The sequence below is a fragment of the Homo sapiens genome, chromosome 5 (assembly GCF_000001405.40).
Source record: "Homo sapiens chromosome 5, GRCh38.p14 Primary Assembly".
NCBI lineage: Eukaryota > Metazoa > Chordata > Mammalia > Primates > Hominidae > Homo > Homo sapiens.
The window spans coordinates 115,063,960-115,198,967 of NC_000005.10; the positions used below are offsets into that span (position 1 = coordinate 115,063,960).

Here is a 135,008-nt window from a genome sequence, read left to right on the forward strand (position 1 = left end):
TTTCCTTGACCAGCACAGATCGGTGACACATGATGAATATAGCTAAAAGGAAGAAGCCACTTTAATCCAAATAAGAGTAATTTCATGAGTGTTCAGAATCATGCAGGCTTCAGCATTGCTTTTCTTACCTTTTTCTCTGAGTGGCAAATAAATTCTGTCAAGGGAAATGAAATTAAATTAGTCCTCTCTGGGAGAAAAGAGACAGTTATACTTTTCCAGTGAGGAAGTACTGTTAAATATATATATTATATATTTGTATATATTTATAATATATATATATCCTTAATCATAGTATATCAGTAAATAATTGGAAAACAGTTACTGAAAGTTTGTAGACAAATAAGAGGGAACATTTTTGAAGCCAAACCTAAATAACACAGAACTGCTTTTTAGAGGTTTTCAGGGAAAAATATTTTTCTTCTCAAATATTATCAGGTGGAGAACACTTAAAACCAAACCAAATAGCACTAAACTGCTTCCCAGAGGTTTTTGTGGAAAAATATTTTTCTTCTCAAATATTATCAGAAGGAAAATCCAACTGCCACACTAGAAAAATCCCAGTTGGTTACAGCAATCCAGTTTCCCATCAGCAAGCTTTTGTTGGCCTCAAAGCACTGTATTGGCAGACCAAACGGTAGTGCTGCAGTGAAAGCAGATCCAAAAGCTAAGAACACTAACTACAAATTGTTCCTTCCCTTCTTAGTCTCTTTAGAAGGAAATAAGCTCAAAGGCAAACCAGTGTCCCCCTCATAACCTGAGATTTCTCCTAACTTCCGTGTATGAAGGAGCAATACCATGGCTCAGAGCATGACTTCCATAATCAGACAGAACTGCATTCCACTGCTTCCTCTTCCTAGCAAGTGACTGAGCCTCATTTTCCTCTTCAGGCAAATTAAGCTGTCATCTACTTCACAGTATTGTAAGATGTAAGATTAGGCCGAGTGTGGTGGCTCACGCCTGTAATCCCAGCACTTTGGGAGGCCGAGGCGGGCGGATCATGAGGCCAGGAGATCAAGACCATCATGGCCAATGTGGTGAAACCTGGACTCTACTAAAAATACAAAAATTAGCCAGGCATGGTGGTGTGTGCCTGTAGTCCTGGCTACTTGGGAGGCTGAGGCAGAAGAATCACTTAAACCCAGGAGGCGGAGGTTGCAGTGAGCCAAGATCGTGTCACTGCACTCCAGCCTGGTGACAGAGCGAGACGTGGACTCAAAAAAAAAAAAAAGATGTAAGATTAATGCACCCAAATGACTTAGTCCAGTCTCTAAGTAAATTCTCAATAATACTAGAAATACTTATTAATAGTTATAGAAATAGTTATTTTTATTAATAAATTGGTCATAAGGCTTATGGTTAAGATTCCGAATTTTTATATTTTGTTTTTATTTTTAATTTTTTTTTGTAGAGATGAGGTCTTACTATGTTTCTCAGGCTGGTTTCAAACTCCTGGCCTCAAGCAATCCTTCCATCTCAGCCTCAAAAACGCTAGAATTACATACATGAGCCACTGCACCTGGCTTAAGATTCTATAAATCTTGATATTATTGTGAAAATTATGATGTTGGTTAACAAGATCATGTGTCCTAGAATTTCCAGTAAAATCTCTATTTCAAATATCCTATGATCATGCATACAAAGTGTTGTTTTAGTAACCAGGGTATTCATTGATCATCACTGTAGGTTGTTTGAAATGGAGAAACTTTGGGGAGAGGAAGTGGAAAGAGGGACGAACTCAGAGAATACAGGATTTATTGAACATGAACCCCTAACTGGGGTTCCTGAACTCCTTAGAGATTAATATGAGCAATCTTTTTGTAAATGAAAAATCTTAATAGACATCAGCCACACAGATACAAAGACGCAAAAATATGACCAGCATATTCAACAAGTATATTTAATGCTTTTTGCCATTTAACTGCATATTTAGAGAAGTTCAAAGACATGAAAAAAGAAATGAGAAACACTTTCATAAATATAGCTTGTCATTGAAGTTGTGGTAGCAAAGAGAGTAACAGAAAGGTGTTTGGTGCTGGAAAACCTGGAAACCAACATTTCAGATCAAGTCCTAATGGCTTCAAGGGATTCTACACCAAAGCTAGGCAGGCAGTTACCTAGGAGTAGTCAAGCCTATCAGAAACTTGTCATTTGAGTTTTTGATCCAAGGAACAAAGGAAATGCCACTCTCATAAATCCTCCCCAAGCTCCTCTTACATGAAATCAGCAATTGCCTTCTTTTCAAATCAGAAATACTGTAAATGTGGGCTAGCCACAGTGGCTCATGCCTCCCAACACTTTGGGAGGCCAAGGTGGGCAGATCACAAAGACAAGAGTTCGAGACCAGCCTGGCCAATATGGTGAAACCACGTCTCTACTAAAAATACAAAAAAAATTAGCCAGGCATTGTGGTGCACGCCTGTAATCTCAGATACTTGGGAGGCTGAGGCAGGAGAATTGCTTGACGCCAGGAGGTAGAGGTTGCAATGAGCTGAGATCATGCCACTGTACTCCAACCTGGGCAACAGAGTAAAACTCTGTCTCAAAAAAAAAAAAAAAATACTGTTAAATGTGAAGGGACATTTTCACAGAATTGGTTTGATTAGATCACATTTTTAAAATAAATAGAAAATGTAAAATTGTGTATTTTAACTGAGGGTGCTAGACTTTGTATAAATAAATAACACAACTGACATATCTTGAATGGGATGGTGGTTCTGGCAGTTACTTTTAATAAGGCCTTGGTTCACCTCCCATGCTGTTATCTTTATGTCTCCCTCTGATCAAACTTCACACCTTTGTTGTCTGCATTCAGGAGGCTCTTGAGGCTGTGGAATAGAGCTTACCTCTGTGGGGCATAACTGGCTGGTGTCGGAAGTAGGCTACCTATCTGTTCTATCCAGCAGAGCTTCAACAAAAAACTTGGAAGGAGAAGACCACAGGTGCCCCTTACACACACATAAGCTTACAGGTTTACCATAATTGTCTGCTCTCAATTGAACAGCGCTAACGAGTTGAACCACAGTAACATTCAAAGTGTGAGATTTAAAAATCAGAATGTCTATATTCTAACTCAGTGATTTAAAAGCTGGCCACGACACTCAACACACTTGGACACAAAACAAATTCCATCCACTGACATATTCAAAACTTCCCACTGTGAAGGCTGGTGTGTGGGTCTAAGGGGTGATGCTGTTCATCCCAGAAGAGACGGTTTGAGTGGGAAGCTGAGAAGGAGGAGGAATAAAGGCCCTGCCCTCTTCCTAGGGTCTGCCCTCCACTACGTATCATCATTTTATTTAAAAGTATATCTGGGAATGTCCTGAGCATTTATTTGATTCCTAAATGAGGCTAAATATGTGCTAGAAAATAACTGCTGATAGAAATAAAACAAAAATAAACAGTGAATATCAAAGAATGTGTACCTCCATATAAGCTAAACAGCATTTTTAGTGCTACCTTCAAGGTATTCTGTGCTCAGGCTGTCTGCATTCATCAACCTAGGTGATGTACCTGGTGTGCTACTGAGAGGTGCTCTGAGTATTCCCATCCATCACAAGCAAAAAGAAAAGATACTGTGCTGTCTATAGGAAGATGTGACCTACCCTCCTAGGGCAGGACAGGCATTTGGAGTGTTTCCTTCCCACTTATAACTAAAGATTATATTTATGAGAAGTCTCATAATCTGTATTTATAAAGATTTCCCCTCGTGACCAAAAATTAGATTTATGAGATGCCTCTCCTTTTTCCTTTTTCTTTTTATTATCCTTTATTAAATGAATAATTATACTAGAAGGTACCATTTGTTAACCACCTCATTGGTTCCAGGAACAGTAATATGCCCTTTTCATTTAACTTTGAAAACAACCCTTGAACTAAGTGCTATTATTATAAGAATTAAAGAAAGAGGAGAGAAACAAGAAGGGTGGCTCAACAGTCAACAGGTTTATTTCCAACCATGGAGGGACTTCTGACAGAGTTAGTCAGAAGCTGCACTTTCTTATAGACTAAGAGTTTTTAAGGATTCAGGGAGGGAGAGTTTATCAGAGGCTTGGACTGCTTCTGTGTTTCTTTGTTGTGCTTATCTGGGAGGGAGAGTTGTGTGTCTGTTCCCATACCTCTTTCTGCAGCTGCAGGCATATCCCCCGAGTTTGCCTTTAGTTTCCCTATCTTAGTGCACCTGAAGGGAAAGGTTTGTCTGAGATGATGGTGCTCCTGCTCTGTCAATTATCACATCTGGAAGATGAGAATCAAAGGCTCAGAGATGTTATGTAGGGTGCCCCAGGTCACAATCCTATGAGGTGGCAGAGCTGGAATTCAAGCCCAAGTCACTCCAACTTCAAAACCTATGCCCTTAACCATCTCACTAGACATCTGCCAAGAACCAAACCAGCAGGCCCAGGGCAGATGGGATTATGGCAGCTGGGATCAGGGACACACCAGATACAGCCCTTCCTGCCCAGTCATGCCCAGTTCATGCATCCACAGTACCATGCTTCTCTCTGTCTCCTACTTCTGGCTTAGCTAAGCTGCCTTCATTGACCACAGTCCCTGGCTTTGACTTGGTGAACTTGAGAGGAGAAGTCTTCTTCCAATCGAAGGTTTTTCTCCATTGAAGGGTTCGTGGTCTCACAAGCTTCAAGGAATGAAGCCGTGGACCGCAGCGGCAAGTATCACAGCTCAATTAGAGAAACGCGGGGACCCAAAGAGTATGCAGTGGCAAGATTTATTAAAGAGAAAGCGAAAGTAAAGCTCACACACGGTGGACGGGACCCATAAGGGTTGCCGTTTCTGGCTTGGGTGTCTTATGCTTATATCCCCTTATGACCCCTCCTCTTCTCCTTTTTCTGTCCTATAGAATTAGCTATTTCTATCCGCTTGTGGGTTGGCGGGCCTGATTGGTTAAAAACATCAAGCTGCAGCTAGAGCTTAAACTCCCTATGTGATTGGTTCAAGTTTCAATCCCTTAGCTTACAGCTGTGACTCATTTTGGCTGAGGGGAAAGTCGCCTTTGATTGGTTGAACTTTCAATCCCTTAGCTTGCAGCTATGACTCATTTTGGCTTAGGGGAAAGTCCCCTTAGGGAAGTCCCTGTTGACCCAGGAAGCCAACTTAGCCACTTAGTCCCTCAAACTGACTCCAATCTCTGTTTTTTTTTATTTTTTACCACATTTTCTATTTGGGGGGGTCTGCACTATCCTAAGTCCTTGCCTCTGATTTGAGCCCAGTCAACCCTTCCACAGTTCCATTAGTCTGGAACTCCATCAACCCAATCAACCCTCTCTTTTGTAGATCTGTCTGGAACCCCATGTCATGAACCGGATGCCTAGAACAGTTAACATGCGTGAGCTAATAACATTTTCATAATAAAGGTTTATTAGTGTATGTTTATATATGTGTTAGGCATAAATATGCAGGTATCTTTTTTTAAAATTAATACTAAGATGACCCTCTATCTAGCCTGAGGAGATTCCCACAAGTAAACCCTTTGTTTCTTTCAGGGAATTCTTCACAGTCCCACACAATAACCCTGCAAGATCAAAACCAACTCCACACAACCCTCAAGTTCTTGCTGTTTTTCCCAGGCCTAGCTTGCCACCTACTGGCAAGAAACAGGAGCAAGAATCCAGGAGCAAAGACAGAAAAGGAATGACAAGAATTGAACACGATGCCTCTGCTAAATATTCTAGCCCTTAGTTTCTAGTTTTAGATCTCTCAAGGCCCAGATCTGCCAGACACCTACAGAAAGACTGGAAGCAGTCAAAGGAGGCTTTCTCCTCTAAGGCACTGTTAAGATCTGTTTCTTCTTGAAAACAGAGTATGAACAAATCAATGGTCTTTATGCCCCTCATTGGCAGAAGATCTCCTTCTGTTAAGAAACTACAGGATGAATAAGTTCTGGAGACCTAGTGTACAGCATAGTGACTATAGTTAATAATACTGTTTTGTATACTTGAAATTTGCTAAATGAGTAGATCTCAAGTGTTCTTACCACACACACACCAGTGAGGTGATGGATATGTTAATTAGCTCAATTGTGGTAATCTTTTCACAAGGTATGGGTGTATCAGATATCACCTTGTACACCTTAAATATATACAGTTTTTATTTGTCAATCATACCTCAATAAAGCTGGGAGAATAGAAGAGTTTGGGATTTTTTAAGAAATAAAAAGAAGAAAATGCACAAAAAGAATAGCATCAGAGAGAAGGAGAAAATTTGAACTTCCCAGAGAAAATTCCTAAAGACAGCCAAGGAGGAACTTCCCAGCTCAGTCTATCAGCAGACATCATCAAGAACACAGGGCCCACAGCAGTAGGGCTGTGGACAAAGTGCACAATAAAGCATCTTCTTTCTCTTTCCCTGGATCTTGAATCTGTGAGCCCAATTGAACAAACACCAATCAAATGTAAAAGCCTAAACTAAACCCTTACGTTAACATTTTTACTGACCTGCAAACTGAAAGGTTTTCTAAAAAACGATATTTGCCTAGCTCATATAAAATTATAAATTTCTAAAAATATTAAACATATCAAAAGCATGTCATGCAAATTTGATTTCAATGTCTTATATCCACATCCTCACATCATAAACATCTCACAAATAGCAATCCCTTCCAAAATGACTCTTTTTTAAGCTTTAATTTTGTGCCCCAGCGTTCTGTACATCTTGAGAAAAGATGACAATAAGGAAGAAAAACTGACCAGTCCTTCTCATTTTCCTTCCTTCTCACTTGTCAGAAACTAGAAAAAAAATGCCTCATGGGTTTTAGAAAAATTTCAGATTGTATGACCTCTTCTCTGTTTAAAGTGCAGATGAATTTCAAGTTAATCATAACACATTGACCACACATAATCATTTCCTTCCCCTCCTGACACTCAAAATGACAACAACAAAATAAAAAATATATTACTCACAAGGACAAAGAGAATGTGAGAGGACACAACAGCAGGCAAGGGATTTAAACTCATTTGCAGAAACTTGAGTAAGGGTAGACTTTACAGAGTGATGGCATTTTTACCTCACTGCCCACAGACAGCGGTGCTGCTAAGAAGCATGTGAAACAGGTCCCTGAGATCCTGTTCATCTAAAGGCATCTGACATCAAAGGCAGGGGTAGGGCGTGCGGCTAGAGAAAAAAGAATTGGTTGAAGGTCTAGAGATAGAGTAGTTGGAACCCAGGTATAACCCATTGCTACAGAGCCAGAAATGAAATCTACAACCAATGACTTTGTAGGGAAAACAATGCCTTCTCTGACAATATATCACCCTTAAAGGAGAGCATCTGACAGTTTGATGCTTGGCAGGGAAGACAAGGGCATGAGCAGAAGTAGGGGGAGTTGATCAACAGCCCAGTATTTTATAATTCTCTTGCTCCTGCCATCCAGAAGCAATTACAATTCAGCTTTACTCACCTTTCTCTAGCTTAAACCAATGAAAAAACTCCTGCCTGAGGAAAATGCTCAGATTTGCAAACCACTCAGCAGTAGCAAACAAGACAATTCACAAAGACACTCAGAGCTTAGAAGAGAAATATGTACGTAGCATTGACCACTTTCTTCTGCTAGTTTCAGAACTCATCTTTAAGACATTTATTCCCTACAGAGGGGCAAGGTTTTGGTTTTGATGAACCTCCATATCTCACCCACCAAAAACATGCTTTCTAGCAAAATACTACATGTAATACATTCCCATTAAGACCAAACAAATCAAGCATATAGAGCACCTTACTATGGAATTTTACATGCACACCGAAGCACTTATCTCCAAATCATCTAATAACACCGCCAACTAATTTCCTTAGTATCCTGACCTGAGAAAAATCTCAATATTATGGGTATTTCTGGGAATTTGGGGAACATAGTGAAATTTAGTTTCCATACTATAGGTGTCCAAGAAACATTTTGGTTCTGCTGTTTCTACTGTAACATGACCTGTGCCTCTAACTCCCTTCTGAGGCAAGACTGTTTATTCATTATTAAAAGCAGTAGGAGTTTGTAGAAATACAGAAGTATAAAGCAGATGCTATGGGTGACCTGTGCTTATGACCTCAGCCCACCCTGCTGCTGACTTCTGGCATCCCTATGCCTCAGGAGGTCATCTGGCCATAGGAGTGTGTCTGCCTATTGTGTACAACAGGCCAAAGGGCCAAGGAGTTAATGACCCAATGAAGGAGGAGAGTTGGCAGATAAATACCCTAAGCTTCCTGCCCCTCAATGGGACAATTACAGCTATGTCCCAAATACCATGTCAGCAGGATGGAGGTCTGGTTGTCTATCATTCATTGATGGTTTTCCTTGCCTTACTACCCCACTATCTCATAGTACTTCTGGCCACCACCTCTCAAATAAACAACTTATTATATGGAGTCTCCCAAAAAGCCCAGTGGGAGACAAAACATCACAGCAACACAAACCGTTATTCACCATTTGAGAAGCACGTTCTAACATGTTGCTAGAGACTAAATGGTGGACTGCAGAAAAATCACGAGACCACGTGACCAGGGCTACCCATTCAGAAGCTGGGTATGGCCAGATCACTAAATGCCAAGGTCAGGCAGCCACAACATAAATGCCCAGCACAAGGGAAATGCTACTGATACAGCTCCATTGTCTGGAGAAACACCCAGGGTCCTTGGTGACAAGAACACATGTGGAGTGGATGAAACAGCAGAAAGTTTAATAGGCAAGAAAGAAGAAAACAGCACTCCCATACAGAGGGAGGAGGGCTCTGAACAAAAACTCCATGTGTTGCAGAAAGCAGTCAGTTATATTGGGAGGCTGGAGGAAGTAGTGTCTGATTTACATAGGGCCCAGGGGATTGGTTTGACCAGGTGTGTCATTCACATAGCCTGTGAAAGAACTGGCCCTCCCACCCCGGCCTTTTAATATGCAAATGTGGCTACCTGACAGGTCACCATGATGTCCTGCACATGTGGCCTATACTTGGCTGGTCACCATGATGTCCTGCATACGTGGCAACATAGAAAAAGTGGAGGGAACCACCATATTGTGTGTACCTGGCTTTTAGCCACCAGCATTTGCATATCAATGCTTGCAGATCTGGTTTTTCAGGCTGCTTTCTGTTAGAAAAGAAATGTTTTGGGGACTGTTTTTATTACACAAAAAGCCTTACCAAGGACTCTTTTACTCTCTCTAGCTGCCTAAAATAATTTCTTAATAATTCCTGTAATATTTTCTCCCTCAGGAGATGTCAGCCTAACTGCTGTTAGGGGGTTTGGAACGGCAACTCTTTCTGGCTACTTCCTGCTGAAAAGGGGCATCAAGTGGAAAACAACAGCTAGGGTTCCTCCTGGGGTTGATCTAAGGGTCCTCAAAAGAATGGCTTTTCCATGCATGGTTCTGTTTGCAGCACCACTTGGAGTCTGATTGCTTCTAGGCAGGAGGAAACAATTTGAGTATGCAAGGTCCAAATATTAATACAAGACATGTAAGCAAGAGGCGGCTTAATAAAGGAGCTAACCAATTCCATGAAGAAGACTGGAATTCATTAAAGAGGGATTGTAGCCACCCAGGGCTGAAGCCCGCATTGTCTCTTAGCCTGTCAATGATTTCGATGTGATCTTTAAGTACCTGTAGGTTTTCCTCTACTTGACTAGAGGTGTTAATCCAGAAGCAGCATGTTTCATTTAAAAGTGCACAGGTACCTCCTACTTCAGCTGTAAGAACATCTAAGGCTTGTCTATTTGGTACTACTGCTGAAGCTAAAGCATCTACAGATTACTGTTGTGACTCTATGGCTCCTACAGTTGCCTTCCAACCTTGTTGCATCATAATAGAAATATTAAGTACCAATCTTTTAAGGAGAGGAATGCCAGCAAACCAGAATAGACTTCTGGCTATAGAATTTCCCACACATCATTTTTCTAAGATGGGATTGTGATGTGCATGCCCTCCCCAGTCTTCCCTTTCAGCTAGATCTTCATATGAGGGCACAGAAATGATAGATCTTTGTCCAGTGTATTCAAGATAGTGCAGTTTCTAGAAAAGAACCTAAGATAGGGATGTCCCCAGATGATGCTGCCATCTCAGTAGAATTTAAAAATAATAGGTCATTTAGAGGGAACTTCATAGCAATAAATGCCCACAGGAGAAAGCAGCAAAGATCTAAAAATGACACCCTAACATCACAATTAAAAAAACTAGAGAAGCAAAAGCAAACAAATTCAAAAGCTAGCAGAAGATAAAAACTAACTAAGACCAGAGCAGAAGTGAAGGAGCTAGAGACACGGAACATCTTTTTGAAAAGATTAACAAAATAGAAACATGGCTAGCCAGATTAATAAAGAAGAAAAGAGAAAAGAATCAAATAGACACAATAAAAATAATAAAGGGGATATCACCACTGATCCCACAGAAATACAAACTACCATCAGAGAATACTATAAAAACCTCTGTGCAAATAAACTAGAAAATCTAGAAGAAATGGATAAATTCCTGGACACATACACACTCCCAAGACCAACCCAGGAAGAAGTCAAATCCCTGAATAGGCCAATAACAAGTTCTGAAATTGAGGCCGTAATTAATAGCCTACCAACCAAAAAAAAAGCCCGTTACCAAACAAATTCACAGCTGAAATCCACCAGAGGTACAAAGAGGAGCTGGTATCATTCCTTCTGAAACTATATCAAACAATAGAAAAAGAGTGATTCCTCCCTACCTCATTTTATGAGGCCAGCATCATCCTGATACCAAAACCTGCCAGAGACACAACAAAAAAAGAAAATCTCAGGCCAAGATCCCTGATGAACATTGATGTGAAAATCCTCAATAAAATACTGGCAAACCAAATCCAGCAGCCCATCAAAAAGTGTATCCATCATGATCAAGTCAGCTACATCCCTGGTATGCAAGGCTGGTTTAACAGATGCAAATAAATAAATGTAATCCATCACATAAACAGAACCAATGACAAAAAACACATGATTATTTCAATAGATGCAGAAAAGGCCTTCGATAAAATTCAACACCCCTTCATGCTAAAAATTCTCAATATACTAGGTATTGATGGAACATAACTCAAAATAATAAGAGCTACTTATGACAAACCTACACCCAACATCAAACTGAATGGGCAAAAGCTGGAAGCATTCCCTTTGAAAACTGGCACCAGACAAGGGTGCCTTCTCTCACCACTCCTATTCAGCATAGTATTAGAAGTTCTGGCCAGGGCAATCAGGCAAGAGAAAGAATAAAGGCATTCAAATAGGAAGAGAGGAAGTCAAATTGTCTCTGTTTGCAGATGACATGATTTTATTTTTAGAAAACCCCGTCTTCTCAGCCCAAAATCTCCTTAAGCTGATAAGCAACTTCAGCAAAGTCTCAGGATATAAAGTCAATGTGTAAAAATCACAAGCTTTCCTATACACCAATAATAAACAGAGAGCCAGATCGAGTGAACTCCCATTCACGACTGCTACAAAGAGAATAAAATACCTAGGAATACAACTTACAAGGGATGTGAAGGACCTCTTCAATAAGAACTACAAACCACTGATCAAGGAAATAAGAGAGGACATAAACAAATGGAAAAATATTCCATGCTCATGGATAGGAAGAATCAATATCATGAAAATGGCCATACTGCCCAAAGGAATTTATAGATTCAATGCTATCCCCATCAAGCTACCAGTGACTTTCTTCACAGAACTGGAAAAAAATACTTTAAATTTCATATGGAACCAAAAAAAAGAGACCATATAGCCAAGACAATCCTAAGAAAAAAGAACAAAGCTGGAGGCATCATGCTACTTTACTTCAAACTATACTACAAGTCTACAGTAACCAAAGCAGCATGGTACTGGTACCAAAACAGATATATAGACCAATGGAACAGAACAGAGGCCACAGAAATGATGCTACACATTTACAACCATCTGATCTTTGACAAACCTGACAAAAACAAGCAATGGGGAAAGGATTCCCTATTTAATAAATAGTGTTGGGAAAACTGGCTAGCCATATGCAGGAAACTGAAGCTGGATCCCTTCCTTACACCTTATACAAAAATTAATTCAAGATAGATTAAAGACTTAAATGTCAGACCTAAAACCATAAAAACCCTAGAAGCAAACCTAGGCAATACCATTCAGGACATAGGCATGGGCAAGGACTTCATGACTAAAACACCAAAAGCAATGGCAACACAAGCCAAAATTGACAAATGGGATCTAATTAAACTAAAGAGCTTCTGCACAGCCAAAGAAACTACCATCAGAGTGAACAGGCAACCTACGGAATGGGAGAACATATTTGCAAACTATCCATCTGACAAAGGGCTAATATCCAGAATCTACAAAGAACTTAAACAAACTTACAAGAAAAAAAAAAATCAACTCCATCAAAAAGTGGGCAAAGGCTATGAACAGACACTTCTCAATAGAAGACATTTATGTAGCCAACAAACATATGAAAAAAAGTTCATCATTACTGGTCATTAGAGAAATGCAAATCAAAACCACAATGAGATACCATCTCACGCCAGTTAGAATGACGATCAATAGAAAGTCGGGAAACAACAGATGCTGGAGAGGATGTGGAGAAATAGGAACACTTTTACACTGTTGGTGGGAGTGTCAATTAGTTCAACCATTGTGGAAGACAGTGTGGCAATTCCTCAAGGATTTAGAACCAGAAATACCATTTGACCCAGCAATGCCAAACACCCTAAGGATTATAAAGACACATGCACACGTGTTTATTGCAGCACTGTTCACAATAGCAAAGACTTGGAATCAACCCAAATGACCATCAATGATAAACTGGATAAAGAAAATATGGGACATATACACCATAGAATACTACGCAGCCATAAAAAATGATGAGCTCATGTCCTTTGCAGGGACATAGATGAAGCTGGAAACCATCATTCTTAGCAAACTAACACAGGAACAGAAAACCAAACACCACATGTTCCCACTCATAAGTGGGAGTTGAACAATAAGAACACATGGACACAAGGAGGGGAACATCACACACCAGGGCCTGTTGGGGGGTGGGGGTCTAGGGGAGGGATAGCATTAGGAGAAATACCTAATGTAGATGAGGGGTTGCTGGGTGCAGCAAACCACCATAGCACGTGTATACCCAGGTAGCAAACCTGCACATTCTGCACATGTATCCCAGAACTTAAAGTGTAATAAAAAAAATAAAATAATTCGGGAACTACTGTTACTATAGTACATATTCTCTTCCAAGGCCTTGGGAGGATTAAGTGTAGTCAGGAGCCACAAAGAAAATATAGCCCTGTTCTTTGAAGGGATGGTTCTAAGTTGTGGCTTGTGAGAGACACCAGCAGTTTTTTCTCATATCTTAAAAGTTTCCCCTCTTTACATATAATAGAGGCATCCTTGGATATGGCTAAGATATCAATATTCAGGATAGTCATTTACGATGCCATTTGGAACTGGACATGCCAAGTGAGAAGCGTCCACCTGACAAATGGAGTTTCAAAAATTTACAGACATAATATGCCCTGGCCAATATCTAAGATGATCCTTGTGGCAAGGGCTGTCAGTCCAGATATCTCCGCTTTGCCCACAAATTTGTAGGTTGCTACTATCAGCAAACATCATACAAGGGTCTGGAAGTCCATGAAGGGGCAAGTTTGGAAAGGCCCATGTGTTGTTCTTTACATTATAGTCAAGGTGCTCAGTTAGAGTGTGCCATTTCTATTGGGACTTCCAACCAGAGGAGAGGCTAGATTCTGAAAGCCCCCTACTAGGGCTTCTGATCCTTTTAGATCACCTTTACTGCACTTTCCTCACCAAATCTTTGAACTATCAGCAATTACAAGTATGATTTTACAATATTTGAGATCTCCCAAGTATGGTCCTTCCCTGCTGCTTTTAAAGCAGAGGGAGGTGGCTGGGTGTGGTGGCTCACACTTGTAATCCCAGCACTTTGGGAAGCTGAGGAAGGTGGGTCACCTGAGGTCAGGAGTTCGAGACCAGTCTGGCCAACATGGTGAAACCTCATCTCTACTAAAAATACAAAAATTAGCCTGGTGTGGTGGTGGGCACTTGTAATCCCAGCTATTCAGAAGGCTGGGGCAGGAGAATCGCTTGAACCCAGGAGGTGGAGGTTGCAGTGAGCTGAGATCATGCCACTGCAGTCCAGCCTGGGCAACAGGAGTGAAACTCCGTCTAAAAAATAAAATAAATTAATAAAATTAAAGCAGAGGGAGGCATTTGCTATTATCTGGTCAACTTTTCCCAGCCTGAGAGTGTGAAGCTTATCTTGGGGGAGAGTGTTCTTTGGCACTGGGGGCAGACTGTTTTTCTGAGAGGAGTTAGTTGCCCAGCTGAAAGTGCTCACATACCATGTTCCTACTGCAAATAGTAGAGTGAGTATAACAATTCCCACAAGGATGGCATAGTAAGTAATTTCCATCTAAAATTGTTATTTGCCAAGTTATGGAATTTCTCTTTAGAGTTCTATGAAGTTACAGATGTAATTCCATGGATAATTAAAAATGTCCTTGCAAATATGCCTCAAAAAGAAATTCTAATATTTGGCAGTGAATCTTGAAAGGAAAGGTAGAAATGACAAAAAATATTTGGTGAGGTAGGGGTGGAAATGAGTAAGATGAGTAGTTCTCACTCAGTGACTTCTCTTTTATCATTTTCAGCTTAAGGCCCCCTATTTCTTCACATTGATATTCAGGATGTTCCTGTGGGCTGTCAGGGGTTGTTCCCTCAGCTCTCCAGGCTTTGACTCAAGTGCAATGCATCCAGGAGTCTATTCCTGTAAATTTTATTGCCGAGGGGGTTGAAAGAAGAACAATGTAAGGCACTTCCCAGCTTGGGCTTAAGGAAGCAGAGAGAGAAGGGAGAGACTTTACCAGTACCAAATCTCCTGGGTTAAATAGAGGTGATCCTGTTTCCTGGGGTTGGACTTTTGCTAATTGCGCTAATTCCTGTTGGAGATGAGCCAGAGAGGTTACATGCTTAACTAACTCAGAGGTTTCCTGATCTAATAGAAAATCATTGGTAAGGAAAGCCTGTCCATACAGCATCTCAAAAGGGCTAAGACCTACTTTTGAAGGGGTATTTCTTATTTGTAGTAAGGCCTTAGGAAGAAGAGTGGCCCAAGGAAGGTGAATTTCTTGGGATAATTTTCTGAGGTGTCTCTTGATAATATCATTATTTTTCTCTACCTTTCCTGCAGACTGGGGTCTCCAAGCACAACGTAGATGATATTCTATGTCTAGTGCTTTTGAGACCCCTTGTGTGACAGCTGCCTTAAACACGGAGCCATTGTCACTTTGAAGGTACTTAGGTAGGCCAAAGCAAGGAGTTATTTCATTAACTAACACTTTTATTACCTCAGAGGCTTTTTCTATGCAGCATGCAAATGCTTCTACTCAATTAGTGAAAGTATCTACCTATACCAAGAGGTATTGAATGCCCTTCATCTTTGGCATGTGGGTGAAGTCTATCTGCCAGTCTTCCCATGGATAACTTCCTATTCTTCGGGTTTGAGGAGGAAGGAGTCGCCTATTCCGGGGATTATTTTGAAACAGAATTCACCAGCATTAACAACTTGTTTGAATGTTTCTAGTAGGTTCTCTCCTGAAAACAATCTCTGGGCACATTGATAAGTTTTATCCTTTCCCAAGTGAAAAGTTTGGTGAAGGATTTTAAGGACTTTCCATTGGCTGGAGGCTGGCAAGAAGAGTTTGCCATTCTCTGACTATAGACATCCTGAGGGCTGAAAAGTATACCCTCGAGCACTGGCCCATTCTATTTCTGTAGGGAAGTACTGAAGTTTAATTTCTCTTATGGAGCCTCCCCAGATTAGAGAGGTTTGAAGTGTGTTGATGTCCTGAGACTTCCTTGCCACTGACTTACTTGCCTCATCAGCTAATCTATTTCTTTCAGCTACTTCATCTGTTCCCTTTTGATGTCCCCTATGATACATCACAGCTATTTCTCATGGAAGGAAGACTGAGGATAATAACCTATTAATTTCCTAGTGATATTTTATAGGAGATCCATTAGTGGTAAGAAAATGTCTTTCCTTCCAAATGGCAGCGTGAGCATGGAGAACCAGGAAAGCATACTTGGAGTCAGTGTAAATGTTAACTACCTTTCCTTTGCTTAATTCAAGTGCTCTTTTAAGGGCTATTAGCTCAGCTAATTGAGGGCTTACGCCTGGAGAGAGAGAAGCACTTTCAGTGATGTCATTTAGAGTGACTACTGCATATCCTGCCCTGCAGATTCTCTGTTCTATAAAAGACCTCCCATCTGTGAAGAGGGTCCAGAGTGGGTTCTCTAGGGGAGTTTCCCTGAGATATTTCCTGGCTGCATAGGTCTGTATTATGACCTGTTCACAGTCATGTTCAGGTTCCCCAGTTTCTTTGGGGAGGAAGATGGCTGGATTTAGGTGAGAACAAGTTTTTAATGTGATGTCAGAACCCTTTAACAGCAGGGCCTGATATTTATTTAATGAGTCAGCTATCTGTTAGCCAAAGGCTTCCCCTACAGTACAGTAGTCCTGCCATGTTTTGTAGGGTATAAACAGTTAAATCATTTTCCAGGGTTAATTTGGATGCTTCTGGGACCAGTAGGGCCACTGAGGCAACATTTCAGAGGCATGCTGGTCATCCTTTAGCCACCAAATCAAGTTCCTTACTTAGATAACCCGCTGGTTGTTGAGTTTGTCCTCAGGCCTGTGTTAAAATTCCCAGGGCCATTCCCTTACTTTTTGATACATACAGATTGAAGGTCTTTCCTACAGGAAGGCTGAGAGTTGGTGCCTTAAGCAAGGTTTGTTTTAGCTGGTCAAAGGCCTTTTGACCATTAGGTTCCCAGGTTAAAAGATGAGTTTTAGCTCACTGAGTTTCTTTTATGAGGTTTTATAACAAACGAGCTATTTCACCATACCCAGGTATCCATAGTCTACAAAATCCTGTAATGCCCAAAAATCCTCATAGTTGCTTGAGGGTTTTGGGGAGGCGGAAGCAAAAAATAGGCTGAATCCTTTCTTCCCCTAAGGCTCTGGTCCCCTCTAACGGCACTAAACCTAGGTACTTCACTGAGGTTTTGCAAAGCTGGGCCTTGAATTTTGAAACCTTACATCATCTGCTAGTTAAGAAGTTAAGAAGAGCTTCAGTGCCTTCCTGAGATGCTTCCTCAGTTGGGAAACAGAACAGAATATCATAAATGTACTGCAAAACCATAACTTGAGAGTGGGAAAACTCAGAGAGATCTTTCGACAGTGCTTGTCCAAACAGATGAGGACTATCTCAAACTGCCTGAGGCAGCACCATCCATGTTAACTTGGCAGTTTGGCCGGAGGGATTTTTGAAGGCAAACAGGTATTGAAAATCAGGATATAATGGTATGCAGAAAAAGACATCCTTTAAATCTAGCACTGTAAACCATTTAGTTCCCTCAGGTATTTCAGTTAACAGGTGTAGGGATTAGGGACCACTGGATGGATTGGAACTACAGCTTCATTAATAAAGCAGAGGTCCTGAACTAGTCTCCATCCCCCATTGGGTTTCTGTACTCCTAACGTTGGGGTGTTGCATGGGCTATTACAGGGTTTGAGGAGGTCCTGCATCTTTAGGTTATTAATAATGGCTTCTAGCCCTTTCCTAGCCTCTGGCCTTAGGGGATATTGTCTCTGGTTAGGAAAAGAAGATGGATCTGGACTGGCCTAGAGGTTATAGCTCAACCTATTCTTCCTTGAGTTGCCCACACTTCTTGATTAATATTAGCTTCCATCAGGGAGAGACAAAGAGTTTGTCCTGGGGCTATACGGATGCTGGCCCCCATGCGAGCTAGAATATCTCTACCTGATAAAGGAGTGGGACTTTCAGGCATGATTAAAAAGACATGTGTAAATAATAGGTACCCCCCTCATCTGCAGCTAAGGGGTTGAGAAAAATATTGGATTAGAGTTTTTCCTGAGACACCACTTACAGCCGCGCTATGGGAAGAGGGGAGGCCTAGATTCAAGAGGAGAAGAGAGAGACTAGCTCCAGTATTCAGAAAGAGATCTACCTTCCTTCCTTCAATTTCCAGAATCACCCGGAGATCCTGTGCTGTAATGGCAGTCTGAGCTGCTGGAGCTAGGGGTTCAAGCCCTGGCACCTCTCAGTCCTGCTGGACCATCTGTAAGACTGGTTCTGAACCCAGTGATCTCCATCTCCAGGGGCAGTTTGATTCTCCAGTGGTCTCTGCCACAGGCTGGACAGGGTCAAGGTGGCTTCTTCTTGCTGCCTGGGCATTCCCTCTTAAAATGCACTGACTTGTGATGTTGATAACAGCTAGTGGATGCGCCCTGGGGATCCAGGACTTTGCAAGCTTGCAACGCTGCTACTACAGCCTCTGTCCTTCTCTTGGTTTCCTCTCCTTTCCTTGGGCCTCCTCCTGATCCCTACTGCAAAAGGCCAAAGTGGCTATTCTCATGAGGTTTTCTAGGGTGCTATCTGGTCCTATAGCTTGCTTCTGTAGTTTTCTTCTAATATTGGGAGCTGCCTACATAATAAACTTGTCCTTCAGGATGAGCTGCCCCTCGACTGAATTGGGGGATAAAGAAGTGTGTTTTATTAGTGCCTTTCTCAGCCTTTCCATAAAGGCTGTGGGATTCTCATCTGGTTTTTAGTCTATCATGGACAGCTTAATTAAGAGGTTTGGCCCTGGTTTTTCATAAGCCTCTAGTATGCATATTAAAAAGTGCTTCCTTTTCCATTCATCTACTGATTTACTGGGGTTCCAATCAGGGTTGTCTACCAGAACTGCTTCTCTTCCTAGTGGGAATGGAGTTTCCATTACTTCTTCACCTTTCCCATCCCCTTTTCTCTCTTTGGTCTGCTATAGGAGACATGCTGCTCATCGCCACATTTTTCTGCTGCCTGCAGAACTGCCTGCTTTTCGGCTGCAGTAAGGGTCTGACCTAGGAGCAACATAACATCCCTCTGTGTGAGGTCAAACGCCTGAGTTAAATTTTGGAAAGTTTCTATATATCTATCGGGGTCATCAGAAAATTGGCCTAAGTCTCCCCTTATTTGCTTAAGGTCCTGTAATGAGAGGGGAACATGAACCCTCATGGCACCATTTCCATCAGACATTTCCTGCAGAGGTAAAAAGTGGGGAAAGTGGGTAATACTGGAGATGGTAGAGCTGGAGGAGCTGATGGTATGACTGGAGGGGGTTCTGGATGAGGGGCACTAGGAGGGTTGGGACATTCAACAGCTGTCTCAGATTGCTCCTCTGGAATCTGCTTTAGCTCTGGGGAACTATTCCCTGTGGGTTTGCCTGCCATGGCTGCTAAGAGAACTAGGTCCATTGTGCAAAGCTTGTAAAGGTTTGGGTTGTGTTGCAGGGCAAAGAAAGCCTGTACATAGGAGACCTCAGGCTATTTGCCCTTCTGTCTACAGAAAAGATCTAATTGTTGGATAATATTAAAATCAAGGCTCCCTCCAGCAGGCCAGGTTTGTCTGTCCCCAAGATGGTAAGAAGGCCATGCCCTGTGCAACAGAATATGAGGCAATTTTTATTCAAAGTCTCAGGGTCACAGGAGTCCCAGTGCTTTAGAATACACTCCAGGGGAGTGCATGCTGAAGATGATCTGTTACCCATCTAGAAAGAGAAGTGAGAAGAAGGTGTCCCTGAAGTCTCCTTCCTTTCTGTGTGAGACCCAGGGTAGAGAAGAAGATAGTGGGAGCATCCCCCCTGACTGTTTTTTCCTCCTTGGTTCCTGGCACCCTGTTAAATGTGCCACCCATGGTTGTAGGCATGACCCTCCAAACCATGGCAACAGAGATACTAAGCTATTGGGCTAGTCACAGTCACCCAAGTACCTCTAGTCATCAGCCTGTGATTTCCCTTTGACTTCCTAGACTTGTGTGACCTGTGTGCCTCCCTCAAAAAAAAAAAAAAATACCTTGGGAAAGATGATATAAAAGGCAAGTCTCCTTTAATGGAGGGAATGTGATAGATTGCCTGCTATTATGGTCCATGCTAAAGCATTTACCCTTAGAAAAATGGTTCTGTTTAACTTCCGGACTTAAAATCCCCTTACTAATTAAGTACTGTCTTAATCAGAGACAGAATAGGTGTCTTAAAGGGACATGGGGACCTAATGGCGATTTTCCTGCTAATGGGACAGTATCGGGACTAAAATTTGGCTGCAGAGGACATTTTACTCCTAATTGTTGAAGGCAGAACTTTCCCATTCACAGAAGCAGCATAAAGCCTGGTTTCCAATAGAAAGGTGGAAAAAGGAAAAATTGGGAAGCTGCAATGTTCAGCAGAGGACCAGCAATGTGTCTTATAAAGAGGATTTATATTTCCATTAGGTGGGCTCTTGGCTTAGAAATACCACGTACTCACCAGAGGAATAGTAGCGAATGACCTCACTATGGGGGAAAGGGAAGACCTCTGTTGCTAGAAGAGTGCAGCGGTATTGTCCTGAGCTATATCCCCGGTTACTACAGCATTTCCTGATCTTGCCTAATAGGATTACTTCCCTAGGCTATAAAAACTCATACATATTCAATACACAGAGAGAATAAGAGACAAAGCAACCACAGATAGAAAAAGAAGGAAAGTTTTGTGACAGGATAGCTGGAGATCCTTCAACAACACCTGGGCAGGCTGTCAGAGGCTGGGTCCGGTCCAGAAGCCTTTGAATAACACCAGGGTGTGCCCCAGCCAGAAATTCTTAGTTGCTTCAGGACTTTTCCCAGCCTCACACAATGGCTAAGATTCCCCGTGAAAAGAAGATAGTTTGAAGCATGGCCAACATTCCCAGTGACCCATGGGTATTCGGGGGTTCTCCATGTTCTCCCCAGCAAGCCTGACATCCAAATCTTTAAGAACGTCTGCCATGCTAGCGTATCTAGACAGCTGACAGATGCCCATTATTGATTTGATTTTTTTTTTTTTTTGAGACAGAGACTTGCTCTGTCACCCAGGCTGGAGTGCAGTGGCATGATCTTGGCTCACTGCAACCTCCAATCCCAGGTTCAAGCAATTCTTGTGCATCAGCCTCCCAAGTAGCTGGGACTACAAGCATGCACCACTACACCTAGCTAATTTCTTGTGTGTGTATTTTTAGTAGAGATGGGGTTTCACCATGTTGCCCAGGCTGGTCTTGAACTCTTGAGCTCAGGCAGTCTGCCCACCTTGGCCTCCCAAAGTGCTAGGATTACAGGCATGAGCCACTGTGCCTGGTCAATTTGATTTGATTTTAAAATGGAGGCCAAGAGCTTGGAATGAAAGGACAGATTTTGAGTTTACTCCTCTGCTCACCGCTCTGATGAATGTTGTAGCTTGGCTTCCTGGCCAACACACCACTACATTTAAGATTAGGCCTGAGGAGGTCTGGCAGACACAACTAAGTTACACGGAAGGGTGACCCAGATGCTAAGTTGCCAAACTCTTGAACTCTTGCCGCTTCCTTAGTTCTTACCTATGACCTTGTGAGGGATTTCCTAAGATCAGCTGGTGGAGAGAGAAAAAAATAAAGCTCTCCCAGTAGAAAGAGCTTTGAGCAGCACATGTAGTCATTAACTGTTGGGGGGAGGAAAAAGTGGCCAGAGGCAGAGATATTCAAGAACTCCTGGGAAGTGGTAAACAGCTCTGTTGGCTGGTCAGGGCCTGAAAAAAGAAAGGGAGAAATATTGGAAGATAGGATCAAGGAAGTCTGGAGAAGGAGCACATGTATATGTCTTTGTGATTCAGGTCAGTGCCTACCAGATCATTCATCAAAGAGGGCTTACACAGGAAGACTCATCCTGTGCTGGTAGTCAGCCTCTGTTCTCAGGCACTCCATTGTTTTCACAGTAAGTTGTGACTAGAGTAATCATGGTGGCAGGGATGGAAGCTATGCCAAAGCCTGATAGCACAGGCCCTTCTTATCAAGAATACTTTAGTTACTACCACTGCTAAATATCAGTATCAGAAACCAATACTAGCCAGGTGCAGTGCTCACATCTGTAACCCCAGCACTTTGGGAGGCCAAGGCAGGAGGATTACTTGATGCTAGGAATTTGAGACCAGCCTGAGAAACACAGTGAGACCCCATTTCTACAAAAAAATTAGCCAGGCATGGTGGTTCATACCTGTAGTCTCAGCTACTCAGGAGGCTGAGGCAGGAAGATCACTTGAGTCCAGGAGTTCAGGGCTACAGTGAGCTATGATTGTGCCACACTGCACTCTAGCCTGGGCAACAGAGTGAGACCCTGTCTCAAGAATAAACGATTATTTTTTTAATAAAAATTTTAAAAAGAAACTAAGACAGGCACAATGGCTCGTGCCTGTAATCCCCGCAATTTGGGAGGCTAAGGCAGAAGGAATGCTTGAGCCTGTGAGTTCAAGACCAGCCTGGGCAACATAGGGAAACCCCATCTCTACAAAAAAGTAAAAACTAGTTGTGTGTGGTGGCACACTTGTGGTCACAGCTACTGGGAAGCCTGGGAGGTCAAGGCTTCAGTGAGTGGTGATTGCACCACTGCTTCACTGCTTTCCAGCCTGGGCAACAGAATAAGACAGGAGTGAAGGGAAGGAGGGAGAGAGAGGGAGGGAGGGAGAGAGGGAAGGAAGGAGGGAGGGAGGGAGGGAGGGAGGGAGGGAGGGAGAGGAAAGAAACCAATACTGAGCCCTAAATATGGCATACATTCCCTCAAGGAAGCCAATAAATCACTTGGTGACAAGTTGATTTCCTTACACACTAGAGAAGCAGTGATTCATCTTTACTGGGACGGATGTGTAGTCCAGGTAACATTTGCCTTCTTTGCCTATACTGCCTATATCAACATGATTATTGGAGGGTTCATAGAGTATGTGACTTACCAGTAAGAGGTCCTATATAACATCTACTTGGACTAAGGGACCCACTTTATAACAATGCAACAATGGGCACATGTTCACAGGATCCACTGGTGCTATCATTTACCACTCCACCCAGAAGGCTGCCAGTGTGATAGAACATTGGAATAACCTGTTAAAGACACAGCTATTGTTCCAGCTTGGGAATGTCACCCAGTTGAGGTGTAGTCCTTCAAGATAAGATATAAACATTGAATCAACAGACATTATGTGGTTAGTGTCCTGAGTAGTTAAAATACATAGGACTAGAAATGAAGGGGTATGAGTAGGAATAACCCCTGATATGGTCTGAATGTTTTTGTCCCCCAAAAACTCTTACGTTGAAATCTTAAACCCTAAGTTGATGGTATTAGGAGGTGGGGGACTTTGGAAAGTGATTAGGTCATGAGAGTGGCACCTTTATGAATTGGATTAGTGCCCTTATTAAAAAAAAGGCCCAAGAGACCTAGATCATTGCTTCCAACATGCAAGTTTACAGTAGAAGTTGCAGTCTGCAACCCGAAGAAGGCCTTTGCCAGAACTCAATTATGCTGGTAACATGATCTCAGATTTCCAGCCCCCAGAACTGTGAGAAATGCATTTCTGTGGTCTGTAAGCCACCCAGTGTGTGGTATTTTGTTATAACAGCCCAAATGGACCAAGATTTGGGCCAAGCCCAAATGGACAACCCCTCTCACCATCACTTCCAGTGAACCACTTATGTATGTTGGGATTCCTCTCCTTACCACTTTAGGTTCTGCAGGGTTAGAAATTTTAGTCTACGGGCATGGAATATACACAACAGAGTTCTACTAAACCTAAAGTTACCACTGCTTCCTGATCATCTGGGGATCCTCTATAGAAGTTAATAGACTAGCAGGCATAACTGATGAGGACTGTGATGAGGAGACATGGTTGCTGCTATATAGTGGGAGCAGGGAGAATGTCAGTGGATCACTGGGGTGCCCGTTAATGCTTCCATAACCTTCCAAGTGCAAGATCACCAGGGAGCCAGACTCAACAGGGAAGAAGGTCTGATCATCCCATTAGGTGAGCAACCTAGACCAGTAGAAACATTAACTAAAGAGGAGGGGATTCCAGAATGAACATTCTGTGAAGGAGAGGATGAATATCCCCACAGCCTGGGAACAACTGCAGCAGCATCCCACCAACCACCCTGCTGTTACATCCTTCCATCAGGGGTATGATTAAGGCCATTTTAAAGAATTAGTGACAGAGTGAACTTAACATGGGCACGTTAATAAGCAATACAAAGGACGTGCTGTGAAAGATGCACTCATGCCCTGCCCATATCCCCTTGACACACCCTGGAGGTCATCTGAAGACAACTCCCTTACTGTCCACTGGCTTCCTGTGCCTCTCAGCCCGCAGGCACTCTCCAGCCCAGGACTGTGCTTGGCTCACACATGGGGCAGGCTGGAAGTACCAGGGAGTTAATGTCTCAGAGACTGTCAACCAGAGCTGAAACTGATAATGACCCAGCTTTCTCACCTCTTGGTGGGAAATGTTGGGATTATTTTCCACAGTTTCTTAGAAGGATCTTAATAAGAGTGAGCTCCAGTCACCCTCAAAAAGTAACCCATTATTAGTGCAGCCTCAATGGCTTTCTTCCTTTTCCTGGCTCACTTCCCCACGTTCACCCACCGCATCCTGTGATCACCTTCCTATTCAACTTCTTACACCCAAATCCTTGACTAAAGTCTACTTTTGGGGGAAACCCAGGTTAAGATAAAAAGACAAAGAAAATTATCATATTTTCCAACTAACAGAATAATATGTGGCCAATGAAAATATGTACATAGAAATACAGAAAGATGCATGGTTTACAATATTAACTGAAAAACAATTGTTTGTCTATTCTAATTACAACCACAAGTAAGTAAAAACAGATCCTTGGGATGGAAATATACAGGGATGATCATCACTTGTTGGGGCTGAGGAAAAACATTTTTTAAGGAGGGAGAAATTAGAGTGTTAAAGTGCCCAGGGTTCAAGTGAGATAAGCGTGACATTACTCCCTGTTATGTTTGGACTTTTGTGCGCAGCATTGTTCTCAGCAGTCACAGATCTGCTGGTTGCAGCAAGATCACCACCATCCTCAGTACTGCCAATTATTTTCCCCAAAGCTGCTCATTTACTCACAAAGGATGGGAAAGCTCAGTTGATTCTGGCTGTGGCTGTAGAAAGCCTAGATTGGAGAAGCCAGACTAGCAATATGCAATGCTCATAAATTAATCCTGGTTTGGAAGAAAAGCTTGACTTACAGGTTTGGATATTCAGTAGCAAAACCCTGTACCCCACAAACTACAATTAAGTATAACCTGTCTTCTGAGTCCAGGGGGACTGAAAGTGACTAAGCCATAAGAATGACCTATATGGCCTCTGGCATTGGAAATTTTCCTTTTACTGAGAAAAAACAGATTAGCATATGCCAATGGCCAGACCATAAATGAAAAAGATTTAATTATTTACCATATAAAAGTATAAAGCATTTGGGGGGAAACTATACTACAAAAAAGAAAGTCAGAGCTGGGTGTGGTGGTGTGCTCCTGTAATCCCAGCTATTTGGGATGCTGAGGCAGGAGGATCACTTGAGCCCAGGAGATAAGAGACCAGCCTGGGCAACACAGGGACACCTTAATCTCAAAAAAAGAAAAACTCAAGAGCTAAACAAGAAACTGGGGGAAAAAAATCTTGCAATATATATGGCAAAGGGTTAATATCCTTAATAAATAAAAAAAGAAGACAGATGGTGAATAATCTTTATTCATCAGTTTCACCAACATATTTGCCCTGAACAGGATTGTCAGCTCTCAGTAGATATCTGGAACTCTATGCTGACTTAGGAGGAAAATTTAAATAGTCTACTGGTAAAAAGAAGTCAGCATTTGTCAGTGACAGTAGAACTGCTAGAAACTAGAGAAATCCAGGAAAAGCATGGCTTCATTTCCATGTTTTCACACTGAGCAAAATGAGGAAAGGAAAGTGTTATATTGGGGCTGAACTGGCACATTTAAAATATAGAACAACTTATAACCCTGTGTTCTGGGGCTTCCTGAAAGTTAACAAAGATCTAGCAAGCTACAGGGGAAATAAATAATAGGAGAATCATTCAATAACAGCTCTGTCTTTAATAAAGCTAATGTTTTGACAATTTTATAATGTTTGTATGGTTTTTGTTTTGTGGTAAGCTCAGAAGTAATCACAAAATATAATATGAAAGCATTATTATGATAAAAATAAAAACAACAAAAACAGATTGAACTAAGAGCAAAGGAAATCAATTCAATACCTTGCATTTCTCAAGGACTGATAGCTACACAGAGGGAGATAGCTACCAATACTGTAATTTGAGGGGCCCTAGAAAGGCTCCAGTGGAGATAATTCCTCTCATTTCCTCCTCTGAAATTCAGCCTTTGAAATTTAATTCGTTAAGATCTCAAACGCCTTTGGTTTCTTATGCTAATAAGGACAAGGATATCAGCCTAAAGTCATTTCCAACTATCACCCTTTCAAGGCCCCAGTGGAAAGAGAATTGAGACTAGAAAATGAGGTGAGAACCCTAAAAAGGGGAAACCTGGGAGGAGGCAAATACACATTTCTAACCATTCTAGTTGTACCAAGGTCAACATATCTCCCAGGCACACACATCACACAGGGACATCTGAAAGGGAGAGAACTGACAAGGAAACCTGCATAGATTCTAGAGCAGGTGCTCGCTAAGGTGTAACTTGCTGGCTTAGAAGGTACTGGCAAAGACACAGGGTTGCAGACATCGACTTCTTAGCAGATATCCTCCCACTCACTGCCTCAGCCTTCAGGGCTTCTTCAGAATTTCACAAATGCACCTTTGTTGTTGTTGTTGTTGTTGTTGTTGTTGTTATTGTTGTTGTGACAGATATTTGCTCTGTTGCCCAGGGTGGAGTGCGATGGTACTGGCTCAGCTCACTGCAACCTCCTCCTCACAGGTTCAAGCAATTCTCCTGCCTCAGCCTCCCAAGTAGCCAGGATTACAGGGGCCCACGACCATGCCTGGCTAATTTTTGTATTTTTAGTAGAGACGGGGTTTCACCATGTTGGCCAGGCTGGTCTGGAACTCCTGACCTCTGGTTATCCACCTGCCTCAGCCTCCCAACTTGAGCCACCGCACCTGGCCACAAATGCACCATTTCAAAGGAGTTTCCCCCAAGATGAATAATTGCCCCAGCGGTGGGCTTCCAACTTCCCTGCAGCCATGCCTGCCCTCTGCATTTGCATATCTTGCTGGGTTTTCACAACAAAAAGAGTTGGTCACAGGTGAATCAGCAGCTCAAGAAAAGCACAAATATTTTTCTGAGAAAATAAAATAAAAAGCTAAAAGCTTGCAAAGCCACCAGATGCTGAATACCTCAGAAAAAGAATTGCTTTGTAATACTGCTTTGAAAGGAGCTTTCTAAGCAGATGAGGTTCTCCCTCCTTCTAAACCACCTCCCAGCAAACCAGATATTCAGGTCATTCTCATTACTTTCTGGGGGTATCTCCATAGTTTAGAAGGCAAGATCACAAATTTTTTTTTTTTTTCCTGAGACAGGGAGCTCTGTTGCCCAGGCTGGAGCGCAGTGGCAGGATCACCACTCACTGCTGCCTCAGGCTCCCAGGCTCAAGCAATTCTTCCATCTCACCCCTATGAGAAGCTGAGACTACAGGCATGCCACCTTGCCTGGCTAATTTTTTTTTTAATAGAGATGGGACTCTCCTTATGTTGCCCAGGCTTGTCTCAAACTCTTGGACTCAAGAGATCCTCCTGCATCAGCCTCCCAAAGTGCTGAGATTACAGGCATGAGCCCCCATGCCTAGCCATAAGGTCACTAAGTTCCAAAGAAAACTAACATTTCTTTAGCACTTACCAATGTCAGGCACTATGAAAGTGACTTTCATGCATTTAATCCTTAATTCACCTCTATTTTGGGTATGAGAATAATTATCCCTGTTTTACAAATGTAGGAACTGGTACTTATAGAGCTCAAACCTATGCTCAAAGTCAGCAACTGAGGCAGAGCCAGACAGCAAAGTAAAAAGAAAAGCCTGCTGACACTACAGCTAGAGCCCTTCCCCTTCTGCACTGTACTCTCAGATTCACAAATATGGGGAAAAAAATGCACCTAAACTTGGCCAAGATCTACAAAGGTCAATTGAATAAAGGAGCTAGAAATACTTGGGTGAGCTTTACTGGGGAAAGGGGGGAGGGAAGTAAAAAGTGGCTCCTCCACTACTTAAATAGTGTCAGTACAGTAATTCATGAAGCAGGTACTTACGAGCTCATGCTGTGTGCTAGACAGTGTTCTGAGCACGGGAGATGGACTAGAGGGGGACAAATCAAATCCCTAACCTCATGGAGTTTAGATTGATAATGAAGACCTACAACATTGCAGCTGGCAGTGAGAGACAGGACTAGCTGGATTTCCTAGGCCAACTAAGAATCCCTAAGCCTAGCTGGGAAGGTGACCACATCTACCTTGAAACACAGGGCTTGCAACTTGGCTCACACCTGACCAATCAGCTAGTAAAGACAGCTCACTAAAAGGCTAATTCGGCTAAAACAGGAGGTAAATAAATAGCCAATCATCTATCACCTGAGAGCAGAGGGGGATGGATAATGATCGGGATACAACCCCAGGCATTCCAGCCAGCAATGTCAACGCCCTTAGGGTCCCCTCCCACTGTATGGGAGCTCTGTTTTCACTCTATTAAATCTTGCAACTGCACACTCTCTGGTCTGTGTTTATTCCCGTTCGAATTGAGCTTTTCCTCACCATCCACCACTGCTGATAGCTGTCGTTGCAGACACCGCTGCTGACTTCCACCCCTCCGGATCTGGCAGGGTGTCTGCTGCACTTCTGATCCAGCGAGGCGGCACCCAATTGGGCTAGAGGCTCCCCATTGTTCCTGCCTGGGGTTTGTCCTAATCGAGCTGAATAGAGCTATAACACTCACTGCATGGCCCAAGATTCCATTCCTTGGAATCCATGAGGCCAAGAACCCCAGGTCAGAGAACAAGAGGCTTGCCACCATCTTGGAAGCCGCCCACCACCTTCTTGGAAGCAGCCCACCACCATCCTGGGAGCTCTAAGAACGAGGACACCCCGGTAACAGCAGCATGGGCTATGAAGAAAAACAAGGAAAAGTGGTGTGATTTTGGAAAGGGTGGCCAGGGAAAGCCTCTCTGAGGAGAAGACACTTGAGCAAGAGGCCTACCTGAAGCAAAGGAGTCAGCCATCCACAGGGCTGAGGGAAGAGTTTAGGCTGAGGCACCGTAAGTGCAAAAGCTCTGAGGAGTTCATCTGACTTGTTCCAGGAACAGCCAGGCCAGTGAGTCAGGATATCCATGAGTGAGGAAGACTGGTAGGAGAGGAGGTCAGAGAACCAGCTATGGGACAGGTAATAGGACTGTGTTTCTCAAATTTTAGCCGGTCTCAGTCTCACTAGCATACCCTGTGTGTGAAAACTCATTTTGCTGGCTACCCCTAGAGTTTCTGCCTCAATAGGTGGGGCCTGCGAATTTGCATTTCTAACAAGTTCCCAAGTGATACTGATCCTGCTGGCCTGGGGACCGCAGTATGGCAGCCTTCCAAGTCCTGATAAGACTTTGAATTATGTTCTAAATGTGACTGGAAGCACTGGAAGATTCTGAGCAGAGGATGAAGAAAAGTTATAATGGGACAAGGGTAGAAGCACGGAACCAGAATGGAAGCCATTACAAGAGTTCAGGCAAGAAATAGTGATGGTCTAGAATGAGAGCAGCTGTGTTGGAAAGTGGGGAAATGGTCGGACTCAGACTTTCTGAAGGTAGTACTGATGCACTTGTTCATGGACCTATGTGACATGAGAGGCAAAGAGAAATCAAGAGGTGAGTCCTAGGCTGTAGACTGACCTACTGAATGGAAGCATTTGCTAAAATGGGAAGATAATTTTGGAATTGGGTTTCATTTTGAACACAATTACTTTGAGATTCCCATTAGACATCCAAGTGGGGTAGTGAGTGGGCAGATAAATTACACGTCTCAAGCCTTGGGAGACGTCCAGGACAGAGGTATAAATTTGAAAGGTATATTTTTATAACCAATAGGTACAATAATAGGGCTAGATGAGATCATGAGAGAGTGAGTGCAAATGCTCACTCTCTCTTGGCCCAAATACTGAGCCCTGAGGCACACAGAGTAGACAGAGAAGGAACAGCCTATGAAATAGGAAAAACCCAGGAGAATAGGAAGAAGCTGTGGAAATCAACAGAAAAGGTGTTTCCATAAGAAGGTCATAACCCAATGCTGATAGAGTTGGAGTAAAAGGAGGACCAAGATGTGACCACTGGAATTGGCAACCTGCACCTGGAAACATTTTGGTGAATTAGTGGCCAGAGCTGGATTTACCATAAGGCTAATGAAGCTTAATTTCAAGGCCCCTCACTTACACAGGAGCATCAAAATTTCCAGAAAGGGCACTAGCAAGATATTCACATGTTCATATGTTTTTGTAAAATTTACAAAGGTAAAACTAAGACTTCTATTAAATTTGTCTTTTCACTTTGACTTCCCTTCTGTTAAAAGGCACTGGTGTTGCCAAGGACAATTTTGGAATCTGGCTAAGGGCAAGTTGAGTTGGGGATACATTTATTTTGTGTTTAACAGGGTATATTATATGACTCATGGTCACTTTCATATAGAATAGTTATTATCAGTTGTTCTGGAATATGAGATCTTTGGTTTTCACATCTGTGGAGTTTTCCATGATTTATAGTAAGGGAGTCGGGAGCTTGGAAAATAGACCAAATGCCACTGAGCATCACCAAAGAACCTGTATCTCAAGAGTTTCTCCTGGTGCCTGCCTTACATTCTAATCTTGTGTGGACATGAGAGAGAATGGGAGGTTCATCAGAAATTGTATTTTAATCAGCTAGGGCACAGGTCTTAAAAGTTATACCTATTGTTATTTTTGTTGGTATCTGGTTTTAGTAGAAGAGCCTATTCAATTAAAATCTTACAGGGACACTCATTATTTGCCAGAGACAAAAGCAGTTTTAAAGTCGATTGGGCCTCATGCATCCTGGTTTCCCCAGTAGCCCAACCAGCCTCTAAGGACTGTACTTTGACAACTGCTGGTGTGGGCATTTGGATTTCTCTGACTCGTGTCACAATTACATACACTATTAGAGCAAAAGGAGAATTGTTTGGACTCCAAATTTCAGATGGGCAGACTAAACCTAAGTTAAGTTTGGCCTTGCCTACCTACCTTCATGGTCTACACAAATACATCACAGAAAAATAGACGAATTTTAGAATATCCAAAGCAAACAAAGAAAATGTGTGCTTAACCGAGAATATTTCTGTGCCAAAGGAAAGCTGGTAGCTGAATGATCAAGAAAATAACTAAACTTGTAAGAACTAAGCTGATAGTTATCCCCCTACGCGCTCAATTTTCCCACCCACCCAAAACTTACCTGATATAAATTGACAGATATTGATCGGACATCCAGCTTTCCAGGGCCCTTCCCTGGAAATGCTGATTTGGCCTGCCTGCAATGAGGCCCAATAATTTGTATTTTAATAACCAAGCAGTTCTTCTCATCAAGGAAATTGTAAAGTAGTAGATTTGAATGTTGCTACTCAAAATGTAATAAGGGAATCAGCAACAGCACAGCATTACCAAGGAGCTTGTTGGAAATGCAGACTATTAGAATCTACCCTAAACCTCCTGAATCAGAACTTGCATTTTCTGAGGTTGCATAGTGCTGAGAATATTGGAAGGAAAAATAAGCTAATCCAAATCATAACTTGAAGATTTCAATGCTCCCCTCTCAGTAATTCACAGAATAAGTAGATAAAAACTCAGCAAGGATATAAGGATGTGAACACCATCAACTAACCTGACCTAGTTGAAATTTGTAGTACACTTCACCCAGCAACATTCTTTTTAAATGAACATGAAACATTCATCAAGATAAATCATATTCAGCATGATAAAACAAGTCTCAGTATACATAAGAGTAAAGTCATATAGAGTCTATTCTCTTATCACAACAGAAATAAACTAGAAACAATAAAAGAAAGATACTGGAAAATCTTCAAGTAGTTGGTAATTAAGGAAATCACTTCTAAGTAGCACATGGGTAAAAAGAAATTACAAGGAAAATTAGAAAACATTTTTAACTGAGTGAAAATCAAACTCAACATGTTAAAATGTGTGGGATGTAGCTAAAGCAGTGCTTAGAGAAATTTATAGCGTTAAGTGCTTGCATTAGAAAAGAATAGCCTGGGAAAAATGGCACAACCCCATCTCTGCAAAAACTATAAAAATTAGCTGGGCTTGGTGGTGCATCCCTGCAGCCCCAGCTACTCAGGAGGCTTAAGCGGAAGAATGGCTTGAGCCTAGGAGATCGAGGCTGCAATGAGTCATGATCACGCCACTGCACTCTAGCCTCGGCAACAGAGCAAGCCCCTGTCTCAAAAAAAAAAAAAAAAAAAAAAAAAAAGGCATGTTTCCAATACTGAAAAATATTTAAAATATCCTGTACAGTTATTCATTTATTGACTGGGGTTCAAATCCATTCTTCATTGCCTGCTCCATAATAAAAGAGAAAGAACCTGTATCTTCCTTTTGCCAGCTGGCACATTGTTAAGCTTTGTCAGTAGAGCACATGGAAGGAACACAGGAGGAGGGAAAAGCATGGCTTTTCAGATTCTGGTGTGCTCCTCTCAGTAGGCTTCTGAAGCACGCAGCTTCCACCACTCTTGGCTCGTACAGCATGTGGCAGCAGGCAACTGGCAGCACACAGTCTATAGCAGTTCCCTGTAGGCAGCTTTCTCTGACACCCACTTTGGCCCTAAGGCATAATACCTCCCTCTGAACAGCTCCCTTAGCATTTCTTTTTTTTCTTTTTTTTTTAATCTTCTCTTTTTTTTTTTGAGATGGAGCCTCGCTCTGTCACTTAGGCTGGAGTGAAGTGGCACAATTTCAGCTCACTGCAACCTCCACCTCCCGGGTTCAAGCAACTCTCCTGCCTCGGCCTCCTGAGTAGCTGGAATCACAGGCGCCTGCCAACATGCTCAGCTAATTTTTGTACTTTCAGTTCTTTTTTTTTTTTTTTTTTTTTTGAGACAGAGTCTTGCTCTGTCGCCCAGGCTGGAGCGTAGTGGCACGATCTCAGCTCACTGCAACTTCTGCCCCACAGGTTTGAGCGATTCTCCTGCCTCAGACTCCTGAATAGCTGTGATTACAGGCGCACGCCACCATGCCTGGCTAATTTTTGTATTTTTTTAGTAGAGACGGGGTTTCACCATGTTGGTCAGGCTGGTCTCGAACTCCTGACCTCATGATCCACCTGTCTTGGCCTCCCAAAGTGCTGGGATTACAGGCATGAGCCACTGTGCCCGGCCTAATTTTTGTACTTTTAGTAGAGACAAGGTTTTGCCATTTTGGCCAGGCTAGTCTTGAACTCCTGACCTCAAGTGGTCCACCCACCTTGGCCTCAGAAAGTGCTGGGATTACAGGCATGAGACACAGCACCCAGCCTCCCTTAGCATTTCTAAGGAGTGTCACCATCCTGGCATCTTAGCACCATGGCCACACCCATACCCTCTCCATTGAGGTCTGGATCTCAGCCAGGAGACCTGACAGGCGGTAGAGGTGGTGGGGTTTGGGGATGTTTTTTTGAAATTTGCACCTTTGTTGGTGCTCTCTGTCAGTGCCAGGGACAGTGGCTATTCCCTGTAACTGCTATTTCTGTATTCTTTAACATTCTCTTTACTTCTTACCAGCCAATTCCCTGTTATTCGAATCCTTGGTCATAGTTAATACTTTAGCTTTTCCTTTTCAAATTACTGTGTGGTTTTTGTCTCCTGGTTGGCCCCTGACCAACACAGGTTGTGAGATGAAGAAGCCATTTTAACTTTCTCTCCCTGACAACAAAACCCAAATAAGCCATTTGCCTGATACCTAAGACAAACTCACATGTTGGCCAAATTTAAAAAACTGAATTCAATATCCTGACGTTGTATACAGAATTTAATACTAGCAATACTTAATACAAGTTATATAAAAAGTATAACAAGCTTATCTTTCATGAAAGACAACTGGCTGTAAATCCTATTGGCAAGATTCAAACAGTAAAATTATTAACCACTTACCACAAATGTGAAAGAAAATCTTCATGAACCAAAACTCTTCACCAAAATGAGCTGCTACTTCTAAAAGTGTCATCACCTCTACCTTATACTTACATAAGATCACAGTCCCTGGAAGTTTTCCAACTGGTACTCAAACGGGCAAGAGTTATTGTTAGCTGCAGATTGCCTAACACTGTCTAATATGTTAATTCTTTTGAGCATCCACAAATAAGTCAAATCAGATGAATAATTTGAGACTTTTGCATAACCATATTCAGCTGTGCTTTGTGGGGGTGCTCCTGGTTGGGCTACATTTCAGCACTAGGGGGCAATATCCTCACTTAGAATCTACTCTCCACTTGCACATGCCTAACACATTTTTGTTGTTGCTTTTTTCCTCCTAACTAGGGGATTTCTCAGTTAAAGAATCCAAAGAGGACATAAAATAAAATGCCATCCGAAATTCACTTGGGGGCTGTGGAAAACTTGCTCTCCAGTTATTTTTGAAAACTCTCAACAGTAGTTGCTGAATTCTGATTTTTACCTGGGCAGTTACAGCTTGTCATTTTCCATGTGAATGATTCTGTAAGCAGAGCCCAAAACTCTCATAGCCTCTGTTGTCATTGCCTATCAACCAGCCATCAAATCAAAACTATTTTTTTTCAAGAGTTAATTTCACCCAGATGCTGAATTTAAAAAGGGAGAGGTAATTTCCTTGACATTTCTAGACTTGATTAGACATAGACTAATTCAGTGGTAGGGAATGAGGGAGGATGGAAAATTTGTTAATTAAGTTTCATTAGGGAAAAGCATGAAAACAGTCTTTCTACTACCCAAATGCTTGGGAAATACTGTATATTTTTCCAGAGTTAAAGGCTCTCTCTCATATCTAAAATTGCATATATACAGGTTACCTAACAAACCACTCAACAAAGTCAGATTGCTCTTTGGGAAAACTGTCTTGGGAGAGTAACTATGAGGTTTATGGAAAGTCATAGTTTATGATAGAGGGATTTGTCCACTTCTCAAAATTAACATTTTTTGAGCATTTGTTTTTCTTTTTCTAAAAACTTTTATTATAGGTTCAGGGGTACACGTGCAGGTTTGTTATATAGATAAATTGTGTGTCATGGAGATTTGGTGCACAGATTATTTAGTCACTCAGGTAGTAGGCACAGGACCCAGTGGTAGTTTTTTTATCCTCTATCCTCCCACCCTCCACCCTCAAGTAGGCCCTGGTGCCTGTTGTCCCTTCTTAGTGTCCATGTGTACTCAATGTTTAGCTCCCACTTATAAGTGAGAACATGTAGTATTTGGTTTTCCGTTCCTAAATTCACTTACAATAATCGCATCCAGCTCCATCCATGTTGCTGCAAAGGACATGATCTTACTGTTTTCTATGGCTGTGCAGTATTCCATGGCATATATGTATCACAATTTCTTTATCCAGTCTACCATTGATGGGCATTCAGGTTGATTCCATGTCTTTGCTATTGTGAATAGTGCTGTGATGAACATAGGTGTGTGTGTGTCTTTACGGTAGAACGATTTGTATTCCTTTGGGTATATACCCAGTGATGGAACTGCTAATGGTAATTCCATTAGCAGTAAATGGTAGTTCCAAGTACTTTGAAGAATAGCCCACACTGCTTTCCATAATGGTTGAACCATTCCCACCAGCAGTTTGTAAGTGATCCCTTTTCTCTGTAACTTTACTAGCATCTGTTATTTTTTTTTTACTTTTTAATAATAGCCGTTATTAAAAATGGCTGGTATGAAATGGTATCTCATTGTGGTTTCAATTTGCGTTTCCCTAATGATTAGTCATGTTGAGCATTTTTTCATATGCTTATTGGCCACGTGTATCTTTTGTTCATGTCCTTTGTCCACTTTTTAATGGTTTTTTTTCTTAATTTGTTTAAGTTCCACATAGATTCTGGATATTAGACCTTTGTCAGATGCATATTTCACAAATGCTTTCTCCCATTCTGTAGGTAGTCTGTTTATTTACTCTGTTAATAGTTTCTTTTGCTGTGCAGAAACTCTTTAGTTTAATTAGGTCCATTTGTCAATCTTTGGTTTTGTTGCAATTGCTTCTGTCATCTTTGTCATGAATTCTTTGCCAGGGCCATTGTCCGGAATGGTATTTCCCAGGTTATCATCCAGCGTTTTTATAGTTTTTGGTTTTATATTTAAGTATTTAATCCATCTTTAGTGGATTTTTGTATATAGTGTAAGGAGGGGGTCCAGCTTCAATCTTCTGCACATGGCTAGCCAGTTATCCCAGCACCATTTATAGAATAGGGAGTCTTTTTCTCATTACTTGTTTTGTCAACTTTGTTGAAGATTAGTTGGTAGTAGGGATGCAGCTTTATTTCTGGGCTCTCTATTTGTTCCATTGGTTTATGTGTCTGTTTTTGCATCAATACCAGAGCACTTATTTTTCTGCTAAACGTATTACTCATTTTACCTTCACAGCAACGTAAATTCCGTGAAGCAATAACTTGCTCAAGGTCATTTCAGTTGAATGGATAAGTGAGTAGAACAGAGTCTGACACCAAAACTCACATGTTAATCTCTATATTATGCTGTCATCCAGAAGTCTTAAGAGACAGAGAATGCTAGAGCACAGGGACTTCCGAAAGCAGGGTCTAGTGAAATTTCATCTTCAAATGAACTCTCACACAGAATCTCAAATTTAAAAAAAAACTTAAAAGGTAATGTTCTTAGCTGGAGCGGGTGAGAGAGGAGACCTCTGGCCTCACCCATTCAGCAGCAGCCACACCCCACCCCGCTTCCCAGTCATTTTGTTTTGCTACCCTGAAGCATCCTTGGGCTTCCTGCCAGCAAGTTACATAAACTGTAGTTCCAGCTCAACTCCTGTTTTGAAGATGAGTAAACTGTTCTTTCCAGTCAAGTTGTATTTAAAAACACAACAGAATCAACAGAAAATGATTCCTCAGGCTGGTACAAAAAGTTAAACTTCTCCAACAGGAAAAATTGAGGCTCTGTATATTTTAAGCTCATCTGCTTCCTAGTATATAGCTCATCTTTTGAGTGGATAGGAATTTGGATCCATATCATGGCAATTACATTAAACATTTACTATATGCCTAATGTCAAGGCTGCTACATGGTTCTGCAATTTACCACAGCAGTACTCAGCTCAGCAGAATGAGACAGGGACCCAAAACCCACTTATTGCCTCTGCCTGGAAGGTGTACCTTTTTAAATTGACAGTGGCTTTGTCTGTTTTCCAAGCTGTGTACCTTCAAGCCCAGCAGTGTCTTGCAGGAGGAGGTGCCTCTCTAATTCACACAAAAGCACTACAGGTGCAGACTGAGGCCCTGGTGGTAAAAATGCCTTTCATGCGTTATCTGATTTTAGTCCTCATTTAATCACTACAGTCCTATGAGGTGGCTCATCTGAGCCCTATTTCACAGTTGGGGAAACTGCCTAATTCTAGGTTTCCCATGTTATATAGTAGTAAAGGGAAAAAAGGGAGAAACTGAACCCAGGTGTCTTTATTGCCTAAGCCACTACCAGGATGTCCTGGTACAATGAACAGCCCCGTGGTTACCAATGTCACATGTGCACATATAGTCCCAGTGAGAACGGTTGCCATATTATCTTTCCAAAGTCCCATAGGCACCTTCCTCTCACTTATGCTCCAGAATAAGCATATAAAAATAAAATCAAGTGGCCAGGCACAGTGGCTCATGCCTGTAATCACAGTACTTTGTGAGGCCGAGGCAGGCACATCACAAGGTCAGGAGTTCAAGACCAGCCTGGCCAACATGGTGAAACCCCATCTCTACTAAAAATACAAAAATTAGCCCGGCATGGTGGCAGGCACCTGTATCCCAGGTACTTGGGAGGCTGAAGCAGGAGAATCGCTTCAACCCGGGAGGCAGAGGTTGCAGTGAGCTGAGATCGTGCCATTGCACTCCAGCCTGGGTGACAGAGCAAGACTCCATCTCAGAAAAAAATAAAATAAAATAAAATAAAATAAAATAAAATAAAATAAAAGTCTATTGCATTAGCTATTTTTTATGAAATATTACAAATATGAAAACACACAAAAACAAATACATACTTTAAGGAATAAATTACAGTGAACACTCGTATAATCATCACCCAGATTAAGAAATTACCAGCATCTCAGAAGATACTCCCCAGTTAGTTGCTTCCCAGACACAGCTTTCTTTCTCATCCCTAGAAATAACAATATTTTGACTTTTCTTTTCTTTTCTTTTTTTTTTTTTTTTTTGAGATGGAGTTTTGTTCTTGTTGCCCAGGCTGGAGTGCAATGGCGCCATCTCAGCTCACCGCAACCTTTGCCTCTCGGGTTCAAGCGATTCTCCTGCCTCAGCCTCCTGAGTAGCTGGGACTACAGGCATGCGCCACCGTGCCCAGTCACACTATTTTGACTTTTATGGTAATGGGGCTTTTCAAATATTTTTTGTACCTACAAATACATTTCTAAATAATATAGTATGAAATTCCCCACGACATATACATTTGAGTACAATTGTTGGGTCACTGGGTGTATCAGTCAGGGTTCTCTACAGGGACAAAACTAATAGGATAGATATATAGATATAAAGGGGAGTTTATTACATAGTATTAACTAACAGGATCACAAGGTCCAACAATAGGCCATCTGCAAGCTGAGGAGCAAAGAAGCCAGTTCGAGTCCCAAAACTGAAGAACTTGGAGTCCAATGTTCAAGGGCAGGAAGCATCCAGCACGGGAGAAAGATGTAGGCTGGGAGGCTAGGCCAGTCTTGCCTTTTCACATTTTTCTGCCTACCTTATTAGATTTGCTGGCAGTTGATTAGATGGTGTCCACCCAGATTATTAAGGGTTGTTCTGTCTTTCCCAGCCCACTGACTCAAATGTTAATCTCCTTTAACAACACTCTCAAAGACATACCCAGGATCAATACTTTGCATCCTTCAATCAAGTTGACATTTAGTATTAACCATCACACTGGGTATGCAAATCTTGAAATTTACAAGGTAATAAACTATTTTCCAAAAATGGCTGTATCAATCTATACTCCTACCACCAATGTATGAGTTCCTATTGATCCAAATTCTTCCAAATACTTGGCATTGTCCGACTTTAAAATTTTTGCCACTCTGGTGTGTTGCTATCTCAATGTGATCTTATTTTGCATATCTCTGAATGTTTATTGGTCTTTTGAATTTCCTCTTTTGTGATATACTCAAGTCTTTTGTTCTTTATTGTATGAGTTGTCTTACTATGTTTACAGCTTTGATACATGGTAGACAAAATATGTTTACCAGCCAAAAGAAATGCTCTACCTCTTCAGTGTGACTTTTTCCCTACAAATCAATTTAATGTATATTTTTGTGCTGCAATTTTTCCACTAGGCTCAGGTTTCTCCACTGAGTTGGATGGAGTGAGGTGAAGTCACTCTAAACTTGATAATATCATTTTGAAAAAATATTCAGCTATTTTATTTGAAAACAAAATCCTTCTCAAGATTTCAAAGAGTAGTAAATGCTGAGATTTCCACTTCCTCACTTAGTAACTGGAAAGGCATGGTTGCTTGGACCCTCACCACTCTAGACACAAACTACTACTAGGAAGAATCATCTACACTGAAGGAATAAGGATTTGGAGTGACCTCCTAGCATTCTACTCATGGAGCAAGAAATGTCTTTCGAGATAGTGTATTCCTACTTATGACTTTAGAGACATTTGAAACTTACCTGGTAATATGAGCTTTGATCAGAAAGCCATGGTATGTTCCAAGATGATTTACACATGTAAACTCTGTGTACTCTTTTAGTCTGTTAAATGCAGTGGCATTTACATGAGTGAACTAGTATTGGTTTTCAAGCCAAAGTAACTCATTTTGGGATTCTTAAGAGACTTCTGGAGGAAAACAGATTACTAGAAAATTTTAAGAGAAAAATTTAAGCTGCCTAAGTCTTCTTTTTTTTTTTTTTTTTTTTTTTTGAGATGGAGTTTCACTCTTGTCGCCTGAGCTGGAGTGCAATGGCGCCATCTCGGATCACTGCAACCTCCGCCTCCTGGGTTCAAGTGATTCTCCTGCCTCAGCCTCCCAAGTAGCTGGGATTACTGGTGTGTGCCACCATGTTTGGCTAATTTTTTGTATTTTTAGTAGAAACAGGGTTTCACCATGATAGCCAGGCTGGTCTCAAACTCCTGACCTCAGGTGATCTGCCCACCTCATCCTCCCAAAGTGCTGGGATTACAAGCATGAGCCATCATGCCCCACTGTTAAACTGCCTAAGTCTTAATGAGAGTCATCATTTAAAAAAATCTGTTAACACTTTATCATTGTTTTAGTCTTCCACCTGTCCATGCAAATATCCCTACAGAGCTCAAGTAAAGATTCCAAATATAGATGTTAGAGAATGAGGTTGTCAGGAGCCCCTGAGTTAAAAGATAGAGGGCTATTGTGGGTTGAATAATGGATCCCCACAAAAGATATGATGAGGTCCTAACCCCTAGTACCAGAGAATGTGACCTTATTTAGAAATAGGACCTTTACCAAGGTAAACAAGTTAAATGAGTTCATTTGAGTGGGCCCTAATCCACTGACTGGTGTCCTTATAAAAAAAAAAAATGGAGGGGGGCGGAATATGGACACTGATATAGATGTACACAGGGGGAAGATGATGTAGAGACACAGAGAAAAGAGGGCCATGTGACTGGAGTGATGCTGCCACAAGCTAAAGAACACCTGGGACTACCAGAAGCTAGAAGAAGCAAAAAAGAATCCTTTCCCTACAGATTTCAGAGAGAATATGGCTTTGCTGACAGCCTGATTTAAATAAATTTCTGTCATTTTAAGCCACCCAATTTGTGGTACTTTATTACAGTAGCCCTAGGAAATGAATACAGAGGCTTTTAGACTTTTGAAAATCTAAGGAGGGAAGTAAACGGATGGTTGGCTTGAGGGCAGGGGGAGGAGAAAGAGGAATATGTAATACATTTCTTCTATTTCCTTCCCTGCTAACCCCAACTGAAGGATTGTCTTAAGCCTGGACACAAGCAGCAATGACTCAGGACCCAGATAGTCAAATATGACAATAGCTGGAGAGAGGACCATCTGCACTCTGCTAAAAGCTACAGTGCAGAGTAGCTGAGCCCAGCAAGGAACGCAGCATTTTTCTGGTGTCACTGACAACAAAGGTGGTCAGGGGTGATTGTGCAAGGACACAAGCATATCCAGTCCTGAGGATATGTCTGATAATTCTGGGAACTCCCAGTCTGTGGTTAAGAGTCATTATAATTTAGTCATTAATATTGACGTGACGATAGTTGTACCATAGGCTAATCAGACCTGGCATTTGCTGAGCAATTATTATATGCCAGAAACCATGCCAAGCAAGCTACCAAGAGCATGCACCTCAAAAAGCAGCTCCAAGGTAATTGTCAATAGAAGCAACACAACAATCTAAGGGCAACTTTTTAATCATCTAATCCAATATATTGGTGTAGTTCAAAAAATAAAATTGTTAAATTACTAGAAAAATGTATTTTTTTGTCGTTGCTTTGGGTATAATCCATATTAACAGAACACTTACCACCAGAGAACAAAAAAACAAAAAACAGGGAAACACTCTTCAAATCTAACAAGGTCAAAGGAAATGTTCATATTATTGGTAGGCACCAACAAGTAAATTCCGTCCTGTGAGAGAATTATAAAGAAACTCAAGGGCTTCTAGAGGAATCGCAGCCTTGTGAAGTTTATTCTCAGTTTGAAAAGGCAGGAAGGGGGCTGGGTGCAATGGCTCACGCCTGTAATCCTACCACTTTGGGAGGCAGAGGTGGGTGGATTGCCTGAGCTCAGGAGTTCGAGACCAGCCTGGGCAACATGGTGAAATCCCATCTCTAGTAAAATACAAAAAAATTAGCTGGGTGTGGTGGTACACTCTTGTAGTCCCAGCTACCAGGGAGGCTGAGGCACGAGAATTGCTTGAACCCGGGAGGTGGAGGTTGCAGTGAGCCAAGATCGTACCACTGCATTCCAGCCTGGGACAGGAAAGAAAAAAAGAAAAGAAAAGGTGGGAGGGAATTAACATTCACTGAGTACTTTTATGCCAGGCATACATTATTTAATCTAATCTGCAGAAATCCCACAAGAAAGGTATTTTTCCCATTTTACAAATGAGGAAACAAAGGCTCTGAGGGGTTATGAAGCTGCCAAGGTTATTCCTTAATAAATATAGTGGAGCTGCAATTTGAGTTCAAGTCTAGCTTGCGTCAAAGTTCTCCATGTTGCACCACAATCCCTAGAGAGTGTATTCAAAAAGAGTGCCAAATGCAAAGCTGGCAAAATCTAGGGGAGCAATTAAGCCAGAATTTAAATGACACTGATGAGGTGGGGGAGAGGAGATAATCTACCATAGAAGCTGTTATTCTTTAGACTTTCAGAAGTGGTATGGCAAATTGCTGGCACAATTTTCTGATGTACTTTGATGAGCGACTGAGGATACCAAAATGACCCTCTATCAAAACTATCTTTTCAACCCACTATTCTAACTCTTAGAAGATTTTTAATAGCTCTTCTTTTAACAACAAATTGCCTGAAAATTAAAACCACCATTCGATACGACCTTACTCCTGCAAGAATGGCATTAAAAAGTCAAAAAACAATAGACGTTGGCATGAATGTGGTGAAAGGGAAACACACTGCTACGGAGAATGTAAATTAGTACGAACTCTATGAAAAACCGTATACAGATTCCTTAAAGAACTAAAAGTAGACCTACCATTCGATCCAGCAACTTCACTGCTGGGTATCAACCCAAAGCAAAATAAGTCATTATATGAAAATTACACATGTACACTTATGTGTATTGCAGCCCAATTCACAATTGCAAAGATATGGAACCAACCTAAATACCAATCAACCAATAAGTAGATAAAGAAAATGTGTGTTATATACAATATACACACACATACAATATACACACAATGGAACGTTACTCATCCATAAAAAGGAATGAAATAATATCTTTTAAAGCAGTTTGGATGGAGCTGGAGGCCATTGTTCTAAGTGAAATAGCTCAGAAATGGAAAACCATATAGCATATATTTTCACAAGTGGCAGCTAAGCTATGAATATGCAATGGTATACAGTGATACAATGGACTTTGGAGATTCAGAAGGAGAAGAGTGGGAAGTAGGGTGTGAAATAAAAAACTACATATTGGGAACAACATATACAACTCAAGTGACATGTACACTAAAATCTTAGAATGTACCACTATGTAAGTCATCCATGTAACCAAAAACCACTTGTACCCCAAAAGCTATTGAAATAAAATTTTCTTTTAAATGAATTGCCTGGCTGAGGGGAAAGGTCAAGAGCCCTCGGAAATAAGTTTCATTTTAAGGCACCATTGAGACATCCAAGTGTCCATGCAAAGTTGGTGGTTACATAAATGGCCTTGGGGCTCAGAGGAGAGGTCGAGGCTGGAAACATTAAATTGTAGAGCAATTGGCAAATAGGTGAAGGCAAGTGCAAAGATAAGAGCATCCAAGGGACTGGGATCATCCAAGAGTGAGGGGTCCACAATGTTGGTGGTGTTAGTTAATATACTGGAATTATGAAATCCTAAAACTCCAAAAACAAACACAGATGGTGTGAAATGACTAAAACTCTCTCACAGAATGTCAAGATGAGAAAAATGCAAAGATCCAGATTCTCTAATCTTCCTCTAAAGACTTAACTCATCTGTCATCTGTTTATAAGAGATCTGATCTTTAAATATCAGATTTCCTCATATTTGAAATCTAATCTCTTAGTAAAGGAGATGAGGGTAGCCAGCCTAATTTCAGTTAATACGTTAACAGCACATGTAGGAACCTAATCCTTCAGTCTGAGTTACCCTGTCATACTGCATCCATCTTTTCTATTAATGCTACTTTAGATTCCTCAGATGTCTAGATCCAAGTTAACAACCATCCAAATGTCAAAGGTCATCTAATGACCTTACTCACAGGGATTCTAGATTGCAAATACTTAAAAATATCTTTAGTAAAATTGTCATTTGGGGGAAAAGGGCCAAGTAATAGATTATCATAATGTAAGAATGGTAAAAAGTCATACATTGAGTCTAAATGAGTGAATTTAATTTCTAGATTAATTTAGGAACTAACATAATTCATTTACATAATTAAACTTTATTTCACTTAGCTCCATTAACAAAATAGTTTGGACAATGTTCAATGTGATTACTTCTTTGAAATCAATGCTTCTTACATTTCTATTGACCCTAAATCAATAGAAATGGAATGAAGTGGAATGCTGGGATATGGAAATAAGAAGGTCAGTATAGACTGAAAACCTTTGTAGTTTCATAAACAACCTTTTAAAGCATTACATAATTTTAGTTCTCAAACTACACAAATTGTGGACAGGCTCAAACCTGCCTTGAAGGCTTTTATGCCTACTTAATTCTCTCTTTCTTACCTGGATTCTGGAAGTAAAATAAATAATAATTCTGGAGAGAGATTATTGTGGCTCTTGGTTAAACTAAAACCGACAAAGCAGGCCAGGCATGGTGGCTCACACCTTTAATCCCAGCACTTTGGGAGGCCAAGGCATGCAGATCACTTGACCTCAAGAGTTCCAGACCAGCCTGGGCAGCGTGGCGAAACCCCATCTCTACAAAAAATACAAAAATACTAGCTGAGCATGTGGTGCATGCTTATAGTCCCAGCTATTTGGAGGACTAGGGTGGTAGGATCCCTTAAGCCCAGGAGGTCAAGGCTGCAGTGAACTGAGATCATGCCACTGCACTCCAGCCTGGGTGACGAAGTGAGATCTTGTTTCCAAAAAAAAAAAAAAAAAAAAAAAAAAACTGATAAAGCAAAATATCTTTGGGGAACTTAGGAAAATTATCTCAAACAGACTTCAAGTTAGACTACTCACACAATAAAATCCATTCTTAATTAATTTCTATGTTAGTGCAAAGGAAAACAGTGAAGAGTGTAATAAACTAAGCTGATAATTATGACAGATTTGGGGACACCGTCACCAAAGTGCTGCACATCTCTACTAATGGTGGACAAGGTGCTACTGAGAACAATTCTACACCTTGTAGATAACGGGGTTTTTCCTAGCTAGAATCCAGTAACTCCACCCATTTTAGAATGAATCATCTAAATCTGAAAATGGCCCATGAAGATGACTTCTGATCACCAGGCTCCCTGTCAATTCATCTGCATTACCACTTTACAAGTTTCCTTTGAAAATGCTTAAGTCTACTAAAGCTACTGAAAAGATGGAGAATTTCTCATTTTCCCAGTTAGCTATGGAGTAGTCCCCATTATCTGTGGCTTCACTTTCCACAACTGAAGTTACTCATGGTCTGCAGTCTGGAAATAAGTGGAAAAATCCAGAAATAAAAAATTCATACGTTTTAAATTGCTTGCCATTCTAAGTAGCGAGATGAAATCTTCTGTCATTCCTCTTTGTCCCACCCAGGACTGAATCATCCCTTTGTCCAGCATTTCCACTCTGTAGACACTACACACCCTTGGTCACTTAGGAGCCATCTCTGTAATCAGATCAACTGTTGAGGTATTACAGTGCTTATATTCAAGTAACCCTTATTTTACATAATAATGGCTCCAAAGAGCAAGATTAGTGATGCCGGCAATTCAGATATACCAAAGAAAAGTTGTAAAGTGCTTCCCTTAAGTAAAAAGGTGACAGCTCTCGATTTTATCAGGAACGAAAAAAATTGTATGCTGAGGTTGCTAAGATCTACAGTAAGAACAAATCTATGACGCTGTGAAGAAGGAAAAAGAAAATCGTGCTAGTTTTGCTGTTGCAATTCAAACTGCAGAAGTTACAGCCACAGTGAGTAATAAGTGCTTAGTTAACATGAAAAAGGCAGTAAGGTTGTGGAAGATGTGAACAGAAATGTTTTCCAACTGATGGCAGTGCTATGCGTAGTTTCAGGCAAACACTGGGGGTCTCGGACCGTATCGTCCTGAGGATAAGGGGGAACTACTGCACATCTCTTCAAACTCTATGTGAGTTTGAAACTCAGGCTTTCAGAGACAGAGCAAGTAACAAAGGCATGACGTGAGCCTGATGCTGAAGAGGGCATGTCCTGCTGGAAAGTAGAAAGGCATTCAAATTCATGGTTTTGTTTTTTTTTTTTTTTTTAACAAGGTAAGTATTTTTCCCATTTACAGCTGAGGAAACAAAACATATACAGGTATATTCCTCCTAGAGTAGCCACTTTGAAACTCCTATACCAAGGACATTCTTTAAAGTATTATTTATAAGAACAAATTCTAAAAAACCTAATTATCCAACAATGAAATCCCATGCAGTCATTTAAATCTTTTCTTCTAAGAGTTAATGGTAGAAACAATTTTTCCAATTATTATTACTGTTATATTTAGCAAACATTCCTCAATATTTAAATGGTTTTAATAGGAAGGTTGGATAATTGTTCAAAGTTTAGATTTTGGGATAAATTTCGGATTCAAATCCCACTTATTACCTTTGAGACCCTAGACAGGTTATTAACCCCTTTGATCCTCAGTCTCCTCACCTGTAAAATGGGTAAAATGATACACTTAAGATATGAGAATTAAAATAAGATCTACAAAAAGCAATTTGCATAGTTCCTGGAATACAGCACTCAACAAATAGTAAACTTTTGAAATAATAAATCCTAAACTGGGCACAATGGCACAGGCCTATAATCCCAGCTACAGACTGAGGGAGGAGGATCGCTTAAGCCCAGAAGTTTGAGATTGAAGGACGCCATGATAGCACTTGTGAATAGCCATTGCACTCCAGCTTGGGCAAAGAGTTTTTTTAAGACCCTGCCTTTAAAAAACAACAACAACCAAAAAAAAAAAAAAACAAAAACCCTAACAAATCTTTCAGCTAATTGTGGATGTATTCTGCAATTGACTCATTCTCGTATCATCAAAGACAAAGGGTCAGAATCACTTAAATTCTATTCAGACACATTCTGGAAGATCCATGCCGAGATTGCTTGGTTTGTTTTACACAGTTGAGGTGATTTATAATCCCTGCACTTAATTTGAGAAGTCCAGACTCTCTCCTTTATGCTGTATGACATAGTATCTTAGAGTCAACTAAATGTTTGCCCAAAAATCCAAGCCGATTCAAAGCTTAAGAAACAACTTTGGCCTTACCTATAAATATCACGAGGGCTACCTCAGATGACAGTTTTCATTTCAGTTGATCCACTTAATTTTCCGAGTAGGCCAGGCGCGGTGGCTCACGCCTGTAATCCCAGCACTTTGGGAGGCTGAGGCAGGCAGATAACCTGAGGTCGGGGGTGCAAGACCAGCCTGACCAACATGGAGAAACCCGACTCTATTAAAAATACAAAAATTAGCTGGGCGTGGTGGTACATGGCTATAATCCCAGTTACTCAGGAGGCTGATGCAGGAGAATCGCTTGAACCCAGGAGGCGGAGGTTGCGGTGAGCCGAGATCTCACCATTGCACTCCAGCCTGTGCAACGAGAGCGAAACTCCGTCTCCAAAAAAATTTTTTTTCCTGGTAAACTAAAGTGTATGTTCCTATACCTCCTATTCTGGCTCCCCCTTCACACATGCGCAGAGCAACATTTCTGGTTTATAAAGCCCAGCTTCACCTGGATGGAGCTTGTTAGAAATGCAGACTCTCGAGCCTGCCTCAGGCCAACTGAATCATATTTACATTTTTAACAAGAACCCCAGATGATCTCTATGCATGTTAATGTTTGAAAAGCACTGCTCTGTAGTACATGCTGCTTTTTAACTAACAAGACTATCAGCAGTTTCTAGGAGCCACTAGAGAAATCTGTCATGAGCTAAGTTTACTTTAGATACTAATACTTGACACAGATTCTATAAATCCTTTTCTTTTGCATTTTATGAGCTCTTGTTCATTGTTATGTATTATTAAAAACACACCTGGATCATAGTATCTTGATCTCTCAGAAAACAGGATTTAATTTTTACTTGATGGATTAAATTTTACCTCAAATTAATTATTCCTATCACTCCATTTTGGTTTTGGTCATGAAAAACTAATAATAGCCGTTGAATATAAAGATGATTTCCCTAGCCCAACTTTCTATTCAAATATATAATCATTTGTAAAAAGCTATCTTATGGGGGTTACATCTCATTTTCAGAAATGCTATTTATTTTTGAAACAGGGTCTTTCTATGTTGCCTAGGCTGGTCTCAAATTCCTGGGCTCAAGGAATCCTCCCACCTTAGCCTCCTGAGTAGCAAGGATTACAGGCAGGTACTACTGCACCCAGCTCCAGAAATGCTATTTGAAAACAGAATATTTATGTGAAGCCACTGTATAGTGACTACCTAGTATCCACAACACAATGCTTTGTGCACATTATCTAATTTACCTAAAGTATATAGCACTAGAACTATTTTACAGTTAAGATGGAGCTCAGAGGTTAATAACATGTGTAAGGTCCCACAACTATTAAGAAACAAAGCTCAGATATAAATTCAAAACACTTAGGTATGAATTCATGTCCGACATTCAAACATATCATTTGAATGTTTTCAAGCTGATGGCAGTGCTATTCACAGTTTCAAGCATCCACTGGTGTCTTGGATGCCTAATTACCAGTGTAGTAACCACTACTACTGTTATATTTCCACAATGTGTTCCATGGACTGTTCTGTTAGATTTAAAGCCAAATGGGCACTAAATGCTGTAAGAATTCCTGCAGTCAAAACTAAAAGAAATATCTAATTTGCCTAGCTGAATATCATCCCAAACTTGTTTGCTCATGGAATCCTCTCCCTTTCTTAAAACCTGTATACTACTGAGATCAACCTTTTAGACATATACTGCAATGTACTAACCTTCACAACCTTTTTTTTTTTTTTTTTTGAGACAGAGTCTCCCTCTTTCGCCTAGCCTAGAATGCAGTGGCGTGATCTCAGCTCACTGCAACCTCTGCCTCCCGGGTTCAAGTGATTCTCCTGCCTCAGCCTCCCAAGTAGCTGGTATTACAGGTGCACACCACCACGCCTGGCTAATTTTTGTATTTTTAGTAGAGATGGGGTTTCACCATCTTGGCCAGGCTGGTCTCGAACTCCTGACCTCAAGTGATCCACCCACCTCGGCCTCCCAAAGTGCTGGGATTACATATATGAGCCACTGTGCCTGGCCAACGTCACAACTTTTTAAGAAGTTTTTAGAATTCCCTATCACCCAACGACTTTAAGGCACTTAAGGTGTACTCCAAAAAGGAATTTAAATACTTGCATGTAAAAGCTACAGGCAGAATTGGTAACACAAGAAATTTTACTAGGAAAATAATTTCTGGACTACAAATACTTCCACATAGTACAGATATGCTTTGCTTAAGAAATGCAAGGACAATCTAGGGTATAAATAATCCAAATAACAAAGTGTTATGCAGCACCTTGAAACTCTCAAATTTTATCCAATATTAAATCCCCTGACCAAATATGTTAACCTAAAATAATCAAAAGGGTGAAAATCTAATTTAAAGGTTTATTCAAGCAAAATGTACGAGGATGACTCATCTGGAACCACCAACTCCAAAGGAATGGAGTCAGCGATCTACAGTAGAGAAGTTAAGGTTCATTTATGTAGGCAGAGACAGAGGAGTTTTTAGCAGGATTATCACATTATTTATACAAGTTTGCTGCATAGTTACAGGAATATTTATACAAGGTTGGTGCACAGTTACAGGAATATTTGGTTACAGGCAGTGTTTCTTTTTGGGAAGGGTACACTTAGCATTTTTTACAGAGGGTGTAATAGTCATGAGATTTCTGTCATCTGGTCTGAACAAAGGACAATAAAGGGGATCTATAACAGTCATTAAAAAGGCAGGAAGTTTTTGTCCCTGACATCATCACACCCGACCAATCAGAGAGCTCACTAAAATGCTAATTAGGCAAAAACAGGAGGTAAAGAAATAGCCATCATCTATCACCTGAGAGCACAGCAGGAGGGACAATGATCGGGATATAAACCCAGGCATTCGAGCCAGCAATGGCTACCCTCTTTGGGTCCCATCCCTTTGTATGGGATCTCTGTCTTCACTCTATTAAATCTTGCAACTGCAAATAAAATAAAATAAAATAAAATAAAATAAAGTAAAATTCATATGGAACCAAAAAGAGCCCAAATAGCCAAAGGAATCCTAGGCAAAAATAACAAAGCCAGAGGCATCATTTTACCTGACCTCTTACTATACTATAAATCTTCAGTAACCAAAACAGCATGGTACTGGTACAAAACTAGACACATAGGCCAATGGAACAGAATAGAGAAGCCAGAAATAAAGCCACACACCTACAGCCATCTGATCTTTGACAGAGTTTACAGAAATGATCAATGAGGAAAGGACTCCCTATTCAATAATTGGTGCTGGTATAACTAGCTATATGCAAAGAATGAAACCATTCCCCTTTTACCATATACAAAAATTAATGCAAGATGGATTAAAGATTTAAATGTAAGACCTCAAACAGTAAGAACTATAGAAGAAAACCTAGGAAACACCACTCTGGATACTGGCCTTGGGAAAAAAATTATGACTGTATTCTCCAAAGCAATTGCAACAAAAACAAAAGTGAAAAATGGGACCTAATAAAGAGCTTCTGCACAGCAAGAGAAACTATCAACAGAGTCAACAGAAAACCTACATGTTGGAAGAAAATATCTGCAAACTATGCATCTGATAGAGTTCTAATATCCAGAATCTATAAGAAATGTAATTGAACGAGCAAAAAACAAATAACCTCATTAAAAACATGGGCAAAAGACATGAACAGATACTTCTCAAAAGAAGACATACAAGCAACCAATAAACATATGAAAAAAGGCTCAACATCACTATTCATCAGAGAAATGCAAATCAGAAACCACGATGTGATACCATTTCAAAGCAGTCAGAATGGCTATTAAAAAGTCCAAAAATAACAGATGCTGGCGAGGCTGCGGAGAAAAGGAAACGCTTAAACACTGTTGGTAGGAATGTAAATTAGTTCAGCCACTGAAGAAAATAGTTTGGAGATTTCTCAAAGAACTTAGCTACATTTGACTCAGTAATCTCATTACTGGATATATGGTCAAAAGAAAATAAATGATTCTATTAAAAAGTCACATGCACACACATGTTGACCACAGCACTATTCACAACAGCAAAGACATGGAATCAACATAGATGCCAATCGACAGTGGATTGGATGAAGAAAATATGGTACATATACACCATGGAATACTATGCAACCATAGAAAAGAACAAAATCATTCCCTTTGCAGCAACATGGATGCAGCTGGAAGCCATTATCATAAGTGAAATAACACAAGAACAGAAAACTACTGCACGTTCTCACAAGTGGGAACTAATATTGGGTACTCATGGACATAGAGATAGCAACAACAGACACTGGGGACTAACAAAGAAGAGAGGGTGGGAGGGACAAGGGATGAAAATCTGTTGGGTACTGTGCTGTCTGGGTGACGAGATCATTCATATCACAGACCTCAGCATCACACAACATACTCATGTAACAAACCTTTACATCTACCTCCAAATTGCAAATAAAAGTTGAAGTTACAAAAATAAATAAAAAGAAATAAGCCAACTACTGACTTCAGATAGGTTAAAAAAAGGAATCTAGGGAAAAAGAAGAATTTTATTCTGAAGGATTTTTAAGTTATCCATAGGTATTCAGACTATAGTCTATAATTCACATATGGCATATTTCAACTTATTTGTATTTTGACAATATTGTACAATCTTTCAGGTCAGAGTCTAGCCAGAACTTTAAGGATATTCTTTTCTTTAACTGTAACAATTATTCTTCTCTATTGCGAAGAGAAGACCGCAGATAAGAGGTATAAACTCAAGAGAAGCAGCATCTCCATTAGTCTCACAGATTATCTCAGCATGGAATGGCCAACTGGGAACAGAAATACCAGAAAGCTGAAACAAAAAGCTGCAATAGCTTTCCAAGTCTTCAAAAGTTCCTTTTGAGTTGTTCTAACATCTTGCAACATTATAAATACCCTTATTTAAGCAGTCAGCACAATGTCCATTTTCCAATTTATAACACCCCCTCAGCCACCACCACATATATTCTTCCCCTTCTCTCCCCCAGGAAGATAAATCCTGCTGTCTGCATCCCTAGAGAGCCCTTTTTGGCTGGCTTCCAGTTGGGTTTGGCCAATAAACAGCACCAGTAGAACAGGTGGAGGATGGCATCACATCTCTGGCAATAGCTGCCTTTCATGGAGACCTCAGCTCCTGCCAGGAAATCTTTCCTTAATCTTCTAACTCTGAGATCCAAGAAACACAATATTTTCCTCTTGTCCTTCTTCCCACATTACTGCTACAGAGGCAATAATGGCTCCAGGATGTTGCTAGTCTTAAGTGTCTCACCAGTGCTTGCTGCTTCTTTACCGCTGCCCATATTGTTAGGCAATTCTTTCATGAACTTTTCCTTTGAATCATATCTGGTGAATTCTATTTCCTGCCAGAACCCTGAACAATTCACCAGCCTAAAATCTTTTTCACACATATTATGCACGGCAATTCCCCCCTCCAGCAGTCTGTAGCCCCTTCCCTGTTTTTATCATCTCTCCTTGCTAGAAGGTAAACTCCATGAAAACAGGAACCTAGCAGGGCTGTCTTCTTCACTTTGTGCCCACTACACAGCACTATACTTTATAAACAGCAGCAGTTAAAAACTTTTTGTGAAATGAATGAAATAGTTCCAAATTAAACTTAACAAAACGAAATATCTTCAAGTTTATTTTTAAAGCAAAAGAGTCTCAAGAAAAACTCTAATTTTAGGATATTCCCATAAACAAGCAGATAAAACTCCTTTAAAATGAATGCAAATCTCTCTGGTAGAACATAATTTCTTTCTTAAGAGTATTCTTGCCTGTAATACTGTAGCAACACAATTGATTATATTTCCCTGAGACACACTTCCAGGGCCTAATCAGATTATGGGCTGTGGCAAAAGATTTAACAGGCCCAGATTGTGTTCAGTCCCCAAAAGGAGATAGCTCTGACTCATATGATTTTCAAGAGAGCAACTGTGCACATGACAACTAAGTTATTATCAAGGGTCATAGGAATAGCCTTGAAAGAAAAAACGTTAAGACCCATCAAGCATTAGTAAAGATTCACTGTGATCCACAACCCACCACAACTACCAGAATCACAGATCAAAGAGTATGAATGTGAACAAAGGACCGCTCATCTGGTCAAAACCTGATCTATTATGTATCAGAAAAGAAATATTAAACAATTTAATAGAATAAACCAGAGAGGTTCCAAGATGGCCGAATAGGAACTGCTCCAGTCTGCAGCTCCCAGCGTGAGTGACAAAGAAGACGGGTGATTTCTGCATTTCCAACTGAGGTACCAGGTTCATTTCACAGGGGCTTGTCAGACAGTGCATGCATCCCACAGAGCAGGGCGGGGCATCGCCTCACCCAGAAAGTGCAAGGGGTTGGGGAATTCCCTTTTCTAGCAAAGGGAAGCAGTGACAGACCTTACCTGGAAAAACGGGACACACCCACCCTAATGCTTTTCCAATGGCCTTAGCAAATGGCACACCAGGAGATTATATCCCGTGCCTGGCTCAGAGGGTCCCACACCCACGGAGCCTTGCTCACTGCTAGCACAGCAGTCTGAGTTTGAACCGCGATGTGGCAGTGAGGCTGGGGGATGGGCTTCCACCATTGCTGAGGCTTGAGTAGGTAAACAAAGTGGCCAGGAAGCTCAAACTGGGTGGAGCCCACCACAGCTCAAGGAGGCCTGCCTGCCCCTGTAGACTCCACCTATGGGGGAAGGGCATAGCTGAACAAAAGGCAGCAGAAACTTCTTAAACGTCCCGGTCTGACAGCTTTGAAGAGAGTAGTGGTTCTCCCAGCATGGAGTTTGAGATATGAGAATGGACAGACTGCCTCCTCAAGTGGGTCCCTGACCCCTGAGTAGCCTAACTGGGAGAAACTTCCCAGTAGGGGACGACTGACACTGCATATGGCAGGGTGCCCCTCTGAGACAAAGCTTGCAGAGGAAGGATCAGACAGCAACATTTACCGTTCTGCAGCCTCGGCTGGTGATACCCAGGAAAACAGGGTCTGGAGTGGACCGCCAGAAAACTCCAACAGACCTGCAGCTGAGGGTCCTGACTGTTAGAAGGACAACTAACAAACAGAAAGTGGATCCACACCAAAAACCCATCTGTACGTCACCATCATCAAAGACCAAAGGTAGATAAAACCACAAAGATGGGGAGAAACCAGAGCAGAAAAGCTGAAAATTCTAAAAATCAGAGCGCCTCTTCTCCTCCAAAGGAACACAGATCCTCGCCAGCAATGGAACAAAGCTGGACAGACAATGACTTTGATGAGTTCAAAGAAGAAGGCTTCAGACGATCGGAAATAACAAACTGCTCCGAGCTAAAGGAGGATGTTCGAACCCATCGCAAAGAAGCTAAAAACCTTGAAAAAAGAGTAGACGAATGGCTAACTAGAATAAACAGTGTAGAGAAGTCTTTAAATGACCTGATGGAGCTGAAAACCATGGCACAAGAACTACGTGACACATGCACAAGCTTCAGTAGCCAATTCAATCAAGTGGAAGAAAGGGTATCAGTGACTGAAGAGCAAATGAATGAAATGAAGCAAGAAGAGAAGTTTAGAGAAAAAAGTAAAAAGAAATGAATAAAGCCTCCAAGAAATATGGGACTATGTGAAAAGACCAAATCTACATCTGATTGGTGTAACTGAAAGAGATGGGGAGAATGGAACCCAGTTGGAAAACACTCTTCAGGGTATTATCCAGGAGAACTTTCACAACCTAGCAAGGCAGGCCAACATTCAAATTCAGGAATACAGAGAATGTCACAAAGATACTCCTCGAGAAGAGCAACTCCAAGACACATAATTGTCAGATTCACCAAAGTTGAAATGAAGGAAAAAATGTTAAGGGCAGCCAGAGAGAAAGGTCGGGTTACCCACAAAGGGAAGCCCATCAGACTAACAGCAGATCTCTCAGCAGAAACTCTACAAGCCAGAAGAAAGTGGGGGCCAATATTCAACATTCTTAAAGAAAAGAATTTTCAGCCCAGAATTTCATATCCAGCCAAACTAAGCTTCGTAAGTGGAAGAGAAATAAAATCCTCTACAGACAAGCAAATGCTGAAAGATTTTGTCACCACCAGGCCTGCCTTACAAGAGCTCCTGAAGGAAGCACTAAACATGGAAAGCAACAACTGGTACCAGCCACTGCAAAAACATGCGAAATTGTAAAGACCATGGAGGCTAGGAAGAAACTGCATCAACTAATGAGCAAAACAACCAGCTAACATCATAATGACAGGATCAAATTCACACATAACAATATTAACCTTAAATGTAAATGAGGTAAATGCTACAATTAAAAGACACAGACTGGCAAATTGGATAAAGAGTCAAGACCCATCAGTCTGCTGTATTCAGGAGACCTATCTCACATGCAGACAGACACACATAGGCTCAAAATAAACGGATGAAGATCTACCAAGAAAATGGAAAACAAAAAAAGGCAGGGGTTGCAATCCTAGTCTCGGATAAAACAGACTTTAAACCAACAAAGATCAAAACAGACAAAGAAGGCCATTACATAAAGGTAAAGGGATCAATTCAACAAAAAGAGCTAACTATCCTAAATATATATGCACCCAATACAGGAGAACCCAGATTCACAAAGCAAGCCCTTAAAGACCTACAAAGAGACTTAGACTACCACACAATAATAATGGGAGACTTTAACACCCCACTGTCAACATTAGACAAATCAACGAGACAGAAAGTTAACAAGGATATCCAGGAATTGAACTCAGCTCTGCACTAAGAGGGTCTAATAGACATCTACAGGACTCTTCACCCCAAATCAACAGAATATACATTCTTCTCAGCACCACATCACACTTACTCCAAAATTGACCACATGGTTGGAAGTAAAGCACTCCTCAGCAAATGTAAAAGAATAGAAATTATAACAAACTGTCTCTCAGACCACAGTGCAATCAAACTAGAATTCAGGATTGAGAAACTCATTCAAAACCGCGCAACTACATGGAAACTGAACAACCTGCTCCTGAATGACTACTGGGTACATAATGAAATGAAGGCAGAAATAAAGATGTTCTTCGAAACCAATGAGAACAAAGACACAACATACCAGCATCTCTGGGACATATTCAAAGCAGTGTGTAGAGGGAAATTTATAGCACTAAATGCCCACAAGAGAAAGCAGGAAAGATCTAAAATTGACACCCTAATGTCACAATTAAAAGAACTAGAGAAGGAAGAGAAAACACATTCAAAAGCTAGCAGAAGGCAAGAACTAACTAACATCAGAGCAGAACTGAAGGAGATGGAGACACAAAAAACCCTTCAAAAAATCAATGAATCCAAGGAGCTGGTTTTTAGAAAACATCTACAAAATTGATAGGCCGCTAGCAAGACTAATAAAGAAGAAAAGAGAGAAGAATCAAATAGATGCAATAAAAAATGATAAAGGGGATATCATCACCAATCCCACAGAAATACAAACTACCATCAGAGAATACTATAAACACCTCTATGCAAATAAACTAGAAAATCTAGAAGAAATGGATAAATTCCTGGACACATACACCCTCCCAAAACTAAACCAGGAAGAAGCTGAATCCCTGAATAGGCTAATAACAGGTTCTGAAATTGAGGCAATAATTAATAGCCTACCAATCAAAAAAAGTCCAGAACCAGATGGATTCACAGCCGAATTCTATCAGAGGTACAAAGAGGAGCTGGTACCATTGCTTCTGAAACTATTCCAATCAATAGAAAAAGAGAGAATCCTCCCTAATTCATTTTATGAGGCCAGCATCATCCTGATACCAAAGCCTGGCAGAAACACAACAAAAAAAGAGAATTTTAGACCAATATCCCTGTTGAACATCGATGCAAAAATCCTCGATAAAATACCGGCAAACCAAATCCAGCAGCACATAAAAAAGCCTATTCACCACGGTCAAGCTAGCTTCATCCCTGGGATGCAAGGCCAGTTTAACATATGTAAATCAATAAACATAATCCATTGTATAAACAGAACCAAAGACAAAAACCACGTGATTATCTCAATAGATGCAGAAAAGGCCTTTTACAAAATTCAACAGCCCTTCATGCTAAAAACTCTCAATAAATTAGGTATTGATGGGACGTATCTCAAAATAATAAGAGCTATTTATGACAAACCCACAGCCAATATCATACTGAATGGGCAAAAACTGGAAGCATTCCCTTTGAAACCTGGCACAAGACAGGGATGCCCTCTCTCACCACTCCTAATCAACATAGTGTTGGAAGTTCTGGCCAGGGCAATCAGGCAGGAGAAATAAATAAAGGGTATTCAATTAGGAAAAGAGGAAGTCAAATTGTCCCTGTTTGCAGATGACATGATTGTATATTTAGAAAACCCCATCATCTCAGCCCAAAATCTCCTTAAGCTGATAAGCATCTTCAGCAAAGTCTCAGGATACAAAATCAATGTGCAAAAATCACAAGCATTCCTATACACCATTAACAGACAGAGAGCCAAATCAGGAGTGAACGCCCATTCACAATTGCTTCAAAGAGAATAAAATACCTAGGAATCCAACCAACAAGGGATGTGAAGGACCTCTTCAAGGAGAATTACAAACCACTGCTCAACGAAATAAAAGAGGACAGAAACAAATGGAAGGACATTCCATTCTCATGGATAGGAAGAATAAATATTGTGAAAATGGCCATACCACCCAAGGTAATTTATAGATTCAATGCCATCCCCATCAAGCTACCAAATGACTTTCTTCACAGAATTGGAAAAAACTACTTTAAAGTTCATATGGAACCAAAAAGGAGCCCACATTTCCAAGACAATCCTAAGCCAAAAGAACAAAGCTGGAGGCATCATGCCACCTGACTTCAAACTATACTACAAGGCTACAGTAACAAAAACAGCATGGTACTGGTACCAAAACAGAGACATAGACCAATGGAACAGAATAGAGTCGTTGGAAATAATACCACACATCTACAACCATCTGATCTTTGACAAACCTGACAAAAACAAGAAATGGGGAAAGGATTCCCTATTTAACAAATGGTGTTGTGAAAACTGGCTAGCCATATGTAGAAAGCTGAAACTGGATCCCTTCCTTACACCTTATACAAAAATTAATTCAAGATGGATTAAAGACTTAAATGTCAGACCTAAAACCATAAAAACCCTAGAAGAAAACCTAGGCAATACCATTCAGGACGTAGGCATGGGTAAGGACTTCATGACTTAAACACCAAAAGAAATGGCAACAGAAGCCAAAATTGGCTAATGGGATCTAAGTAAACTAAAGAGCTTCTGCACAGCAAAAGAAACTACTATCAGAGTGAACAGGCAACCTACAGAATGGGAGAAAATTTTTACAATCTACCCACCTGACAAAGGGTTAATATCCAGAATCTACAAAGAACTTAAACAAATTTACAAGAAAAAATCAAACAACCCCATCAAAAAGTGGGCAAAGGATATGAACAGACACTTCTCAAAAGAAGACATTTATGTGGCCAACAGACACATGAAAAAATGCTCATCATCACTCGCCATCTGAGAAATGCAAATCAAAACCACAATGAGATACCATCCCACACCAGTTAGAATGGCAATCATTAAAAAGTCAGGAAACAACAGGTGCTGGAGAGGATGTGGAGAAATAGGAACACTTTTACACTGTTGATGGGACTGTAAACTAGTTCAACCATTGGGGAAGTCAGTGTGGCAATTCCTCAAGGATCTACAACCAGAAATACCATTTGGCCCAGCCATCCCATTACTGGGCATAAACCCAAAGGATTATCAATCATGCTACTATAAAGAAACATGCACACGTATGTTTATTGTGGCACTATTCACAATAGCAAGGACTGGGAACCAACCCAAATGTCCATCAATGATAGACTGGATAAAGAAAATGTGGCACATATACACCATGGAATACTATGCAGCCATTAAAAAAGGATGAGTTCATGTCCTTTGTAGGGACATGGATGAAGCTGGAATCCATCATTCTGAGCAAACTATCGCAAGGACAGAAAACCAAACACCACATGTTCTCACTCATAGGTGGGAAATGCACAATGAGAACACTTGGACACAGGGTGGGGAACATCACATACCGGGGCCTGTTGTGGGGTGTGGGGGAGGGGAGAGGGATAGCATTAGGAGATATACATAACGTAAATGATGAGTTAATGGGTGCAGCACACCAACATGGCACATGTAAACATATGTAACAAACCTGCGTGTTGTGCGTATGTACCCTAGAACTTAAAGTATAATAAAATAAAATAAAATAAAATAATTCAATAATTGGTTATTGTGCCAAAAAATACTTCCCTGTCAGTGAAACTGAATAGTTCTGGAGAAATATGCTTTCTCAACTATACACCCATCAACCAGAAGAACCCATGCTTGGTTTTAAAGTTAAGGATAGGTTTACTTTTTATTACTCTTTTGTTTGGTTCGAATATTTCCAGTGATTTCCAGGTCAAATGTTTACTTTGTTCATCACCATAAAAAAATTCCAAGACACATAGATTACACCAGGGCAGTCTTCTAGTCATCTAGAAATCAAATACTGAAACCCTAGGGAATCTGGTTCCATTCTTAGGCTTTATGTCCCATGTTGAATCCTAACAGCATTTGAAAGCCTACTATGTGCAAAACATTATAGGTTGTTAATAACTGCAATAGTAACATTGCATGTAAAAATATTACAAACTTCAGTGGACATCATGCACTATGGATACATATTCTACTAGAAGGAAGGATGTTTTCATATTCTCTTGCATAAACTTGCTGCTCTAGCCTATGGACAGATTATTTCATCTTAAAAGATAATTAAAACAGAAAAAAAAAATAATGGAATGTTTATAAACATATGCAATTGCCAATATGGTTTGTTGTTTTATTTTATGTTTGTTTTTTTTCCACAGGAGAGCAGAAGAAAAACTTATGGTTCATAAATGCTTAATCAAGTGTCGTTGATTCTCTAAAATTTCTCCTCAAAGATGCCTGGCAAAGTATCTCCAAGAGCTTTTAGCATTCTATAATCACGCATTCTGATTTGTTGCACAAAGGGAAAAATAAAATCTAGAATTGCTTAGACGGTAGAACTATTTACAGTATTTTATAAAACTGGGCTATATTAAGTACAGTGTTACAAGGTGGTTACTATATTGTACTATTTAGTAGATACTTTCTGATGTCTTTTAGTATATAACATTTGGTTTAAAGATGAGTATATTTTGAATATATTAATTATAAACACAGCATTTTGGTATTAAAATGTTGACCCTCAGATCCTTAGTCAAGATATAACTTTTACCATATTTTTCCTTTGGGGATAAAAGAACAAACTTGCACTATTATTATTAGCTTATGTAATAAAAAAATAAAATTTTATATTGTTTTATATTAAAAAAATTTAATATATGAAACAATTGAAGTTTTATGTTAAGCTTCTCTAATAATCACTTTCACAGAAATTAAGCTAATAAATAAATGTTCAAAATGATTTCATATAAAACTGTAGCTCTGAGTTAATATGTACAGCTAATCATCTTTTCATAATCAGTTTGTTTCAACTTTTCATGTAAACATACTAAAAATTCCTGGAATGCAGATCTGAATAATTACACATGAATTCTTTTTAATTTTTTATTAAAAATGAAAGAAACACAGCTAAACAATTTATTTACAATTGCACAAGGTTTGAAACAGCTATCCTATTCCTGTTAAAGCTTCACATTTAAAAATGTCTACATCATATGTGCTTGTACAAGGCTTGAGTATCAACCACAAATGTGACTTTAGCAGCTTTATTGCATAATGATCCACATAACGCTGCATTATTTGCTTAGTTTAGCCTACATCATAAAGTGCTATTCATAGATGGGAAATTAACAGCCTGCTAAACACTGAAGTTCTCCATGATATTTGCTACTTGAGTTGAGGGTAAAAAGCTAATTTAATGCTACCAGCCTGAGTAACAGATTTCCATTAAAAATATAACAACAAGGACAACCAAAAAAAACAGGCCTAAAAGTTTTGGTTACCCTGTTAAAACATGTCAAAAGCATTCCATAAATGATTACTGCTACAATGCATAAAAGTAGTTTCTGAATATTTTAACCTCAAAAAAATAAGTACTTTAAATAAAAACCACCTACTTGAAAGCAACACCTTTCAAAAACAGACACACAATTTAGATAGAATGTAATTCCTCAAATTAAAAGATATTTTAAAGGGTACACAGTCATTGTGATCTTAGTTATCATTTCTAAGTAATTAAATTTGTATTTTTACTTGCTTATATTAGAAATGCTTATTACCAATGAGAAACAGAAAATGCCACATAAGTGAACATTTAAATGTTACAAAAATTTATAATATATGTAACGCTACTAAAATATATAATGAACTTTTCAAACATGTAAATATAAATCAGGAAAACCTGATATGTAATAATTGGGCCAAAAATGAAAATCACAAAACACAGTAAGGGGGTAAAAGAATAAATATGACTTTTAATATCAGTCCATCTTTACCAATATATCTGAAAAATAATTCTTTGACATAAGAACAAATATTTTCACAGAATAAGAAAAACTAAAGATAAATTTCTCTGAAAAAAAGTATATAAAGTGAGAAGTTTAATGTGTTAGCTGAGAACTTTGTGTTTTCTGCAAGAAACCATGCTTACTACCCATGCTGTTAAATGAGTGTTATGGCTAAGCAGACTCTTAAAATGTCCTTAGCAATACAGTTTGTGGTCTTAACAAAACAAAACAGTAGTATTCCTTTTCCAGGCAATATATTTTTAATAGTTACACACTTTAAAATACATAATTTTCCACTTAAATATACTACCACTTTTATGGTGTTTTTCTTTTAACCTATCTAGAACTTTGTTTTCCTATTGAAAACAAATGCAAGACACATTGCTTAGTACTAATTCCTATCCATAAGGCATTTAAAAAATATCTTCTCTTAGGACATAAACATGATATAAAAATGAAAAGTCAAACAGAAGAGAATCATAATAAATACTTTTGTATCCCCCCCACCATAAGGAAAGTGTCAGCAACACCAGCTGACAGAAATAAATTAGATATCCTGTACATAAAGTAAAAGACAGTCCAGTTGCAAAGTTAACCACTTCAGTATTAACTTGGAAAGAACATCTTCACTTTCATCATTTGTGAAAGGCAGAACAACGACATGAAGACACAAGGCTGTTTAGATTTTCTGTATTTCAAGAAGAATCATACTCAAACACAAGTGGGGTGACAGAACACTCAGCGATATGTAATTAGTTACGAAGGTTAACGCTAAGGCATTGCTTTGTTTACAGTTTTTATCCTGAGTCACATCAGATGTTTCAACTACATGTCCTCTTGGTATTCCAGATATTTTGCTGTGATGGGTTCTTCAAGCTGAATTCCTCCACTGCCCATTAATGCAAATGCTGGATACAGTGTATGTGAACAGTCCACTTGGCGTTCATAAAGGCATTTCATCTGATCCATATCATAGAAATCTACTTTGCCTTTATCACAGTCAAGGAAAATCCCAATACTTGTTGGCATAGGGAGAACTCTATTTTCAGGTTCATTAGAAGAAGTAGGTGACTTGGGTATAAAAAATTTCTGCATGCCTATAGTAACTAAGGTAAATGGTTGTGAAGAATCAAAACAGGCATCCTCACTTCCACTGTCATGCCCACTGTCTTGCTCATATCTGAAACATAATACAAAGCATCTGTATCTTCAACAATAGATCTAAGTATCTTCAAAACATTTTCACAGGATAATATACATTGATGTAAAGTTAAAATAGTTTTTACATCAAAAGCTTTCTATTAAAACAAAATCAAAAACATAAAAATGACACATTACAATTTAGAATTATACCACAGACTCAGCCCCAAATTCCCTGTCATTAAACACTGCTTTAGTTATATACAGAAGTGAAACCCTAGAAAATCATTGATAATTTTAGCCTTCCAAAAAGTGAGGGAGCGGGCAGTGATAACTGGTCAAATGTTAAATTTTTATAGCACACAATCATGTACAATCATGTACCACAGAACATTTCAGTGAACAACAGACCTCATATACCACAGTGGTCCCGTAAGACTATAATGAAACTAAAATATTTCAGTTGGGTGCAGTGGCTCATGCCTGTAATCCCAGCACTCTGGGAGGCCAAGGCAGGAGGACCACTTGAGGCCAGGAGTTCCAGACCAACCTGGCCAACATGACAAAACCATATCTCTACTAAAAATCCAAAAATTAGCCAGGCATGGTGGTGTACGCTTGTAGTCTCAGCTACTTGGGAGGCTGAGGCATAAGAATCACTTGAACCCAGGAAGCAGAAGTTGCAGTGGACCGAGATAGCACCACTGCACTGCAGTCCTGGCAACAGAGCGAGACCCTGTCTTAAATAAATAAATTCATTCATTCATTCATTCCTATAGCTTAGTGACGTGGTAGCCACTGTAAGGCTGTAGTGTAACCCATTACATGTTTGTGGTGATACTGGTGTAAACAGTGCTTAAAGTTGTTACATAAAAGTGTAACACATACAATTATGTACATTATGTAATATTTAATAAGTGACTGTTACTGGCTCATGTATTTATTATGCAATGCTTTTATTGTTATTGTAGACTTACTCCTTCTACTTATTTAAAAAAATGTTAACTGTAAAACAGCCTCAGGCAGGCCCTTTAAGGAGGTTTTCCAGAAGGCAGCACTGTTATCCTAGGAAATGACAGCTCCATGTATGTTACTGCCCCAGAAGACCTTCCAGTGGGACAAGACGTGGAAGTGGAAGACGATGATATTGATGATGTTGACCCTGGATAGGCTATTATGTTTGTGTCTTCATTTTTAACAAAAATGCTTAAAATGTTAAAAATTTAAAAAATTAAAAAAAAAAACTTGTAGAACAAGGCTATAAAAAAAATTGGGGGGGGCCAGGAGTGGTAGCTCACGTCTGTAATCCCAGCACTTTGGGAGGCTGAGGAGGGCGGATCACCTGAGGTCGGGACCAGCCTGACCAACATGGGGAAATTTCATCTCTACTAAAAATACAAAATTAGCTGGGTGTGGTGGCGCATGCCTGTAATCCCAGCTAGTCGGGAGGCTGAGGCAGGAGAATTGCTTGAACCCAGGAGGTGGAGGTTGTGGTGAGCCGAGTTCATGCCATTGTACTCCAGCCTGGGCAACAAAAGCGAAACTCCATCTCAAAAAAAAAAAAAAATGTATATAGATGTACAATGTGTTTGTGTTTTAAGCTAAGTGTTCCTACAAGAGAGTTAAAAAGTTTTTTTAAAAATTGAAAGTTTAGGCCGGGCGCGGTGGCTCACGCCTGTAATCCCAGCACTTTGGGAGGCTGAGGCGGGTGGATCATGAGGTCAGGAGATCGAGACCATCCTGGCTAACAAGGTGAAACCCCGTCTCTACTAAAAATACAAAAAATTAGCCGGGCGCGGTGGCGGGCGCCTGTAGTCCCAGCTACTCGGGAGGCTGAGGCAGGAGAATGGCGTGAACCCAGGAAGCGGAGCTTGCAGTGAGCTGAGATTGCGCCACTGCAGTCCGCAGTCCGGCCTGGGCGACAGAGCGAGACTCCGTCTCAAAAAAAAAAAAAAAAAAAAAAAAAAAAAATTGAAAGTTTATAAAACTAAGGTTAATTTCTTAAAGAAGAATACATTTAAATAAATTTAGTGCAGCCTAAGTGTATAGTGTGTTTGTAAAGTTTACAGTAGTGTGCAGCAATGTCCTAGGCCTTCAAATTCACTCATGGATGCACCCAGAGAACTTCCAGTCCTGCAAGCTCCATTCATGGTAAGTACCCTATAGAAGTATACAATTTTTTATCTTTTATAACTTATTTTTATTGTACCTTTTCTATGTTTAGATACACAAATACTTACTGTTGCATTAAAATTGCCTACAGTATTACAGTACATGCTGTACAGGTTTGTATTCTAGGACCAAAGACTGTTCCACATACCCTAAGGGTGTAGGAGACTATTCCATCTAAGTTTGTGTAAGAACACTCTATGATGTTCTCGCAACAATGAAATTGCCTTGCAATATATTTCTCAGAACATATTCCTGTTGCTAAGCTAATACATAAATGTATAAGAAACTACAGGCCAGGTGCGGTGGCTCACGCCTGTAATCCCAGCACTTTGGGAGGCTGAGGCAGGTGGATCACCTGAGGTCGGGAATTCGAGACCAGCCTGACCAACATGGAGAAACCCCATCTCTACTAAAAAAAATTAGCCGGGTGTGGTGGTGCATGCCTATAATCCCAGCTATTTGGGAGGCTGAGGCAGAAGAATCGCTTGAACCCGGGAGGCAGAGGTTGCGGTGAGCCAAGATCGCGCCATTGCACTCCAGCCTGGTCAACAAGAGCAAAACTCCGTCTCAAAAAAGAAAAGAAAATACAAAGATAAGATGTATGCCCTAAACCAAGGATTACCAGGCTAAGTGAAATATATGAGCACTGTAAAATAATGCAAGAGAAAAAAGCATGTTTCATTCTCATCCTAAGAACTCTATTTCCTGGTTGGGATTTCATCATGGATGTATGAAGCAAACAAAGATTATGAAGCTTTTTCACCTTTATCATAAAACAATAAAAAACTTATATAAAATTTTGAAACATGTTCCCCATTTTTTTCAATATGCCTATGTTGCTTTTTATATATTTTGGATAATACTGCATCAACAACGTTTACTAGGTTTCTCCACTTCTAGTATTTCTCATGTTATGAACTTTTTAAACATTAATACTAATTTTCTATCAAGTGGACATGTCACTATGTTTTACTGTTAAAATTTTCAGCATTATATAAATTTTTTATCTTTCTGAAGAAAGCTTTTCCTATCATTCAGATTGTTAAGCTGGGATACTGTTCACATGAGTGGTCAAAAATTATTTTTCAAAGCTAGTTGACCTTATTCCATCTAAAAGAACTGAACTGTACAATCTTCATTAGTCAATCTCTTAAGAAACTGGAAGTCTTTGCTGCGGAAATATGTCTACCATGACCCAATTTTGAAAAGGACTTATGGGAAAGTTTAAAGAAACTGTGTCCCATAAGAAAAGAACAACTTAACTGTGAAGTATGACAATCAGACGCATTGTATTATATACGTGGGTAATTTTTATGACATAGGTAACATGTTAAAGACTTTCAAAATTTAAAACTGTGAAGCTATATCACAATTAAGAGATATCCAAAATGGATTTCCTCATGATATTAAAAAGTAACTGCTAACTCTCCTTATTCAATGTGTGATTACAAGAATACCCGGCTCCTTTTCTCAATCAAGCCACAGCCAAAATACTAGAATCTAAGAAATAAGAAATGTATACTCCAAATGTAACAAAGCCAAATCTATTTTCAGGCTTACTTTTAAAAAATTATCAAGTTCTAGATCAATACAAAAACCTACCTTGGACTAACTGCATCCCGGGGAGAACGGAGCCATTCTTGTAGTTTATCGCTAGAAGCAACTCCCACTTTTACCAGGTATGAATATGGTTCCACACGGAAGGCCCAGAAGTGTTTTCCTTTTGTAATGCCAGTATCTCCAATGATGTAGTCTAAGCTTGTGTAATAACCCACTTGGATGCGTTCTGCAGCAAGCAGAAGATTAAATCCAGCTCTACTCTCTACACGGTCTCTCTTCAAGTTCAGCAGGAGGTGTTCATTATTATAGCCACATTTTTCATCAAAGAGGAAGCTGAAAACTAAATGGAGCTTAAAATTAATATCAGGCTAAAAATTATCATTGCTCTAGTTTGTTAAATCTGATAGGTTTTCTTACAGAAATTACTGAAGAGAGACAGGAAGCGGGAAGGAGGTGTCACACTACCCCGGACAACTATGACAAACCAAAACCCAACTTAGCAATATATCTTATCCAGTATATTGTCTACCTAAAAATCTTCAGAAATCTCATAAAGCAGATGTAAATATTTTAAATATATGTGAAAATTTATAAAAACAGCTCTTTGGAATACAGATAGCAAATCTATCACAGGTATTTCACACTATTGAATTTGTTCTTTTATCTTTATTAAAGATAAAAAATAATAAAGAGTTGTAAATTTTCATAAATAGTTCTACATTTTCTTATTGAAAGTTTTGTTAATTTGGGTCATTTTAGCTATTTTAATAAAGCTTTTTCTGTATCAACCAACATGGCAGACATAAGAAACATGGGACACTGTAAAAAAACAAAAACAAAAACACAGCTTTTGGGTTGAGAGAGACCTGGGTTTGAATCCTACTCAAGCATTCAACTAGAGTTTCATCTAAACTTTAATTTATTCATCTGCAGAATGATGATACCACTCCCATAAGTCTGTATCAACTCAAATATATTAAGCATAACATTGGCTGCTAGCCAATGGGGAAACAACAGAAAGTCCATCAACAGATGAGTAAAGAAAATGTGGTATATACATACAATGGAATATTATTCAGCCTTAAAAAGGAAAGATTTGGATACATGCTACAACATGGATAAATTTGGATACATACATTTGGATACATGCTACAACATGTATGATACATGCTACATGTATGGATAAATTTCGATACATGCTACAACATGGATAAATAAGCCAGATGTAAAAGGACAAATATTGCATTATTCCAGTTATATGAGATACCTAGAATAGGCACATTCATAGAGACAGAAATTAGAATCAAAGTTACCAGCCTCTGGGGAGAGGGGAAATAGGAGTAACTGTTTAATGGGTACAGGGTTTCAGTTTAGAATAATGAAAGTTAAGGAGGTAAAAGTGGTGATATTTAAACAATACTGTAAATGTACTTAATGCCAATGAGCTGTATACTTAAAAACTGTTAAGATAATACATTTTATCTTTATTACACCACAATTTAAAAAATGACCCCCAGGCATCATAGTGCACACCTTTAGTCCTAGCTACATGGGAGATAGGAGGATTACTTGAGTTCAGGAGTTTGAGGCCAGCAAAGGCAACATAGTGAGACCCCATCTCTCTCTCTCTCTCTATGTGTGTGTGTGTGTGTGTGTATATATATATATACATATATATATATATTTTAAACAGGCTGCTAGCAGCTGGGCCTGGTGGCTCACGTCTATAATTCCAGCACTTTGGGAGGCCGAGGTGGGTGGATCACTTGAGGTCAGGAGTGTGACACCAGCCTGGCCAACATGGTGAAACCTGGCTCTACTAAAAATACAAAAATTAGCCAGGCATGCTGGTCTGCATCTGTAATCCCAGCTACTACTCAGGAAGCTGAGGCAGAAAAATTGCTTGAACCCAGGAGACAGAGGTTGCAGTGAGCTAGTGAGCTGAGATGGTGCCACTGTACTCCAGCCTGGGTGACAGAGCCAGACTCCACCTCCAAAAAGAAAAAAAAAAAAAAAAAAAGACTGCTAGCAAACTACAGCCATTACCCACGTGTGAGCTGACCATTCTTCCTGCTAATGCCTCTTTTCCTGGCATGATTATTTGTGCTTGCTCTCAATCTCAAAAGTCTCCCAGTTTGCAAAATAAATTTAAAGGGTCACCCTAGTCACGTATCTTCTCTCATAAAAAGGAAGACAACTGTTAACACTTCCTCTCCTCCCTTCCCCTCCACTATGTGACTGAAAACAGCAGTTATGTCCAGGTTTTTCTTCCACTTTCAGGCAGAAAGACTAGAAAAGGAAGCAGAAATAGCATAAACCATAAAATAGTTACTTAATACCTGCAAATTCATCCCAAAACTCTCTATTGGATTTGATTAAAATTTAAGAAATATAATTTTAGCCAATCTTCCATGTTTGTATTCCAATTTTTTAAAAGCTACAATGTGCATGAAAAACAAATTGTGCTTTTCTATTTTGAACAAAAAAGGAAGAAAGGGGAGAGTGAAGAAAATATGGGTACATAAGACACTAAAAAGAGGCAAGGGACAGTGGACCTAAAATCCAATTAAAGGCATCTCTGAGGCAGTGACTGAAAGGGGAAAACGTTTTCCTGCTAACCAGGCTGAGCACAATTTTGGTTCTAAATATCCCTTGTTCATGGAGACATCATAGTGAACATCAACGAACCTTTAAAGTCATTCACATTCTATAAAAATCTTTAGGCGCTCTATATGTAGTATCAGTGGTTTTTAACTTGGGAAGGGAGGGGGCGATGACTGGGCATAAGGAGCTTTTAGCGTGGGAGGAAAAGCTATTCATGTGGTTCTAATATATGGCTTCCATCCCTATTATCTGAGAAGTGCCTAGTTAGATAAAAAAATCCAGACAAATCAGAATTAGGTTAAATCAAAATTATATTTTAGGATATTAGACCAATAAATTTTAAAAATTATGTTTTAGAGATTTCCATAAACCAAAAATACAGAATTATATATTTAAAACTTTTAAAATAGCATTTATGCTATTTAAATCCCAACTTACTAGCTCTGCTCACCCAAATTTCTTCCTTCCATGTTTTTCTCTATCTGACATCAGTTAAAACCCAATCCTGTTCTCAGCCTACAAGGTAAAAATTCAAGTACTCAGTTCATTTCTAAAGCCCAGCTGGGATAGAAGCTACTTTTCTGGAGTCTTTTAAAAACAAGAGCTGGTTTCAGTGCAGGTCTACATGGAGATACTGACTAGTTTATTTTATCAAGGTCTCTTGCAACTAACTCTATGCTTTTTTTATTCCTGATATTCACCATACCTGGAGCTGGAGGAGTATGAAGAATCAATTCTCTGCTGCAAGGACTACAGATTGAACCCTTGTAAGCTCTTACTCTGAAAGCATAGGTACTACTGTTTTCCAAGTCTTGAATTATTTTACTTGTTCCACACACTTCTATCTCATTCCATGACATTTCATCATCTCTATTGATTTTCCGATATTCAAGAACATAGCTATCAGCTTTATCCTTTTCTGGATGGTGCCAATTTATCAAGGCATTGTTATAAACTTTGCTCTGTTCCTCATTGATCTCTGGCACGTCTATGCCTGAAAGAATTATGAAATAGAAAACAACATTAAAATATTGACATTTGAAAACCAGTGTTTTTCCTCAATAAAATGACATATAAACAGTATTTAATGATTTCTATACTAATACTTTTCTAAATTTATAATACTATATATAGAAAGCACAAAAATTAAATATATTAAATATTTTTTATATTTAAAAGGTATATCTATATTTGTAACTGAAAGGAGAAAGAAGAGTAAAAAAGACAAAAACTGACTCAAAGCCACAAGTAAATTTTTTTTAACCACATGCCTTCTACCTACTGAATAACAGCCCAGGACTTGAAATTTTTTTACCTATGTCCTCCCCTAAACAAACTATTATTTTAATATTTTAAAATCTAAGTCTGGTAAGAATATCAAACTCTCAATGAATTTTTTTTTTTTAAGATGGAGTGTTGCTCTGTTGCCAAGGCTGGAGTGCACTGGCATGATCTCAGCTCACTCCAACCTCTGTCTCCCAGGTTCAAGTGATTCTCCCGCCTCAGCCTCCCAAGTAGCTGGGATTACAGGTGCGTGCTACCACACCTGGCTAATTTTTTGTATTTTTAGTAGAAACAGGGTTTCACCGTGTTAGCCAGGATGTTCTCGATCTCCTGACCTCATGATCTGCCTGCCTTGGTCTCCCAAAGTGCTGGGATTACAGGCATGAGCCACTGTGCCCGGCCTCTCAATGAATATTTTATCATTTCTTTGCATAGTTTATTCTGTAGAGTTGCAAAGCAAATTAATTTTTCTAAATAAAATCATGGTACATATTTTTATAAGGAAATCAGAAACTGAAAAATACACATTAAAAGATTTTAACTAACTCAAAGGTAATTACTATAACCTTTTTGTATAGATCTCGCCAGTATTTTCCCCCTCAATGGTATACTACCTACATGGATATATCAACATTTAACTGTTTAGTTTTGGAAACAGGTTTCTGGTTTTTCACTAAAAATAAAATGATTCTAAATCTTTATTCATATGCAAAGTCCTTTCTATAGAGCCAATTCCCAAGCTTAACTGCTGGAATCATATGCTAAGAACAATACGCTATAAAAGCTACACACACACATTTATGACAAATCACAGAGAAGGACATGAATAAGAAGCAGAAGTCTCTTTCCTCTCCTTATTCCCCAATGTATAAGCATTTCTGTGTATGCTGCATTTATACAACTGAATGTTATGCAGCCATAATGAGATCTGGAAAGTTATTCAAAATACATTTTAAAATTTAAAAAAAAAGTTACAGATTAACAAATAGTATGTCGCCTACCCCATACTCTTTTTCTTTCTTTTTTTGAAACATAGCTTACTAAAAAAAAAAAAATGCATGTAGCAAAAAATGAGGGGAAGATCCATCAGCCAGAAGCTAGGTGACTACTATCCCATTCTCATCCACCTGTTTTATTGGTTCCTTGCTATACAGTGGTATAACCCAGGATAACCCACCCTCAACCTTACCTTTCCAGCAACCATTTTGGGATCCACAGGGAGGGAGGACCTAGGACTCACAAGTAAGCAAATATCTATTTGTATATATACTATTCAAGCATACATTTTGGAAACACAGTATAGTGTATGAAATACAATCAGCATTTTAAGTGATGACAAATATCTATTTGAAAAAATAAGACGGTCATAGTAAGTAAGTATCAGATTCAGGTATAGATTTGAAAAGGAGGTCACAGTAATCCTTCAGAGTTTTAAACTTTTAACAAGACAAATTTCCTTGTATTAATGTACAAATCTACAAATCTGCACCTATAAAGTAATTATACTATAAATATATCTTTGTAGTGTTCACCATCACTAGAAGAGAAATCTTAGGGAGAGGAATGAGGTGAGAAGAAGAAAAAAAGGCAAGGAAGACCTCCCTGCTAGGGAGTAGCAAAATACAAACGTAAGCAAGTGTTATGGACTGAATTGCATCCTTCCCCAGTCCCCCAGACCCCACCCCTCGCCACTGGAAATTCACATGTTGAAGTCCTAACCCCCAGTACGTACCTCAGAATGTGACTGTATTTTAAAATAGGGTCTTTAAAGAGGAAATTAAATTAAAATCAGGTCATTAGAATGGGCCCTACTCCAATATGACTGGTGTCCTTATAAAAAGAGGAGATTAGATCTCTCTCACACACACACAGAGGACCATGTGAAGACACAAGGAGAAGATAGCCATTTATCATTTATCAACCAAGAAGAGAGGTTCAGAAGAAACCAACCCTGCCAACACCTTGATCTCTGACTTGTAGGCTCCAGAAATGTAACAAAATGAATCTGTTTTGAGTCACTCAGTCTATGGTACTTTTGTCACTGCAGCTCAAGCAAACTAATACAGCAATGTAAACAGCCTGCAGATTCCATTCCTAGGCTTCTGTCCAAGAAACTCACATACACTTGCCCAAAAAACTCTGACAAGGATGTGCGACACAGCGTTGCTCATAAAAGAGGAAAAAAATGGAAAAAAAAAGTCTCTTAGTAGGAAAATGATTTACTTATGAAATACTGTAAACAGTTAAAATATTGCTTTACACCAAAATTTCATATATTTACAAGTATTTATGTTAATTTTCTAAAAAGCAATTTACAAAAATACATACAACATAATGCTATTTATGCAATGTTTAAAAACACACAAACTAATGGAACATAGTTTTTGTGCATAAAAATATAGTTTTAAAAACATAAATAGGATATGATTTCAGGATGCTGTGATAGTCCTGGGCAAGTGAGATGCTGCTTTATAATGTCAAATTTAAGAGAACTTGTGTTTTCTTCCACACAATACAAATTCAGACAAAAAGAATGAGGTTTTTGCCTTCATTAAGACTTACCACTAGAGAAAAAGGATAATTCTCCAAGAAGTTCTGTTTGTTTAGAGGTATTAACAACATAGTCTTCAAAAGAAGTCTGAGCTGCAGGTCTAAAGCTCTTCAAAGATTCTGTGGCTTTCTGTATTCTGCAGACAGATATTTTATATAAAAATGTTTCTTTAAGAAGTCAAATCAGACTAAATATCTGCAACATGATTAACAAAATAAAACCCACACTTCACTCAAAATTAAAGTTAAGAATGAGGCAAGATGTACCTCACATTAACACAGCATTATGGACCAATCAGAGCTAAAGTGAGAATACACAGCAGCATTTAATAACATTGCTCAATAGGTTCTAAAGTTAGAAGTAAAAGAGAATACCTGAGGTGGAGCTGCTTTGCTGTCTGCACAAAGCAAGACTGATCTGTCTCCTTTAGCACTTCTTGAGCATATCCCACAAGTCCATTGTTCTCTAGAAGTCCCTGGTACTCTTCCATTTGAGTCTGAAATTTGTCTAATCTTAGTTTCTTAGAGGAGTCAATTGCTTTCAAAACAGATGATTTCCTCTCTTCCAGAACTTCAAAGAGCTTTTCAAAATGTGTAATTGCTTCTTCTTTAGCCCTCTCTCCATTACACTAAGAAAAAACAGTATCTCCATTACACTAAGATAAAACAAAGAATAGCCTCTTCTGCTAAACCCAAATGGCTTTCCACAAAGTTCTACATAATTACATTTCATCTATGTGATGACAGCATTATCAAAATTTGATAAAACCAACCTAGATATTATAAAGAAAAAAGTTTTATCTAACTCTGAAATTTTCAGAACAATATTTTGGCATCAAATACACTTAGCAAAGAACAACTGACAACTTTTATTCAGATTTACTTTGTAATTTTATAATATTGTACTTCCTTAAGCTTTTCATCTCCAAAGTCTGGCAATAAACAATTTAGTCAATTAAATAAGAGAATAATCTTTCAGTGGTATATAAAGGAATATGAAGGAGAAATGAACTGATTTAAACAAAAACAGGAAAACACAATTCCAGAACTTTGAATTCATTTCAAATTCAGAAATGTTTTCACCCTTTCTACGCTACTCCAACTTTTTAAAAAGTTGTTTTTGTTTTTTTGAGACAGAGTCTCGCTCTGTCGCACAGACTGGAGTGCAGTGGTGCGATCTTGGCTCACTGTAACCTCCGCCTTCTGGGTTCAGGTGATTCTCCTGCCTCAGCCTCCCAAGTAGCTGGGACTACAGGCACATGCCACCACGCCCAGCTTTTTTTCAATATTTTTAGTAGAGATGGGGTTTCGCAGTGTTAGCTAGGATGGTCTTGATCTCCTGACATCATGATCAACCCGCCTCGGCCTCCCAAAGTGTTGGGATTACAAGCATGAGCCACCGCGCCTGGCCTAAAAAAGTTTTTAGCCACAAAACTCTAAAATATGACATTCTTTACTAAGATATAAAAATAAAAGTATCCTCTTCACTTTAATATAATTATAATTAAATCCTGACTTAGCTGTGTGACCATATGCTAATCATTTCACTTCTCTTTCTGTTTTTTCTCTTCTGAAAATAGGGGATAAGAAAAACCATTTAGGTTTTTGTGAAGAGATTTTAAAAGGTTATTTACATAAAGTATATACCACAGTGTCACATACTGTAAATAAACATTCATACAAACTGTCATAAAATGACCCTAGTGTTTGTTAAACATTCTGAATTCCTATAAAATCAGAGCTCATGATTTTGAGAAGACTGGCAAACACTCCTAAGCACTTATTATAACAGACTCACAGACAGCAGCCAACAGAAAAAAAGTCTTCAAGAACATTCTTTTTTTTTGAGACAGAGTCTCGCTCTGTCGCCCAGGCTGTAGTGCAGTGGCGCGATCTCGGCTCACTGCAAGCTCCGCCTCCAAGGTTCACGCCATTCTCCTGCCTCAGCCTCCCGAGTAGCTGGGACTACGGGCGCCCGCCACCACACCCTACTAAATTTTTTTTTGTATTTTTAGTAGAGATGGGGTTTCACCGTGTTAGCCAGGATGGTCTTGATCTCCTGACCTCATGATCTGCCTGCCTCGGCCTCTCAAAGTGCTGGGATTACAGGTGTGAGCCACTGCACCCAGCTTTTTTTTTTTCTTTTTTTTTGAAACGGAGTCTTGCCCTATCACCTAGGCTAGAGTGCAATGGAGTGATCTTGGCTCACTGCAACCTCTGCCTCCCGGGTTCAAGCAATTCTCCTGCCTCAGCCTCCCGAGTAGCTGGGATTACAGGTGTGCACCACCAGGCCAGGCTAATTTTTTTGTATCTTTAGTACAGACCGGGTTTTACCATGTTGGCCAGGCTGGTCTCGAACTCCTGACCTTGTGATCCGCCCGCCTCGGCCTCCCAAAGTGCTGAGATTACAGGCGTGAGCCATTAAGCCTGGCTAAGAACATTCTTAAAAGCTGACAATATATGGCAGAAGCGTACTGTGCATTATCCATTGGCTTTCAGCCAACACCTATAATGAAAGGAAATTTTTTCCAGATCTCCTGTTTCCTAACCCCGACAGCCACATATTTTTAAAAGAGAAGGAGCAGAAGGTAGTGACATTTTGATAGTATTTCACTGACAAATCACAACATCCAACTCAGAAATATCATTATAGATAGATTTTTTTCAGCCAAGTAAAATTACAGATAAAAAAGACAGTGTCACCATCATCACTAAGTAAATGTCGAGAATGGAGGCAAGTTATCTAGCGTAAAAAAAATTCTTATTGATAAGGCTACAGATACAACTTAGGCAAATGATACAAAACAACTCAGTAATGTCCCCACTATCCCAAGGAATCAGTGTCTACATGAATACTTGACACCTAAGTTCCTCAATTTTTAACCTATTGATGACAAACCCCAAAACAGACTCTGGGTCTTCATTTCAGAAGTGAAGAGCAGCAGGACTGAGAGGACCAACAAACAAGGCTATTAATAAAATGACCAAAGATGCAACATTTGAAGCAACCTACTAAGGTGATCATCTGCTTTGTGTTGAGACAGTCTGTCACTTAATCCAACAAAAATATGAAAAAGAAAACCCCAAACTGCATGGAAAAATGACTGACTTAGGGTGGTGAATCAGTAAAGATCAGGAAAATAATATTAAAAACAAAAGCACTGCTGGTAGTGGTGTTAATTTTCGTGATTTCTCAATAATTTCAACCTATATTGGAAAAAAACTTCTTCAAGTAACAGTGTCATACTAGCTGGGATATTTTTATATTTAATTACTAAAAATCAGGAGTAATGGCTCAACTTTGTTTCAAATGGAGAAGAAAAACAAGTGTACAACAAAGTCAGTGAAGAATATCTGGACTTTTAAAACAACCCAATCCAATCCCCTTTTACTATTATTTTTAAAATGCTGTTATCTTTTCTAATTTTTTATTGAAACATAATACACAAATGGAAAAATGTACATGTAAGTATAAAGACTAATGAATCTTTACCCACACACTCAATATAACCAGCATCCAACAGAAAATCCAGATTAGATAAAAGAACATTACCAGTATCCCAGAAGCCTCCATATAACCTTTCCAGACACTAACCTACCCCCCTCCTCAACTCTAACATCATCATCTAGTTTCACCTTTTTTGGTACTTTTTAGAAATGTAATCACATAGTATGTATTCCTTTGTATCTGGCGCCTTCCTGTCGACATTACTGCAAGATTAATCTACCTGCTGTGTGCAGCTGCAGATCATTCATTCTTATTGCTATTTTTATTCTACTGTTAATGGGCATGTGGGTAGATCCCACTTTGTGACAATTACAAACAAGGCAGCCACCAACATTCTAATATATGTCTTTTGGGGAACATATATAGGGTATACACTCAGGAATACCGGGAATTTAAAATAAACCTGGCCCAATCTGCATACAGCACATTTTCCAAAAGTGATCTATTAATTTTTTAAAATATAATAAAAATAAGTAAAACCTATCATTTCCCTTATGTTACTATTAAATACTTTTGAGATCTTGTTAGTTGCCACACAAATAGTCATTTTTTCCCTCTGTGTTCCAATATCATTTAATCACTAGCTCTACCACAGAAGTGACCACACAACATTATAATTCATTTTTTACATTTGTTTCCATAGCCCCAGAAAAGCAGGGGTGAAATCTAACACAACTTTGTATTCCCAGCTCATATAATACTCTCAGGATTTTATGAACAAATGAATGAATGTCTAGATAAAATAACAATAATTTAAAATATGCAAGCTAGTTTATCACTTACCTCTGTTTCTTTCATTAACAAGTTTAGTTCAGATATTTGACTCTTCACCTGGCTTTCCTTACCAATAAGGTAATCAATATCCTTTGAAAGCTTTTCCTGTTGAAACATATTCGTAACACAAATAGACAAAACGGGAGTTTAGCAAAGACTTTGCAGAATTTTTTTTTAATTACACAGGACTCATCCTCTTCTACAGCCTCTGATAAACATAATAAAATCAACTATGGCAATTATCATTATTAACCCGGAGTAAACAGTTAATGGCCTTAGGCACAGAGGGCCAAAGGATGTATGAAAGATTAAAATCAGTTGGAAAAAAGAACAAGGTAATAATGGTTAAATTAGTCAAAACTTCTGAATATAAAAACAGTACATTTTTATTGTTTCATTATCATTCCTAGAGCTCCTGCTCCTAAGGCTTCTAAGTAAATGGAAGAACAGCAATTCAAATAGTTTTGTCTTCAGATTTTATAATTTACTCTCACAAACACCCACGTGCACACACACACACACCTATACACAATAGGAGTAGCAACAAAGAGACTTCCAAAATAATATTGACAGTTCATCCCAGCCTATTAAATAATTACACAATAATGAAAATATAGTTTTATAAAAATAGGCAATTTCCAGAGCTCTTTGAATAATCTGTCTGTAAGGAAGACCTTTTTAAATAAGTATAGTTTCTTTCCCACAGAAATACCATCCTAAGTTTTGGTGAGATCCCTGATCTTGCCCAGAAAACCTACTCTGAAATACACAAAAACCAAAACACAAAAGCCCCGAAACACCATGGGGTAAAAAGTTGTAACAGAAAAATGTATTGAGAGTCTAAATAAGAATAAGAACATCCAGAAAACACCTTTCAAGCTGTAGCTCTTAAAGGCCAATCTGAGCATTTCAGGCTCAATTACCACCGATGACTTGAAACGAAAAGGGTGCTCAACAAGAGGGCACTATTAAACACTAAACACTATTCCACAGGCTGAGAGGTACGTCTCAGCACCAAGCTGAAAGTAAAATGGCAATTCTAATAATACCATCCCTAACAGGCCTATGTGGAGATCAGAAGTACTAGGTGCAAAGTGGTGGTACTCTTTTTTAACTAGGGTAGCAATAAGATACATTTGGCCATTTAAATTGAAGTAAGGCTTAGTTGTATGATAGCAGCTTACATTAGAACTACAAGATAGGAAAAGATAAGTTAGTTGACTCAAAGAGGTAAGGACCAGAGAAGAATAGATGGCAGAATTCGGACACATGATGTAAAAGCACCACACTCTCTGAGTTTTAATGCTCAAAGTATCTGGCCAACTATACGTTTATCTGAGAATAGCTTTTATCTGAGACAGCTCCAGTCATAATAGTCCCCTCAAATCTAGCCAGTTTGTTTTAAAAGACTAGATCAGTTTTAAGCAAGAATCAGGATGTCCATTTATTCACAGGTCTCTAAAAAGTATATGTACCACACACTGAAAATAGGCATTGAAGATTAAAATGTAAAAAGACAAGGCTACCTCTTAACTCCTTTAGATAAATCAGGACCCCAGTTCTTTAGGAACTAATCAGAGGTTAATTTCTCAGGGACTTCAAAACTGCTCAGAAGCTTTCCTCTGGATCAGTGGTTCTCAAACACTAGTGTATATCAGAGTCTCCTGAGGGCAAACCAAGAACCCTAGGGAGATGCAGCTGAGTCCAAGGAGGCCATAGGTTATAAGGCATGTACCATAGGTTGTAAGGTATGTATCTAAGAAGAGACTGTTGTAAAGAGAAAGAACTCCAGAGACACAAACAGTCTCCCATACATATTCAGCAGTCCTCATCAACTCTTGTGTGTGAGGAAACTGTCCAAGCCCAGGCAAAGAATCACCCTACAGGTTCAAGGAAACAATCCCAGGAGCTTACACAAGGCTGGAAAGAGTGCCTGTTCCCCACCAGCCAGACAAAAAAAAAAAAAAAAAAAAAAAAAAACAAATCTCTAAATTCACAGGGCATTGAAAAGAGTAATCAAAGGCTTTTACTTCAATAGTCAGATAAAATTAGCCCTTAAAATTAAATGCTGTTCTGTCCTGCCTCACAAAAGACCCAAACGTTTCCAAGCAACCTAATCACATACTCAAAGAAAATAGCATTTGTAGAAATACAAAACTATCCAATAGCTGGCAGCCAATCAAAAATTACCAGGCATGCAAGGTAGCAGAGAAATATAAACTTTAATTAAAAAAAAAAATCAAAACTGACCTAGTAGTGAAACAGATGAGAGAATTAGTAGGCAAGAACAATTATACAATTATACCTGTATTTCGTATGTGCAGAGAAGGTAGAGCACAACATAAATATAAAATGCAAAACACAAAAGTTTGCATATATGCAATTAGACAGAGGCAAAAAAATGCATACACATACTGTTAAACAGAGGAAAGAAACAAAATGGGTAGTAGGTACATAGATGATTTCTTTTAAAAATATTGTTTAAAGGGAAAAAGAATAAAACGAAAAGATAGTAGTGTACTGCTGCCTTTGTTGTTGATTATGAAATTTGAAAGTTTTAAACATCATCAATAAAACTAACACAAAGGAAGTAATTCAGGTTTTTTTTTGTTTGTTTTTGAGACAGAGTCTCACTCTGTCACCCAGGCTGGAGTGCAGTGGCGCGATCTCAGCTCACTGCAAGCTCCGCCTCCTGGGTTCACAGCATTCTCCTGCCTCAGCCTCTTGAGTAGCTGGGACTACAGGTGCCCGCCACCATGCCCAGCTAATTTTTTTTTTGTATTTTTAGTAGAGATGGGGTTTCACCGTGTTAGCCAGGATGGTCTCGATCTCCTGACCTCGTGATCCGCCCGCCTCGGCCTCCCAAAGAGCTGGGATTACAGGTGTGAGCCACGGAAGTAATTCAGTTTTAAATGGTAAGTGTGCCACCAGAATGAACAAAATAGTAATTCTACAGGCAAGAAATAAGAATCAAGTGTCTTAAAACAGCCACAACCCTTTAAAGTATGTCAATCCTATGTATACATCCATTATCATAGACATTGGGCTCATTTGGGTATCATGATGAAGTGTCCTTCATCCTTCTCTTCCCTCAGAATTCAGAGCTAATACAACATAGGTGTCAATATATGCCGGGCCTTATCAGTACCACAAATAATTGTTGATCAGAAATACTAACAACCTAATATTAGTAGATCGCTAAGTAACACTTTAACTCATTTTAGTACAAAAGAGACCATATAACACACCATGATTTTATAAATGAAAAGTTAAAGGCATAAAGTAAAGTTACGAAGAATCAAAATTCTGTTCCAAAAATAAGTCCTACCTTTAAGGTTTTGTAGGCACTGCTCATAGTGGTTACACGGTGGTTGGCATGATTACCACCCAACTTACACAGATGGCAAACTGGCCTCCTACATAATTCACAGTACATGTTTATTCTCTCTGTTTCATGTTCTGGGCACATTAAAATCTATTGAGTAAAGAATAAAAGTGTGATTAAGGATCTAGGTTTCAAGTAATCTAACAAATTACCAAAATACAAAGATTTGCCTTATAAAATCACTAAATAAAGCCATTTAAGTGAATATGAATGTAAAAAGAAAAATGGTTGATACATCACATGAAAATTCTCTATATCGGAATTACTATTTTTCAATTTGAGGGTTCAAATGATTAATACGTAGATGTTGTCTACGGCCATACCCCTCTGAACATGCCTGATCTCGTCATAATATATAGATGTTATTTCTCCAAAACTTGTTAAGTTAGAGTTTCATTCCTATCAGATTCAAATGGAATGAACACTTAACCAAGTTAGAAAGGCCATCTGACCACACTGATGAAGCAATTCTTAATGATCAAAGTCAATATTTTTAATGAAGTACCATAACAATTTATGAGACTCATGGCCTCAGTAACAGAAATCTGTTGCTAAAAGAGTCTCAGAAAACTTTATAAGCTTCTAGATGTGTTTCCTTTTACAAATTAATTACAAATGCACTGACCAAATTTGGAACTGTTTTTCTGATTTCATTGTCTACCTTTTTATTTACTTTGTAAACTATTATCATAGAGGATTAAAAGCTATCAAATAACATAAAATTTTATGTAAAATAACTGTTTTCATTTGAAAGAAAGGGGAGATTCCTTTAAGTTAGTATGTTAATAAAATCAAAAGTTGTTAAAGATTCCAACAGATTAGATTTTAAGCAATTGTAACTTGTCTGATAACTTACAGACATTTATTTATTTATTTATTTATTTATTTTTGAGACAGAGTCTCGCTCTGTCGCCCAGGCTAGAGTGCAGTGGTGCAATCTTGGCTCACTGCAACCTCCACCTCCTGGGTTCAAGCAATTTTCCTGCCTCAGCCTCCCAAGAAGCTGGGATCACAGGCATGTGCCACCATGCCCAGCTAATTTTGTAACTTATAGACATTTAAAAGGAACGAACAAAAAGTACAATACAGAAAGTCCTAATACCAATATATAGGTTCAGGAGAAAAACAACTGGAAAAGGTTTCAAGTTTTTCAGCATGTCCAAGTTTCTACATCCCCAAAGCCATTACATTTAAAATAAAATACAAAGTTTGTCCATCTGCAAGAAATGATCAAAAGAACTCAACGTTATAGGCAAATATTCCATAGCATTTGCCTATACCATTTTGGACACCGTTTTAGAATTTTACTATATTGAGTAGCACTAACTACTTGAAAAATGAAATGTTTCTCAGTATAACCTATCCATGTTTCTTTGGTGTTCTCTTATCAATCTTTTATTATATTTGTAAATAGAAACATCAGGTTGAAGTCACAAATTTTTAAAAATTGATGGTCTTGAGCATTTAAAATGAGGAACATAATACAGGATTAAAAGCTATCTGATGAATCTACTACCAGACTGACACAGTTTGAGAAAGGTCATTCAAAATGTGATAGCACAGATTGTTTTTGCCTTAATCTACCAATCCTTTACTATTTAATATAAGAAATAGCTCACAGTTTCAAAAACACTTTTGAGATTTTTTTCCCCATTTTTTATTACAAATTAAAGGTTTTACACTTAAAAATGCAAGTAGATTTTCATACACAAGTCACTAAGTTATAAGGAGTAAGAACTTTGAAAAACTCAACCATAGGTTTTTAAAATCTATATACATCAGAAAGAAGGGAAGATATCAAAAGATCAGTTTCTTTCCAGGCACACAGCAGGGCAAACAATACATAAACTTCTTTTGAGCAATATTAAAGAAATTACTCAGAATGTTAAAGAAATTACTCAGAATGTTTAAGAAATGCAAATTCTACTCCAGATAACATATAACCATTATATCACAAACTACAAAGTATTAGGCTGTAATTACTTTTATTCATTGTACAATTTTAGCCAAATGCAACAAAAATATGTTTCGCAGTCAAACCTTTTAAGCAATTATGGATTTATGACACTAAAGCACAAAAAAGCTTTTTAACTTTAACCATTTCAATCTTAAAGAGTATATCTGAGATAACCTTTCTTTAATCAGAGTTATCATTACAAACATGCATTTATTGTATTATATCACACTGGATTGTAATAGAATAAACCACAATATTGCCCTCCTTTGGTGGGGATGTTTAGCCCCATAGTAAGTAACTCCAGCCAACTAGGCCTTAAGTTCTTATACCTGCTTTTAAAGTTATTTCCTTTCTGTCAAGTTCTAGACTTAATAATTTATTTCGTAACATTAAGTACATAAAAGTTTCATAACATTAAGTTAAAATAACATTCTAACTTAATAAAAACTTCACTTACCTTGGGTCTGAAGTTAGTAGTTGGACCAACATACTCATGTTGAGCTTTTATAGTACCCCAAGGGTGATGAATTTTGAAGCATTCATTGCAGTAACTTGCACTACAGTCCATGCAGCTTTTTGTGGATTCTTGAGGTGGTGGTTTACAAAGGTCACACATAATGGCTGTGGCTGCCCTAGCTGCTTGACGATATCTTTCCACAATAGTTTCCAAAGTGAAGTTTCGAAACAGACCATTGATTCCTCGTTCTCCAAGATCCACATCATGCTCACAGCCAGGGCAAGGGAAAACAGTTGTCCTCGGGGTCAATGAATTGCGCTTCCAGCCTGTGTAATTAGTAAGTCTTTGTTTAGTTATAGCAGTAGGAAAATGATTAGAATGAAGAAAAGAGGAGTCATGTCTTAGAGACATATCTACAAATGTATCACAAAAACAGTATCCGAAGTGGCTCCACGTGAAATTTGTATTGTGAAAATGTTTTTAAAAATTTTTCCTTAGTATACAAAAGACAAGCCCAAGTTATCAAATCAAACAGCAAATCAAAAAGGAAAATATTCTACAGTAAACCCACATAGAATCCATATTAAATCAAACATAGATATAAAGATAAAACACGTAATACAATACTACATGGCGTTAAGATCTTTTAAAATTATATAATTAGCATTTATAGTTACTTTTATACACCATATCCAAAGACATTTAAAAGAACAGTCTTTGCTGACTGACAGGAAATGAATCGATACATAAAAGAGCAGGGGTCCCTAGCACAAAGCCCATGAAGAGGCCCAGGCAGATCCATGAACTATTTGAAATTGTGCACAAAATATTCCACCTATATACATATACATATTTACTGGTAAAAACCCACAGCTTTTATCAGATTTTCAAAAGAATATGTGATGTGACCACAAAATTTTTAACAACACTACAATAGAAGCTTTCCCACGTAGTATTGTTTTATCTGGAAAAATTCAGTAGGGAAGATCATTAGTTAATTGAGTGCAATCTATAGAAGAGTGAAAAATTCATTCATAGACCTATAATTTAGTGATTTTTAAGAGGGACCAACCATTTAATAACTTCTTATGACCTGAAACAAAGAATCATTAAGATTACTTAACTCAGTAAGCCAAAAGTTACCCCAAAAACACTACAAATAATTTTACAACATATATAAAACAATGAATGACCTTAAACATCACATTTTTGTTCAGTATTATCCCAATTTTAATAAATCAAGAAACCAATGCATGACAGTCCTTACCCATTGGTTCACAGGAATCCAGGGTTGTCCATTTACGACAGGTGCATGCATATCACATTCCCTCATTTGTAAATCTGTTCTTTTTTTTTTTTTTTTTTTTTTTAGATGGAGTCTCACTCTGTCACCTAGGCTGGAGTGTGATCTCGGCTCACTGCAACCTCTGCCTCCCAGGTTCAAGCAATTCTCTGCTTCAGCCTGCCAAGTAGCTGGGATTACAGGCGCCCACCACCACACCTAGCTAATTTTTATATTTTTAGTAGAGATGGGGTTTCACCATCTTGGCCAGGCTGGTCTTGAACTCCTGACCTCGTGATCCACCTGTCTTGGCTTCCCAAAGTGCTGGGATTACAGGCGTGAGCCACCGCGCCCGGCCGTAAATCTGTTCTTAAGAGTATGCAGTCTTAGTTGCCCCAAAAATAACTCCCTTAACTTAAACACAAACTTCTTAACCTACACCTTCTTTCATACTATCATGTATCCAATACCAAAAATGAATGGCTGAATTTGGTATACCACATTACAAAAGGTCTTTAAACAGCTACATCAATATACCCTTTGCATATAACTGTCATCACTCAAAAGAATATCTTAAAAGATGTCTGACATGATATCAGTTCAGGTAAAATTTAGCAATCAGCCCATAATAATACTTATTGGAAGTGATGTTAATAGCATGCTATATGGCATTGGGCCCCAAAATCTACTTATACAACAAACATGCAGAATATTTTTAATATCTTCATTTAAAGATATTTTAACGTTTACATTTTTAAACATTAATGCATACAAAAAAGTTGCCCCATAAAAATTTGAAAATCCTAAAATATATTCAGATAATAATTCTAAAAGCATGCAATACAATCCAAACTCTTTCACACCACAGCAGGCATATCATGAAATAAGCAGCAAAGCTACTTTTAAATCACATGCCAATGAAAATTTCATTTAGGAAAGAAAACAAGCCAAACAATTCTGGAGATGGTATGGTGCAGTGGTCAAGTTTAAACAAATAGAAATTCATATATAATCGCAGGTTTCCACACATGAAATAGGTGATGAAAATTTAGATAAATAGAAAACTAATCTCAAAAGTGTTAAAAAAATGAGTTATTTTTGGTTTTATGAAGATTATGACCAATTAAAGTAACGGGATAATGAAAAGTAAATAATGACAACAAAATCAAGCTTTAACATGTATGCTGGTGACACCCAGAATTGGGTCCTCAGAAATTTGAAAAAAAAAAAAAAAAAAAAAAAAAAAGTTCATCCCTTTTCTGTTTACCTCTGCTACTGTGTTTTTACAGTGTAAAAAAAAAAAAAAAAAGGTGTGAAACACTAAACTTAAATCAGACATTAAATTAAGACATGTAATTTTTCACAACTCGTCCAAATAGATATCTTGGCTATCTTTCTAAACAGATCTTGAAAGCTCTTTTTTTTTGAGATGGAGTCTCGCTCTGTCGTCCAGGCTGGAGTGCAGTGGCGCGATCTCGGCTCACTGCAAGCTCCGCCTCCCGGGTTCACGCCATTCTCCTGCCTCAGCCTCCCGAGTAGCTGGGACTACAGGTGCCTGCCACCACGCCCGGCTAATTTTTTGTATTTTTTAGTAGAGATGGGGTTTCACCATGTTAGCCAGGATGGTCTCGATCTCCTGACCTCGTGATCCACCTGCCTCGGCCTCCCAAAGTGCTGGGATTACAGGCTTCAGCCACCGTGCCTGGCCCAATGTGCTTAAATATTTCTTACAAATGCTAAAGAACTTTTATTTCATCTGTCTTATATTTCTTTCATTGTTTTCATAAAAACAAACAGTAGATGTTCAGAGCAATAAAGAAAATGAGAATCTTAGGATATTCTGGGAAGTAATATCCTTAATGAAAAAATCAAGGCAATGGAATTAAGAACAAAATGGAAGAGTCAACTTTCTACTTTCCATGGCTGTGTCATCTGATACAGTAGCCATTAGCCACATGTGACTTTTAAAATTTAATTAAAATTAAGTAAAATTTAATATTCACTTATTTGGTTACCATAGCCATATTTCAAATTCTCAAGAGACACATGTAGCTAATGGCTACCATATTATATGACACAGGGTTGAACATTTCCATTATAGTAGAAAGTTCTATTGCATAGTATTGCTCAATTGCATTAGACAATGAAAAAGAAAAACAGAGGGATCATCACAAACTAGATTGAAGGACTATAACTAGAGGAAGGACTAGATTGCAGCTCTGACAGAGCAGCATGTGGATGCTAGCACTGTGAAATTTTGCTCCAGAACGACTACAGAAATAGGAAAGCTGAGAGGACCCACAGGCCCCCTGAAGGAAGCAGACTGCTCCTACAGGACCTGGGAGACACGCTAAATACTGCGAGGGCCCAAACTGTGGAACTGGGAAAGGGAGATTGTCTGCCCCTGAACACACCTCCACTGGGGAAACTGAAGACCTGGATAACGGGAGATTTTGACCTTACCTGGAGCTGAGTCAATTTAGAGAGCTGAGTGAAATACAAGGGTAGAGGAAGCAGTGGGAAAACCCCTGGAAGCTCACTGGGCCCCCATCAAGTCGTTTTTGCCTGGCCTCACAGGGGTCCTTCCGGAGAACGGCCAGAGGCTCTGGGAAAAGGCCACAGGGAGAAGGAAACCTCCAGCTAAAGTTTGTAACAATTTGAACTGATGGAGAAGCCTCCTGGCCACAACTTGGGGGAGGGTGTAAATCCAGTGTGCAGACTCCACAGGTGGGAGAAGGAAAGCCATACTTGCTTTTGCAGCTGGGAGGCGGGTAGACTGGGGCAAGTTCTCAGCCCTGCTCACCCACTGCCTGGAAACAAACTTGGTACTGTTGTTGGGGGTACAGTGGAAGTGGGACTGGCCCTTTGGACTGTGTGGGAGCTGGGTGAGGCCTGTGACTGCCGGCTTTCCTTCACTTCGCTGACAACCTGCATGACACAGCAGAGGTGGCCATAATCCTCCTAGGAACATAACTCCATTGACCTGGAAACCTCATCCCCCAATCCCCGCAGCAGCTGCAGCAAGAGCTGCTCAAGGAGAGTCTGAGCTCAGACACGCCTCGCCCTGCCCCCACCCAGGGGTCTTTCCCTACCTACCCTGGTAACTGAAGACAAAGGGCATATAATCTTGGGAGTTCTAGGGCCCTGCCCACTGCCTGTTCCTCCCCCTACCACCACAGTTGATGCTCTTTGGAAAGTGCCACCTCCTGGCAGGAAGCCAACCAGCACAAAAATAGTGCATTAAACCACCAAAGCTAAGAAGCCTCAAAGAGTCCATTTCACTGCCTGCCACCTCCATCAGAACAGGTGCTGGTGGTATCCATGGCTGAAAGACCCAAAGATGGTTCACATCACAGGACTGTGGGCAGACAACACCCAATACCAGCCCAGAGCCTGGTATACTTGCTGGGTGGATAGATCCAGAAGAGAGAACAATCACTACAACTCGACTCCCAGGAAGGCACATCCATAGGAAATGGGGAAGAGTACCACATCAAAAACAACCCGTGGGACAAAAGGAACTGAACAGCAACCTTGAGCCCTAACATTTCCTCTGACAGAGCCTACCGAAATGGGAAGGAACTAGGAAACCACCTCTGGTAATATGACAAAACAAGGTTAACACCAGCAAAAATCACACTAGCTCACCAGCAAGGGACCCAAACAAGAAGAAATCCTTGATTTACCTGAAAAAGAATCCAGAAGGTTACTAAGCTAATCGAGGAGACACCAGAAAAAGGCAAAGACCGATGTAAGGCAATCCAAAAAATGATACAAGAAGTGAAGGAAGAAATGTTCAAGGAAATAGATAGCATAAATAAAAAACAATGAAAACTTCAGGAAATACTGGACACACTAATAGAAATGCAAAATGCTCTGGAAAGTCTTAGTAACAGAATTGAACAAGTAGAAGAAAGAAATTCAGAGCTCGAAGACAAAGTCTTCGAACTAACCCAATCCAACAAAGACAAAGAAGAAAGAATAAGAAAATATGAACAAAGCCTCCAAGAAGCCTGGGATTACGTTAAATGACCCACCCTAAGAATAATCAGTGTTCCTGAGGAAGAAGAGAAATCTAAAAGTTTGGAAAACATATTTGGGGGAATAATCGAGGAAAACTACCCCAGCCTTGCTAGAGACCTAGATATCGAAATACAAAAAGCACAAAGAACACCTGGGAAATTCATCGCAAAAAGATCACTGCCCAGGAACACTGTCGTCAGGTTACCAGTTAAGACAAAGGAAAGAATCTTAAGAGCTGTGACACAAAAGTACCAGGTAACCTAGGGAAAACCTATCAGATTAACAGCAGATTTCTCAGCAGAAACCCTACAGGCTAGAAGGGATTGGGGCCCTATCTTCAGCCTCCTAAAAAAAAATTATCAGCCAAGAATTTTATACGCAGCAAAACTAAGCTTCACTTGTGAAGGAAAGGTAAGAGTCTTTTTCAGACAAACAAATGCTGAGAGAAGTCACCACTACCAAGCCTCCTCTAAAAGAACTGCTAAAAGGAGCTCTAAATCTTGAAACAAATCCTGGAAACGCATCAAAACAGAACCTCTTTAAAGCATAAAACACACAGGACCTATAAAACAAAAATAAGATTTAAAAAACAACAACAACAACAAAAAACAAGGTACACAGGCAAAAAAATAGCACAGTGAATGAAATGGTACCTCATATCTCAATACCAACTGAATGTAAATGGCTTAAATGCTCCACTTAAAAAAAGACAAAGAATTGCAGAATAAGTAAGACTTCACCAACCAACTATCTGCTGCCTTCAAGAGACTCACCTAACACATAAGGATTCACAAAAACTTAAGGTAAAGGGGTGGAAAAAGACATTTCATGTGAATGGACACCAAAAGCCAGCAGGAGTAGGTATTCTTATATCAGACAAAACAAACTTTAAAGCAAACCAATTTAAAAAGACAAAGAAGGACATTAAATAATGATAAAAGGCCTTGTCCAACAGGAAAATATCACAATCCTAAACATATATATACCTAACACAGGGGCTCCCAAATTTATAAAACAATTACTAACAGACCTAAGAAATGAGATAGACAGCAACACAGTAATACTGGGAGGTATCAATACACCACTGACAGCCCTACACAGGTCATCAAGAGAGAAAGCCAACAAAGAAACAATGAATTTTTTTTTCTTTGAGATGGAGTCATGCTCTGTCACCCAGGCTGGAGTGCAGTGGCATGATCTCAGCTCACTGCAATCTCTACCTCGTGGGTTCAAGAGATTCTCCTGCCTCAGCCTCCCGAGTAGCTGGGATTACAGGTGGGTGCCACCAGGCCCAGCTAATTTTTGTACTTTTAGCAGAGACAGGGTTTCACCATGTTGTCCAGGCTGGTCTCGAACTCCTGACCTCAGGTGATCCTCCCACCTTGGCCTCCCAAAGTGCCGGGCCACCATACCCGGCCAGAAACAATGGATTTAAACTATTCCTTGGAACAAATGGACCTAACAGTTACATGCACAACATTCCATCCAACAACCACAGAATATACATTCTATTCAACAGCACATGGAACTTTCTCCAAGACAGACCATATGATAGGCCACAAAATGAGCCTCAATAAATTTAAAAATATTGAAATTATATCAAGCACTCTCTCAGACCACAGTGGAATAAAACTGGAAATCAACTCCACAAGGAAACTTCAAAACCATGCAAATACATGGAAATTAAATAACCTGCTCCTGAATGAGCACAGGGTCAAAAAAAAAATGAAATTAAGATGAAATTTAAAAATTCTTCAAGCTGCATGACAATAGTGACACAACCTATCAAAACCTCTGGAACACAGCAAAGGCAGTGCTAAGACGAAAGTTCACAGCCCTAAACGCCTACATGAAAAAGTCTGAAAGAGCACCAAGAGACAATCTAAGGATACCCCTCTAGAAACCAGAAAAGCAAGAACAAACCAAACCCAAACCTAGCAGAAGAAAGGAAATAAGCAAGATCAGAGCAGAACTAAATGAAATTGAAACAAATGAAAAAAAAAACCCACAAAAGATAAATCAAACAAAAAGCTGATTCTTCGAAGATTAATAAAATTGATACACCATTAGCAAAATTAACTAAGAAGAGAGAAAATCCAAATAAGCTCAATAAGAAATGAATCAGGAGATACTACAACTGACACCACAGAAATACAAAAGATCATTCAAGGCTGCTGTGACTACCTTTACATGCATAAACCAGAAAACCTAGAAGAGACAGATAAATTATTGGAAAGATACAACCTTCATAGCTTAAATTAGGAAGAATTAGATACTCTGAACAGACTAGTAACAAGCACCAAGATTGAAATGGTAATTTAAAAATTATCAACAAAAAAAGTCCAGGACCAGATGGATTCACAGCAGAATTCGACCAGACATTCAAAGAACAATTGGTACTAATCATATTGACACTATTCCATGAGATAGAGAAAGAGGAACCCTCCCTAACTCATTCTGTGAAGCCAGTATCACCCTAATACCAAAACCAGGAAAGGACATAACAAAAGAAAACTACAGACCAGGCTGGGCGTGGTGGCTCACGATTGTAATCCCAGCACTTTGGAAGGCTGAGGCAGGCAGATCCCCTGAGGTCAGGAGTTGGACACCAGCCTGACCAACAAGGAAGAAACCTCGTCTCTACTAAAAATACAAAAAAAAAAAAATTAGCCGGGCATGGTGGTGCATGCTTGTAATCCCAGCTACTCGGGAGGCTGAGGCAGAAGAATCGCCTGAACCTGGGAGGCGGAGGTTGTGGTGAGCCAAGATCGTGCTGTTGCACTTCAGCCTGGGCAACAAGAGCAAAACACTGTTTAAAAAAATAATTAGCCAGGTGTGGTGGCGTGAACCTGTAATCTCAGCTACTCAGGAGGCTGAGACAGGAGAATCGCTTGAACCAGGGAGGCACAGGTTGCAGTGAGCCGAGATCGCACCACTGCACTTCAGCCTGGGCAACAAAGAGCGAAACTCCGTCTCAAAAATAAAAATAAAAATAAACTACGGACCAATATCCCTGATGAACACAGAAGCTAAAATCCTTAACAAAATACTAGCTAACTAAATCCAACAACATATCAAAAAGATAATCCACCATGATCAAGTGGGTTTCATACCAGGGATGCAGGGATGGTTTAACATATGCAAGTCAATAAATGTGATACACCACATAAACAGAATTAAAAACAAAAATCACATGCTCATCTCAATAGATGCTAAAAAAGCATTTGACAAAATCTAGCATCCCTTTATGATTAAAACTCTCAGCAAAATCAGCATACAAGGAACATACCTCAATATAATAAAACCCATCTATGACAAACCCACAGCCAACATAATAGTGAATGGGGAAGAGTTGAAAGCATTTCTTCTGATAACTGGAACAAGACAAGGATGCCCACTCTTACCACCCTTCTTCAATATAGTACTGGAAGTCCTAGCCAGAGCAATCAGACATAAATGGCAACCAAATCGGTAAAAAGGAAGTCAAACTATCACTGTTTGCTGATGACATGATTTTTTACCTCGAAAACCCTAAAGCCTCCTCCAGAAAGCTCCTAAAACAGATAAAAAAATTCAGCAAAGTTTCAGGATACAATACTAATGTACACAAATCAGTAGCTCTTCTGTACACCAACAGCGACCAAGCTGAGAATCAAATCAATAACTCAACCACTTTTACAATAGCTGCAAAAAAAACCCCAAAACCAAAAAACTTAGGAATATACTCAACCAAGGAAGTGAAGGACTTCTACAAAGAAAACTACAAAACACTGCTGAAAGAAATCATAGAAGACATGAAAAAATGGAAACACATCCCATGCTCACGGATAGGTAGAATCAATATTGTGAAAATGACCATACTGCCATGAGCAATCTACAAATTCCATGCAGTCCCCATCAAAATACCACCATCATTCATCACAAATTAAAAAAAAAAAATTCTAAAATTCATATGGAACCAAAAAAGAGCCCGCATAGCCAAAGCAAGACTAATAAGCAAAAAGAACAAATCTGAAGGCATCACATTGCCTAATTTCAAACTATACTGTAAGGCCATAGTCACTGAAACAGTATGGTACTGGTATAAAAATAGGCACATAGACCAATGGAACAGAATAGAGAACCCAGAAATAACCCAAATACTTACAGCCAACTGATCTTCAGCAAAGCAAACAAAAACAGAAAAGTGGGTAAAGGACATCCTTTTCAAGAAATGGTGCTGGGATAATTGGCTAGCCACATGTAGGAGAATGAAACTGGATCGTCATCTCTCACCTTATACAAAAATCAACTCAAGATGGATTAAAGACTTAAACCTAAGACCTGAAACTATAAAAATTCTAGAAGATAACACTGAAAAAACCATTGTGGACTTTGGCTTAGGCAAGGAGTTCATGACCAAGAAGCCAAAAGCAAATGCAATAAAAACAAAGACAAATTGCTGGGACTTAATTAAACTAAAGAGCTTTTCCATGGCAAAAGGAATAGTCAGCAGAGTAAACAGACAACCCACAGAGTGGGAAAAAATCTTCAAAATCTATACATCTGACAAAGGACTAACATCCAGAATCTACAATGAACTCAAATAAATCAATAAGAAAAAACAATCCCATCAAAAAGTGGGCTAAGGACATGAATAGACAATTCTCAAAAGAAGACATACAAGTGGTCAACAAACATATTTCAAAATGCTCAGTATTACTATATGATCAAGGAGATGCAAATCAAAACCACAATGTGATACCACCTTACTCCTGCAAGAATGGCCATAATAAAAAAAAAAAAAACAGTAGATGTTGGCGTGGATGCAGTGAACAAGGAACACTTCCACTCTGCTGGTGGGAATGTAAACTAGTACAGCCACTACAGAAAAGAGTGTGGAGATTCCTTAAAGAACTAAAAGTAGAGGCCAGGCACAGTGGCTCACACCTGTAATCCCAACATTTTGGGAGGCTGGGGTGGGTGGATCACCTGAGGTCAACAGTTCGAGACCAGCCTGACTGACATGGTGAAACCCCCGTCTCTAGTAAAAATAGAAAAATTAGCCAGATGTGGTGGTGCTCACTTGTAATCCCAGCTACTTAGGGGGCTGAGGCAGGAGAATTGCTTGAACCTGGTGGGCGGAGGTTCCAGTGAGCCAAGATCACGCCATTGCACTCCAGCCTGAGCGACAACAGCGAAACTCTATCTCAAAAAAAAAAGTACTAAAAGTGGAACTACCATTTGATCCAGCAGTCCCACTAGCGGGTATCTACCCAGAGGAAAAGCAGTCATTATACAAAAAAAGATACTTGCACACATATGTTTATGGCAGCACAAGTAGCAGTTGCAAAAACGTGGAAAAAACCCAAATGCCTATGAATTGAGAAGAAACTGTGGTATATATACACGACGGAATACTACTCAGCCATAAAATGGAATGAATTAATGGCATTCACAGTGACCTCGATGAGACTGGAGACTATTATTCTTAGTGAAGTAACTCAGGAATGGAAAACCAAACATCATATGGTCTCACTCATAAGTGGGAGCTAAGCTATGAGGATGCAAAGGCATAAGAATAACACAATGGACTCTGGGGACTCAGGCAGAAAGGGTGGGAAGCGGGTGAGGGACAAAAGACTACAAATAGGGTGCAGTGGATACTGCTCGGGTTATGGGTGCACCAAAATCTCACAAATCACCACTGAAGAACTTACTCATGTAACCAAACACCATCTGTACCCCAATAAACTATGGAAATAAAAAAAATTTTAAAAATGAAAGAAAGAAAAGTAATGATGGCTTGGAAAGGTAAGGAAGTAATGTAGACCAAGAAATGCAATTTTATACATCAAACTGAATCTGTGGGGACAATAATATTTGCAAATTATATACTAGCACCTTACAGAATCTCTTCTTTTTCCCACAAATCTTTCCTTTGAAGGTAGATTAAAAAGTCAGCATAATTTTAAAATAAAGACTCTAAAAAATTTCAAATTGGTTTATAGCAAATCCCCTAAAAAAGTCAGCTTTCAGTCATTTGTTTAACCATTTAAATATCAAAGAGAAAATAAAGTATTTCAAAACAAAGAGAAGAGAGTCAGTTCATAACTAACAGGTTCCAAACCTCTGCCGGTTGCATCCTCTCCCGTATTCTGGCTGCGACTTCCCCATCGCTATCCCTGGACAGTTCATGAACTACCTCTCCCAATGGTGGACACTACTGTTGGGCTTTTGCTGTTTGGCAGTGGCCTGATATCTTATGCTGCCACCTTAATGCTTCTTTTGGTACATTCTGACTATTTGATGCCTATGAGTTATATTTACCTTTTGGGTATTATATCAGCATTCTTCACCCTGTAAAATTTATTTCTCTCAACTACCCTCTGAACCAAAAATGGGTAGTAGCTTTTTTAAAGCAAACTGCTCCTATCTTTCCTTCTAATTACTAAATTTCAACACTTAAAATTTATATTCTCAAAAACCTGTAAGAAAAAGAATTACACGTGGCTTCTAATCGTGGCTTTAAGATTTTTAAATCAAGAAATGCAGAAGAAAGAGAGAAAGACAGAAAGGGGATAAATTTCAGGTGTTAAGTATTCTCCCATGAAATAGATGGTGGTATCACCAGCATTCCATTAAAAAGCAGTCAATGTTATTTTTAAAGGTCAACTGGAGTAAAAATAAATTTTAATAAGATAGGTTGCCCCATCTTTTACATAGAATCAAATATTTCAGAAAGTCTAATAAAGGAGTGTACATTTACCCACAAGTGGGTAAGACCTCAATGCTAAAACTCTGATGCCAAGTACTTTAAAACATCAACAAAGAAAAGACTCTATATGTATAAAACGAGCAAAGATATCATTAAATAGAAAAATAATCAATACCTTTAATCAAATTTTTCAATACATAAGAAAGCATTAGCTTATTTAACCTTTAAATGTAGCAATATCAAGCTTTGTTCACTAAGTAAATGTAAAGGATGTTTTAAGATATCATATACAAAAAACAAAAGCGGTATAAATCATTTTCTTCAAAAATATCTTGTCATGTATATTGACAAAATGCAAGCACCAATAATCAGTGTTTTCTTTTAAAAACATCAGAACTTGCTTGGAAATTTAGTCCTGTTGACCTTTAAGTCGTTTCAGCCCAATTTGTTCACTCTCTACACAATTTTGAAGACTTGACCACTGATGTTTAAGAATCTTACACAAGATTATTTAATTTAAATCTAACACTATATTGCCTGCGGCCACAAAAGCAATAAAACATTTTCTACCTCTCCACCCCACAGATCTCCGTTGTGATGCTGTGAACAATGAACAGAAAGCTGGATTTAGAATTTAATTTCAAAGAGAAGATTCACAACTTGTTAACAAAAGAGAAAGCGGTAACTGTGTCCTGAAAATAATACAATTATTGAATTAACAGTAAAAATGTGTTTTTCCTGGTACACATAGTATTTATGAAGCCAGGAGCATAAAACATACATCAAGCAATCTTATTACAATCATTGTGGGTATAGCACTTAAGAGACAATACTTTGTTCTATATAGATTTGTATTTTTAAACAATCATACTTAAGGTAAATGTTGCAAATACAAAGTGAAATCAAACATCTTTTGTTTGACTTTTTACTGACCTAATAACTGTTAAAAAAAAGAAAAAAAAAAAACTAAAATGAACATATTCAGTTTAGACAACCAGAAAATACAAACTGGGGGGAAAGCTTACTGTATACTTTATGATCAAAAGTATACAGTAATATGGCTTTTATTTGTACATAATTTAATATGCTACTGTGTTATGCACACAAATCTTACTCTCCTTTCAAGGTACCCTTTAAAAAAAACTGTCAAAAATCTAATGCAAAATAATCCAAAAGAAATGTATGAGCCAAAACTACAATATACGTAAGTTTAAATTTTCCAGTAGCCATATTAAAAAAATTGAAATTAATTTTAATGTTATTTAACCCACTATATCCAAAATACTATGATTTCAAAATATAAACAATATAACAATTATTAAAGATCATTTCACAGTCTTTTTTATTCTGTGTATTTTAACTCACAGCATATCTCAATTCAGACTAGCCACATTTCAACCACTTAATAGCCACATGTGGCTAGTGGCTACCATACTGGACAATCCGGGTTTAATTAATCCCTTTATTAGACCAGTGGCAAAACTAGACTGGGTATAGTGAATAACGCCTGTAATCCCAGCACTTTGGAAGGCCAAGGCACAAAGACTGCTTGAAGCCAGGAGTCTGAAACCAGCCTAGGCAACAAAGTGAGACCTTCTTCTCCACAAAAAAAATTTTTTAATTAGCAGGGTGCGAGTGAGTAGCATGCACCTCTAGTCTCCGGTATGTAGGAGGCTGAGGCAGGAGGATCACTTGAGCCTCAGAGTTAGAGGTTACAGTGAGCTATGATCAAGCCATTGCACTCCAGCCCAGGTAACAAACAGAGTGAGACCCTGTCTCAAATAAATGTCTAAAGGATAAAAACTTAAGAAGAAAGCTGTCAGAAAAAAAGGAATATTACTCATGAATCTACCAAAAAAAGAATTATATGCAAATGCCCAATAAATAGATGGCAAGTAACATCACATTTGCACTGCAATGACTTCTACTAGTTTAAAACTGGTGAAGGACAATCCTAAAATTTGCATTAAAACCTCCAGGAATGATTTCCATACTTACAGCATTCGCACCCTTTGGGTGCTCTCTCTTTGTTAACTTGATCTGTGTGTGTTCGTGATAAAGGACTATGCTCTAGTAATTACAGCTGTTATAAAGCTTTGCACAATGCTAAGGGGTATGTGTCTTTAAAAAAAAAAAGAAAAGAAAGTGGGTCTATCTCGCTCATTGTTCTTAACCATTTAGCCATATCTGGTAACCAGCAGGTGCTCAAATATTTGTTGAATGAATGAATGAATGCCACTGGTATTTAATAAGGCATAGAACTTCAGTGCTGGAGATATGGCATGTGACAGAACAACTGGCCCAACCTACCACCCACAGCAGAAACACCCTCCACAATATTGCAGACAGTGGCCACCCACCCATTGTTTTAAACAAAGTCTTCAGATACTGATGGCCCAAATGCTGCATGGGTCACAGCCAAAGACATGTTTTGGCTGTCCTGCCCTATTGAGCTGGTGTGGTATTGTTAAATAATCTGAATTGAAAATATTTAAAAAACAGATTTCACATGGAAACCACTATCAAGTTTTTGTGAAAAACCAATAAATCTGACAATCTGGCATCTTCAACCCTGACACTGCCAAGTGGTTACTGCCCCCTTTAACAAGGCATCCGTTTCAGTCTCCACAGTCCCAAACCACACTCTACTTCTCCAATAAGGAGTCGTAAAATCAGTTGGCTGCTGTCACTTTGGGCTGATGGTTTTCTTACAGTAGTTGAGCTAAAGGGAAAATCAAATATTTATTGTCTCCATATTTACAGCGAAAAACTAAAATGAAGGAGAGTCCTATATTTATTATGCCTGGGGCTCTCTTCATTAATGCACCCGTTTGGCCCTGCAGCATCTAAATTTGACACCTGATGTAAACACATTTAGTGGCAGAAGTCTGATATACTTAGCCCATTTCATTTCTGGACAGCCTTAGTGGGGTGTGTGTGCGCGTGTGTCTTCTTTCATGCTAAGTTAAATCTGCCTTCCTATTCCATCTACTCATTGACCTGGAACCTCTGCTAGAGATATCCAGCATACTCATTCTATCCATAAGAAAACTATCATATTCTGCAGTCACCCCTTCTCATCTCCTGTAACTGTTCTTTACAGAGAAAAGTTTTCAAACTCCACCATTCTAAGTTTCCCCTCTCAGGACATAATCTAACTTCGTAGGGTTCTTCCTAAAGAAGAGGGAGAAACATCCCAGTAATGCTATTTCGGATCTAGACAGTGAAATGTATGGTGTAATGGAGCTCATATTCCAAAAGACAAATGCCATTATTACTGAATATAAGCCATTGTGGCACTCTCTGTACAAATCCTGTGGCAGAGGTTTCTCATTCAACATCCATTCAACAAATATTTATTAAGCATCTACAGAGTACCATGTCAGGTAAATTCCTGAAAACAGAAAATCATTCATCTTGTTCTTCATATGAATCACATAAAAAACTAGCCAAATCTTAACATTAAAAGCCTACAGAATTTTGTGAAATATGTATATAAGTGCAATCTAATTATAAGTAGAAATATCTAGTACATAACTAAAATTTTATTTGTTTTTGCTAAATATTAACATACAAAAAGTTTTCTTTGGTCAATCAAGCATGGGTTCCCAATTAGCCAATGAAGATCTACCAGCAGAATATCAAGTTTTATCTAGTAGGACTGATTTCAAGGGATGCTGTCTTTCCCTCCTCAGTGCGCCAGATTGGCAGCAAGGGAGGAAACATAAAGGTGATGACTAGCCATTAGGTAGTCCCACTCCTTAACTCTGCAGTATTTATTTTCCTATTACCATATATGAATGTTTTCCTAGTTAGTATTTCAGTAGTCCATTATTCTATGTATCAAGTACATTGCACAGTCAGAATAATTCCTAAAGACAAACATAGCTTTTTTTTTTTTTTTGAGACAGAGTTTCACTCTTGTTGCCCAGGCTGGAGTGCAATGGCGCGATCTCGGCTCACTGCAACCTCCGCCTCCCAGGTTCAAGCAATTCTCCTGACTCAGACTCCCAGGTAGCTGGGGTTACAGGCACGCGTCACCACACCTAGCTCATTTTGTATTTTTAGTAGAGATGGAGTTTCTCCATGTTGGTCAGGCTGGTCTTGAACTCATGACCTCAGGTGATCCACCCGACATGGCCTCCCAAAGTGCTGGGATTACAGGTGTGAGCCACTGTGCCCAGACTTACAAACACAGTTAATAAGGAGTTTAACACAAAGTTCATGTTCAATATCCAATATCTACTTCAAGTATGTATCAAAAGACGAGAGTTCATTTTGACATTTTAACAGTGGGGGAGGCCCCTTTATAACTACAGTTTTAATTTATTCACCTGGAAAAATTAACTCTCAAGATGACAAAAATAATTTTCCTTCCAGTTACCACTGAATATATATCTATAAGCTTACCCCCACTACCATCCCAGCCCACAGTTCTAACACATACCTGGTCTGTTAATTCGGTCAATTTTATCCATACTAGGGGAGGGGAGCCGAAGTCGAGGACTGCTTTGATTGGAGTTGTCTGATCCCACATCGTTGAATGAATCATCGAGAGTCAGCAGGAGTTCTTTTACACATTTATGACAGATACTATGTTGGCAAGGGAGAATCAATGGGTGGGTAAACAGCTCCTTGCATGCTGGGCAAATGAGCTCCCTTTCGATATTCTTAATGGTAACCTTGAGAGTAAAATAGTCCAAGTTAAAGGCTCTTAGTGGGTAAATATATTAACATTCTTATACCTCCTGAATAAGTACATGTGTTTATTTTTCCAAAAAGAATTAAGAAAATGATTTTCTAAATTTTAAATTTCTTTTCCCCAATAAAATTTGATACCATCAACTGCCCTCAACACCCATAACCCAGAACTGAAGGAACATGAGATAGTAAAAGGCAAAAATGAAGAGAAAAATTATGTAAAATATTAGGGGACCATGATATTTTATCAAAAATTATAAAGCCATCATTCGAATCTCCATCACCAGTGCACTGATTTAGGACTTCGGTGAAATCCTAAAAGTAGATCATGTCAATAAAAATTTTGAATACAGCACTAAGAGTAAGACTATATTCTTATTTAGTGAATTAACACTGTGACTGACAAATAACAGGAGCTATTAAACACTAGCTGAGTCAGTATGTTCATGGAAACCTAGTTGGTATCTATTTACAAGCTGAATTATCAGCAATTTTCTACATTAAATGCGACCATTCTTCATTAATGCCTGAGGTTCTCATGCTGTATATCAAAGCAATTATCTTAAAAGCACTTTATGAGTATGTATTAGTCCATTTTCACACTGCTATAAAGAAAATTACCTGAGGCTGGGTAATTTATAAAGAAAAGAGATTTAAGTGACTCACAGTTCCACATGGCTAGGGAGTCCTCAAGAAACTTACAATCATGGCAGAAGGGGAAGCAGATCTGTGTTACGTGGTGGCAGGTGAGAGAGAGCAAGAGCAGGGATACTGCCTTACAAAACCATCAGATCTTATGAGAATTCGCTATCACAAGAACAGCATGGGGAAAATCTACCCCTGTGATTCAATGGCCTCCCACCAGGTCTCTCCCTCAACACCTTGGGATTACAATTCAAGATAAGATTTGAACCTAACCATATCATTGTGGCCCTGGCCCCTCCCAAATCTCATGTCCTCACATTTCAAAACCAATCATGCTTCCAAACAGTCCCCCAAAGTCTTAACTCATTTCAGCATTAGCTCAAAAGTCCAAGTCCAAAGTCTCATCTGAGACAAAGCAAGTCCCTTCTGCCTAGGGGCCTGGAGAATCAAAAGCAAGTTAGTTACTTCCAGGATACAATGGGTGTACAGGCATTGGACAAATGCTCCCATTCCAAATGGGAAAAATTGGCCAAAACAAAGGGGCTACAGGTCCCATGAAAGTCTGAAACCCAAAAGGACAGTTATTAAGTCATAAAGCTCACAAGTGAGATCTCCTTTGACTCAATGTCTCTCATTCAGGGTACGCTGATCCAAAGGGTGGACTGCCATGGCCTTGGGCAGTTCCACCCCTGTGGCTTTGCAGGGTACAGCCCACACACCACCTGCTTTCATGGCTGGCATTGAGTATCTGCAGGTTTCCCAGGCGCATGATGAAAGCTGTTGGTGGATCTACCATTCTGGGGTCTGGAGGACCATGGTCCTCTTCTCAGAGCTCCCCTAGGGAGTGCCCCAGTGGGGACTCTGTGTGGCGGCTTATATCTCACATTTCCCCTTTGCACTGCCCTAGCAGAGGTTCTCCATGAGAGCTTCGCCCCTGCAGCAGACTTCTGCCTGGATATCCAGGTGTTTCTGTACATCCTCTGAAATCTAGGCAGAGGTTTCCAAACCTCAACTCTTGACTTTTGTGCACTGGTAGGCCCAACACCATGTGTAAGCCACCAAGGCTTGCACCCTCTGAGGCAATGGTCTGAACTGTACCTTGGCCCCTTTTAGCCACAACTGGTACTGGAACAGCTGGGACACAGGGCACCAAGTCCCAGTGATGGCAGCTGCAGCCCATCTGGAGCAGCTGCTGCAAAGATGCTGGCTGCAGTTGGGAAGGCACAGCCGGACCTGCTTGCTCTGCAGAGCCAGCGGGACCCAGGAACAGGCAGGAGCCCTTCTCCCTTCCGAGTTGGTGCGGAGGGAGCCCCATGCTCCTGGGTGCAATTGCAGCCACCCAGCTGTGGACTAGGGCATTCCTATGCTCTCGGGGGCCCAGGATGCCTCTCTTCCCCCACATGCTCAGAAGTGCCTGCTCCTACTGCTTGGCCTCTCCCCATTCCCAGTGCCCACTCTGACTTTGGAGAAAAGCTGTGGCCAAGCCCGGGCACTGACATGACCTGGCCAGGTGTGTGTGTGCTTGAGGAGATGCTGACACACCAGCCCCCTGCCACCTCAGCTCCCTCTGGACTTTGGGCGCTGATGAACGTGGGAGGGAGGCCAAGGGCAGGGCTGAGGGTGACTCAACGTGGTACTGCAGGCGTCCCTCAGCTAAAACAGTCTGGGCACCATGAACAGCAGTGGGAGGGAGACAGGCTCCTGGGAGGAAAGGGACAGGTCCCTGCTGAAACCCCACCTTCAAGCCAGGGATAGCCTGAAGCCTAGGGTCCAGGCTGCCAGTTCCACTGACTGGAGTGAAAACTTACAGTGAATTTTCCAGGCCCACCCATGGCCACCCATGGGCCAATCAGCACACACTTCCTCCCCTCTGAAGCCCATAAAAACCGCAAACTCAGCCAGACTCTGGCAGATGATAGGACGACCTGCCTGCAGGTAAGAGCTACCCACTTGGGTCTCCTCTCCACTGAGGACTGCACACTCGACAAAATGACCTGCCTGCAGAGAGGAGGTACCCACTCCGGGTCTCTTCTCTGCTGAGAGCTGCAGTTGTCGGGAGGAACTGCCTGCAGAAAGCAGCTACCCATGACAGGTCTCCTGAGAGCTACTCTTTTGCTCAATAAAGCACCTTGTTCACCCTCCAGTTGTCCATGTAGCTCATTCTTCCTGGACACAGTACAGGAACTCTGGACCTGCCAAATGGCAGGACCAAACAAGCTGTAACACAAACTGTGTCAAATACACCCTGCTGCTCGCCATGTTGTGGGTGACGATGAGGAGACAAGAGAGGAGAGAAGAGCTGCAGCCCTTCAGGGAGCCTGGACTTAGGAGCTCCCCAAGCCAGGGCTGTGACATCCTCTTTGTGGCTCTGCAGTTGCCGGCATCTCCAAGTTTCTGGGTGCCACCATGTTCCACAGTGCTTGTAGTGGGAGCCACTTGTGGTACACCTGTTCCAGCCACAGCAAGGAGCCGGCGCCCATACTGGCACCTGGACCTGCCTGCCCCGCCACAGCCACCATGCCTGGCTGTGCACACTGTACCCCGCGCTCGCTCACTCATGCACCCCTTGCTGCTCTGCACCTGGCTTGCCGTTGGCAGCCGTGGGATCTGGGCCAGTAGTGAAAACCAAGCACAGCCTGCTGGGTCAAGTGGGCAGAACAAGCCCAGTGGGCCTGAGCAAAACTTGGGCAAAGGCAACACTTGCCACAGAGGTTTCTGGCTGGTGAAGCGACACCCTAAGGATCCTGTGATACCGAGGCTGCACACAGCAGCAGGGCCCTGGGCCCACTCCACTAAAACATTTTTCTCTCCTAGGCCTCCAGGCCTGTGATGGGGCTCTCTTCATTAATGCACCTGTTTGGCCCTGCCAAACGGAGGGACTGCTGCCAAGATCTCTGACATGTCCTGGAGACATTTTACCCATAGTCTTGGCAATTAACATTTGAGTCTTTTTTACTTAAGCAAATTTCTGCAGCTAGCTTGAATCCCTCCCCAGAAAATAGGTTTTTCCTTTCTACTCCATGGTAAGGCTGCAAATTTTCCAAACTTTTACGCTCCGCTTCATCTCTCTCAAGTTCAAAGCTTCACAAATCTCTAGGACAGGGGCAAAACACTGCCAGTCTCTTTGCTAAAGCATAGCAAGAGTCACCTTCACTCCAGTTTCCGACAAGTTCCTCATCTCCATCTGAGACCACCTTGGCCTGCACTTCTTTGTCCATACCACTAGCAGAATTTTGGTCAAAACCATTCAACAAGTCTCTAGGAAGTTCCAAACTTTCCCACATCTTCCTGTCTTCTTCTGAGCCCTCCAAACTGTTCCAATCTCTGCCTGTTATTCAGTTCCAAAGTCACTTCCACATTGTTGGGTATCTTTACAGCAGTGCCCACTACCTTGGTACCAATTCTCTGTGTTAGTCCCTTTTCACAGTGTTATAAAGAAATACCCAAGAGTGGCTAATTTATAAAGAAAAGAGATTTAATTGACTCACAGTTCTGCATGGCTGGAGAGGCCTCAGGAAACTTACAAATATGGCAGGAAGGGAAGCAAGCACGTTTTACATGGCAGCAGGCGAGAGGGAGTAAGAACAGAGAATACTGCCTTATAAAACCATCAGATATTGGGAGAATTCACTATCACGAAAACAGCATGGGGGAAACCACTCCCACGATCCAATCACCTCCCACCAGGTCTCTCCCTCAACACCTGGGGATTACAATTCAAGATGAGATTTGGGTGTGGACACAAAGCCTAACCATAACAGAATATTAAAAGAATGTAGGGGACCCTTTAAAAAGGTGTATAAGCACCACTACAACTGCTCTCAATACTACAGCCTTTCATTATTTTAAGTGAGAAGCATTTTAGACTCATCACAACTAAAAAAGTTTGATGACCTCATACCAGTTTCCCCATCATTTCTCTACGTAGTTTTTTCCATGTATCCCAGACTTCATATCTATGAATCCTATAGTCAGCATCCCTGCAATTTTAAAGACAGCCCAACTTCAAAGTACTTATAACCTTGTACAATCATTTCAGCTACTAGAAATACACAGAAAATTAAAATTGACTTAACTAAATGTAATGAAATTTTAAAATGTATGCTAACCTATTCTCCCTAAAGTGACACCAAGTGCTTCAATAATCTCTGACAATTTAACTGCATTAGAGCCAACTGGTTTTATCATTGTCAGTGGGTGTTTCGATGCAGTCTCTTGCTGCATCACTCAAATATGTGATGAAGAGCCATATCACCTCCCAACTGTTCACAGATTTGGAAATAAGATAACTAAACCTCACAATTCACATCAAAGAATACAGAATATTCACATCCTATCTCATTTCACAAAGGGTTTGGCACCTAATTCAAAAGAAAATCTTGTCCGGGATATCCAAAATAGGTTCTTACATTCCATTTTATGTATAAATATGGTCAGTTCAGGTTTACTTGTCACTGGGGGAGGATCTAAAATCATTTCCATTTTCTTGTACATAAAGCAGTGTCTTGAATCTGACTTTTTAATCACAATGGACATAAAGTATTTCTTACCCAAGAGAAAATTTAGTTCATCTGTCATTGAGGGAGAAACAAACTGATTAAGTGTGATGTGGCGGCTCCCTCAATTAAGCAGTTCCTCGAGAAACTTCGGAAGAATTGCACATTCGACACCTTTAAACAAAAACACTTGTAGGCTGACAGCTGCCGGGGCCCCGGCCCGCCCCCCGCGGGCAGGCGAAGCCGGGGAGGAGCCTCTGGCCCAGGCGGCGGCAGCCGGCCGGGCCCGCGGGGGTCAAGACGCCTAGACAAAGGGCGGCCCCGCAAGCGCGAGGGACGCGCCCCAGCTTTCTGCCCGCACCCGACTCCCAAACGCTAATTAATTCTACAGCCTGAGCTCCATTAGAGAGACCCTCCATGATTCCCCCGAGGTGCTCAGGTGGGCAACCATCGGATTTGCGCTCTTCTCCGGCCCAGGGGACCCCACGTCCGGCTCTCGGGGATAGAAAGGGGACGCCCCGGATTGCGGAACCTAGCCCCGGGCGGGAGAAGGCGAAGAGGAAGCGGGATCCCCACACGCCTGCCTTTGCTCTCCCGGGAGGAGGCTCCCTCCGGGCTCCCGGCGGAGGAAAGAGAAAGAGCCGCGGTCGGCACACCGCCCTCGAGGTGGGGGCGGCGGTCCCCTCCGCACTCACCGGCGAATCTGAGCCATCGCCCTCCATGGCTGCCTTCTGCCAGGTGTCATCAGCGGCACGTTCCACTCACACCGGCTACCGAGCGCAGGGTCTGGTGGGCGGGTCCCTGCGGCGGCCGTGGAGCCTCGGTCCGAAGCTGGAAGATGAGCTGGTCAGCTGTACGTGGCCAGCGGACCGACGCGGGGAGAAGTAAGCCGGGGCAGGCAAAAGCACAGGCGCGGGAGAAGCGAGCTTTGCTCCCAGCGACTACCCCGGGAATCCCGCCCAGCTGCCGGCTGCAGCAGCGGCTCCTGCGGACTGCGGCTGGGAACGGCGCCGCGCAGAGACCTGGGCGGGGCACCGCGGGGCGTGGACAGGGCGTGGCCTGGTCGTTGCCCAGGCAACAGCGCCAGTCGCACAAAAGAGGCGGGGCCGCCTGGGGCTGGTAGGCCGGGTGTCTGAGTGGTAGGCTGAGCGGGACTCGGCTGGGCGTGGGTGTGGCACGCGGTTGGGACTCGGCGCCCTCCGCCGCCACCTTCCCCCTACGCATCAGCCCCTCCCTCCCACCCGGGTAGTCGCCCGTCGCCCTATGCCAGGCTGGGGGGCTCTGAGGAACGGAAGTGAGGGCAGCGGGGAGCGGTGGGCGGGTGCCGAGGGCGGCGCCGGGGCGGGGAGGCTCCGCTGCAGCAGAGCAGCCGGCTGCAGCCCTGGCCCCTGGCCCCTGGCCCTGCGCTGCCATTCCGCCCTTCAGTTTGCTCTCACTGCGCTTTCTTCACTCGCGGTTCGAAGCCCCGCTTCCAGGCTCGGCACAGGACGGTGCGGGCGAGGGCGAGCCTAAGCCACCTTCCCTGAATGGCCGCGGCGAGCACGGCAGAGCTGCGCGAGGCGACCAGAGTGAGACCCCGCCCGCCCTCTCCGCGGTCCCTAGCCAGGCGCGGCCTGGGGTTCCCTGGCCCCGCCCGGCTTGTCCCAGTTCTCTTCTGGCTTCACTTGCTGGGTGAACTTAATAGTCCCTGACTGGGCACCGAGCAGTCATATCCCGCTTTCTGCTTCTATACCCCCAAGTCGCGATGTCACCGCACGTTCTTGCCCAGTAGCGCGGGGACCGCCTGCAGGGTGGAGATTCCTCTCCCGGATGCTGGCCAGGGACTGAAGTTAAAAGGCCGCGGCAAGGGAGAGACCCCCCGCCACCCGGGCCTACGCTTTCCTTCCTGAGGGCCAGGACAGAGGGTCCTGAGCGGCTCCGGCACCCCCGCACCCCCGCGGGGAGTGCTGCTGAACGTTAAGGCGCGCGCCAGCTCAAGGACTGGCGGCGCACATTTCACCTGCCACGGCCCAAGTGTGTTTCTGGTGTTGTTTTCAGGACACACGGAGAACAAATTAATTTAGGATTATTAGATCACGCACTGCCTTTCTGGCTAGCTAAACAATTCATTCCTATGTATTAGGCTTTAAGAACAGATGCCCTAAATTGCTGGGTAAGTAGGGACTACAGAGCTGTAGCGAGACATCTCGTTTAGGTTTTAAAATGCTTCCCACTTTTATTTCCTGTTTGGGAGAAGTCTGTCGCTGTGGCAAGTTCCGTCGTCTTCCCACAGCCCTGTCTGCAGCGGTAGCCTCGTCTCCAATCCGGCATCTAAATAAGGAGTGTAGAATTAAAAACACTGAGGGACTATAGCAATTTTCTCTAATGGAATACCCTCCATTTACAGATGAGGTGAACAGAGGACGAAAGCTTTGCCAGGTAATAATGCCTGGGCTGTTCTGATCCGGATTAATGCCCGTTGCGTGGCCGCAGGTGCTAGACTTGGGAAGGCTTCCTTCCCACAGGTTCTGAAAAGTGCTAATCAGGAGGAGACTAACAAATGCCTGCGTGAATTAGGTGCCTATATATATATACATATATTTAAAGGCTCAACCATTAGAAAGCATTATAAGTCTTTCTCATACTGGCCTTTGAGCTAAATAATTCCCCTTGGGCTGTAATTTCACATCCGCACACCTGCTTTGATCCAAAACTTATTAGTTGACACAGTAAAAGTGATTAGAAGGCTCCATTAACAGGAATTAAAGATAAAATCTGTATAGACAATATTTTGGTGAAAATACATTGCTATGGCCTTCCATTTTGCAAATCAGACTTCACTGAGCTATCATTTTCTACCTGATCCACAAAATTCAAACATGATGTTAATATACTTGGCAAGTGTTAATACACTTGGCAAAACTGTGTCTCCAAAAAAATAAAAATACTTATGCAGTGGGCACAACCTTACCATTATCACCCCAGCACAGGTTTTAGTTGTGTGAGCAACTATCTATTCATCCTTCTGAAACAGATCATTTGGTGGTATTTTTGTTTTGGTCCCATGAGATGTTTAAGACCTTATATTAGTCTAGATTTGAGGACTTTCTAAGCCTAATTCTTTCAGAGTATAAGTGTCTTCTTGTTTTAATTTTGTGTTTGTAAAAATTTTTGAATATTTTTGTGCCTCAAATATGTTCAAAGTTTAATAATTCACCAAGTAATGGTATCATTGCCTATTTCTCTATCAAAAATACAAGATTTACAAAGCCTCTCTTATTTTGCTCAAACCTTTTTGTGATATCGTATGTTGGTACAGCTTATCTCAAGGGACATTTTACAAATCCTATCAAAAATTTTAAATATTTTTACCTTTTGACTAAGCAATTCCACATCTAAGAATGTTCCTACTGTAATACTTGCATGTGTGCACAAAAACATGTACAAAGAGCTTATTGAGACCTTATTTATAACTAAACATCATGCATAATATACATTCATACCATGGAATACTATGCAGCAGTTAAAATCAATGTACTGATGAGAAAGGATTTCTAAAATATAATGTGTGCAGTGGCCCACACCTGTAATCCCAGCGCTTTGGGAGGCCGAGGCAGGTGGATCACCTGAGGTCGGGAATTCGAGACCAGCCTGGCCAACATGGTGAAACCCCCCCTTTACTAAAAATACAAAAATTAGCCTGGCGTGGTGGCACACGCCTGTAATCCCAGCTACTCAGGAGGCTGAGGCAGGAGAATCACTTGAAACCGGGAGGCAGAGGTTGCAGTGAGCCAAGATCGTGCCACTGCACTCCAGCCTTGGCGACAGAGCGAGACTCTGTCTCAAAAAAAAAAAAAAGTACAAAACCATAAGGATTCTGAATGCTGCCACTCTGGCCAAAAAACTAGGTATATCTGATTACAGGCAAACAAAAATAAGCATCTGGAATAGAGCACAAAATATGATAACCATTGTGGAGAAGTAAGGGATGGAGTTAGGTATACAAGATTTAACTCTTCACTCACATTGTATTATCTTTCCATCTTATATGTACATGTTATAGTTCTAAAACTTTTTAAGGTTAAAAATCCTTTCTATCCATAAACTTTTAAAAACAAAAGGTGAGGGGAAGAAGACAAATACGAAAACTGCCATTTTAAACCACTGCTTTCCCAGTTCCCTGATCATTTCTGTCTCCCTGGGCTGCCGTGCTTTGTGTCAAGTCATCAACTTCTCTGTTTCAGCATCGAAATATCCCAGCCTCCCAGGATACCAAGACCCTTCCCAGTTCCTCAAGTTAAAATCCTGGTGGGTTTTGTTTGCTTGCTTTTTATCTTCCTTTCTTCTTCCCTGTCTATCTCTGATCAGCCTTAAATCATAGTTTGTTACCAGATTCTGTTCTTTCTCATCCTCACAGCTGATTCCTGTGCCCACTCTAAGCCCCCTCTCCGCATGCCTAGATTACAACAGTAGCCTATAAGTTGAGTATTTACAGATGATTTTCCATATGTGTAGCCCTGTCCTCATGCCTCTATTTGCACAAGGAGCAGAATAAGCTACAGTCCTGGACCACAGGCAGCTTGGTATTGGAACATAAGGGGGTGGGGGGTGTGTGGACATGTGTATTTGAATGTGTGTGTGTGTGTGTGTGTGCGCGCACGCATGTGTTGAAGAGCAGGAGTTAGAGGGTGGTAAACCTGTGGTAACAAAATAAGTCTGGTAAAGTATGGAAGGCCTCTATGCTTTTGTAGATGTTGAGCAGCTTTTGAAGGCTTTTTAGCAGGAATGGCATGAAATATCTGAACTTTAAAAAAATCATTATTCCCCTATTTTACATTGTATATGCTGTCCCTTGGTGCCTATTCCTCCGCAGTTTGGAGTATCCTAGCACCTCCTTTTTCAATAGTTTATTTTAAAATCTGGGTTAAAATGCAAAACAAGAAAACCTATCCTATTCTTATCCCCCTAAGTCCACAGACCTTCAATACTCTTGCCTTCATTGTGATATCTACTTTTCTACTTCTGGTATTACTTAATTGCTCTTCTATCACAGGGGCATGAGCTCTCTCACATCCATCTACTTCATGAAGTCCAAAAGGTCAAGATTCCCCTCTCCAAACACACACAATTCAGGCTTTGATAAAACAGAGCCTCAATCAATGTTCATTGCTTGATATTTAAAATATAAACCCCTTACCCTATAAATCATATACTACTCCATAAGCTGACTTGGTCTTTTTCCATATTGATTCCTAATACCCAACAAGAGATTAAATTCATGGCTGGGTCAAGTCCTAATGACCATGGTGCATATTAATTGGTTTGCTCTGAGATCAGACAGGCAGGGTACCACCATTCTATTGGTATATACTAAACAAGAAATAGAAACAAGGTAATATGGCCACATATTCCCTAAACTCTGCCCCCTTTTGGGAACCCCTAATAATTAAGCAGCCATAGGTATAAAATCAAGAGAGCACCTGGACTTACAGAAAATAAAAAGTACAGAAATAAAGTAAATTACAGGGTTTTCCAGTAGATTGGCACACGGACCACCTATACTGCTGGGTATCAGGAGGTTACCAGTAAAGGGATAATGAATGGTATTGTCTATCAATTATTGACTCAAGCTACTGACAGGCCAAGCTTACCAGTCATAAAGTGTTTCTATGGGAACAAAGTCAGGGGAGAGGAGTCCAGAGAGCCAGCAAGTTCAGATTTCCACTACCTGGCCAAATCCTCCTCATCTTTCAAGTTGCACTTCTGGAGCCTCCTTTATTAGTTTTGATTTCATTGATTATCTCCCTCTATTCTGAATTCTTTTAGCACTCAGTTTAACACAAATACCTAGTCTTTGTACACTGATGTTTGATGTTTTGTCTTCTCGACCATTTAAGCTTTTATTTAAGACAAAATCTAGTAAGCATTTATCTACTAAACAGTAGCACCAGAGCAACAATTTGCTATTAGGAAGATGAGAGGAACCCAGTGCTGCTCTCACGGACATTTTTCCATTAATGATGAGTGTATTAGCTGCATAACTAGTGGGCAAAGAAGTTTTCTGGCCAACTTGAGGTAAACAAAACTGGTAATATTTTGAGGCAATCTAGCAGGTCCCTCTCTGTTGACCACATCTTATTATTCTTCCCTGTAGGGTTACTAGATTTAGTAAATAAGAACACAATACACCCAGTTAAATTGGAATTTCAGATACATGATAATTTTTTAGTATATGTTCCAAATATCACATTGCACATATTCTAAAAAAAAAAAAAGTATTTATCTCAAATTCAAATTCAAGTCTACATCCTGTATTTTATCTGTCAGCCCTACCTCCACTTCTTAATGATCACAATGTGGATATAAGGTGTCTCAAGGCCCAACCCTGTTGTCATAAAAGCTAGAAGTAATAGCTTTCATTTATTGAGGGCCTATGATGTGTCGATAACAGTATTAGGAAACCTGCATAAAAGATTCATTTAACCCTTGCAGTAACCCTGTGAAATAGGTATAATTCTTTTCAGAGAAGACATGTAACAACTAAAATTCCTCTCCACCTCCGCCCATAGATTAAGTAATATGCTTAATCTATGGGCTATATACTACATGGCCATATACTAAAAAGCCAGGATTCAAACCTGGGTCTCAGTCCAGCATCCTTATTGCACTGCCCACAGGTGAGTATACAACACAGAATTTACAATTTCACTAAAAATCTGATTTAAACATCCTTTTACAAAGTAGTTTAGGAGACACCTTTTTTTTTCAAATTATCTTTAGCGCAATATAGTAAAAAAAAATAAGAGGAAAATTATATTTATGAAAGTAGCTCTTTTCAAATGATATTACAAAAATCTAAATCTTCTGCCTGCCTTCCCTACTCCCCACAGCACATACATTTCACCCAATTTCAATACATATATTTAAAAAACCTTTAAAAAATACTTTGTAGGCCGGATGCGGTGGCTCACCCCTGTAATCCCAGCACTTTGGGAGGCTAAGGCAGGTAGATCACTTGAGGTCAGGAGTTCGAGACCAGCCTGGCCAACATGGCGAAACCCTGTCTCTACTAATAATACAAAAAATTAGCCGGGCATGGTGGCGTGTGCCTGTAGTCCCAGCTACTAGGGAGGCTGAGGTAGGAGAATCGCTTGAACCCAGAAGTGAAGGTTGCAGTGAGCCTGAGATTGCACCACTGCACGCCAGCCTGGGCAACAGAGTAAAACTGTGTCTCAAAAAAAAATAAAAATAAAAATAAAAATACTTATGCAGTGGGCACAACCTTACCATTATCACCCCAGTTTAGATTTTAGTTGTGTGAGCAACTATCTATTCGTCCTTCTGAAAGAGATCATTTGGTGGTATTTTTGTTTTGGTCCCAGGAGATGTTTAAGACCTTTTATTAGTCTAGATTTGAGGACTTTCCAAGACTAATTCTTTCAGAGTGTAAGTGTCTTCTTTTTTTAAGGTAAAGTTTGTGTTTGTAAAAATTCTTGAATTTTTTGTGCCTCAAAGATGTTCAAAGTTAAAATAATTCACCAAGTAATGGTATCATTGCCTATTTCAGTATCAAAATTAAATATAAGATTTACAAAGCCTCTCTTATTTTGCTGAAACCATTATGCTCTTAGATGTGCCTGAACAGTAAATATTAAATTATGGGAACCGAATGTACCTTCTGGCTATTTACACATAAATGTAAATATGCTAAATACACAAAATACAAAGAGATATACTAAAATTTGAATTCTATATTCCTTGTCATCAAATCTTCATTATATGATTCCAGAAGCGGTGATAAAAAAATTAGTGAGGCAAATCTTACAAGAGACCAAAACAGTTGGAAAATACTGCTTTGAGTAACCTTAGATATTGACCACAGATTTGGAAACCTCTCTTTTAATCCAAAGAGATTAGCTGCAAAAGAAGCGAAAAGACAGCTTTCAGAAATGGTAAAAGTTTCACTGCTAGTGAAATGTAAGGAAATACATTTTCATTTTTAAGCCTCTTGAGAATGATCGTAAGTATTAACTACACTTATGCAGTATTGTTTGATGAGCAGAAAGGTCACAATGGCAGATATCACTGTGTACTTTAAATATTAAAGTAGCCATCACAATAGAGTAAATAAGCTGATCCAGTTTGTCCTGTAGGTTTTAGGTTACCCTAAGAAAAAAGGCTTACTTCCCACATTTCAGAGAACATACGGTATGCTAATTTAATTTGAAATAGACACACAAACTGCTGCCACTGGGGAAGGAATGAGATTGGAGGTGGGCATGAACTTAGACTTTTTACTCTGTGAACCTTTCTGTGAAGTTTGAATACTTTACAACAAGCATATATTCCAGGTATTAAGTTTGTAAAAATGTAAAGCTATGTATTTTTAATTATGTACAGAGCTTGAGAAGTCCAGTACAAGGATGAAACAAATCTGGGGGAAAAGTGAGAGAAATTAAGAGGATGGTTAACTCAGTGGTCTCAACTTTGAGGGATGGTGGGGCGGAGGGCAGGCCAACTACAGGCCTCTACTCTCTTAACTCTCATAATTAGACCAGTTTCCCATTATTCTTTACATTACAAACCCGAACTACAAAGTGGAACCGAACCCCACAGAGGAAAATAAAGCAAGTCAGTCTCAAAGGTCTGCTATTCCATGGTTAATATTCAGTGTTCAAATCCTGTATAATCACACACAAAACAGGGGTCTTAAATGGGCTAGTGCTGGGGCTGCGGGGCGGGGCAGGATTTGAGCCTGAGGAGAGTGGTAGGAAATAAGCTTACGTTGAAATGGTTAGGAGCCTACTCCAGACCAACTCTCCCCCTCCAACCCCCACAAAACAGAGAGAGGAATTGTCCTAAGTTCTTCTTGGGAGAGACTGCTTTCCAACCTCAGAGATTTCAAAGGGACAGCGGGCCTCTCCACCTTTAGAAGTCAACCGGGAATGCTCATGGGTTTGCTGCAGGCCCATTGCTGAAGCCTAGTGAAGAGAGAGACAGAGAGAGAGAGAGCAGAGAAATCCAGTAAATGAAGCCAGAAAGTTAGTTTGTGTTTTTTCATTATAGTGAGCATACTGTGATGAACCCATTGGTATTCTGAGAGGGTTTTGTTTTTGTTTACCTGACTTGATTATAAGGAGTTTTAATGGTTCTGCCCTACTTCCCCATTTCGTGTTCATAGGACATCCATCAGTCGGCTTCATGGTCACCTGGGCTGTTCTTCACATGCAAATCCCTGGGTCCTACCCCGAAATTATTCTCTCAGAATTTCAGGATTTGTCTGCTATTGAAGGAAAGCATAGCCAACTAATACAATTCTGGCTTACTTTGAAGAATATCTGAGCGCCATAGGACAAAATTCACCTATCGATCATCCTATTCTCCATCCTATCAAGAGTAGTCCATTTATTTTGTTCAACCAAAGGCATTCTTTTTCCTCCCTGCCCCCTAGCCCCTCAACGTTCCCAAATAGATGCCCCTGTTAGGCATTCCCCTAGACCTGGGCAGTCGGTGTCCTGCCTGCACCTCTCGCTCTTTAGAGGCCGTGGTTCTGGCCCTCCTCTGGTTGCCTGCCTCTTTGCTCAGAGCCAGCCCTTTCTCTTATCAGGACTTCTCTTCCCAGGGTCCATTCTTCAGAGGGAAGGGTGGGCCGCAATATGCACCCTAGGCCCGAAGGGTGGTCAAGGGGCTGCTGCTGGGGCGACAAAGAGCTCGGATATACTGGACAGTGTGTGCTGAAGGCCCCTTGAGGTGCAGGATGGAGTCTGGGCTTGGAAGAAAAGTGGAAGGAGAGTTCTCCAATTGTACTTCTGGCCCGGGGTTGTAAATGGTAGGGGAGGCCCAAGACACAGCTTCACTTTCGAAATGTTAATGAATATTCTGTTTCTGATGAATGTATTCAGTGCCTGTAGAACAAGAGAATTCAGAGAGGCGTAGGGTTCATTTGGGACTTTTTAGGCTAAGAGTGCATTAAACCAGCTCCCCAGCCCTGGGGCCATAGGACTGTCGGGCATGAATCTAAAACTACTCCATATGCTATATCTGCGGCGTTGGAGTTAGTGGGGTGTGGGACTGCAGGGTTTCAGGTGCTCACATCAGGGCTACAGAATCATCCTCCTTTCTGTTAACCGCGCACAGGGAGTCGAGTGCTCCTTTGTGCCATCACCTCTTCTCGAAGCTCCAGGCGCAGAGGGCAAACGCTGACGCCCTTTCCCGCCTTCTCTCCGTCTGCGAGTTCCGGAGGGCAGTGCACTGTGCAGCCTCCGTACTTCCCGACACGTTCCGCCTGCAAACCACTTAGGAGCTTCTGCCGGCAATTTCTCGGATGCAGCGCGGAGCCCAGCCTCCCGCACTGACTCAGGCCCGGCACCACCCCGCCTGCTGAGGGCGTCGTCGCGGGCGCCACCGACGGCGCCAGCCTGCGTTCCTAAAGGCTCCAGGACAGGTGTGGGGCTGAAATCCCGCTCCTCCAGCATCTTCCCCTCCCTACCAAAAGAAGGCTGCTTTAAATATTCCCGGCCTGGAGCAGCAGCAGCTAAGGACCTGGAAAGAGGCCCGAAAAGGCCAGGGCAGGGCGAACGAACGTGCTGTCCCTATTTACCGGCCACACGCTCTGACTGCGGGCTGACCCTGATCGCACACTTCGAGCCTGTTCACTCGCTGGGCGGACCCTCCCTCCACGCTCCGCGCCCAGGCAGGCGAGGTCACCCACTCGAAGTCACCACGTTTGAGTAGCCCTGGTTGGTGGGGCAGCGCCCCCTTGGCCAACGCCCCGCCCTCCTCTCCATCTTCCGACGCTGGGCTCTCGCCCTTCGGCGTCCGAGAGCCCCTATTGCTGCCCAGCTGGCCCCAAAAGCGTCCGAAAGTCCCCTCTTGGCTTATTTCAGAGATGCCACGCAATAAAGAAAAGGCGGCTACTTTGCATTCCGCAGCTGCTGGGACGCCCGGGCTGCGAGCGCGGCTCCTGGATTCCAGCCTCCCGCCCTTCCCAGGCGCTGGAATGGACACGGACGCCCACAGTGGCGGGCCAGGTAGTGCCGGAGTCGGGGGCCCAGGCCGCGGCGCCCCGCGCCTCATCACTTACCTTGCCTTTAGCTATCAATTCCATGATGTAGCCAAATTCACTCATCTCCCCAGACTCCGACATGTTTACACCCCTTCACAAACTCTGGAGGACCGACGCGGGTGTATCGAATTTGTCCTTTCTTTTCTCTTTTTCTGTTTTTAGTCTGAGTTTTGCCGAGCTCCCCGCCCATAAGCTGTTAACCAGGAAAAGAGGGGAAGCGCCGGGGAAAGCAAGAAGCGGGCTTGGGTGAAATGAAGGCCATCGAGGGCTCCCGGGCAGCCTCGCCCGGCTTGCTAGGATCCGGGTGCAGCGGTCGGGGCTGCGCGATCTAACGGAACAAACGAGGGCGGCGGCGGCGGCAGCAGAGGCCGTGAAACCCTCACCAGGCGGAGCCGGGCGCGCGGAGGCCCCGCCTCCTCGGGGGTCGCGGCAGCGGTTCGGACCGCAGCGGAGACAAACAAACGCGCACACAAAGCGGGTCCGCACTCGGCTCAGCGCGGCCCCAGCTAGACATTCCCCGGCCTTTATCGCATGCCGGCAGGTTGGCCGTCCCCGGCTCTCGGCGCGAAGATCTGGAAAAAAGCCCCATCTCACTGTCTGGAGGTGCGAGGGCAGACAGAAACGAATACAGAGGAGGCGCAACAAAGGGGCTGGCTGCCAGCGCCGGAAAATAAATAAATAAATACATAAGTGAAGGCCAGGAAATGGCAACGGCGCATCTCAAGTCAGCCTTCCTGAAATCCAATAGGTAATAAAGACCAAGCCCCGCGCTTCGGAGATGAGAACAAATACAGGGATTGTATTTTAAACACTCTGTGTAAGGTCTGTTGTATCTCCATATCCTTTTGATACTCAACTTTCCTTTAACAACGACAACAAAAAAAAAAAAAAAAGAAAGAAAGAAAGAAAAAAAAAGAAGAGGAAAGAAAAGAAAAAAAATATTGCCAGCCAGGTTCCTGGACACTCTGACCGTTAGTTACCACAAGTCCACTTTTCTAATTATTTGTTTCGTTGGTTGAGTTAAAGCATTCAGTGCAGGCTTCTCACATTTCTATACTTCTTTTTATAACAGCAGCTTCCCTAGGAGGCTACAGCTGAAATGGCCTCAGACCATACCTGACAATCTTTGCTTCTCTTCAAAAGAAAACTTGGCTGAACAAAATCAGTCCCAGTCTATCACTCTGCTCTAAGGAGTCTTTGCGATTAAAGGCTTGATGTTTTTTCTTTAAAAAGAAAAGAAAAAAGCTGCCAGCAATAATTAGATTAGACACGAATAAGATTTACTACAAAGTTCGTGAAACTACTTTCCTTAAGCAAGTTGGCAGAGTTTGCGTTGCGCTCAGCACCAGTGGGCAGGGTGGTGTGTCGAAATGACCTATTTTACAGGTGTAAAAGAGTTTTGCAGGCTTAATGAGACGTGGGGGTTTTTCTTTTTTGCCTCTTCCTTTTGTCATTTTCTAATTTCTCCACTTTGGTCCAGAAATCCAGAAGCATACACATTTCTTTCTTTTTTCAGCACACCTCTCCGTAAAGCTCCAACAGTGTTGCTCTGTAACTGTTGTTCTACCAGAACTTTGCTTCTTCGGTGTGTTACTTTACTTTATGAGCTGGTGCTGAAAACCTCTTAGAACAAGCAGCAAAAGTTAACATGCTGATGTTCACAATTAGGGCTCTGTAGGAGGCAAGACACAATCATAATGCTTCTTGGATATACAGCTAGAAGCTTCTTGTCCCTCTTAAGTTCTGTAGAACTTCATGTATACTCTTTGCGTCCATAGGAAAACTAGTAGAATTCAACTAAGGTCTGTAGCATCCATAAATGGGTTCTTGCCTACTATTAGCAACACTTGATGGATTACCAGAAAGAGATATTGCTCTAAAAGTGAACATTTTTTCACACCCAGAATGGATTCTGGCACCTGATTAAAAACCACAGTGTTAGAGCTGAACAGCTAATCTTATGTCTGCATTACAAGCAGGAAGGAGGAAGGTAGAGACAAGAGCACACAAGACATTTGTTTCCCCTTAAAAAGCTTCCCCCAGCCCCATCCAGTGACCTCCACTTACACCTTTGTGAGAAATGGGTAATATGCATCCCCTAGCTCCAAGGAAGGCTGGGGAGGTGATTATTTTGTTCTGGGAACATTGCCACTCTAAACAAAATCAAGGATTTGTTAGTAAGGAAGAAGAGGAGACAGATATCGGGTAGAAAGTTGTTAGTTTCTATTAACCTTGAGTAAGTCCATTCAACTTTCAGAGCTTCAGTTTTCTCTTCTATAAAATGACTGGTGTTGACTAAATGGTCTCTAACCCCTTCCTGTTCTTAACCCTAAAATCTCTGATCTGAGGATCCCTTTGCCATCTGGCCGCATTAGCTGCCATTCTCCTCCCTGAAAAGATCGCTCTTAAAAAAGGGCTGTCCACCTGATCACTTGCTACTAGAAAATACTCCAGACAAAATATCCTTATCAGTTGCCTAGATTCCTACCCAAGACCAAGAAAGTGGTGGAGGCAAGAGTTTTAGAGAACATAAGTTGGGTCCTGAGCATTTATTTACACCAATGCCTGGTGGTATTTACCACTCTTTATTGTCGTTGTGTGAAGAACACTCTGGAGCATTAAAGACCTTTCAAAGAAGATAGGCATATAAAAATGAAGACCACATTGAAATTTCTTCTGAAATTCTATGCATGCACTCACTTCAAAGACACAGGGTCAAACTGTCAATAGGTACCAAATAAAAGTTGCTTTATTATGTCCCTTTCTTCTGAAAAAAAGATTAAAATCATATAAATTTAAAACTTCACTCCCTAAAAGAACCAAAATTAAGAAAAATGTTAATTCATATTTCTCTAAAAATAAGAATGAAATTAACATGACAGATGCTGCTTCACAGGGGACTTCCCCACCTAAGAGGAAGATATTTAATAGAGGGATTATATGATGTGTGAATTTTTCACACTGAGAAGACCAGCAATATTAAAGGGTCCCTTGCTGTGGAAAATCTGCTAATTGCCAACTTTCATCAAATGGAGAAAATTCTTCAACTGCTCTATTGCTATGCCAATTATTGAAATAAGTATTACATAGAGATTTACAACATTCTATTTTCTCCTTCTGATGGCAACCAGCATAATACATAATAGCTTGAACAAATAACATCAACAAAATACACAATCCAAGTTTTCTTTTTAATGGTGACACACAAATTGTATTTTTGAAGGTTTTGAATTTAAAATCTGTGAAGAATGTTCAGCTTTTTAAGAGTTAGAGACTGAAGAAACCTAAAATATCTTACTTTTAATAAACTCTCACATTTTCTTAGTTTTTATTTCAAAAATGTAAACCTAAAATTTGACTGATACCTGTATTCAAAAAGGTCATTTTAAAAAAAAAATCTTTTTTGAATAAGCTTTATTGAGGTACAATTTATATACCATAAAATTCACTAATTGTCAGTGTACTGCTTAGTTATTTTTATTAAATTATGGATTTGTAAAACCATCTCATAATCTGGTTTTACAATATTGGAATATTCATTTATTGAGATTTTCTTTAATTTTTCCAAGCAATGTTCTATCACTTTTAATGTTCAGATATTGTACTTATTGTATTACATATTGCAAGGTACTCCTTTTAATATTATTGTGAATAAAATTGATTTCTTGGTGTCATTTCTTGGATTGTTAATTACTGTTATATAGAAACACAACTGATTTTTGCATAAGGTTGTGTTTTACAATGGGGCAAAATTCACTTATCAATTCCAGATTTTATTTTCAGATTCCTTATAATATCATCTGTAATTAAAGACAATTTTATTTCTTCCTTTCCAATCTGTATGCCTTTATTTTTCTGCCTTATTACTCTGGTTAGAACCTCCAGTAGAACCTCCATTGAATGCATGCAGCAAGTGTGGGCATCCTTGCCTTATTCCCAATCTTGGGGAAAAAGCATTCATTCTTTCACCATTAAGTACTGATTGGTTTGGCTACATTCCATGACTTTTGATTTTTTTAAAATTAAGTTAGAAATATTTTTAAAATTTCCTATTGTGATTTTTTTGACCCATGGGTTATTTACAAATGTGTTAATTTCCAAATTATTTCAAATTTCCAAATAGTTTAGATTTTCTATTTTTCTGTGTGTTGATTTCTAATCCAATTCTGTTTTGAGCAAAGATCATCCTTTGAATGATTTTAATGTTTTTAAATATATTCAGGCTTTTTAATAGTCTAATGTGGAAGTCAGCAACTTTTTCTTAAAGGGTAAGATATTAATGAACATTTTAGACTTGAAGCCATATAATTTCTGTTACTACTTGGCTTAGTACGTGTTGCTACAAAAGATTAGCCTGGGACTGGATAATTTATAAGGAAAAGAGGTTTATTTGGTTCATGGTTCTGCAGACTTTACAGGAAGCATGGTGCCAGCATATGCTTCCAGTAAGGCTTCAAGAAGATTCCACTTATGGCAGAAGGTGAAGGGAAGCTGGCATGTCACATGGCAAGAGGGAGCAAGAAAGAAAGGAGGGGGGGGGTGTCATGCTCATTTTAACAATCCGTTCTCATGAGAACTAATAGAACAAGAACTTAACTCATTACCACGAGGACAGCACCAAGATACTCATGAAGGATCCACCTCCATTACCAGAATAGCTCCCACTGGACCCCACCTCCAACATTGGGGATCAAATTTTAACAGTAAATTTGGAGGGGACATATATCCAAACTATATCACTGCTCAACTCTGCTGTTACAGGATGAAAGGGACCATTGACAATAGGTCCACAAATAGGTACACAAATGAATGTGGACATGTTTCAATAAACATTTATTTATGAAAATAGGCAGCTGAATAAGCACATGAAAAGATGCTTGACGTTATTAGTCATTAGGAAAATGCAAATCAAAACCACAATAAGATACTACCTCATACTCACTAGAATGGCTAGAATCAAAAACAGAGAGAATAACAAGTATTAATGACAAAGTGGAGAAATTGGAATGCTCTTAGAATTCTTAGAACTTAGAATTACCATATGACTCAGCAATTCCACTCCTAGTTATATACCCAAACGACTTGATAACAGGGACTCAAACAGATACTGGTACACCAGGGCTCATTGCTACATTTTTCACAATAACCAAAAGGTAGAAACAACTCAAGTATCTGTCAATAGATGGATAAACAAAATATATATACATATAATGGAATTTTTTCAGCCATAACATGTAATGAACTTTTAACATTTGCTACAATATGGATGAACATTGAAAACATTATGCTAAGTGAAATAAGCCAGAAATAAAAGGATAAATATTATATAGTTTCACTTATATGAAATATCTAGAATAGACAAACTCATAGAGACAGAAAGTAGAGGGGCTGGAGAGAGTCTGGAATGGATTGTTTAATGGATAGAGTTTACATTGGGAGTGACGAAAAAGTTTTGGGTATAGATAGTGGTAATGATTGTACAACGTTTTGAATATAATTAATGTTACTCAGTTGAACACTTAAAAATGGTTTAAAAAAAACTAGGCAGCTGCCCCCTGGCCTGTAATTTACTAACCCATAGCCTAGAATATCACCTATTTTGGATGATATTCCATGTGTGCTTAAGAAGAGTGTATATTCTCCTGGTTATTGGATGAAGTATTCTACAAATGTCAGGTAAAGTTGATTATTTCTCTCTCTCTCTCTCTCTCTCTTTTTTTTTTTTTTTTTTTTTTTTTGGTGACAGGGTCTTGCTCTATTGCCCAGGTTGAGTGTGGTGGTGCAATAACAGCTTACTGCAACCTCCACTTCCTGGGCTCAAGCCATCCTCCCACCTCAGCTTCCTGAGTAGCTGGGACTACAGGTGCATGCCACTACATCCAGCTAGTTTTTCTTTCTTTTTTTTTTTTTTTTTTTTTTTGTAGACATAGGGGGTCTCACTATATTGCTTAGGCTGGTCTTGAACTCCTGGGCTCAAGCAATCCTCCAGCCTTGGCCTCCCAAAGTGCTGGGATCACAGGCATGAGCCTCCATGCCCAGCCTTAACAGTGTGTTTTCTCCAGAAATTTATTACACACAATCTTTGGCCTAAAGAGAGCAACAAAATTCCTTGGGATTGTTTGTGTCACAACAAAGGATCACTCCTTGTCTTAGAGTTGCTCAAATGGTAGAATTAGAACAGTGTGCACATATCCTAAAGCTATCCTCATTCTCAGGGGATGATATTTCTCTAGCAAGCAAGACTTTGCCCAGGAACAAGCCTAGGATGGCCAGCCCAGGCTATCACAGGAGCCAGTGGCCTCCTAAGACATGCTGTTGAGCACATGGCCTTCATGTCCCTCTGTGCCTGAATCTCAACTAGATCTACGGAATCGCAATGTGCCAATATTATTCATTCATTAAATAGTCCATTAAATATAAGTCACCACCTACTGTGTGCCTGGCAGTGTCTGGCAATGGAGATTCAGCAGTAAACAAAATAAACGAGACTTTTAAAATACAGATGTCCTTTTAATACCATGCTGTGTTTTGAAAGCTTTTATTTTGTATGGGGCTTTTTGATGCTACGGCAATATGATCTTGGTAGGTAGGGCAGAACCTTTATTTCCCTGCAGGGTACACAGTGAAATGATACACCATTTCTTTCCTAGGAAATGAGATATGTGGAGATCATCAGTTAGTTTGTCATTAGATATGGTAGAACCATATTGGATAACCAGTGTTCTCTTAACTAAGGTCCTGACTAGCTATTCACCCACTCCCTCCCCCCACTTCTCTCTCCATCAACCCCCACACTTTCACATTAGGTCAAAAATTCTTTGGGCGATGACAACTTCTATAGGTACAAGGAAAGTAGGGTTAAGAGAGAAATCTGCCTCTGATCAATACAGCTGCAGCATCATCATAAATAATTTAACCACTTACTCTGTTTTTAGTTTCTTTGATCTGCTTCTCTCATCTTGCCTGGTTGTGTTACTGCCACAAAAGTTTGCTCTTTGAGAGGATGAAGAACCTTCTAGTCATACCTCAGTCATCATCCTGGGGCAAAGGTCCACTTTGTATTACTCCTCCTGCCTCATGCCTCATAGCTAAGCATCAATGTTTTTTTACCATTCTGAAGGTTCCTGGGTGTTGCTTTGAAATGTTCTAAACCAGAAATAATGAGGTTTCTTATTAGGCTGACCCTAAGAGCTATCATCCTGTTGTTCTTTATTTATTTTAGAAGATTGCTTGTTATGTGGGTGTAGAGGGAGGCAAGCTAGAGAGAGGAAGAGGGATAATTTATAGGATCTCAGATTCAGTTCGAGTATTCCTTTTAGGGGCAGTGAGTGAGGAGATAGGGTATATTAGGAGGTAGTAATTAGTATAGTGTTGGCTACTGTCTGATGGACAAACATGTAGTTCATTGGCTCCAGCAAAATGATAAATCATATCGATTTTTCTATTTTGCCACTCACACATATTTTAAAAATCTTGTTGTGCCAGGGTTCCTCAATAAAAGGCACAGCTCTTATCTCCATTAAATTGAAATTTAAAATGTTAATAACACCAATATATGCTACCGACTTATTGATTAAACTGAGTATTTGGTAGAGCTTGAGCACTGTTGTTCTAGCTCTACCAAAAAGAGGAAAATATCTGGGAAGAAATTCACAGAATAGAAAAAAAGTGCTAAGAAAGGATTCTATACACATCACACCATAAAAATAACATTGACTTTGAGAAGCAGGAAGGACAAGTTCTTGGCAGAGAGGCTGGCATCTTTTCATCTGTCCCTAAATTACACACTGATCAGCCAATGCAAGGTGGGGAGCTATGATTTTTTTTTTTTTTTTTTTGAGATGGAGTCTCACTGTGTCACCTGGGCTGGAGTGCAGTGATGCGAACTCGGCTCACTGCAACCTCTGCCTCCCAGGTTCAAGCGATTCTCCTGCCTCAGCCTCCTGAGTAGCTGGGATCACAGGTGCATGCCACCACGCCTGGCTAATTTTTGTATTTTTACAAAAAATATATCTATTTCAGCATTTCACCAGCTTGCTAGGGGAGAACTTTGTGTTTCACAAGGCATTTGTTTACTCTTGAAAAGGAAAATTGTTGACATTTTCCTTCCAATATGCTTATCTTTAAAGATTTATAATATAAAATATTCTCTGTGTGATACATATTTATTTGAACTATTTGAATTTCCTATAATTCCAAAAGGAATTTTACCTTTCTTTTTCAGTATTCTATTAAGACAAATTTGGTTTACCCTTATGAAAAGAAACACTTTTTATTTAACTGTAAAAGTACTCATTGAGTAAGAGTAACAAGCTTTAAATAATTTGTTACATATTATCCCATTTTTTGGTTAATAATGAAACAAAAATGACTATCAAATATTAAGTGTTAATATCTAACACATATTTGAGTCCAAAAAGTGTTTACTCAATGAATAAATGAACAAATGAATAAATATACTTACTTTACAATGGGAGAAACTGAGGTCAAAAGAAAAGTATTAGCCACAATCTAGTATACTATAATCCAACTAAAAACTATCTAACTATCTAATTCAAGTATTGTTTTCCCTTGTTTTATTTAGAAGACAAATGAAAGCTTTAGTACTGAACATTTTGAAACAGAAACCCGAGAATAATGCCTTGCGGGGAGAAAAGCTTCAGATTAAAATTTCGGAATAAAAATAAGGAGAAAAATAATTTTACCCAAACACCACTTTGCCTTTCCTTTACTCGTAAATTCAAGAGTCTCAAATAACCATTTAAATACTGTGAAGTTAAAGAATTTTCTTAATTATAAATAAATTGTGCTTAAGGGAAACCTGGAAGCTTTAGTAAGTTTCTAATTTTTAAAATTATGTGCACCACCTTATTTATATTTTCTAAATGACTATTCCAAGTGGGAAATAAATACAGTAATACAGTTATGTCTTCACCTGCCAACCAACACCACAGTTATGGTCCAATGAACTGTATTTTATGGTATATAGGTTCAATATTCACTTTTCCTCCTTCTTTGTAACAGAACGTTGAGAAATGTGCCCAACTTAAAAAGAAAAGGAAAACTCCTTTTGCAGCTTGCTTTGCAGAAAGGGTTGACCAATGAGGTATCAATGGGAGTTTTTATGTCCAGCTTCTGGGAGAGCTCTTTTGCCCTCTCTTTCCTTTCCTTCTAACTGAAATACAGTTCTGATACGTGGCATCCAACCACCATCTTGGACTACTGAGGAGAACCTGAGGATAGAAGTCATTCACTAAAATGGCTGGAGAGGAAAGAGGGAAGAGCCTGAATCTAAGGATGGTGGAGCTTCCATTCCAACTGTTGACCACCTACCTTCTATCTTCATTTACTCCAGAGACAATTAAACTATAACTTGATTAATTGATTAAACCATGTTATTTGAGTTTTCTCTTACATACAACCAAGCCTAGTCACAACTAATATAGCCATGTTATAGCTGTGAGACTTTTAGCAACTCATTTCTCTATACCTCAGTTTACTCATCTGTAAAAATGGACCCAATAACAGTATTGACTCAGAGAGCTGTTATAAGGATTAAATGAGTTAATATATGTAAACAGCTTAGAATTGTAGCCAACACAGACTAAAGACTCAATGAATCCTCTATTGTTACTATTCACTTGTACCACCTATAATATAATACCTGCAGAATAAATGAGAAAAGGAGTATGAAGAGGAGAAATAACATTTGTTTCCCACCGCCTTCTTCAGAGATGAAAGACCTGGGTAAAGAGCATAACAGAACATGTAACACATCATCCTTCTCAATTAAAAGCACTTTGCAGATTACAGGTCATTCTGTAAAGATACTCGAGTTGTTCTAATCCTTACCAGAGCTCTGAGATGAGGGTGAAAGTTGAAACTTGCTTAAGTCAACAGGTCATTTGCTTGCTGGCTCAAGAGCTGGAGCCCCAAGTTCACTGTTCCAATAAAGGCCAAGTTGGCTTGGTTCTAGTTCATGACCCTAGGCACGACAGTATACTTAGCTTTGGTTAATTGTCCTCTGAATAGGATTCTAAATTTAAATCGTGTGGGAGAAGACATGAGGAGGTCTGAGCCATGCTCCTGAGAAGCTCCAGGCATCTTCCTTCTCCTGCTGTGACTGGCTCCACCTGCCAGCAGGTGTGTGGGGGTTGTAACTAAGCCTTTTTGTTTTTTAAAGGGAAATTTCCTGAATTTTTTCAAGGAATCTATTTTTTCCTCCAGCTAATTTATTTAAAAGCCTTCTGAGCCTTTGGGTCTTAACTTTAGGATGACTCCCCAGTGAGCTCTGTTCACATCTTAATATAATAATGATAACAGCTAATATTTTTTAAGCTCTCATTATAGGTGAGGTACCATTTTAAGTGCTTACTCATATCATCCTACTTAATCCTCACAAAACTCCGCAAAGTACTATTGTATTTGCCTTTTACAGATAATCACCCTGAGGCACAAACAGTGGAGTGACCTACTTACTCAAAGTCACTAGGAGGGGTGGTGGCAGAGCCAGGTGAGACCCCATGGTCCTAGCCACCACCCAGTACTCTTGTCTCATATTTAAAAACTCTCCACTATCTGCCTTTACTTTTCAAGCCTCAACCACTCGGAAGGGCCTGGGCGTGTTTCTTTGCTCAGGTGCCTTTGATTGTGGTCATATTTGAATCTTGTTATTCTACATGCCAGTCTTCCATTACTCACAAAAGATAATAAAATCCCTTAGGTGATGTCTTCCACTGCATCAGCTACCCAGGTTGTTCTGTAACCTCGAACTCCTGGGCTCAAGCACCCCTCCTGCCTCAGCCTTCTCACTCGTGGGGTATCCTTTTTCTTCCCCAAGCATTGTAAACTTATCCCTAGACTCCACTTTTTAAATCCTCGTCTGGACACTAGGGCCTTTTCATTGTGTTAGGGAGACTCAGAAAAGGAAAATGTTATAAAAGACCAGTTTTCCCTGATGGCTAAACAATTAGTGGCATAATTTACCAAAGAATTGTAGCCTGTGAGACACAAGATGCTGAATACAGCCAAGCAAATACTTTCTCTACTCTTCTTAGCTTAGGAAAGTGGATATGAAAGGAAGGATGTTAACTGTCTCAGGCTATGTCATGGGCATTTGCCTTTGACAGAAGGACCTCCTAGGATGAGGGGAGGTGGTGCTGACAGCAAGCAGAAGGAGAAGAGGACCCAACAGCTGGCTGCTCTTCATCCCTCAGAGAATGGCATGGAAAGAGAGCAAATAATTTCAAAATACATGGAAAAACATTTAGATAGCACAGGCAATTTATTTGGAACCTCCATATCAGGAAATTGCTTCTCTAATGCAGTGACTTACTACTGAAAAGAAAAAAGTCTCTCATGTTTGCAAAATGGGCTTTGTACAGTGCCTCACACTGAGACCTAGAGATCTAATGAGAATGTGGATTATTAAATTTCTCACAGGGAGGAAAGGGGCCCAGGAAGTGTCTCCCAGATCTGGTTCACAGCCTAAGGAAAAAAATGCTTATGCCTTACTATCAAAGGGTAGAAGAAAATAGCATTAATCTCCATTGTCCTGATTAATCACTCCTAAAGGTATAAACAGAAAGTTCAGGTCGGTTACCACCCTCCTAGGAGTGCCAGCATATTTTACAGTCCACAAAATCCGGCGCAAATCTCCCTTCCCCATTCATACCTCAGAGACAGAAGAGTAAGCCAAGTTATTTGAACTATGATTTTGCTATTCGTATATATCAAAGCGCTTTCATGTTCTCACAAAACTTGAGTTCCCGAAAGTAAGATTGATGCCCTGCCAGGAAAATTGGCTTTAAAGTAGTCCCACTACTGCTATTGAGTAAACCTTTCAGAAGAGCCCTCAAGGCTTAAGAAATCAGACATAGCAGAGCCCCTACAGAACTAAAACACATTTCCCCCTAACCAGGATTCACCTGCACTTCAGGCTGGGACTTTTTTCCTAGGGCTCAATACTCACCTCCTGCCTGGCGAGGTATCTTTCCTCCCAAGCTCCCTCAACACCTTTTACACATCTGTCGTGATACATAACTTCTTGTACTGAAATTGTCTATTGATACATTTGTCTCTCCCCAATTACACCACACTGTCCTTGAGCAGCAAACAGAATCTTTTTCAGTTTTATTAGGTTGGTGCAAAAGTAATTGCAGTTTTGCACTGCAATTACTTTTGCACCAACTTAATAGCTTCCCAGTGCTTACAATACATAGTAGGTGCTAGTTAATATTTGTTGAATTTAATGGAATTGAATTCATCTGGCCAGTTTTCCTGCCCAGCCTGGAATGGCACTGGAACAAGTACCATACAAGGCTCCACACCCAGCTATGCTGCCATTCTGGTGACCTTTACTAAGCCCTTCCCTATGGCAGATATCATTACTATATAACCCAGGAATCATAAAAGTTGCCACCTGGATCAGTAGAAACAATAAAAACATATATCCCTGTCTATAAAGTGCCCTAAGCTCTTCAGAGGAGAGAACGATGGGTTTGGTTCAAGGTTTCTATAAAGAAGATGGTATATTAGCCAGCACAGTAGAATCCCACAAATACGACAGGACTTTACTACATGGTGTATACTTTTTTTAAAAAAATAAGCTTTTTAATTTAGAAAAGTTTTAGATTTACAGAAAAATTGCAAATATAGTACAGAGTTCCCAACTATTCTGCACCCGTTTCCCCTTTCATTGACATCTTACATTAGCATGGTAAATTTGCCACAATTAATGAGCCAATACTGATGCATTATTATTAACTATATTCAGATTTCCTTAGGTTTTACCTGGTGTCCTTTTTCTTTCCAGGATCCCATCCAGGATACTACGTTACAAATAATTCTCCTATCTCTTCTTGGCGGTGACACTTTCTCAGACTTTCCTTGTTCTTGATGACTGTGACAGTTTTAAGGAGTACTGGTCAGGTATTTTGTAGGATGCCCCTCTTTTTTCTTTTTTGAGGTGGAGTTTTGCTCTTGTTGCCCAGGCTGGAGTGCAATGGCGCGATCTCGGCTCACTGCAACCTCCGCCTCCCGGGATCAAGCGATTATCCTGCCTCAGCATCCTGAGTAGCTGGGATTACAGGCATGTGCCACCACGCCTGGTTAATTTTTTTGTATTTTTAGTAGAGATGGGGTTTCTTCATGTTGGTCAGGCTGGTCTCGAACCCCCGACCTCAGGTGATCTGCCTGCCTCGGCCTCCCAAAGTGCTGGGATTACAGGCATGAGCCATCGTGCCCGGCCAAGAACATGATTTTTAAAGTTGACATATACCAGCTAGGAATTAGAAAGAACTTCTTAGTATCTAAAAAAAAAAAAAGACTGACCAATATCTACATTTTTGGTGGGTAAAAAGCACTGAACAACAATTTACTAGACAGTGTTCATATCAGAAGATGTTTTCTTCCATAACTTATTTTGACATGGTTTAGTTCCTCATTGCTATCACTTTATTATATAAACTGACCATTAAAATACATTAAATCTTGAAAAGATGGACCTTGATTTTATATCTGGTCTGAGTGATAAGAAATGGATTTATATGCTCTCTGGCATTTTGTGAAACTGGCCACAAATCAGAGGACTACAAACAATTATTTTGAAATGACTTACAAATATTATATACATTATCATTTTTAAGAGGAAGTAATTTTCCAGCAGAAATGGCCAACAAGATTACCTGATTTCTCCAATAAGCATGAATTGCATACATATCATGTACTGTGTTTACCTCCTAGAAATTAAAAAATGGGTAAATCAAAGATACTGACACCAAGAGCTCAGAGACTGCTTGGGAAAATAGAGAATAAACAGAATTATGGTACAATGTGGTAAGTACCATAATAAAGGCACATAGTCAGAACTAGGAAGCAAGAGGAAGGAAGGCTTTATAATAGGCTGGTCGCTCCCTCTGCCTAGATCTGCTGGGGCAGGTGAAGCTTGGCTTTTAAATTGAGAGTTGAACGATAAATAAGAGTTCAAAAGGGCAGGTAAAGAGAATTAATTCTAGGCTAAGAACCACCTGTGCAAAGGCACTAGGGTAGCGAGTACAGTGCCTTCAGGTGTTAGATACTTTACTATCATTGGGTCGGAAAGAGGCAGTTACCAAAGATGAGGCTGGAAAAATAGGTAGGGAGTAGATCTCCAAGGCCTTTTAAAGCATGCCACGGAGGTAGACATTACCTGTAGACCAACACTTCTTAAATTTTAATGCTCATATGACTCATTTGGGGACCTTGTTAAAATATAGATGCTAGCTGGGCACAGTCGCTTGCACCTGTAGTCCCAGCTACTCAGGAGGCTGAGGCAGGAGGAGTGCTTGAGCCCAGGAGTTCAAGGCTGTATTACACTATGATCATGCCTGTGAATAGCCACTGCACTCCAGCCTGGGCAGCATAGATAGGTCTCAGGTGGGGCCTGAGCGTCAGCTTTTCTAAAATGCCCCAGATGATGTCCTGCTACAATAAAGTTGGTCTACAGACCATGTGTTAAGTAGCAAATATTTACAAATTACAAATTCTATTACCTGGAATGAATTCTATATACTAAGACATACCTTCAGCCCTTGAAAGGAACTGGGACACGATTCAACTAGAGCTTCCAGGATGGTGAATTCTGCCTATAAGTTGCCTCCTGGGTTTACTGCGGGTGCCCTACAAATGCAATAATTTTTTTCGACATGTTCTATGATGTGAAGACAGTGGGGAAGCAATGTAGCACAAATAATCCAGTCAGTACTATAAGAACCACAATTTGGTTTTTTCGGCTGCGGGGAGAGGAGTGCAAACAGTCCCAGTTACCCAAAGCAGCTGATATTCATTGTCAGCATGGCCCAGAGCCTTTTTCCCCCAGTAGTAATCATTTGGAGATTGAAATCTTGGCTCCAGTTCACCTCTGCAGTGGGACTTAATTCATGCCAGACTGTGGTGGTTTCTGCAGCAGTCCAACTCTGCCAAGGCTCAAAGTCCAAAGATTCTGTCATGCAGTGGCAACAAAGGAGGAGTAGAATTAAAACATAAAACTCTTGTTCTATGACCTTTCAGTTATTATTGCTTAATTATTTTTATGAGATTATAAGTCATTTTGCCAAGTCACTCCTTAGCCCTTTTTGAAACTGTGACAATGATTACTAATTTGGTCACTTTTCCTAACAACCTATAATAGATATTTGGAATAGGAAAATGTGAGACTGTATGAAATGAAAGAAATGTGAATTTCTGTGGAGTCAGTTGGCCTTTAGGTTAACGTTGTATATAAGTATGTGTGTAGGAACATAGTCACACATATGAGATTGTACCTGCAGGTCAATTTCTAGAAAAGAAACTGCTCACAGGTGTTGCCTCTGGAGAGAAGTGGGGAATGGGAGAAGGGTCAGCTCTGCGAGATCTTTTGGGCAATAGTACTTCTTCTATTCTGTTTTAAATTTTTTTCTAATATGATGGCTTAACTTAAAAAATACCAAAGAAAGAACTGTCTCAATGACTGAAAAGTATGATAATACTTGCAGGTTTGGGTAATATAATACCTTTCCTCTGGGTCATCTAGTATTGAAACTCTTTTTGTACTGTGTTTAAGGAGAAAAGATTAATGCCTTTAGGTCCCCTGAAGTTTAAGCCCAGTTTAAGCTAAATTACCTAAAGTTTGTTAGTAAGGAAACCAATTTTTGAAATAAAAAAATTCCCCGTAAGAATTTTTTTCAGTTGTTTTCTCAGTTGATGATTTTTGCCCCCTCTTCAGACAACAGTGAAACATAAAATGAGATGCAGCATTACAAAACGAAAAGAACTGGAGGGAAAAACATTTGCTTTTGATGCAGTCAAGCATCTTCATTGATGCCCTTCTGTCCACTTTCTCTCTCCCCCAACTATAATATCATAGAATGCTGAAGGAAAGCACATTCCAGATACATGTTGTGTAGACTAGCAACATTTAATGGATAACTTCCATTATGCTATTACAAATTTACAAGCATAGAAGAAGCATTATCTTCCACAAATACTATGAGTATTAAACACTCAACAGTCATAACCCAGTTTGCAATCTCCTATGACTTACATAAAATTTCATCTTAATAAATTGCAGTGAAAATAGATGGCACACGGGAGGTAGGACTAAATTGCAGCTCCGACTCAGAGCAGCATGCAGAGGCTCTCATCATGAATTTTGCTCCAGAACGACTGCGAGAACAAACCAGAAATCCAGAGAGGACCCACAGAACATCTGAAGAAAGTGGACTGCTCCTGCAGGACCCAGGAGACACCCAAATACTGTGCTGGAATCTATGGCTGAGAGACTTATAGACGGTTCACATCGCAGGACTCTGTGAAGACAACCTGAAGTACCAGCCTGGAGCCGGGTAGACTTGCTGCATGGCTAGACTCAGAAGAGAGATAACAATCACTGCAGCTCAGCTCACAGGAAGCTGCATCCATAGGAAAAGGGGAAGAGTACTACATCAAGGGAACACCCCATGGGACAAAAGAATCTGAACAGCCTTCAGTTCTAGACTTTCCCTCTGACAGAGCCTATCAAAATTAGAAGGAACTAGAAAACCAATTCTGGTAATATGGCAAAACAAGGCTTTTTAATATCCCCCAAAAATCACACTAGCTCATCAGCAATGGCTCCAAACCAAAAATTTACCTGAAAAGGAATTCAGGAGCTTAGTTATTAAGCTAATCAGGGAGTCATCAGAGAAAGGCAAAGCCCAATGCAAGGAAATCCAAAAAACGATGCAAGAAGTGAAGGAAGAAATGTTCAAGGATATACTTAGCATAAAGAAAAATGTAATAAAAACTTTAGGAAACATTGGACACACATAAAAATGCAAAATGCTCTAAAAAGTCTCAGCAATAGAATTGAAAAAGTAGAAGAAAGAAATTCGGAGTTTGAAGACAAGATCTTAGAATTAACCCAATCCAACAAAGACAAAGAAGAAAAGAATAAGAAAATATGAACAAGGCTCCCAAGAAGTCTGGGATTATGTTAAATGACTAAACCTAAGAATAATTGGTGTTCCTGACGAAGAAGAGAAATCTAAAAGTTGGGAAAACATATTTGGGGGAATAATTGAGGAAAACTTCCCCAGCCTTGCTAGAGACCTAGACATCCAAATACAAGCAGCACAAAGAAGACCTGGGAAATTCATTGCAAAAGATCATTGCCTAGGCATATTGTCATCAAGTTATCTAAAGTTAAGATGAAGGAAAGAATCTTAAGAGCTGTGAGACAAAAGTACCAGGTAACCTACAAAGGAAAACCTATCAGATTAATAACAGATTTCTCAGCAGAAACCCTGCAAGCTAGAAGGGATTGGGGCCCTATCTTCAGCCTCCTCGAACAAAACAATTATCAGCCAAGAATTTTTTATCCAGCGAAACTAAACTAAACATCATATATGATGGAAAGATACAGTCTTTTTCAGACAAACAAATGCTGAGAGAATTTGCCACTACCAAGCCACCACTAAAAGAACTGCAAAAAGGAGCTCTAAATCTTGAAACAAATCCTGGAAACACATCAAAACAGAACCTCTTTAAAGCATAAGTCACACAGGACTTATAAAACAAAAATACAATTTAAAAAGCAAAAACAAATAACAAAAAACACAAAGGTACACAGGCAACAAAGAGCAAGATGAATTCAATGGTACCTCACATCCAAAGTTGTTTGAAAAGACTTAAAAGCAGTGCTTCCTGAAACTCATTTTTCTGCTTATATACTATAATCCTCCCATTTAGAAATTACTTTTTAAGGTTTCATCTATAAGGAAGGTAGGGATAAAATATAAACGTTTGGCTGGTCATGGTAGCTCATGTCTGTAATCCAAGCACTTTGGGAAGATGAGGTGGGTGAATCGCTTGAGCCCAGGAGTTTGAGACCAGCCTGGGCAACATGGCAAAACCCTGTCTCCACAAAAAATACAAAAAATTAGCCAGAGTTGTGGCATGTGCCTGTGGTCCCAGCTCAAGAAGCTGAGGTGAGAAGATCGCTTGACCCTCAGAGGTCAAAGTTGAAGTGAGATGAGATTGCACCACTGCACTCCAGCCTGGGCAACAGAGCAAGACCCTGTCTCAATCAATCAATAAACGTTTTCAATATAACTAACACTGAACCAACCCCACTTCGTAATTGTTTTCAATAAAAACATCTTCCTTCTCCAGTATTGAACATAGTAGTCTAGTTAGCTAGGCCTGAAGCAGACAGTCTAGAGCTGCTGGTCTTTACTTTTTTTTTTTTTTAATCTTCAGGCTTCCTATTACTGATGAACCTCCTAGGAAAAGAATACTTTTGACAGAAACTTAACTGCCTCCTAAAGACACTGCTTCAAACCACTATTTAAGATGCATAATACACATAGTACAATAATTACCAGCCTGAAGTCACTTTAAGATCATGGACTCTCCATGTTAGAAACGGCTTTATGAATTCTTTAATATAGGGATTGCTAAACTTGGCTTCTTATCACTACTACCTGTAGAACTTAAAAAAAAATTTCTATCTCCACCATAGCCTTCTGAATAAAAAGCTTCACAGGTGAGGCTTTGTAATCTGTATGTTTTATAACTTTACTAGGTGATTCTAATGAAACTAACCTTTCATTGTGCAGATAGATTTTTGAAATAATCAGTTCAAAATTTTAGCTGTTACATAAACTTACATGCCTTCAGTGGCCAGCCACTTAACAGAAGTGTGAGAGGCAGCCCTGTGTAAAACCCAAGAAAGTGGTAAAACTGAGAATGATGAGAGCCTGGATTCTAACACAATCAAATTAATATTTTCAAAACTTTGCAGTTATCAGAGTTTTGAAACAGAGACAATAGTATAATGGTTGCCCATTCATGCAGATCACAGATAGAACTATTAACAATATTTTGCCATACTTGTTACATCAATCTCTTTTTTCTTCTCTCTCATTCTGTAGTCATTTAAAAAGACATCTTCACTGGATATAGAATTCTCAGCTAACAGTTTATTTCTTTTAGTACTTTAAAGATACTACACCA

General features: G+C 40.2%; 1 protein-coding gene across 11 annotated transcripts, besides 8 other annotated features; it reads right to left on the bottom strand.

Moving 5' to 3' along the window:
- Positions 4,420-5,619: an enhancer, noted in NCBI's record as "BRD4-independent group 4 enhancer chr5:114404076-114405275 (GRCh37/hg19 assembly coordinates)". NCBI's record gives its function as "activates an origin of replication core promoter dependent on BRD2, P300/CBP, MED14 and CDK7 cofactors, and independent of BRD4, by STARR-seq in HCT116 cells {active_cell/tissue: HCT116}" and the evidence as "EXISTENCE:reporter gene assay evidence [ECO:0000049][PMID:35650434]".
- Positions 4,925-5,234: an enhancer, noted in NCBI's record as "active region_22924". NCBI's record gives its function as "activates an Ori minimal core promoter by ATAC-STARR-seq in GM12878 lymphoblastoid cells {active_cell/tissue: GM12878}" and the evidence as "EXISTENCE:reporter gene assay evidence [ECO:0000049][PMID:35858748]".
- Positions 8,713-9,007: an enhancer, noted in NCBI's record as "tiled region #9285; K562 Activating non-DNase unmatched - State 24:Quies". NCBI's record gives its function as "activates a minimal TATA promoter and a strong SV40 promoter by Sharpr-MPRA in K562 cells {active_cell/tissue: K562}" and the evidence as "EXISTENCE:reporter gene assay evidence [ECO:0000049][PMID:27701403]".
- Positions 26,565-27,064: an enhancer, noted in NCBI's record as "NANOG-H3K27ac-H3K4me1 hESC enhancer chr5:114426221-114426720 (GRCh37/hg19 assembly coordinates)". NCBI's record gives its function as "activates a minimal SCP1, AML or CMV promoter by ChIP-STARR-seq in naive H9 embryonic stem cells {active_cell/tissue: H9 hESC(naive)}" and the evidence as "EXISTENCE:reporter gene assay evidence [ECO:0000049][PMID:30033119]".
- Positions 27,065-27,566: an enhancer, noted in NCBI's record as "NANOG-H3K27ac-H3K4me1 hESC enhancer chr5:114426721-114427222 (GRCh37/hg19 assembly coordinates)". NCBI's record gives its function as "activates a minimal SCP1, AML or CMV promoter by ChIP-STARR-seq in naive H9 embryonic stem cells {active_cell/tissue: H9 hESC(naive)}" and the evidence as "EXISTENCE:reporter gene assay evidence [ECO:0000049][PMID:30033119]".
- Positions 60,813-116,335, bottom strand: TRIM36 (tripartite motif containing 36). Of its 11 annotated transcripts, none has more exons than XM_017009621.3 (12): positions 116,016-116,335; positions 99,559-99,793; positions 95,682-95,711; positions 84,182-84,202; positions 83,110-83,435; positions 80,639-80,785; positions 77,320-77,415; positions 73,404-73,657; positions 73,041-73,165; positions 69,901-70,188; positions 66,633-66,930; positions 60,813-62,898 (listed from the first exon to the last, which is right to left on the bottom strand). In XM_017009621.3, exons 1-12 carry the CDS (start codon positions 116,076-116,078, stop codon positions 62,544-62,546), a joined length of 2,238 nt encoding a protein of 745 aa, XP_016865110.1. In that variant the 5' UTR covers positions 116,079-116,335; the 3' UTR covers positions 60,813-62,543. The 11 variants fall into 11 exon arrangements, with proteins under 11 accessions (XP_016865110.1, XP_016865111.1, XP_047273316.1 ...); XM_017009622.3 differs by lacking the exon at positions 116,016-116,335 and adding an exon at positions 105,649-105,949; XM_047417360.1 differs by lacking the exons at positions 84,182-84,202; positions 95,682-95,711; positions 116,016-116,335 and adding exons at positions 105,008-105,127; positions 105,649-105,949.
- Positions 105,125-105,214: a silencer, noted in NCBI's record as "silent region_16245". NCBI's record gives its function as "represses an Ori minimal core promoter by ATAC-STARR-seq in GM12878 lymphoblastoid cells {active_cell/tissue: GM12878}" and the evidence as "EXISTENCE:reporter gene assay evidence [ECO:0000049][PMID:35858748]".
- Positions 105,945-106,364: a silencer, noted in NCBI's record as "silent region_16246". NCBI's record gives its function as "represses an Ori minimal core promoter by ATAC-STARR-seq in GM12878 lymphoblastoid cells {active_cell/tissue: GM12878}" and the evidence as "EXISTENCE:reporter gene assay evidence [ECO:0000049][PMID:35858748]".
- Positions 116,019-116,138: an enhancer, noted in NCBI's record as "active region_22925". NCBI's record gives its function as "activates an Ori minimal core promoter by ATAC-STARR-seq in GM12878 lymphoblastoid cells {active_cell/tissue: GM12878}" and the evidence as "EXISTENCE:reporter gene assay evidence [ECO:0000049][PMID:35858748]".
- Positions 116,336-135,008: the final 18,673 nt, after the last annotated feature.

What these genes read in the sequence shown, in the direction of transcription:
- TRIM36 (XM_017009621.3), bottom strand. Translation starts at nt 116,078, where the DNA reads ATGTCGGAGTCTGGGGAGATGAGTGAATTTGGCTACATCATGGAATTG. An exon ending in TGACCGAATTAACAGACCAG is followed by an intron (nt 95,712 to 99,558) that starts GTATGTGTTAGA and finishes CATTGTTCACAG; the next exon opens with CATCACAACGGAGATCTGTG. An exon ending in CGGGATGCAGTTAGTCCAAG is followed by an intron (nt 62,899 to 66,632) that starts GTAGGTTTTTGT and finishes ATTATGTTTCAG; the next exon opens with ATATGAGCAAGACAGTGGGC.